At 39.0% G+C, this 144,179-nt stretch overlaps 24 protein-coding genes across 24 annotated transcripts; 8 read left to right on the top strand and 16 right to left on the bottom strand.

The window, feature by feature from the left end:
- Positions 1 to 41,158: 41,158 nt before the first annotated feature.
- EAF02_000241 (uncharacterized protein) lies at positions 41,159 to 43,684 on the bottom strand (the record flags this gene model as incomplete). Its single annotated transcript, XM_038896289.1, has 3 exons — positions 41,159 to 42,727; positions 42,786 to 43,538; positions 43,676 to 43,684. 3 exons carry the CDS (start codon positions 43,682 to 43,684, stop codon positions 41,159 to 41,161), a joined length of 2,331 nt encoding a protein of 776 aa, XP_038763148.1.
- An 846-nt stretch (positions 43,685 to 44,530) lies between these two features.
- EAF02_000240 (uncharacterized protein) lies at positions 44,531 to 45,052 on the bottom strand (the record flags this gene model as incomplete). Its single annotated transcript, XM_038896288.1, has 4 exons — positions 44,531 to 44,718; positions 44,769 to 44,817; positions 44,873 to 44,935; positions 44,960 to 45,052. The coding sequence occupies 4 exons, from the start codon at positions 45,050 to 45,052 to the stop codon at positions 44,531 to 44,533; spliced, it is 393 nt and encodes a 130-aa protein (XP_038763147.1).
- Positions 45,053 to 45,088: 36 nt separating this feature from the next.
- On the bottom strand, positions 45,089 to 45,424 carry EAF02_000239 (uncharacterized protein; the record flags this gene model as incomplete). The annotated part of the gene is made up of 2 exons (XM_038896287.1): positions 45,089 to 45,250; positions 45,371 to 45,424. The coding sequence occupies 2 exons, from the start codon at positions 45,422 to 45,424 to the stop codon at positions 45,089 to 45,091; spliced, it is 216 nt and encodes a 71-aa protein (XP_038763146.1).
- Positions 45,425 to 46,688: 1,264 nt separating this feature from the next.
- EAF02_000238 (uncharacterized protein) lies at positions 46,689 to 49,024 on the top strand (the record flags this gene model as incomplete). Its single annotated transcript, XM_038896286.1, has 6 exons — positions 46,689 to 46,986; positions 47,063 to 47,199; positions 47,323 to 47,350; positions 47,400 to 47,585; positions 47,633 to 47,782; positions 47,830 to 49,024. Exons 1-6 carry the CDS (start codon positions 46,970 to 46,972, stop codon positions 49,022 to 49,024), a joined length of 1,713 nt encoding a protein of 570 aa, XP_038763145.1. The 5' UTR covers positions 46,689 to 46,969.
- A 1,248-nt stretch (positions 49,025 to 50,272) lies between these two features.
- Positions 50,273 to 51,603, bottom strand: EAF02_000237 (uncharacterized protein; the record flags this gene model as incomplete). The annotated part of the gene is made up of 3 exons (XM_038896285.1): positions 50,273 to 50,877; positions 50,992 to 51,218; positions 51,275 to 51,603. 3 exons carry the CDS (start codon positions 51,601 to 51,603, stop codon positions 50,273 to 50,275), a joined length of 1,161 nt encoding a protein of 386 aa, XP_038763144.1.
- A 1,284-nt stretch (positions 51,604 to 52,887) lies between these two features.
- On the top strand, positions 52,888 to 54,601 carry EAF02_000236 (uncharacterized protein; the record flags this gene model as incomplete). Its single annotated transcript, XM_038896284.1, has 3 exons — positions 52,888 to 52,939; positions 53,005 to 53,872; positions 53,929 to 54,601. The coding sequence occupies 3 exons, from the start codon at positions 52,888 to 52,890 to the stop codon at positions 54,599 to 54,601; spliced, it is 1,593 nt and encodes a 530-aa protein (XP_038763143.1).
- A 534-nt stretch (positions 54,602 to 55,135) lies between these two features.
- Positions 55,136 to 56,351, bottom strand: EAF02_000235 (uncharacterized protein; the record flags this gene model as incomplete). Its single annotated transcript, XM_038896283.1, has 3 exons — positions 55,136 to 55,263; positions 55,323 to 56,120; positions 56,189 to 56,351. 3 exons carry the CDS (start codon positions 56,349 to 56,351, stop codon positions 55,136 to 55,138), a joined length of 1,089 nt encoding a protein of 362 aa, XP_038763142.1.
- Positions 56,352 to 57,420: 1,069 nt separating this feature from the next.
- Positions 57,421 to 58,071, bottom strand: EAF02_000234 (uncharacterized protein; the record flags this gene model as incomplete). Its single annotated transcript, XM_038896282.1, has 4 exons — positions 57,421 to 57,566; positions 57,724 to 57,793; positions 57,874 to 57,930; positions 58,012 to 58,071. 4 exons carry the CDS (start codon positions 58,069 to 58,071, stop codon positions 57,421 to 57,423), a joined length of 333 nt encoding a protein of 110 aa, XP_038763141.1.
- Positions 58,072 to 73,611: 15,540 nt separating this feature from the next.
- On the bottom strand, positions 73,612 to 74,943 carry EAF02_000233 (uncharacterized protein; the record flags this gene model as incomplete). The annotated part of the gene is made up of 5 exons (XM_038896281.1): positions 73,612 to 73,988; positions 74,043 to 74,116; positions 74,169 to 74,389; positions 74,445 to 74,705; positions 74,755 to 74,943. 5 exons carry the CDS (start codon positions 74,941 to 74,943, stop codon positions 73,612 to 73,614), a joined length of 1,122 nt encoding a protein of 373 aa, XP_038763140.1.
- Positions 74,944 to 76,108: 1,165 nt separating this feature from the next.
- Positions 76,109 to 77,028, top strand: EAF02_000232 (uncharacterized protein; the record flags this gene model as incomplete). The annotated part of the gene is made up of 4 exons (XM_038896280.1): positions 76,109 to 76,151; positions 76,208 to 76,751; positions 76,805 to 76,904; positions 76,957 to 77,028. The coding sequence occupies 4 exons, from the start codon at positions 76,109 to 76,111 to the stop codon at positions 77,026 to 77,028; spliced, it is 759 nt and encodes a 252-aa protein (XP_038763139.1).
- A 366-nt stretch (positions 77,029 to 77,394) lies between these two features.
- On the bottom strand, positions 77,395 to 78,315 carry EAF02_000231 (uncharacterized protein). The gene is made up of 2 exons (XM_038896279.1): positions 77,858 to 78,315; positions 77,395 to 77,805 (listed from the first exon to the last, which is right to left on the bottom strand). Exons 1-2 carry the CDS (start codon positions 78,242 to 78,244, stop codon positions 77,515 to 77,517), a joined length of 678 nt encoding a protein of 225 aa, XP_038763138.1. The 5' UTR covers positions 78,245 to 78,315; the 3' UTR covers positions 77,395 to 77,514.
- A 1,582-nt stretch (positions 78,316 to 79,897) lies between these two features.
- EAF02_000230 (uncharacterized protein) lies at positions 79,898 to 88,478 on the top strand (the record flags this gene model as incomplete). The annotated part of the gene is made up of 14 exons (XM_038896278.1): positions 79,898 to 79,961; positions 80,009 to 80,340; positions 80,396 to 80,484; positions 80,541 to 80,841; positions 80,894 to 81,124; positions 81,187 to 81,295; positions 81,345 to 81,370; positions 81,736 to 82,053; positions 82,129 to 82,766; positions 82,942 to 83,540; positions 83,633 to 83,789; positions 83,843 to 86,009; positions 86,061 to 86,363; positions 86,423 to 88,478. The coding sequence occupies 14 exons, from the start codon at positions 79,898 to 79,900 to the stop codon at positions 87,308 to 87,310; spliced, it is 6,222 nt and encodes a 2,073-aa protein (XP_038763137.1). The 3' UTR covers positions 87,311 to 88,478.
- A 13-nt stretch (positions 88,479 to 88,491) lies between these two features.
- EAF02_000229 (uncharacterized protein) lies at positions 88,492 to 89,128 on the bottom strand (the record flags this gene model as incomplete). Its single annotated transcript, XM_038896277.1, has 2 exons — positions 88,780 to 89,128; positions 88,492 to 88,675 (listed from the first exon to the last, which is right to left on the bottom strand). Exons 1-2 carry the CDS (start codon positions 88,824 to 88,826, stop codon positions 88,492 to 88,494), a joined length of 231 nt encoding a protein of 76 aa, XP_038763136.1. The 5' UTR covers positions 88,827 to 89,128.
- Positions 89,129 to 91,012: 1,884 nt separating this feature from the next.
- Positions 91,013 to 92,554, top strand: EAF02_000228 (uncharacterized protein; the record flags this gene model as incomplete). The annotated part of the gene is made up of 1 exon (XM_038896276.1): positions 91,013 to 92,554. One exon carries the CDS (start codon positions 91,013 to 91,015, stop codon positions 92,552 to 92,554), a length of 1,542 nt encoding a protein of 513 aa, XP_038763135.1.
- Positions 92,555 to 93,416: 862 nt separating this feature from the next.
- Positions 93,417 to 94,525, top strand: EAF02_000227 (uncharacterized protein; the record flags this gene model as incomplete). The annotated part of the gene is made up of 4 exons (XM_038896275.1): positions 93,417 to 93,448; positions 93,502 to 93,735; positions 93,826 to 93,985; positions 94,067 to 94,525. The coding sequence occupies 4 exons, from the start codon at positions 93,417 to 93,419 to the stop codon at positions 94,523 to 94,525; spliced, it is 885 nt and encodes a 294-aa protein (XP_038763134.1).
- Positions 94,526 to 94,556: 31 nt separating this feature from the next.
- EAF02_000226 (uncharacterized protein) lies at positions 94,557 to 96,967 on the bottom strand. Its single transcript, XM_038896274.1, has 2 exons — positions 96,085 to 96,967; positions 94,557 to 95,986 (listed from the first exon to the last, which is right to left on the bottom strand). Exons 1-2 carry the CDS (start codon positions 96,104 to 96,106, stop codon positions 94,950 to 94,952), a joined length of 1,059 nt encoding a protein of 352 aa, XP_038763133.1. The 5' UTR covers positions 96,107 to 96,967; the 3' UTR covers positions 94,557 to 94,949.
- Positions 96,968 to 98,265: 1,298 nt separating this feature from the next.
- Positions 98,266 to 101,671, bottom strand: EAF02_000225 (uncharacterized protein; the record flags this gene model as incomplete). The annotated part of the gene is made up of 2 exons (XM_038896273.1): positions 98,266 to 100,805; positions 101,611 to 101,671. 2 exons carry the CDS (start codon positions 101,669 to 101,671, stop codon positions 98,266 to 98,268), a joined length of 2,601 nt encoding a protein of 866 aa, XP_038763132.1.
- Positions 101,672 to 103,918: 2,247 nt separating this feature from the next.
- EAF02_000224 (uncharacterized protein) lies at positions 103,919 to 109,228 on the top strand (the record flags this gene model as incomplete). The annotated part of the gene is made up of 4 exons (XM_038896272.1): positions 103,919 to 103,987; positions 104,058 to 104,174; positions 104,343 to 104,543; positions 104,594 to 109,228. 4 exons carry the CDS (start codon positions 103,919 to 103,921, stop codon positions 109,226 to 109,228), a joined length of 5,022 nt encoding a protein of 1,673 aa, XP_038763131.1.
- A 1,045-nt stretch (positions 109,229 to 110,273) lies between these two features.
- Positions 110,274 to 111,722, bottom strand: EAF02_000223 (uncharacterized protein; the record flags this gene model as incomplete). The annotated part of the gene is made up of 1 exon (XM_038896271.1): positions 110,274 to 111,722. The coding sequence occupies one exon, from the start codon at positions 111,720 to 111,722 to the stop codon at positions 110,274 to 110,276; it is 1,449 nt and encodes a 482-aa protein (XP_038763130.1).
- A 936-nt stretch (positions 111,723 to 112,658) lies between these two features.
- On the bottom strand, positions 112,659 to 116,316 carry EAF02_000222 (uncharacterized protein; the record flags this gene model as incomplete). Its single annotated transcript, XM_038896270.1, has 3 exons — positions 112,659 to 112,996; positions 113,056 to 115,989; positions 116,046 to 116,316. The coding sequence occupies 3 exons, from the start codon at positions 116,314 to 116,316 to the stop codon at positions 112,659 to 112,661; spliced, it is 3,543 nt and encodes a 1,180-aa protein (XP_038763129.1).
- Positions 116,317 to 118,346: 2,030 nt separating this feature from the next.
- On the bottom strand, positions 118,347 to 119,714 carry EAF02_000221 (uncharacterized protein; the record flags this gene model as incomplete). Its single annotated transcript, XM_038896269.1, has 6 exons — positions 118,347 to 118,447; positions 118,503 to 118,573; positions 118,830 to 118,903; positions 118,958 to 119,461; positions 119,533 to 119,608; positions 119,668 to 119,714. 6 exons carry the CDS (start codon positions 119,712 to 119,714, stop codon positions 118,347 to 118,349), a joined length of 873 nt encoding a protein of 290 aa, XP_038763128.1.
- A 1,181-nt stretch (positions 119,715 to 120,895) lies between these two features.
- Positions 120,896 to 121,822, bottom strand: EAF02_000220 (uncharacterized protein; the record flags this gene model as incomplete). The annotated part of the gene is made up of 1 exon (XM_038896268.1): positions 120,896 to 121,822. One exon carries the CDS (start codon positions 121,820 to 121,822, stop codon positions 120,896 to 120,898), a length of 927 nt encoding a protein of 308 aa, XP_038763127.1.
- A 3,843-nt stretch (positions 121,823 to 125,665) lies between these two features.
- On the bottom strand, positions 125,666 to 127,565 carry EAF02_000219 (uncharacterized protein; the record flags this gene model as incomplete). The annotated part of the gene is made up of 2 exons (XM_038896267.1): positions 125,666 to 127,111; positions 127,194 to 127,565. The coding sequence occupies 2 exons, from the start codon at positions 127,563 to 127,565 to the stop codon at positions 125,666 to 125,668; spliced, it is 1,818 nt and encodes a 605-aa protein (XP_038763126.1).
- A 749-nt stretch (positions 127,566 to 128,314) lies between these two features.
- On the top strand, positions 128,315 to 128,920 carry EAF02_000218 (uncharacterized protein; the record flags this gene model as incomplete). The annotated part of the gene is made up of 3 exons (XM_038896266.1): positions 128,315 to 128,338; positions 128,473 to 128,485; positions 128,547 to 128,920. 3 exons carry the CDS (start codon positions 128,315 to 128,317, stop codon positions 128,918 to 128,920), a joined length of 411 nt encoding a protein of 136 aa, XP_038763125.1.
- Between the last annotated feature and the right edge of the window lie 15,259 nt (positions 128,921 to 144,179).

The following is a 144,179-nucleotide window of genomic DNA, read 5'->3' as shown; positions in this document are numbered from 1 at the left end:
GAATGTGTTTGATATATGATCTGGGTGCGGAGTTTAGTGAAGGAGGGAATAAAAAAGTAATCGCAATAGAAGATTTTATTATTAATCAATTTACAATCTTAAAAAGCAATTTGGAGATCTTTTTAGATAAATAATAACTGTTAGAAGATCATATATGAGTTGATGGAAAAGCCTTAATATTATTAAGTTCTACATAGAGATATAATATATATGTGTAAACTCGACAGAGTCACATGCGGGCTAATCCCGATACAGCATAGCGTGATATGCGGTATAAGCACCTTTTCTAACACTCCCCCATGCTGATATCGCATATCTGAAGCTATATAGCCTATCGAAAGCTATGGGGCATTATGTCGTAAGTCGGGGCTATAGTTGATCTCAATCAAGCTAAGCGGCATGATCTATATCGTATAGGTATATGTACAGCGTTTGATCACTCTCATTCGGTGAATCTCGAGGGCTGCTAATAAATGCTTAGAAAGCGTTTTCGGATCAGCAAGTGATTTGATAATAAAGGTATTGATCGCTGATAATCCCTCTTCCAGGAACCAATATTTTTAACTAATTTTTAAAGAAAATCGTCTTCTCTAGTACTATCCAATATCTAGTATAGATGCTTCTCTAAGAGTATAGGTATCGTACTGTTGGTACGATCTTTATTGGCTTATAGAGCCTATATCTCTATAGCTCTATCCCTTTTATAGAAATTAGGATACAAGTCTCTACATGATCACTCTGATTATATAGGATCCCTTGATCCTTATTCTCCTCCTCGAGGATATAGAAAATATCTATTTTTATATAATGGAGTACTGGAAGCACTTCCCTACAGAGTGTATTCTACTACTCTACCTCTTATAGAAATTGGGATATAATCTCCTATATAATCACTCTGACTATATAGAATCCCTTGATTCATACTCTTCTTCTTAAGAGTATAGGAAATATTGTACATCTTTTTTATATGGTGGAACACTAGGGCGCTTTCCCATAAAGTATATCCTATAACTCTTTCTCTCCCTTTTAAATATATTTAAGAGGGGATATAAAACTAATAATAATATCTTTAATCATTTTAGTCTTACTGGTTTCTATTATAAGAAATATAGGAGATAATTCTATTATCTTCTATATAATAGAATATTAAAATATTTCCCTAAATATAATAATATACATTCTCCTACTATCATAATCATCTGCTTCTTTTTCATATATAGTTTCGGATCGCCTCCGGTTCCCTTTGGAACCTCCGGTTCCCTACATTCAATACCTTCGGGTTTCTATAAACTCTCCGGCTTTTTATATACTCTCCCTCCCCCTTGATTACCAATATAGTTATTATTGATATAGAAAATCGAAGTCGAAATTGTATAAAGATGGTAATCAAAAAGAAAACGAAGATTCTTTTGAAGGAAATTAGAAAAGGATCAAAATAATTGTATATAAGTAGAATACAAGTAAAATTTGATTGTTGTTGAAAGGAGATGAGATTGAGAATTGAAATATTATAAAATAATGGAACTAATAAACAAAATAAATTAAATATTATAAAAAAACTATTATTAAATAAACTAATAATCCAATGATTATTATATTTATCAGATTGTAGATATGAATAATCAGGAAACTATTAAAGAATGGGGGGGGATAGTATTATTATTATTATTATTATTATTAGTAATTTTCAACCGGGCCGTATAGGCGAGCCTCCCAGGGGGCATTACAATTGGGCTACCTGCGGGATGATCTTCTAGTTTACATGATCCCCCTTTCCTAAGGATGGGGTCTCAATACCCTCAATAGCCTCCCAAGCGATGGCTAGCGCACTTGTGCCTTTGTCTCCGATCCTCTGAACGCCTCCGTGCGCGCTTTCCGATCTCCTATATAGTATTTGTTTGAAAGCTGCTTTATCCTGTAAGGGTAGCTTTTGTATACATTCTATTGCAGCATGATATGCCGTGTGCTTCAATTTTCTTCTACGTAGCTTTTCTAGATCTATCCCCTTCTACTCCCTGTTTATGTTCGCCTAGATCAATCGATCCCTTTCCTTCTCTCTTTCTATTCTTCTAATAGTGTTTTAGGGCATATGCTTTTATAGAAATTTGTTATAGCAATAAATTTAGCGAATTTGAATGGTGTATGTATTAGCTGTTTCAGTAGTCGTTCTTGAACTGCTTGATTACAGGGTGGGTATTTGGGCTTGATATCTAGGGGCCAGGTTTTATAGGTCGTGAGGATTTTGTGGCAATGCATAATATGCTCGGGGGATTTGAGTGCTTTGTATAAGTAGTGGATTATTGCTTTCTTGTGTTTAAATTGTTGGTAATAGTTTTTGAAGTTGCTATGTGCTGAGTGGATTGCTAGTATGTGGTGGAGAATTGCTTGTAAGAGTTCTAGTTCCTTAGAGTATTTGTTTATACTCTTTAAGTCCTATTTCTAGTATTGTTTGGAGAGTATTGATATTTGTTTGATTCATCATATTTATACTGCTGATTCTATAGCAGTTTTTGTTATAAAGCGAATACCACTTGTTATAGATCGATTTGTATACTCTGAGACTGATTTTCTTATCCCTTTGTTAACAAATGTATCTATACACTTATTCTTTTTGATCCCTATAGCCTGACAACTATTTGATCTGAATCGAGTGCATTTGCATTAGTTTGTGATATTTGAGGAAAGCCCACTGCAATGTAATAAAGGCTATACCTCTCATTCTCTATATCACTGATATGCTATCGATACATATACAGATTTCCATTTGTTTTATGCTGGTAATATTTCTAATCGCTACTTGGAGACCTCGGTATGCCCCGATCGCTTCCGCATCGAATACATGAGAGTTGTGATACAATCCACCGTTTCCTTCGCATACTACTGTCTGTCCTTTATATACAATATATCCATATTCTACTCGCCTACCATCCTTATCGATCTGTTCCGATTCATTAGAGAATATGGTGATCTGATCGTGTATACACTTGTTCCATCATTCCTGAAACTGCTTTGTCACTACCTCTTTCGTAAAGCCTCTAATGGGATTCGTTCGATATCCTGGTGTATAATGGGGCCCTGCTAAAGTCGTCTCCTTAATTCAGAGAAGGCACTGGCTGATTACCTGAACCTTTGTTCTGGCTGGCTACAATTGGCCTTTTCTGTTGTCGAAGGAGTAGATGGCTCTTATCCCTTGATGATAAAACGAGTGTTTTGGATTAATAATTTGGGTATAAAGAGCTACTCTTCATTTTATTTATTTTAATACTACTTCTGTTGATAGAAGAGTGCTATCCCTTATTATTATTATATTCAGGGTTGTTCACCAGATTGGGAGGATTCCTCTGATTGCTATTCGTAGAATCTTATTGATAGTTAAAATCGCTCCTTCTAATTGAGCGCTTACTACTATTAATGTCCCATCTCGGTGCTATCCAGTAGTTTTTGTTTGTCCTGTGTATTATACCTCTGCCCCATAGAATAGGGTTGGGTATAAGCAAGTGATCATTGCTTTCCGTAAGGATACTGCTGGGGATCTGTTTATAATCCAGACTAGCTCTTAAATGTGATGAATCAATTTCCAGTCTTTGACTACTCGCATTTCGATATACTGTTTAAATATAAGCTTGCGATCAAATCATACGTCTAGTCATTATAGAGCTGATCCTGGTATAATCAAAAAGATAATACAATCGCAGTTTATTTCGTATGCCAGATTGATGGAATGCTTATACCGTATTATATGGATTATCTTTATCTTTTCAAATGTGAAGATTATTTTATTCCTAGTTCTTTAGCGGAATATACTTTTTATATCTTTTACTAATATTACAATATTTTGTTGAATGCTTACCAATAATCAGTATAAACAGATGTCGTCTGTATACCCGAATTGGAGTTTAGGGTTTTACTAAAATAGCTCTACAAGATAAAGTATGTATAGAACTAGCGAAAAAGATAAGCCTTGTGAGATATCGTATTCCACTATACTATAGCCAGTTATTGCTTTGTTAAGTTTAACCCTGAGTTACCTTTACATTAAAAAGGAGTCGATTAAAATAATTAGGTTTTATAGGAACCCCTATCCCCTTATTTGTTTTAGAAGTCTGTTTTTAAGTAGAGTATCGAATGCTTCTTGTACATCTAGTGTAACCATTGTGATCTCATAGCCTTTATTAAGCGCTACTTCTATATTGTGAATGAATAATGTTATTAAGTCCATAGCCGATTGTTTTGGAAGGGTATTGCAATATTGTGGGCTGAGTATTTCTTGTGTTAGGACTATCCATACTAGACGTCTTACTATGATCCTTTCAAGGCCCTTCCTAATATAGGAGAGGAGGGCGATAGGCCGCTATGATCGTGGGATGTTCGGTTTGTCTTCCCCATTTTTGGTAGTATAACTATCTCTACTTGCTTTTATACTGTAAGGAAGTGATTGAGCTGTAAATATTTGTTGAAAATGGTATATAGAACTGGGCCTATTTTTATTCAGATAGTTTTCAGTAGTCTCATTGTGATCCAATCTATCCCTGGGGATGTATTCGAGATCCCTATAGTGTTACGTTTCACTTTCTTTATAGAGATGGGCTTCCTTTAGAATAGTTTTTCCCCATTTTGTTTGTGTCCGGAGTCCAGGAGATCGTTGGTGGTTTTTGAAATGTTGCAGAATCTTCGAGTGTAGTAGTTCGGTTTTTTTTTTATTCAACGTAGTGGTGTGTTCGCCTATTATAATTGGTGGAAAGCAGTATATGAGGTTCAGATTGTGTTATTCGATCACTCTATATAGATCTCAATCTGATTTCATTTTATTAAGGAATTTCCTCCAGTACCCTCTTTTGGCCTGTCGTATGCACGATAAGAATGCTCTGCATTCTGTAGAGTAATCGCTATTGGTTATACAGCTCCGGAGGTATATATCTCAAGCGATCATACAATCGGATATCCATCAGGGGACCGATTTTCCTGTCTTCCGATCCGGTCTTTCTGTCGTTCTGATTGCCTATTGTAATACCTTCTGTATGTTTTCAACAGCTCGATCTAGGGCTATACTTGTGATTGCTATTTGTGCCTCCCGTTTGATTTCTATTATATTAGCTGATACCATTCTTTGAAACAAAGGTAGATCTTCTTCCTTGATACAATACATGTATTGGGATCTCGGTACTGAGCTCGCTCTTTGTATAATGGTGAGGAGGATATTGTAATCGGATTCGTAATATATATCAGCCCTTACTTCTATATATGTTTCTGGGATATTGGAAAAGATTAGATCGATTATGTATCCTATTCTATATATCGCTTGTCCCAGGATATTCATAAACTTGAGGTTTTTGTTATTAAATCATTCCACAAGCCGATTGTTACTATACACTATATTTATATTTGGCTTGAATAGTATATAGTGAGCATTGAAGTTTCCCCTAATAATCGTGTCCCCAATTGGTATTAAATCAAGGATTATCTCCAGAACTTCTGAGATATTTGGTTCCCTATATAGATTTAATAGTTTAATTCTATTTATAAAAAGCTATATATAGTCTCTATACTTCTTTCCTGTTAATTATAGTATTTATAATCTAATCTCAGTTCTGATATATGTTATTACTTGTAGGCATCCCTGCTTTTTCCTCGTACATCCCGCTCCCCCTCCAAAAGGTTATTAGGGATAGGCATTGGTATTCGTTATATATTTGAATATGTATATTGAATATTCAGAACTCTTGTATATATATTACATCGATTTTTTCCTTAAATACTCGTTATAATATTGCTATATATGGTATAAGGCTTTTCTATATGTTTATTTTAAATAATAGATAATGGCTTCGATCTATTTATAACGTAACTTGACTAGAAGTGGGTCATGTCATGATATGGGTCAAAATCACCCCCTCATTTCTTTATTTTATGCGTTTATTCAACACACAATGGATCGAAAATCATTAAATCATAGTGAATTGGAAGATAATATTCAAAAGGCTATAGAAAGTCTAAAAAATAAAGAATTTACTTCAATTCGAAATGCTGCTATTCATTTTAAGATTCCGAAATTAATCTTGATAAATCGAATAGCTGGACAACAATCACACTCTCAATCTCACAAATCCTTTCAAAAACTTTTCAACGCGGAAGAGAAGACTCTAGTACAATAGATCTCACGATTGATAGCTACTGGATACCCTGCAACTTCTGGATTGTTGAAAGAAATGGCTCAAGAAATTCTAAATCAACATATCATTTTCGTATCACCATCTACTTTTCATCCTTTCAGTCAAATCATATAGATCAACGATGGATTTATAGATTCTTAAATCGATATTCCAAACTTAAAGGAATTTATTCTTGTAAATTGGAATCTGTAAGGCATAAAGAAGTCATATTTGAAACAATTTCAATGTGGTTTTCAACATTTCAAGCACAAATCGAAGAACGACATTATAAACTCAAGAATATATATAACATGAATAAAATAGGATATACAATTGGAGAAACAGAATCAATACATATAATTGTGGATTCTACTCTCAAATCGAATTGAAAGGTTACAGTAGGAAGGCAAAAGTGAATAACTGTATTGGAATGTGTGAATACAGATGGAGGCTCTTTGCCCCTTATGATTATTTTCAAGGCTCAGAATACTAACACTGTATAGATTCCAACTAACACTCCTCCAAACTGGTATTTCTTAACAAGCAATAGTAGGTGGACTTCTAATAGTTATAGCTTTGAATAGATATATAAGATTTTTGAACCAGAATCTCGAAAAATATCAGGAGATCAGCCTCGATTATTGATTATGGATGGTTATTCTAGTTATATTATAGGAAGTTTGATTGCTTTCTGCATTGAGAAGGAAATTGATCTTCTTATTCTATTACCTTATTGCTTGTATCTACTTCAGCTATTGAATATTGGAATGTATGGACCGATAAAGCGATATCATGCTTAAGAGGTTGATCGATACTTTCGAGCAGAAATACAACGAATACAACGATCTGATTGGGTACAGCTTTTTTCAAAAGATAAGAGAAAAAGATCTTAGTTATCAAAATATCAAAAGCGGATGAAAAGGAGCAGGTTTGAATCCATTTAATCCTCATCAAATTCTAAATAATCTTCTAACCCTGCTTTTACCATCACCTTCCACTCCAAATACACCAGCAAACCCAGAAGATCTAGATCTCTCTTTGCTTAATAGCTCTCCCCCGAATGATATTGAACTGCGATAAGCAAATAAGATATTCAATTCAGCTTTATCCGCTAATAATCTGCCTACTTCTCCAATACAAAGATATGCAAAGCGAATAACTCATCAGATTGAAAATTTAAATACTGAAAATACTATTCTTCAAAAGGAACTTCAAGAATATAAAGAGTTACTTGAAACACAAAAAAAACAAAAAAATAGAAAAAGAATAAAGTTAAAAAATGAATTTATATTTAGTACTAAAAAAGTATTGAAAATTATCGAAAAGGCTGAACAGACACCCTTACCAAAATAACAACGTGGTAAACCATCCAAGCATCAAATTGATCAAATAAAAAGGAAGATGGAAGAGGAAGAGGATAGTGATAGTTCAATTGGATCAGTGATAGTTGTAGATCACCCTGTAGCATGTAGGACAAGGTCAAATAGGAAAATATGATTTTTGTGACCCATATCATGACATGACCCACTTCTAGTCAAGTTACGTTATAGATTTTTTTATTATTATATTATATCCCCCAATTATAGCCTGATTACTCCAAAGCTTCAAGATTGAGATTCTTATTGATTTTTGCTATCCTACTACAGATAATACATTAGCCTTGTACATCCCGCTTTTCATCTATTAAGCTCCCTGAGATATTGTTCGCTTGCTCTTTTCCAATATTGCTTTTCGAATTACTACCATCTTCATATCGGGAGATTGCATCCATTCTAGATTTCCTTTTCCTTCCTTATATTATCACCAGTATTTGAACTATTACTGCTAATACTGAGGCGATAGTAATACTGATCTCCCCTGTTCATCGAATAATTTGAATCTGCTTTTGATTTGGATACACTATCTTACCATTCATCCGCTAGAGTTTGGTAAAGTAATTGTTATAGTCCATTAAGAAGGGCCTGCAGTATCCTATACATTATATTAGATGATTATAATCCCCGGTTGGCTTATAAGTAGATAGCAGATATACACACTTTCTGCACACCGCTTTTCTTTTGTATTTTTAGCTTTCATAATATTACTAACACCCTAGATTATATCTTCCCAAAACTCGTTTTCTACTTACTAAAAATATTTGAATCTTGTTGAATAGATTACAATGAGGTAGCTGTTTCTAAAAGGATAATATCCAGATGATCCGATTCTGCTCATCTACTTCAAACTTGGATTTTGCTATCTGTATTGGATGTAATTCTATTTGATATTAGATTTCTTTCCTTATTTGTTTTTCCTTAATCTTTGTGGATATTTTTAGGAGATTGGTAATAATTATTGGGATTCTTAGTGCTATATATGTATACCATAGCTTATTAATTATGAAATCTGTAACTTTAATAGCTACTATAGTCTATTGCTTATTCACAAAAAGGACTATATAGGCTTCTAGGGAAGCTATAACTGCCTACCCAGTTCGAATAGATATTACTACCGCAATAGCTCTAGCCCCTAGAGTAGCAATCTTTAGAACTGTTTTTACTAATGTTTGTTTGATTCCCTATAAGAATAACTCCATTTTTGATTTATTTATTAAATTAAAAAAAAAGTCTTTTATTTATATATTCTAATTTAGTACTCCACTGATTACCCGCTTAGACCCATTTGTAGCCCCTACTTTCACAGTTGAGCTGAAGAGAGTAGCGATTGCGGTTTTGGGGATTTAAAGTATTCCCGTATACATTTGTATAATTGACTTCATACTTTCTATTGCTAGCTTCAAGTTGAAGATCCTTTTTGTATTATTTGTAATAGTTATTAATACTCTATATACCAATTCTTCTACCAGTCAGCTCAAATACTATTCCGCAAATTACACTACAAACTATACAAAAATCGTCTCGAAACTAATAAATACTAAAGCCTCGTCTGCAATGCGCTTCTGTTGTATATCGATCTTCTTCTGAATAACTATCTTCACAACTATTTCAATAATATTCTGGCTGCTTTCGAATAAGCTTGAAAGGGGACCAGCGCTTTTATTACTAATCCACACTCTCTTCAGAGTAATGATTGAAAAACGATCATCGAGATCGATTGGGAGCCTGCTATCCCTATAGGTGACAGCTAGCTCGCCGGTCCTCTCTGATTCTACTGCGACAGTATTCTCGAGCCAAGCAGCTCGGAGCGCTACAGCGATCGCGCTGGTATGTATTGTATAATATGATTTCGGGATATCCGTAGATATGGTTGTTATGAGCTCGCGATTTGCTTATTTGTATTATAAGGAGTTAATGGGGGGGGGGGGATAGTAGAAAAATTTCTGAGACGAAAATTTTTTTTTTATTAAATTAGATAGGTTTTATAGTTCCCCTATAAACTATATTCAAAGTATTTTTAATTTCAAGATTTTCTATAAATAACCCTCAACTATATAAAGTTTAATCGATTTATAAAACACTATCAATTACTTATACCGCATCATTACCATCGATATAAAGCTTACAAGGATCGAAATGAAGAAAAGAATCGAAAAATAAAAATCAAGGGAATCGTATTGTAATTGGGATTCTCGAATTGTTGAAAGAAGATAAGAATGAGTGGTAGTCATCTATCAGAGTTTTGTTGCCCTTTTCAACCCCATAGATTGGATTACTATAGTACCACGCACCTGAGTATTTCGTACAATCTCCACCATCTTCAATCTTATTAAGTTGGATCACTATAATACCACGCACCTAAGTATTTCGTACAATCTTCACCATCTTCAATCTTGTAGATTGAATTGTTGTAATACCACACATCTGAGTATTTATTATAATCTCCATTGTGATAACACTACATATTTTACAACATCACACAGGATACCAGAATCTTATAACAACATCAAAGCCAGATTCATTTGCTGAGCGGAGCTACGCTCCCCCAATCGCTCAATCATATTGGACCAGATACCACCTGGATGTCTTTTGGATTTGACCATGTTTATAAAGGCGATAGCCTCCGGATTTGATGAAATCGCTACTATCTGTTATAGTATTAATCAAATAACTTCGGAAGACTAATCCTAACACTATACAAATCCGAGCTCATAACCTGTTAGAAGATCATATATAAGTTGGTGGAAAAGCCTTAATATTATTAAGTTCTATATAGAGATACAATATATATATATGGACTCGACAGAGTCACATACGGGCTAATCCCGATACAGCATAGCGTGATATGCGGTATAAGCACCTTTTCTAACAATAACTAATAATAAACAACTAAGTTCCAAAGGGTTTTATATATAATAGTAATCAATTCAAATGATTTGTATACTATATTGATAAGATCGTCGATCAGCTTTTCAATATTAGGAATAATTATATCCATAGGGACTGTAATGAGATCGATATTATTGTTAACTTATTGAATAAGGTTTTTGAATATAACATTATTAAACACTTTTTTTAAAAAAACTATTTATAAGCGATTTTTGATCCGATTATTATTAGAATTAATATAAGCAAAACAGTCTTCTACCTTTCAGCTTAATATATCAAAGCGAATTATCTTATAATTAGAATAATATATAATATAAAAGTTAAAGTCAGATAGGAATTTAGTTTATCTAGTTTATCTTTGATTCAGTATCTTTATTAATATAAAATACTCTAGATTCTTATAATTAATAATGATTTTGAATGACTTTTGAATTCTATATAATTCGAATCTCTATTTTTCTAAAAACTTAATAATAATTAATAATTCCTTATTATAAATCTCATAATTATATTCAACTATACTATATTTCAAAAAGAAATATATAACTAAATATAGTCGGCTTTTATTGTTATATTGAAAGAACACTTTATTTGTAGCCTAGTCTAAAGCATCTATTTCAACAACTATATAGCAATGATAATCAAATATTACAAGAACTGGAATGGAGATAAAGGTATACTTCAGGTTTTCAAAGGCATTCTCTTAATCAACAATCCAATTCTATGTATTCTCTTTTTTCAATAAATGATTTAAAGGTTCCATAATTTTAGAAAAGTTGTGAATAAAGTATTAATAAAAGTTAGCAAATTCTAAAAAGTGTTGGAAGTCTTTTAGCTTAATTAACGATTTCTATTTAAAAATAGTTTTAACCTTATTAGAATCTATCTCAATACCACTAGAAATAATAATTAAACCAAAATATTTCATTCTCCTTATTTCGAATTTATATTTATTAATATTAATTTATAATCCAGTATGAATGAGTCTCTAAACGATTTTGTAAACTTGCTTTCGATAATTTGTAACATTCTCAGAGTAGATTAAGATATTATCTAGATATATTATACAATTCTTATCCAAAAGATTAAAAAAAATATAATTAATATAATTCTGAAATGAAACAAGAATATTACAAAGGCCGAAAGGTATTACCAAAAATTCGAATAAGCTGAAACGAATTATAAAAGCAGTTTTCCATTTGTGATCTTTTGTAATCTGTAATTTATTAAATGCAATAATAATATCTAATTTAATATAAACTTTAGTATAACATAAAGTATTAAGAATTTCTTTGATTAGTGATAGTAGATAATAGTTCTTAATAATAATATTATTCAGTTTATGGTAGTCCTAACAGATTCGAATACCTTCTTTGGGCTTTGTAGTTAGGAGAAATAAGGTGGTCGATCAAAAGTGGGATTTGTGGATAAATTTTTTATTTAGATTATCATTAAGCTATTTGTAAACGACTTGGAGTTCGGTTGGGGATATTAAGCAATCTTTGTTGTATAGAGACTTTTTGTTTAGTATAATCTTGATCTTGTAATCCCAAGAGTATTGTGGTGGGAGCTTATTAGCGAGGGAGGGTAAGAATTCAGTAAACAGATTGTAAAGCTAGGGTGGTAGCTTGTTCTAAATCTTTGTTATAGATGGTATAGATTGGTTGGTCTTTTTCATAAACTTCTTGATATTGTTTTTCATAATATTGTAATATAGTTAAATAGGATTGTTTGTTACTATATAGTGTAACTCGCAAGCTTTATCTAATTCATTCTAGATTACTTTTGTAATATAAGCTTTCTGATCTTTATAGAATTAAATAAAGCTATTAGTTATGAGGAACTTTATATTATTCATTTTCTATCGGATATTTTGTAAAATATTAATCAGTTTCTTAGAGGGCTTCTGTAGTAATAGGGGGTTCAATGGGGGTAAAACGTTTTGGTTTTGTGGTGGTCTTTTGTATATTCTAGAGTCTGTGATAATCCGTGTTAGAATCAGTTTCAGGATTGGCTGGTTTGATATTATTTTGGTGTGGGTCTCTGTTTTTCTGTTGATTTAATAAGTGTAATAACGATTTGAATTGAGTAGTATTGAATTAATAAAATCTATATTATAAAGGTGACAAAAAGACCATTGTCCTCCGCAAGGAGCCCGGCTGGTTCAGTGGTAAAGTGATCGGGCCACTCTCCCACTGTTCTACGACCTAAGGCTATAGCGACGAATATGGGCCAATCCCCATCTTTGGGATCCACATGGATCCACTCTATATGCCGCCTCATAGGCCACCTTAGTGTGGACCTCATAACACAGCTCCTCTGAGCTTCGACAATCTACCGCTAACCCTAATAGAGCTTCTCTATTATGGGCCGCAAAAGCGATCGATCGAGTGCTGAGGAGGAACTAGTGATCCCCCCTCCAGCCACCACCACTGCGCCTATGCGCCACTCCGCTATCAAGCAGAACCACCGTTCCGGCCGCTCCTCTTGAGCGGCCTAATAGCCGAACCCTCCGCTCCTCTGGAGCACCATCACACACACACCCGCTTCTTTGAAGCGGCACACCTGTACACACCGCTCCTGTCCATAAAACATGGTTCTATGACAGAAGTAATTGTACAATCAGAGCGCTCCTCTCCATGAGCAGAAGGAAGCGCTAGGAATATGGGGCCAATCAAATAGCCCTATTTGCGAACATTACACTGGCTTGTTTAGGATATATAGAAGGAACTGGGTTTACCCTATGAGGTTTTACTAGCGTGCGCATCAGCGCCTTTCTGTATTTGTAACTCTAGATCTAGTCACGTCTTTCATACCCCTCGGGAGGTCCTCCACAAGACGTTAATCACTATAAATAAATAAATAAAAATATATTATAAAGGTTTCTATTAGTATTCTTTTCTATAGTTAGAGTCAAAGGATTATATTCCAAAAGTATCGATTAGTCTTGAGATAAGAAAAAAGGAGTCTGGAGATTTTTGTTGATAACTTTTTTAATAAAGGTATGATATAAGATTGAGATAGATTTCTTTAAAATAGACTTCAAAATAGACTTTCTAATAGATATATATAATATTGGATTAAGCATTGTATCTACTAAGATCGGCATATTGTTACAATTGGAAACAATAATTACAGCAGAGTTAACTAGGTAGCAATATCTAGAGCAATATGTGGATATGAATTTAAGAGTTATTATTGCCCAATTAATAATAGAGTTATAACACTAAAGCTATGGAAAACCAAGAATTATAGAATTTGTATTGAAAAGATTAGTAATATAGAATAAGTTAATTTCTTTATAATTGTTAATCCATAGATTCAATAATACATATTGAAATAGAATATCAGAAGTCCTTTTATCTACAAATAATAGATTGCAGATAGTAGGGAGGGGATATATAGGGATATTAAGTTTGAATATAAGGGTTCTATCTATAAACCCATATTCCATGGTTTCACTATTTATTAAGCCAATGAGTGGGATGATTATATTAGATATAAGGAAAATTTTCGTTAAGATTTTAAGAAATTTGCTATTCATTATTCTAAAATATAAAGGATTTCTAAATATAATTAATCTCTTAATCTATAAAAGCAAACTTTCCATAAAGAACCTTGATTTGCGATTATAAATTGAAATTAATCTTTTAATATACTTAGCTAGGGAATTGAATTTCCACTATTATCCGAATATATAAAGTCTTTAACGAATTCGCTTAGATCTTTGCTACTAATAGGGACTAAAGAGGTATATCGAAATGATACCATAGTAGTTGGGAAATGATTAGCAGATAGGAATGTATTCTAGTAAATAGAATTATAAGCGTTGTGATAGGGTTTGGGATTATGATAATGATCGGTAATGGGAAAACAATGGACATTCAGAGTGTATTGATTTATAGTAAAGGAACGATTGGGGTATTATATAGTTCCTAAGTTAATATTATATTTTATATTGTTATATCATTTTTCTTTATAGTTGAATTTAATATAATCAGACTTTTTGCAATAAAGATAAAGGTCAAGATCTAGATATTATTCTCTATTATAATATAATAAGGATTGCTGATCTTAGTAAGCAATATTCAGTTACATAGGATCTCTAGAGGAATCAAGTATAGGTATTACAGTAGTAATAACAGGTTTCTTTTTATTAGGTTTTTTCTGATTATTGAAATTGATATTTTGATTTTTACATTAATTATCAAAATGAATCTTCTCCTTTAAATTATTATAAATATCTTATCATCAGATTATTTACATATCGATATTGATAGTAAAAGATTTATTAGAATAATTAACTGAAGTATTAATTAGTTTTTATAAAACTTTGAATTTAAGATTAACAATTTGTTATTTAATAGTCTTTTTGTATTTGATAACAAACTACTTGAATTTAATAATAAAGTTATTAAATGGGATCTTCTTTATTTTATATTTATTATAATCTATAAAAGCTTTGTATAAAAGATCTAGAATTTGATATTATTTGTTTAATTCATACCAGATATTTGTTATAATATACTATCCAAAGGGCTAAAGATTGGAATTATATGTGTTATCTATAATTATATCAAAATATATCTGATTATTTATATAAACAAAATCAGAAAGTAGATTAGCAAGAAATGTGATTTCTGAAATTCTAATTTATTTTTGTAATTTATAGTTAAGTAGTAATTGATTATATTACAAAAAGTTATATTTTATTTATTTATTTATTTATATTAATTAACATCTGTTTTGAACCTCCCTAAGGGTATTTAGATATGCTAAGATAAGGAACTATTTGAGCGGCGTGATTGTCGCAACCGAATTTAGCAATTTAACTTCAATGCCAGGGGCTATTCGCTCCTCTACAGGTGCGATCCGCTTCTGTTTCTAGAAGGGAATGTTTGATCCGGGTTGTTGTTGAGGCAGAGCTTGGTTCTGAGTGGATAGGCTTGTTGTGGGCTTCGATTCTTATGGTAAAGGAAAAGAAGCGAGAATGAATTGTTATTTGTTTAATCGAGCAGCAGGACTTTTGTATTATATATTGGGTTTGTGGTTTTTAGAAATATAGTATATTTGAGTAATTAATTGAATGATAAGTTTATAAGGGATGGGTAGTAAGTTTTATTGAAAAGATTGTTATTTTCTAAGGGTCCTTTAATAGTTAGGATAGATTTGAATATAGAATTCTGAGTTGGTGATCAGTTGAATAAGCTTATTAGGTGTGTATAAGAGTTTCTTGATATATATAATCACCTGTTTGTTTAAATTGTATTTCTATAGGGGTAAGGGGTTAGTCTGAATGCTTTAGATTGTTTATAATGCATTTAAAGAAGTGGTATAATTCCTTAGCACTACCACATAAACAATCCAGCTTGTTGTTTTGATAACCAAATTGCTGATGATAAACAGCGTAGTTGTTGTGGCCTGTTTTTCATAGTTATCAGTTGATATAAGATTACTTTTGGTAGAATTAAATTCCTTTAGCTTCTTTATATTATATCTAGAAGACTACTCCTATAGCTAGTAGAGAAAAAGAGTTTATTTTTTCCCACCAGGTAGATTCTGCATGTAGGTGTTTCTAATAGACAATTATTCGGATCCCACTGATTGTTGATAGTGTGAAGGACTGTCATAAAAGGATTCAATTCTACCTTAGAATCTAAAACTAAAGAAGGAAGAAAAGAATAAGAAGAGAATTGTAAGGGCTCCGGACTATATATACCAATGAGTCATATACTAGGCTAAGGTCCTAGAAGCTAAATGACTGAGAAAGGAACCTGAAAGGGATTGAATCGTCACATTACCCCCCCGTCTGAAAAAAGCTCGTTCTTGAGCACTTATCCATCTCCTTATCTCCAATAACATTATTATATTCATCATCACTATCTTCATAGTGTTTCAGCTATTGAGGTAATACCTTAGGCGGACCGGGAAGGTCTTGATTGGCCAGGTAATACTCTTTGAGTTATAAAGAAAGTATTTGAAGTTATTAGCAGTGTACCAGGTAAGGTCAATATTATAATTACGCTATTATACTTGATAGTAAATATTATTACAAATGCTCTTTGAAGTTATGATTATTCGATTTCCTATTCTTTTTTACCAGTAATGTTAATTGAAGGGTCAGGATTGTTTACTTGATCAGGAAGAAAGTCATTCGTAGTTTTTCGTAGCTTTTCAGCTGGGAATGTATCGAAAATTTTTATTGTATCTGGTAGCGCTAGCTTAAAGGAATACTCTATTTTTTCGATAATAAGGAATTTGCTGTTTATTGGAAAATCTAGCTTTTTTGAAGGGCGCTCGATTCGATAATATTATATATCAAGCTATACAAAATTGCCTACTTTGAAATCGATAGATTGTTGATATATGTTAGTCTTGAGCTGGGCTCTTTTTTGAGTATCTGTAAAATGTTTTGTGGCAAGTTTCTATATATCGTAGTGTTATTGAGCTATAATACGAGCTTTGTTTATACTAAGCTTGTCTTTGGTTTCGGTGTTATGGAACTTCTAATCCCAAGAGGTTTATAGGGGATAGTTATATATGACTTCAAATGAAGAAATATTATTAAGAGAATTGTAAGGTAAGATAAGCTGTATGTAATTTATTATCAATAAGAGCTCTGACCAATTATCTTGATAATAAGAAACAAAGGGTCGGAGTCTCTTTTGAAGGTATTGATTATAGATTTTAGTTTATCCATCAGTTTAAAGGTAATCCATAATTGAATAGCTAGTATTAATATCTAGAATCTTTTGAAATTCTTTCCAAAAACTTGATATGAATTGGGATCCACAATCGGATATTATAAAAAGAGGAGGATCGAAATAGCAATAAATATGATAAATATATAATTTGACTGCTGTAATTGAATCGATTGTCTTTTTGCAAGGGATAGAAATAGCTTGTTTGCTAAATCGATTGATAATAATAAATATATTGTCATATCCATATTTATCTTTATTGAAGCTATAATAGTCTATAGTAATATATTCCCAAAATCGGTTTGATATTAGCAATAAGTATAGCAAGCTAGGGGTTTTGTTTCGGGGGATATTTATTCTGCAATAAGTATTGCAATTTCGACAGTATTGAGCTATTGTTTGAAAGATTCCTTGTTAATAATAATGATTAGTTAATAACTTCAAGGTTTTTCGGATACCTGGATGTGCAATAAAGATATTATCATGGGCTTCTCGGATTAAGAGGGTGTAAAGGTTATTTGTATCAGGAACCATTAGTTTGTCTTTATATAATAACAATCCATCTTCGAGGCTAAAATGATTATTATCTTTTTGCGCTTATTTCCATAAGGCTTTCAAAAAAGAAGTATAGCGATTAATGAATAGAATACAATTGATAATCCATAGAGCTAGGGAAATCGAAGCTAGATCTAAAATTCGGATAAGAGCTTTTTCAGCAGGATCTGGTTAAAGCTTGCAAGTCAGAATAAGAGAATCGATTTGATTATCTTTTAGAAGTTGCTGGTAGTATTACAACTTTTTCTTTTGATTTTGATCATCGAGTTTATCAGTATGGCGAGTAAGAGTGTTAGCTAATGAATTGTCTTTTCCTGGACAATAGTATATTACAAAATTGTAGTCCGCCAGGAATTTGGCTTATTGTATTTGTTGGGAGTTTAAGGCTTTTGTAATTATAAAATAAACTAATGTTTTGTGGTTGATATAAACACAAATCTGGTATGGTGTACTAATGAGTTCAGTATGCTAATATTTAAAGGACTTCATAATAGAGAGCATTTCTTTATCGTGAACTTCGTAATTAAGCTTAGCAGGAGTTATAGTTTTCGAATAGAATCCTACAGATAGCTAGTCTTCACTATGCTTTTACAAGAGAACACTTGCCACTATTCCATCTAAAGCATTTGTTTCCAGTATACATTCAAGATCTTGTTGATAGTACTGTAGAACAGAAGAGGAGGTAAAAGAGTTCTTAAGAGTATCAAAAGCATATATACAGTTATCATCGAATTGGAAGGGGATGCTATTTTGATTAGATTGATTAAAGGTTTGGCTAATATACCAAAGTTGCATATGAATCGGCAATAGAAATTACAAAATCCTAAAAAGAACTGGATTCCTTTAATTATAGTCGGATACGCCCAATTACATATAACAGCAATTTTCTTAGGATCTATTTCAACTCTTTCTATAGAGATTATAAAGTTAAGGTATTTAGTATAAGTAATACTAAATTCACTCTTCTTTAGATTGGCTTGTACCCTGGGGGGAGCCCATCTCTATAGAGGAAGTGGAACATAATACTATAGGGGTCTCGAGTACATCCCCGGGGACAGACCGGATCACAGTGAGACTACTGAAGGCTATCTGAACGGAAATAGGCCTAGTTCTACATACCATTTTCAACAAATGTCTACAGCTCAATCACTTCCTTACAGCATAGAAGTAAGCAGAAATAGTTATACTATCAAAAGTAGGGAAGACAAACTAAACGTCCCCACAATCATAGTGGCCTATCGCCTTTTTCTTTTGTATTAGGAAAAGCCTTGAAAGGATTATAGCAAGATATTTAGCATGGATAGTTCTAATATAAGAAATACTCAGCCTACAATACTATGGTGCCCTATTGAAACGATTGGCTATAGATTTAATAGTGTCGTTTATTTATAATACAGAAGTAATACTTAACAAAGACTACGAGATCACAATGATTATACTAGATATATAAAGAGTGTTCGATACTCTATTTAAAAACAGACTCCTGAAACAAATAAGGAGATAGGGATTCTTATAAAACCTGATTACTCTGATCAACTCCTTTTTAACCCAAAGGCAATTCAGGATTAAACTTAACAAAGCAATAACTAGCTATAGCATAATGGAATGCGATACCCCACAAGGCTCACCCCTTTCGCTAGTCCTATATATACTTTATCTCACAGAACTATTCCAGCAAAACCCTAAACTCCGATTCGGGTATGCAGACGACATCTGTCTATACCGATCATCGGCAAGCGTTCAACAAAACGTTGTAATGTTAGCAAGAGATGTGAAAAGCATATTTCGCTAGGGAGTTAGGAATAAAATAATCTTCACATCCGAAAAGATGGAGATGATTTATATAATACGGCACAAGCATTTCATCAACCCGGTATACGAAATAAACCGTGATTGCATTATCTCTTTGATTACATCAGGATCGGCTCTACAATAACTAGACGTATGGTTTGATCACAAGCTCACATTCAAATAGCATATCGAAACACAAGCAGCCAAAGGCCGGAAATTGGCTCATCACATCCAAGGGCTAGCCCGGATCACAAACGGACCTCCAGCAGCATCCTTATAAAAAGCAGTGATCACTTGCTTATACCCAGCCCTATTTTATGGGGCAGAGGTATAATACGCAGGACAACAAAAACCACTGGATAGCACCGAGACGGGACACCAGTAGTAATAAGCACTCGATTAGAAGGAGCGATTCTAACTATCAACAAGATCCTACGAATAGCGATCAGAGGAGTCCTCCCAGTCTGGCGAACGACCCCGAATATAGTGATAATGAGGGATAGCGCTCTCCCATCAGCAGAAGTAGCACTAGAACAAATAAGATGGAGAGCAGCTCTTCGTGCCCAAACTATTGATCCAAAACACTCTCTTTATCACCAAGAGATAAAAGCCACCTACTCCTCCAACAGCAGGAAAGGCTAATTGCAGCCAGCCAGAACAAAGGTCCAGGTGATCAGTTAGTGCCTTCCCCAAATCAAGGAGACAACTTTAGTAAGGCCCCATTACACACCAGGGTATCGAACGGATCCTATTAGAGGTCTTACGAAAGAGATAGCGACAAAGCAGTTTTAGGAATGATGGAATAAGCACACACACGATCAGATCACTATATTCTTTAATGAATCGGAACAGATCGATAAGGATAGTAGGCGAGTAGGATATAGATATGTTGTATATAGAGAACAGATGGTAGTATGCAAAGAAAACAATGGATTGCATTACAACTCTCATATATTCGACACGGAAGCGATCAGGATATACCGAGGCCTCCAAGCAGCGATCAGAAATATCATTAGTATAAAACAAATGGAAATCTGTATGTACATCGATAGCATATTAGTGATATAGGGAATAAGAGGTACAGCCTCTATCATATTGCAATGGACTTTCCTCAAATGTTACAAACTGATGCAAACGCACTCGATTCAGATCAAATGGTTATTAGGCTATATAGGGATTGAAGGGAATGAGCGTGTGGATGTATTTGCTGATAAAGGGACAAGAAAATCAATCTCAGAATATGCAAATCGATCTATAGCAAGTGGTATCTGTTTTATAGCAAAAATTACTATGGAATCGGTAGCACAGGTGTGGTGGATCAAACAGAAACCAATGCTCTCCAAACAATATCAGAAATGGAATCTAAGGAGTACAAACAAATACCCTAATAAACTAGAATTCTTACAAGCTACTCTTTATTGTATATTAGCGATCCACTTAGTATATAGCGATTTCGAAAGCTATTATCAATAATTTAAATATAAGAAAGCAATGATTTATTATTTATATAATATATACAAATCCCCTGAGCACATTATGTATTGCCACAAAGTCCTTGTAATCTACGAAACCTGGTCCTCAGATATCAGATCCAAATATCCATTCTGCAATTAGGCGGCTCAAGAACGACTACTGAAACAGCTAATGCACATACCAGTTAAGTTCGCTGAATTTATTGCTATAACAGACTTCTATAGGAGCATATGCCCTAGAACGCTACCAGAAGAATAGGAAGAGGAAATGGAAATGGATCGATCGATCTGGGTGAACACAAATACAGAATAGGAGGCAACCGATATAGCAAGGCTATAAAGAACAAAATCGATATATGCAATACACTGCGTTGCACTAGAATGCATACAAAAGCTACCCTTACAGGATAAAGCAGCTTTCAATCAAAACATTATATAAAAGATCGGAAAGCGCGCACGGAGGCGCTCAGAGGATCGGAGACAAAAGCGCAAGCGCGCTAGCTATCGCTTGGGAGGCTACTGAGGGTATTGAGACCTCATTTTTAGGAGAGGGGGATCATGTAAATTAGAGATTATCCCGCAGTTAGCCCAACCGTAATGCCCCCTGGGAGGTTCGCCTATACGGCCCGGTTGAAAATTACTAATAATAATAATAATAATAATTTAGATTGGCTTGAAGATTAATATCTTTTAAATATTGTAAAACCTTTTTCACATAGATCTGATATTCTAAAGGATCTGAAGAGTAAATCAAGATATTGTTTAAATAGGTTGTACAGAAATCATTGAGATAATCGAAAAGAATATTATTCATATAATATTGATAGGTAATAGGATTATTAATTAGGCCAAAAGAAAGAACACAGTACTTGTAGGCTCTATAGCACATATGGAAAGTCGTATATTCTTTGGATTGAGGGTTTATTCTAATTTGATGAAATGTCTAATAAATATCGAGTTTGATGAAAATCTTAGTGTCAGTAAGGCGGCCAAGGATTTTGTCAATCAAAGGGAAAGGGTATTGATCCTTTCAGATAAATGAGTTCAGTACGCGAAAATCGATACAGAGTCGAAGACTTCCATTTGCTTTTCTCACAAAGAGAATAGGGACTGCAAACAGGGCTTGATTAGATTTAATAAAGCCTTTATAAAGGTTATCAATAATATACTTCTTGACTGTTTTGAGTTCTTCAAGAGATATCTTATAAAAAGGGCTATATTTGAGAGCTTTTTCATTATCATCTTTAAGGGTAATCTTATAGTTGTATAATCGATGTGGTGGTAGTATATCCGATTCGGCTTTCGAGAATATATCAGCATAATCTTTATATTCTAATGGAATGAAAGGTTCTGTATCCAGCGCAGATAATGAGGCTAATAACGAGTATGCAGCTGTATAGTATTGCAATAGGCTAAAATAAAGGTCTTGCAATACAGTATTAACTAATTTGGTTGATCTTTCCTCTTCAAAGCGTTGATCGATTAATTCGCTAATTTCGTGAAAAGAGCTAATGAATAATTCATCGTTTTGTCGGCGTATACAGGTCAAATGAAATACAGGGCCTATAATGAGAGCAATTCGATTAGACGCTTTGAAGTTATCTGAGGAATACAAGATAGAAAAGCGCCTTTTACGAGGTATAGGTATAGGTGAATTATCCTTTAAGATTTCGTATGATAGATCCTTCAGAATTTCGTTCATTCGCTTAATACTTCTAGTTATTGATTTTTTGAAAATATTGCTAATAATAATCAGAATCGAGGATATCTCCTTTGAAGTCTTTTCGAAATTTTCTTTTAAAGATTTCAAGACTTTGGAGCTTTCTTAAGAAGGAACTTCTAATGCTTGGATATCAGGGGATATATTGGATTCTGTTGAATTGTCCGAAAGGGTGATTTCATAATCAGAATTAACTTATAAAATTAGATTCGAAGAATAATATATATTATTAAGAATAGGGGATTTTCGTCTTCTCCAATATTGATCTAACTTTCGATCTCTTCGCTCAGCGTCTAATTGCATCGTTGAATCTAGAGGTTTAGGTTTGAGGTCTTCCCAAGAGAGAATACGATTGGAAGTGAAAGAAAGAGTTGGAGGATAAGAACGGAGCCAAAGCAGTTTCTGTTTCTTGCAATCAAGAAGGAGGGAATGCTCAGCTAACTATTGTCGTCCTAGAATAACACTATTATTCTAAAGAGTAATAATCAGAAAAAGAGTGTATAATTGAATACATTTATCAATTATAAATGTAAAACAAATATAATAAGTAATTTGTTTATCTGCAATACCATTATACCTTTTAACAAATATTGGAGTGGATAGTTTAGTAACAAAGATAGTGAATACCAAGGAGATTTGTTGTAGAAGGGCTTCATCAATAAATGTATAGCTATTAGCTCTGGAGTCAATAAGGGCTTGAACTTGAAAAGCAATTCCTTACTTCGAAATCGTATAAGGAATAATCATATAAGAACCTCCTATTAGTTTTTGTAGATCAAGATATCTTATATCTTTTAAATACTCTAAAAAGAAGACTTTTCCTAAAATTTGTTTTTTAGAGGCTTTGTATTTATTACTTCTTCTTCCTAAACGAAATCCATTAACTATTGGGTATCGAAAGGATCACCAATAGATTCACCAAAAAGTTCATCAATATCGATAATCTCTTGAATTCGGAAATCGGATTGAGCTGGAATCGAATTTCTTGCTAAACTATTAGATTTTCAAGATTGGGAATTATAATAAGGATTATTCGAAATGGAAACTGTATTAGATCGGTGATTCGATAATAAACGAGGTGGAATAGTATTCGCGGAATGTTGTAGGATCTCTTGATTAGTCTTAGGTGTAGAGCGTGACTGTTGTGAAGCAGTCGTATGGTTGCTAGTAGGGTTCGATCGGGTAGTCGACGCGGTTGTATATTTCCTAGCTTTAATAGATCGGTAATTCACATTATGAATTTGAAGGAGAGCTGTATAATCATTAACACTTCGAAAACTAGCGAACTCTATAATGCGAGTATATGCTAATCTGGTATTAATTCGGTTTCGAAGGCTATTGAGAAGAGTAGAGCTATCTTGAATTCCGGCAGTATTAGCTAATTGTCGAAATTTTTGATAGAATTCCCAAAATGGCTGATTTGCGCCTTGTCTCAATGTTTTATATTGATCTAATACTATTCGTTGCTCGGCCGGATCAGTAGTAACTTGTACAGCAGCTTCAATTAATCCTTATACATCATATTCGGGAGAGGGATCAAGGAGTAGGGGCTGCAAGTGATCATGAGCTATGCCTTCGGTATTAGCGATAATATAAATCCTACATTGCCTTTCATTAGTAAAAGCATATACATATTATTCCAGATTACATTCAATCAGATATTTCTATAGTTTGGGCTTCAAGGCTTTGTTATTCAAAAGCTTTTCTATAAGATAGAGGATCTTCTCTATTCTATAAAGAGTAAAAAAAGTTGTACCTTACTTATCAAATATAGATTATCAAGGAGAGATCGAATCAGAAACAAGATGAATATCCTTTTTGTGCAAAGAGTGTATAATAGTTTCCGTAGGATCCACAGGTTCGATCATATCAAGGACTAACTGATATGGGGCTTCCTAAAGAGCAAGGGATCGATTCCGAGAGTTATTCTTAGAAAAATGAGAGGTACAAATATTGTTAATTTCCAATCTCAATTCAGCAATAATAGCATTTTGCTGAGTGATAAGATTGAAAAGATTATTGGCCCAGGCAGAGGGCTCTTCTTTATCTGATTCTTTGCCTTTTTATGACATGATCGTTCCAGAAGTAGGGGAATCCGAATCTTCTTCGTTATCGTCGAGGGCAGCAAACTGATTTGAGGTTGAAATGGAAGGGCCAGCTTCCACTTGAGGAGGAGGAGTACACAATAATCCTTTGCTTTGAAAGATTGTGATCGTATTGAATTCTTCGAAATCGTGAGGAAAAGCTTGAGTACGCTTCTTTACAACTCTTTTCGATCTTCTTGAAGAATTGATATAAGGATTAGGGGATTATTATTGGTTAATCATCCTTCAGAGACGTTTCCTTGTCTTCTGGTATAGGTTCTTCTAGTCCACGCAATGTCGATACTTGGGTGGCCTAGGAAAAGGTGAGATATTATTTGGTATGCCGTCACCGGCAGAGGCTTGTATAGGTGAGTTTTAGATAATGTGAAGGACTGTTATAAAAGGATTCAATTCTATCTTAGAATCTAAAACTAAAGAAGGAAGAAAAGAATAAGAAGAGAACTGTAAGGGCTCCGGACTATATATACCAATGAGTCACGTGCTAGGCTAAGGTCCTAGAAGCTAAGTGACTGAGAAAGGAACCTGAAAGGGACTGAATCGTCACAGATAGTTTATTGATTATCTGATCTATAGGCTTAATTACACTTGCATTTGCTAAGCAATCTGTTTTCTCATTGCCTTCGATTTTTATATATCTAGGTGATTACTTTATCCTGATATCAAGTTGTTTTATTGCTTTATAATACTTATAAAAAGCCCATTGTATTATAAACAATGCATTTCCGCATATACCCCAAATAACCAATATACTATCAATACATATCCAGATCTGATTGTTTAAAGAATCTTCAAGCATAATAATTAGATACTCTAATCCACGCCATACTCCTATCGCTTCTATATCGAATACATATAAATCGCTTTGGATTTATTTAAATCCAAAGACTATTTGAATATTATTACAATATATTGTATATCTATAGCCAATACAATATTTACAATTAATGATTTGTTTTGATTTGTTAAAGAAGATTGTATAATCTTTGGGTAGGAGTTATTGTTATTACTTTTTAAAAACTTGAACTGTTTTTTCTTTGGTTAATCCTTTTGTTAAATCTGTTCTACAACTACTCGAAAAATACAAGCGGAATAACTTCGAGTGTTATATCTCTGGGATAAAACAGCTGAGCCACTGAATTCTCGTAAGAGGCCCTCTTGCTATGCCTGCTCCTCGTCCGCGTTTTCGTATTACTGACTTCAAACGATTTACTAGCAAGTATTGATTGTTGATTGTTTTTAACTGGAATGCGAATCGCAGCTTAGCATGTTCTAACGCGATTATCCCCAATGACAGGCCTGCTTCTTTGATAAGAACTGCGATTGGTGTAGTCTTGTATACTAGGATCGTTCCTCTTGCAGCAATATTGATCACTCTATTGATGCAATGGAGATAACCTTTTATGCCTGTACTTATACTTGGATCGCTTTGGCCTAGGCTAGGCTTATGTTTACCAGCGTACCATACTTCCGTGCCGAATAGTGCTACTGGGAGAACGCAGGTACAAAAAGTTATATATTAATCTTAATGCTTTATAATATCTTATTTATTATTATTAAACTTTTTGGGGATAATGAGATATTTATAATAAAATGAAGCTTATGAATTATTATAAATAGTAATCTTTAATATCTTAATTATATCTTTTAATTCAATAATCTTTGATTAAACATCGGTAGTTTAGGCTTAAGCAATGGCAGTTTGGGCTTATAATAAACCTGTGATTGATTCGATTGATTCAAATATAGCTTGAGTGGTGGCGAAATGTGTAGTATTTGGGTTATTGAATAGATCTATAAAGGGAAAGATATTGATTTTGGTGGAATTAAGAATATGATTTAAAAAAAGGAATTGTGGAAATAAACCAGATACAAACACTTTTGGTACAAATGTTTATTCACCCATCTTTAACACTTTTTGAGGTTTAAAATATTAGTAATAGGGTGTACAATAAATTAATAATAAATATAATCAATGCAATCAGGATAAGGTATCGATGGGGCTTTAGAAATAAAATGGGAAATAAAGCTGTAATAACTTATTTGATAATAATATAAATTGTTATAATACAAATAAAGATTTATATTATATTATAAGAATAAAAGAGTTATGGAAGAGTAAAGCTCTATTTATAGGAAATAGGGTGCGCTAGTATTCTGTGCCTGAGGCATAAAGGCAACTACAGATCATGTAGTTGGCGCCGTGATACTTTTATATAGAACAGATGGGATAGAGTATTACAAAATTCATAACAAAACAAGCTATCGAATTGAAATAAGTTTGTTGCAAAGTCGATATGGGGATTGTATTTCTTAAGCCAAGCTATTTTTAGTATAATAGAATAGTGAATTAGTTTAATTATATATAAAACGATCTTCTTTTCAATATAATCGTTGATTCTAAATCCTATTCGGATATAGAAGATAATTCGATTATTGGGCAGGGTATTTTCATCGAATTCTATAACTTTGAATACCATAGACAGTTGGTATATTAGTATTTTTTGGGAAGATATTTAACTTCGATCTACGAAGGCAATTTCTTTGTATCCGTTATTGACTATAATGTATATCAGGAGGGTGTCTTTTTCCAAAAGTAGAGTAATAAGTAGAATCATTAGATCTGTATAATTATTTAATTTATCTTTTAAAGAAAGGCTATGAGTAATAGCAACAGATAAGCGGAAGGTACGCGAAGGATCGTCCTGATTGCAGTTTAGGTTAGGCATATCCTGTTTCCCGAATTAATTGAGCTAATCAGCAAGCGGAGAGGAGAGCGAGGTAGGGAACAGATAGAGACTCGACCCCTCGGAGAATTATTCAATATAAGGCTAGTTCTTGTAGGGCTGATTATAATAATGATAACTTGGAATTGAATAAAACAGGTATCGGGATACGGGTAATCTTGTATTAGGTGACTGGTAGAGCCGTAGTAATAGTATTTGCTGCGTTCTCACCACGAACCCAGGTTTTTAGTAGTATATTCCTTTTTTCCTAAGTTCAGGTTCATTGGGTTTCCAGGAGTAGACTTCGGGCTAGCGAGTTATAGAAGTGGAGTAGTGATTATTCTTTAGGATAAAGTTTTGAAAGTAATAGAACAAATATAGTGGATTTGTTATTAGTATTAACGAAATTGATTATTAAATTGTTATAAGTGATTAGTGTATTAACGAAATTCATGGGTTGGAGTGAGATTATATAATAATATGTTTTGTAATTTGTAAGAGATTCCTTAAAATAGAAGTGGGGTTAGAGTATCATTAGATATCTCTCCTTTTAGGGCAAGTCTCTAGAATTCCATAAAGAAAGTACTAAAATCAAGATATTTTTGCTTTAGTATATATAATTTATTCTGTACATTTTATATTCAATTAGAATCCTTAAAAATATTTTCGAGATATTCAAGGAATGTAATATAATCGGTAAACTGAGAAATCCCATAAAAGATCTTAGGTAGTATAAGTTTGTATATCTTTCCAGTAAGTCTTCTAGTAGTGTAAATCAAACAAATAGAAGTTGTTAGGAATCTATTATTATTTGTATTCAATTTTCCGTATATCTATTGAATGAATCTGTGTAGATCGGAGTGAATGTTATTAAACTCTTTCGGATCGGGGATGCGTTTACTTAATCGAGTAATCGAAGCAGGTATAATGGGTTTGGGGATAGAGTTAGTGGGAGTTTCGAGAAATACAGTTTCCAAACGAATAGATATAATAGATATGGATTCGGTAAGACGATCGAGTAAATAAATGTTTTGAATAATAATCTGTTTGTATAGAGCGGCTTGAATATATTTGTGGATTAGGGATTTGGAAATTTCGTGTTCGAGTGATTTATTAGTCTCTTCTAGTTTGGTATAATATGTAAATGTTGATTAAAGGTATTGATACTAAACCTAGGGGTCCTTTAATATAGAAACGCCAAATTCCGAGAAGTCCCTAGACTGGCTAGGCGGGTACAAAGCAGTTATTGCGAAAGCAATATTTTAATGAGTAAGAGCTATATAGTATCACAAGGCAGGCAGGCAGGATAGGGTTCTAATAACTTTGCCCTAATCTGATAAGGTTATATTGATTTGGATAATAGGTTCAGATTGAGGATTAAGATGTAGTTCAAAGAGCTATAATACAAGATCTTCCAAGTTGAAGATATACAGGATTTTGTTAAGCGAGCTAGCCCGATCGGGCCCTAGCTCACTTGCGCTCCGGCGCGAGCGCCCAATTCGGTCCCCTCCGAGGGGACCAATATGTCACGTGATCTCACACCGTGACATTAGTACTCTTATCTAAGAAAGGTATAGAGCATATTGAATTAGCAAAATTATTCTTTTTATTTAAAAAAACAATTATTTATTGTATTAAAGCTATAAGATAATATATAAATTTACTATTAGCTATACAAGTTTTGAATAGAAATTAAAGAATCAACCAGCTTTTTATATAATAACTTTAATACTAATGATATTTTCGATTATTAGCTTTACTTACTTGTAGAAACATTTTTCATAAATAATTAGATGTATAAAACTATATAATATCATTCTTTTCATTAAATCTAATATTTTAATCAAATAGATTAAAAAGATACCAATACTTTATATAACATTCCTTGATTTAAATTAAATTAATTAAATCAAAAAAAAAAAGGATATTTATATTAAATTGATTTTCTTTTTAATTTGATTATTAGTTAGATTCTTATTATTATTAATACATATTTTATGCTCTAAAGCAATAATTTATATAAATTGATTATAATAAAGTATTCTTTATTTAGTAAATTAATCTAATTGTTAACTAGTTTTCTATAAATAACTTTGTATTAAATTTAAAAAAAGCTTTTCATAAAATTTCCATTTAAACTGATTTATAGATTTCTTTGAAATATCTTTAATCTTAGTTTCCGGATTCATTAATTTATCCTTCCTTTTAATGATATTAGTAAAAAGATTCTTTTCACTTTCTGAATCATTACAGGTATTATGTTTTGAGTTTTGATTAATATTGTAGCTATTATCAATATCCCTCTTGTTGTTATTATTCTTATTGCTGTTTATATCGATATTTGTTGAGAGCTTCTTATTGATTTTGGAATCCTATTATATATTATAAATTAATATAATTAAAATAAGCTTTATTTGAATCAAATACCTATATATAGCTTTTTTTTTTTGTAAAAGGTATCTTTTTCTAATTGAAGATAATATTGTTATTATAGAAAGAGTTGGATAGTGAATCTCTAATAAAAAAAGAGAAAGAAATATTATAATCTCGAAATTAGCTTTGAGATTTGGTTATTTTTGCTATAGGTTTGGGCTTTTGTTTGGAATAACGAATTGGGGGAAAAGGACTTCGAGTTCGAGATTTTCTACCTCTTTTTCGTATAGATATAAACCTTCAATTATTATTGTTATCAATAATTTTCGACTTTCTAAATACTTTTGAGGTGTTTTGGGTAATGATTGTATTATTGGTTATTGAAATAATTTTATATATAGAAAATAGCTTCAAAAATACTTCAAAAAAAGGTTCTTTCTTTGAAAAGAAAAGAAAGAAGAAAGATAAAATCAAAATATATTTCTTTTCCAATTCTAAGCATTTTTTCAAAATCATTACTCTATTAAAGCTTTTTATATGATTCTCAATTTTAAATATAGGGTTTTAATATCGAATTGAAATTTAAATTAAATATTCTAGAAAAACCACAGATTATTTAACGGATTTGATATCCAAACTATAAAACCATAAATTAATAATCCACTCTTTTTGAAGCGGATTGATACCACCACGGAATTCGTGATAGCACAAAGTGCAGATTATTTCAGCGGATTCAGCACGGATTTTACATCCAAACTAGCCCTAAGGCTATCGGTTGCCAGGATCGTACTGACGATTTGTCTTTCTTTCCGATCTTAGGGATCATCATGATAATATTAATAGAATTGATTGAATGTAAAAGAATAAGTTTTATAGCAAAACAAAGTATATTGATATTTGATAATACTATATTCGAAAAGATATAATTAATATTAAAAGATTATATATTATATAAATCCTAAAGACTAAACAAATAACTAATATTTTTATAAAACAATTTATATACTCTAGCTTTATAATTTATAGAAAAGGCTTAGAATTAGATTTGGAATACTGAATATATATATATTAAGGAGAGTCAATAGATGTTGATATTATATTCAATTAAATTGATCAATTCAGTCAAATTCATTAATTTTATTAATTCTATTAATCTTATTAGATTCACTAAATTCATCAAATTCATTAGATTTATCGAATTTATTAAAAATTAATCAAATTGATTCAATTGGTTGATTTATTTCATATATTAACTAAATTCAACCATTAACATTACTCATAATCGATGCTATAATTGATTATCCATTATCAAATTGCTTTACAATTCACTTCATTATAATATATTCTAGAAATAGTCCAAGGGGCTTACCATGATACCGTCAATGTACAATTATGAGCATCCTATCGCACCGCCAAATACATCAGGTCACAACCCAATCGCTCCTACAACAACAATAATGATTATAGCAATAACTAATACAGAAAGAGATAATGATATACGATCTATTTATAAAGCAATAACTAATCAATTCTATAAGAAGGACAAAAAACAACAAATAACCTTAAAAATCGCAAGCACAATCAATATATATATTAAAACCTTAAGCAAAACGGAATTGAGTTATACCAATGAGCTAAGATCTGTATATATCAATAGTATGATCAAGACTATAGGATAAGCTGAATCTTTATAGAAAACCTTTACACCAATTATAAGAGCAATTACAAAGGGATTTACTAAATCCTATATTGATGTGTTTAAGACTGGGAAAGCACCTTAGATACCGAAGAATATCAAGACAAACACATTCAAGACAATAGAAATATCACAAAAATATGAGCAATAGGAGTAAAACAGCTATACAATCCTTATAAAAATGAAAAGTAAATAATAAATGATTACTAACAATCTCTTCAAATTATAATTAAAAATAAAAAAAGCAATTCCTGAACTAAGGCTTAAACTAATCCCCTTGTTTTATTACAATAAAACGGGGTAAACTCTAAAATGCAAGATACTAAAGGATTGCAAAAACCTTTTGCAAAATAATAATCGCATAAGGCTGATTACTACACTTAATACGGATAATACTTAAGCCATAAAAATCTGATATAATTGTATTATACCCCAAATCCCTTATAATATGTTAAGCACACTCACAATACTTCTTAATACGCCTCAGGGCATGCGAATCGACCTACAGCAAGCGGTATCCGCTCTATAGCAAAAACTGCTATGGAATCGGCAGCACAGATATGGTGAATCAAACAGAAACCAACGCTCTCCAAATAATACCAGAAATGGAATCCAAGGAGCACAAATAAATACTCTAATGAACTAAAACTCTCACAAGCTATTCTTTATTGTATATTAGTGATCCGCTTAGTACATAGCGATTTCGAAAGCTATTACTAACAATTTAAATACAAGGAAGCAACAATCTATTGCTCATATAACATATACAAATCCCTCGAGCACATTGTGTACTATCACAAAGTCCTTACAATCTACAAAACCTAGCCCCCAAATATCAGATCCAAATATCCACCCTGCAACTGGGCAGTTCAAGAACAACTACTGAAACAGCTAATACACACACCAACCAAGTTCGCTGAATTTATTGCTATAACAGACTTCTACAGAAGTATATGCTCTAAAACACTACTAGAAGAATAGAAAGAGGAAATGGAAATGAATCGATTGATTCGGGTAAACACAAATATAGAATAGGAGGTGATCGATATAGCAAGACTATAAAGAACAAAATCGATATATGCAATACACTACACTATACTAGAATACATACAAAAGCTACCCTTACAGAATAAAATAGTTTTCAATCAAAACATTATATAAAAGATCGGAAAGCATATACAAAGACGCTCAAAGGATTGAAGACAAAAGTGCAAGCGCGCTAGCTATTGTTTGGGAGGCTACTAAGGGTATTGAGATCCCACTTTTAGGAGAGGGGGATTATATAAATTAGAGATTATCCCGCAGTTAGCCCAGCCGTAATGCCCCCTGGGAGGTTCGCCTATACGGCCCGGTTGAAAATTACTAATAATAATAATAATAATAATAATAATAATACTTCTTAATACAATCATTCGAGAAGAAATCAAAGCACAAGCAGGAGAGAATCCGATTCAATATAGAACCTCTAAATACAGAGTAAATCCTTTCATAAAAAAAAACCAATTGAATTATTAGCTTCAGAAAGCTAGTAAAATCATTCCGACTATTTAATATCAGCAAATACTCAAAGCCTCTTGATAGGTTGCAACGCCCCCAACCACAACAGTACTCTAACAAATACCAGCTATACTGCAATCCATATATATACTATTACTTGGTACACTACTTTAGGTATAGCGAATTGGCTACTAAACATATCAACAGAAAGATCTATAAGCAATGCTAAAACAATACTCAATGTACAGGATGCCTTGGACCCTTCCGATCTATATATAATAACTATCCAGCAACACCGCAATCAATTAATGGAAAACTGATCAAGCTTATATACTGACAAGTAAGAGAAATCAGAATTGTTAATTGAAAGGAAATCTAGGAAGTGTACAAGAAAAAGATACCTATTACAATACCAAACAAATAGTTTTAAATAATTATCCCTAGACCTTCTATACCGGGAGTCTGTATTATTATCTATAAAAACAAATAACAACTGATAAACCAATTACTTAAACAGGCCCGACCAAGAAAGGGTCCCTTCAATAATCCGATTCACACCCTAGGCTGTAATTTTCCGTGCCATGCTAATAAAGGAATAAATTATAATATAACAATTATAACTGAAAAAGTCTTTTCACCTTTTGATTTAATAAGTAAGGGAAATAAATCAAACATTAATAAAGCTGCTATTATCTCTATATAAATTACACACATGCATGGAAACCGGTATATGATACCTCGGAGCCGGAAAGCCTCAAGCTCCCTCGCGGGGTACTATACAGACTCATAGCGATGCGGACCGGACACGGTAACTTTACAGCCTATCATATCAGATTCAATCACGAAAATAGCATGAATATCTGTACATACGGGATTGAGAAAAGCCCACTGCATTTCTTTCAATATTCAATCAATAATCAGACGCGCGGCGACTGGCCACTTGCATCAAATCGACTTCGATCCGAATGGGACGCGATAGCATATATCAACCGCATCCTGCGAATACAATATAGCTTTACTGACCTTCTCGCTAGATCCAGATTCTATACTAGAATATACTCAAACTACGCGAAACTACACGAATTCCAACCTGCTCCAATACCCCGAGGATGAGCTCTCCACCCCAATCAACCTAAGACCCGCACCGAACAACCATAAGCGCTCCGAGCGCTCTCCCGATCGACAGCGATCGACCTGATCATCCGCCGACACCCGGATGGCATACGAAACAAGGCCTTCTAAAACAGGACCACAAACCCTTAAACAGAACAGCCGCAGGATCGCCATGAGCAGTACTGAGCGGGGGAATACCAGAGGCAACAAGCCCCTGATTAGCTAACATTACATTACTATGAGCGGCTGGAACGCTAGCGGCCCGTAGGCCCGCTCCTTAGTACATCTAGAATACCTCTTGGGAGGTCAGATATTAGACGTTAATCACTATAAATAAAATAAATAAATAAATATATAAATTACACAATTAATACAAACTCAATAGAAGAGAGGGGGCTTATGATTGCATAAGCAAATATAGAATATAAATACTCTAATTATATCATTCTTTTACAGGTTACTGGAAAAATTGATATGGATATCATTTATATTCAAAAACCCCAACTATACAATAACTCAACAACCCAAAATCATACCGTATATAATTAATACCAGCTGATCGACATTTAGAGGGTAACTGATAGTTCTGAGCATAGACTACAAGTGATCACCTATATACAAAAAGGAGGCGACTTGAAGATTAGATAAATAAAGCAAATCGGAAATAGGAATCTACTTTGAATCAATATTAATAAATATTCAATCCTCAATATCTATCACACCCCACTTGATTTATTAACAATAGAATATATACTCAAACTAGAGATTGTTTTAGGGATTAATATAATCATTAAAAATAATTTCAATACTAAATATAATCTATAGGAATTTGGAATAGTAATTATTAACCAAGGCGATATACTTATATAATAGACTATTGAACAGGGAATGAAATATATCGAGACTCTCGATACCCTTATATATATAAAGGGATACATTTTAGATCTAACCTTTTTCAACCTAGCTATTACTACAATAATAATCGATAACAACCTATACAACAGCTTTGATTATACTACTCAAGTTATTACTATTTTGAATAAAGGAATCTCTAAATACGAATAAGCACACATCTGAATACACAATTCAGATTTACTTTGTCTAATAAGTATAATAACTAATCGCTTAATAAACCTCCAGAACCCAAACCTTCAATCTACTTATAATATCGATAAACTGATTGTCAGACTTACAAGCATATTAAGTGCTTTTGTAAAAGCTATAGAACAGAAAGGCTATAAACCCTACCAATCATTCTTATAGTAGATCAACGAATATAAGAAGATATACCGAATATATATACAAACTAGGAAAACTAGAACTGCTAATAGAATAACAACTATTCAGTAGGATTTATAGAGAATTATATGAGTATCGAAACAAGCCTATTGGATTAAATATCTGGATAATATATAAAACAATTAGGAATTATATAAAGTTATAAACTGATATAAGCTGATTCCAGAAGCAGACCTTAAAACCCCTCCTCTAATAATCGAAGATTAAGAGATTACTGATATCAGGGAAAAAGCTGAAGCACTCTTTACAACAATACTCGATTACTTCAAAGTATTGGATAATTTACAATATAACTCTTTATAGGAATAGAGTAGTCAGATAACCTTATTATAAAAAAGAATAATCATTATAAAGAAAATGGAAAAATATGTAATAGAAATCAGAAGCATATTACCTGGAGTTGATTAGGTAATTATTTGTTTTCTCAAGGCATGCTAGCTTAGTATAAAAAGTATAATATATAAGATTTTCATAACCTACCTTAGACTCAGCTATTATCTCAACAAGTGGAAACTCATTAAAATAATTATACTATCCAAGGTTGATAAGAAAAATAGAATATCCCCAAGATTATAAAGGCTAATTGCATTAATATTATATATCGAAAAAGGACTAAAAAGATATATCACCAATCAAATTGTATGAACAGCTATAAGATACAACGTTATCAGCCCTTAGCACTATAGAGCACTATCGAAAAGAGCCGATATTAATCTCACAACTACCTTCACTCATAATACCAAGCTTGCTTTAACAACTAGTAAAATAGTTATATTGATAATAATGGATATACAAAGTGCTTATAATATATTCCTTAAAAGATAGCTTCTATAATGTATGAAAAAGCAGGATTGGCTTATAGCACTCTTGCGACTTGTTAATTCATTCCTGACTAAGAGATATGTATATGTAAGGCTTGAAGGGATTACAATACAGGATTTTCCGGTTATATACAATACACCCCAGGGATTGCTACTCTCCCCAATCCTGTATATTCTTTACCTTACTAAGCTTTTCAATTAAGATAGAGCATAGCGTTTCGAATATACTGATAATATAGCTATATATCATATATCTAAGGATCTATCCACGAATATATATATACTCCATTAAACCATTTGATGTATTCTATAATAAAGAAATCAGAATAAAGTCTTTTTCGCTCCAGAAAAGTTTGAGCTTTTTTATATATCGAGAAAGTATAAAACTACAAACCCGGTTATAAGAATAAATTGGGATCTAATCATTATATTCGCTCCTTAGTACGTCTAGAATACCCTTCGGGAGGTCAGACATTAGACGTTAATCACTATAAATAAATAAATAAATCATTATATTAATTCCTTTAGGATTTATTAATGGAGTATAACTAACCTTATACTGACTTGATGTCTTTTTTAATCAACATCTAATGTTCTTATAATATATCAAAATGTATATTACAAAAGCTATATATATTGTATCCTATATTCAATCAATAGCTTATATAGCCCACAGATTATCTATAGTCTGTCTACGAAAAGCAATTATTATCTATATACTTTCTATTGCTTTTTTCGACTTTAAAGTATAATTCGATGGGCTATACAAATAATATTCAAATGCAGATTATATTCTAATTGGTATCGGAATCAAGAAACATATCGATCTAGTTAACAAAATGATTTACAATATAGTACGGGAAGCTTTACCCATTTACAAGATAATCCCGATAACCGCATTTTTTGTAGAAACTAGTCTCCTGATTAGAATTGTTGTACTAGAGTAAGCCAGATTGAGGTTTGCGTTTTGGCTTCAGATAATAGATGTATAATATCTATTTGTAAACTGATTAAAGCTGTGTATCAGAAAAAGAGGATAAGATATAGGTATATTGAAAAATCTTATTACTAGATTATAAAGAATAGAATAAGCAATCTCTATAATCAAATGCCCCAGACTTTTATGACCATATTTCTCCTTTAAATGCTATATTAATTCAATTAATAATATAAGCAAAAAGGATACTACAGAAGTATTTAAAGATTAATAAAACCTAATTTTCTAAGAAGACTATTCTGTATTCTTAGATGGATTTGAACAATACAATGAATACAGTCACTGTATAGGATACAGTTTTGTAATCTACCACGATAAGCAACAAGTTGATAATAACTATAACTACATATGCGAATAGTTACACATCTTTGATACCAAAACGATTGGCGTGTAGCGGGGATTGGAGCGTCTCCTGAATACTATCAAATATTCTTATCAAGGCTGAATATGGCTATGTATTGATAGTATCTTAATGATTTGGGGAATATAAGGGAACATTGCTGATTCCTTCTAATAAGCTTATTATAAATACTATTAAGCAATGCGATACTATAATGTTATAGTTAAGTAATCCTTTAGACATATCGAGATAAAGAGCAACAAGGCAGCCAATTGCTTTATTAATCAGGGTACAACTGGATTATTTGATTCTGGCTTATTGTACCTTCCCATCATCAGCAACTCCCGCTTTGTTCTACATACTAAATATTAGTATTTAGAGAGTAAATAGTGAAATACAAAAAGAAACCTGATTTTCGAAATATACAATATATGAAAACCGGTATATAATACTTCGGAACTGGGGAACCTTAAGCTTCCCTATAAAGTACTATATAAACTTATAACAATGCAAACCGGATACAATAACTTTATAGCCTATTATATCAAATTCAATCATAAAAATAGTATAAATATTTGTATATACAAAATCAAGAAAAGCCTATTATACTTCTTTTAATATCTAATCAATAATCAAATGTATAGCAACTGATCACTTATACCAAACCGATAACAATCCAAATAAAATATAATAACATATATCAACCACATTCTGCAATCACAATATAGCTTTACTAACCTTCTCACCAAATCCAGATTCTACATTAGGATATACTCAAACTATATATAATCACACAAATACTAACCTACTCCAATACCCCGAGAACAAACTCTCCACCCCAATCAATCTAAAATCTACACCAACCAATCATAAACACCCCAAACATTCTTTCAATCAATAACAATCGACTTGATCATTCATTAACACCCAAACAACATACAAAACAAAACCCTCTAGAACAAAACTACAAACCCTTAAACAAAACAGTTATAAGATTGTTATAAACAATACTAAACAAAAAAACACTAAAAACAACAAACTTCTAATTAATTAACATTACACTACTATAAGCAACTGAAACACTAGCAGCCCGTAGGCCCACTCCTTAGTATATCTAGAATACCCCTTGGGAGATCAGATATTAGATATTAATCACTATAAATAAATAAATAAATAAATATTAACTAAATTAATCAAATTGATTAAATTGATTGTTTCACTTAGAATTCTATATAATAATAGATAAGCTTATAATCTATTCATATATAATTGGATTTAGATAATTTATTATATTAAAAAGATAATTCTATAATCAAAGAATAACAAATCCGAAGAAAATCAGTTAGTATATATATAAAGAGGTTTTTTACAAAAACAGATTGAATTTTATTGTTTTATTATAAAATAATATAATAATATATCTTTTTGAATATATATAGAATAAAGTCCTATACTAGTATCGAATCACATGACCAATCACGTGATCGTCGCTTATAAGCTTCCGAAAGCAACCATACGAAAACGACCGTATTTAGCTTCCGAAAACGACCATTATTAGCTTCCGAAAACGAACATATTAGTTTCCGAAAACGACTACTAATAAAGAATATGAAAAGGAGCTCTATTTCGAAGGAATGGCCGGATTAGGAAGAGATCTACGAGAGATAAACGAAAGCGGAAAGCTAGATTAGAATGAAAAAGGTATATAATATGAGCTTTTTCCCTCTTAATATAGGATAAGAAATTCAATAATCATATACTGTTTCATGAAAATCACGTGTTTCATAGCTATTTAGTTGTTAATACGAGCCAGCTTCCCATATTTATTTATTTATTTATTTATTTATAGTAATTAATATCTTGTAAAGGACCTCCCGAGGGGTATGAAAGATGTGGTTAGATCTAGAGTTATAAATACAGAAAGGCGTTGATGTATACACTAATAAAACCTTATAGAGTAAACCCAATTCCTTTTATATATTCTAAACAAGCCAGTGTAATAATTACAAATAGGACTATTTGATTGGCCTTATATTCCTAGCGCTTCCTTCTGCTTATGAAGAGAAGCACTTTGATTATACAATTACTTTTGTTATAAAACTATATTTTATGGATAAAAGCGGTATGTACAGATGTGCTACTTCAAAAAAAGCGGATGTATATATGATAGTGCTCCAGAGAAGCAGAGGGTTCGGCTATTAGACCGCTTAAAAGGAATAGCCGGAACAATGGTTCTGCTTGATAGCGGAGTAGCATATAGGCACAGTAATAATAGCTAAAGGGGAAATCATTAGTTCCTCCTCAGCACTTGATCGATCGCTTTTACAGCTTATAATAGAGAAGCTCTATTAAAGTTAACAATAAATTATCGAAACTCAGAGAAACTATATTATAAGATCCACACTAAGGTAACCTATAAGGCAATATATAGAATGAATCCATATAGATCCCAAAGATAAGGATTAACCCATATATACAAAGATTTCATCACTATAGCCTTAAGTCGTAGAACAATGGGAGAGTGGCCCGATCACTTTACCACTGAACCAGCCGGGCTCCTTGCGGAGGACAATGGTCTTTTTGTCTGCCAGCTTCCCATAATAGACTAATATTAGTCTATTCCCTCTTATATAATATATACTCATATACTAGCTCATGACCTACGATAAATTTGTATTGAGATTAATTAGATTTTATCTAATATAAATAAAGAAAATAGATTTTTAGATAAAGAGTATTCTTGTATTATAATATAATACTAAATTATAGGACTATTGAACTCTATTAGAGATATAAATATTACAAGCAAATTCTAGAATATTGGTATTATTACAAAAATTAATAAAACTCTTTACAAATATATATATATATATAGAGTTTGTATAATTGAATAATAGATTTCTATTATAAAAAGAATATTGGAAATCATATATACAATATATATGGGGTATATGTATATTATTATAAAACTCTTATTTCTGGGCTTTTCGGATAAATATATATAATATACACATTCAATATATCACTCTTAATGCATAACTTGCTGTCTATTTCTGACAATAATATTATTGATGCTTCTCCTTCTATTTCTCCCTCTCCTTCTCCTAATATCATCTGCACACATGCCTAGGAAGATAAATGACAGGGAAAAAAATTACAAAATTCCATATATTCAATATATTCGATATATTTCATTCCATTCCATTCAACAAAGACAGACAAGATAAAAGCGACAAATTAATAAATTCACATCAACACACCTCACAATTGCGCGTAAAAGAAAAAGAAGAAAAGATTGATAACGTTGCAGCGATCTATATATACAATCCCCAAGCCCGAAAACCATATTGTGAATCAATCCTCCAAGCCAAAGCTCTGAATAACAAAGCACCTACACCTGCACCTCTGACACCAATGTATAATCTCCAAGAAACTAGAAAACGCAATGTAGTTGTATTATCCGGGTCTATTGTAGCCCAAATAAGTATGTGAATGATAAACATGTCCATAATGCCCGTGCGTATACATAAATATAGCCCTTTCAAGATGTTGAAGTTTCTTCTTTGACCTCTACATCCTTCTCCTTCTCTTCCGTTTCGGTATCACTCTCTACCTCCTTGGGTAATGGGATATTCTCCTCTATAGGTTCTGTGGGCTCTGTGGGCTTTGCGGGTTCTGTAGGCTCTATGGGCTCTATAGATTCTGATGCGATTGATGCTGATGGTACCGCTGATGTTAGAGAGGTGGCAGGCGGCTGCGAGCTACCATAGAGATTCCTCTCTAGACCACCTAATAAATCCGGAAAATCATCCTCATCTTCTTCTTCGTCTGTGGACTTGACTGGTTCTGCTGGTAGTTTTGAATCCTCTGCCCCTTGTGGCTCATTTGATTCATTTGACTCGTTTGACTCGTTTGTCATTTCTATGTCATTTGATTCATGTGCCACGTCTGGCTTATTTGACTCGTCTATCATGTCTATGTCATTCAACTCATGTACCACGTCTGGCTTAACTGACTCTTTTGGCTCAGTTGATGCATTTGGCTCAATTGGCTCAAGTGGCTCGTTTTGTTCAATTGGTTCAGCTTGTTTAGTTTCCTCATTTGGTGGGAAAACCTCAGTTGGTTCTACGACGACCTCGGCGAGATCAGTAGCTTCTGGCGCTGCAAGAGGCGGTGAACTTGAGGCGACTGGCTGAGCCTCTTCTTCGGCTGGAGAAGCGAAGGAAGTTACTGCTACTGGCTGCTCTATTTCCCTGACTGGAGAGGTGGATGAAAGTGTTGCTATTGGCTGCTCTGCTTCTTCGATTGGAGCTGTGGCTTGGTTAGGTACCGAAGGTGGTTCTTCAACGACAGGTGTTGGAGAAGGCTCTGCAAGATTTTGAGGGGTTTTATCTTCCGCTATAGGTGAAGGTTTGACGGGAGACTGAATTGAAGCCTGAACGGCGGGACTAAGACTTGGAACTTCGGCCTCTATTGGGTTTGCCGCACCGATCTGGGGATTTCCTGTATTTTCGAGAATATCAAGCAGCATCTCTTCCTCCTCCTCCTCTTCAGCGCGGAGTTCCACGGATACCTCCTCATGCTCTTTAGTGGGGTGAGGCGGAACAGGGGGTAGCTCGGTTGGGGCGGAGACTTCCGCTATTGATAGCATTTCCTGGTTGATTATTTCAACGGGAGCTAATGGAATATGAGTATTCTCGGTCGAAAATGACATGGGCTCCCGCGCAGTAGTTTCGGTGGGGGACACCGTAGGGGTGTTGACTGTAGATGTAGTCAATGCTATTTGCTTCAAGGGACTACCGAATTTCCCTTCATCCTTTACTCTTTCTAGTTCCAATTTCGTAGGTCCGGGAATATCAGTGCCACCCATCATGACATCAACGCTACTCGATTTTGGAATTTCTTGCGTAGTCGAAATGTTATGGTCTTGGGAAGAGTCTCTTTGTGGTCTCGATGGAGAATTGTGGATATCAACGGAATCATCGTCATCATCACCTTGGTCGCCTTCATCCCCGTCATCGTCATCCGAAGCCGGATTTGAGTCATCTATCATCTCGGTATCGAGGTTCTTCGCTGGAGTCGTACCACCGTCACCTTCGATTTTGATTCCCTGTGCCAATGTTAAAAAAACCCGCTGCAAATTTATTAAGAAATCATTATTGACTTACATCAGCTCCTAAGTGAGAGTTTGCCGCATCGCCATTTTGACCCAATGGTTCGCTAGTTACGTTGGGGGTAGAAGTGGGCAATATCTTCTTTCGTCCCCTTCCGGGGCCTCGTTTCCCTTTCTTACCAACTGGACCCTTGCGTCGGAACGGCGTACCCTCGATCGCATTCGGATCAGGAATGGTTGTTTGAGAAACAACATCCCCTACAACAGTTTGACCATGGGGCACGATGACTTTCTCTAGGTACTCATTGCCTGCAGCATCTGTCCTGCGAACTGTGGTTTGTACAACTGTGGGAACTGGAGCTGGTTTAGGAATTGTAGAACCTAATCCCTTCCTTCTTTTGGCCAGAAAGTCCATATCCGACGCATTTTGGTGACCAGGAATCTGCTTCCAGGCACGGGCTGTAAAACCGCTATCTCTAGTCTCCTCCTCTTTTTTGTCCGGCTTGTCTCCCAGAATGGCTTCAAGATCTTGTTCTTCTTCATCCATAGGAGTAGGTCGCTTATATATCTTTCCAGATCGTGCGGCGCGTAGCAAATCTTGACTATGTTGCGGTAATAAGTGGGAGTCTTTTGGCATTCCCCAAGGCAACTCTTTTGCCCAAATATCATTCTGAGAGGCACTGCTTTCCTGCGGAGGTGGGGGTGCAACTGTAACGAATTCGCGGCGCCATTGTCTTACGGGAATCCCCTCGAGTATATCATGGTCGACATAGCCCGTGCGATTCTGCCGTCTTCCACCTGTTCGGTACTGCGAACGAATTGTTAGCTTCTAGCTTTTAACCAAGCATCCCCAGGAACGTGTGCGAATTGACAGAGAGTGTCACAAGAGACGAGAGTATGACGACCTGCCAATTAGGTATGAGAATCCAATTTGTAAAAACTTACAGCGGGCATATCGGCGCGTTGTGTAGAAAAATTATTCGGAGGAGAGAACGAGGTGCCAAGCTCGACCGACGATATCGATGAGTTGGAATCCCAGGTATTTAAAGCAGATAATGATGCTTCAGTTGTGGTAAGGCTTGAGTTATTTCATACGCATTGATCTTTAGAGGTTTGTTTTGATTATCCTGTACTCTAGTTCGCTTTAATCGTATACGACTTTGTGCCGTTGTGATCGCATTCAGAGAGGCTGTTGGAACGGGTTTTGCGACGCTGGGGCTGCGCGTTCGATATAGGTACACTGAGCTACACGCGGACTTTCTGGTAAAATGCACATTAGCAATTGAGCGCGCAATCACGATGATGAATTTATTGGAAGTTGAATTGCTTCACCAAGATTAAATACCTACTTGCGATCATTAAATACCTAGTATATTAATGGATAAGTACAAAGCGCGGAGGGATTAAATGAGAGAAGTGACGCCCAAAGCAAATCGAGAGACAATTATGTCATCACGTGATTGTAAATCACAGCACTACTTCATAGGTAATTTTGAACATCTCTTGCCAGGTAAGAAAAAGAATCAAAGAATCATTGGAAGGCACACAACTTGATTTATCTATAGTTGATGATACTGTTTAATATTTCCACTCAAGCTCAAATTGAAAGTTAGGCGCAAGGGGTCTTGCTATGCAACGTACTCTTGACGGCCATTTCAGTAAGCCGGGAAGTTGACGTTCATATACCAAGAGAGGTACCCTTTCTGCTTCAAACTGTCTCCCATAATCCTGAAGCGTCCAGGACACCAGTGTGCATTTATGGAACAATTGTATAAGTTATGTACCGGCTTAAGCACCTTTTCATGCCACCTTGTTGGCTGAGGGGCGAGTTTCCTGAATCACTTGGTGTAAGAATGTCTCGCCGGACAGACACCAAAGTGCAATTGAACTCCATGTATAGTGATACATATAACCAGGCCCAAACGTCTTGACTTCATAGCATTTCCTTAAGTCCACAATCCACAACCACCCGGAAACATCAGTCCAATCTATGTAATGTGAGTTGTACGTTAGACCTCGCACTAGAAGGACATCTTACCCTGTGTCTTTTGTCTCATTATGTCATTTCTCTCCCCGGATTGCTTTCCCTACAATCGGAATTAGCAACATATCTTCTATGCATGGTGTCTGATGAGTACGTACCGATTTCCCACCTTCAACTACTAATCGATCCAGTTGGAAGAACTGACTAACAACAGTTTGTCTCTGTTGCGGAGATTGTCAGTATACCTTCAATTCCCACTCAACTTTGTATCTGCATGCTCCTCGAAAAGTCGCCATGCATTTCGGATCCCAATGCCGAGAGAACCCTTCCAGTATCATATGAAGTTCTCTGCCGCTACACGTTTGGGCGTACCTTCAGCTTTGTAATTCCTTCAATCCTTTCTGCATCAATTCCTGGACCTTCCTCTCATCTTGAACGTCCTTGTGCTCTCTGAATGAGTCCCTTGTCCTACGTTTCGCATATTCTCGGAAATTGTATGCTGCAAACTGACCGCCTTGTCTCAATAATTGACGATACTATAAGTTAGAAGTAAGTATGGATATATCAATCGGACATTCCCTCTCATGGCTTGGCATCACAACTTTTGTGACATCGAAGTGGCAACCATTTGCGGGATAATATTTATGATTACTTACCAGCGATCGAGCTTGTTGCGAAGCTTCGCCTTTCAAACCTGCTACTACAGACATCTTGTTGTAGTAAATTGTTTGGCAGAAAAAGGCTTGAGGTTTCCAAATTCAAAGTTTGTCACTTCTTCAAACTTCCCTAAGCATCAAAATAAAGAACGGCAAATACCGAGCCCGAATTTCCGTGGACGTATGTACGGAGATAACGATAAGATAACATTTCAATGAGGGCATTGGCATTCTATCGTCATTCACGTGAGGTTAATCCTTTCTTATCCATTTCCTTTCCTTTCTTCCTTTCGAATGTTCTTCTGCAGGAACATACTTGATATTCTTCCCGAAGCGAACGTTGAAAAAGTAGCTTGCCTTTTGCTTCATATGGATAGTATGCAGATAGTTTCATAAACTATCTGTATCTGGATCGCAATATCTGAAGTGGCATGCGTATATATACTTTTGGTTACACATAAAAAGATTCCGGAAGATCCTTATAAAACGATCATATACACCTTGGTTATTTCATATCGGACGATTGCATATCATTATCATAGAGAAAAGATCCACATGAAATTGAAACATCTGGTCTTGATAGAATAATTGACGACGAGGCCTACATCATCTAACCCCCCCTATTAAGAAAAGTAGCGATCTATGGTTCAGGTGCCGCGCGGAAAGGGGGAGGGGAACGTTTATTCAATCAAAATGGAAAATGATATGGAGTTCAAACAAGCATTGCTTTGAACTGTAAGGTAGACATTCAATTTATTACATACAAGCAAAGCAATCTTGAATGAGCGTTTACCTATCATATCTATTTCTGTCTAGAAGATGGATAAACAGTGAAATGTCCATCAGATAGCTGGTAGAACATACCAAGACTAAACCCTTCCACCCTTCCAGCCCTTCAATTGACAATTAGATATATCTAAGTATTATGTATTATATTATCGTTAGCATCTCCATCTCCATCGATATCTCCATTTCCATCTCCATCTCCGTAAAAACTTTCTTTGGTCATTGTGACAAATGATTTCCCCCCTTCGTTACATATACAGGTGTACTAATCCACATTTATAATCTCACCCCCATATCCCATTTCGTTCCCACATCATTCAACGGCTATCTCGAGCTATCAAACATCTTCCCCATATAAAAGATCTATTTTGGTTTAATACCTTTGATAGCCTTACGTGTCATATCATTAACATACGCGTTCTTTGTAAGTGAAGAGCTGCCGAGCACGTCATTTCCTCTAGGTCATGCCTTCCCAAACCGGGTTCCATACAAGGCGGATGAGAGGATATTGAAGCTTTTAGTAAAGAAAAAAAATATTAATTCTCTTGGGAGGCACATAATTTGATACGGACATTATAAAAGTAGTATCGTCCTTGTTCTTTCTCTATAACTTATTTATACCCACTCTTTCCCGACTTACTTGCACTCTTGCTTTCCATCTATCCATCTCTCTCTCTCTTCCTCTTCAACTTCTTCATACATACATAGTACATTCCCAGAAGACTCTCTAATATCCTCAATTCTTCCCACATATTGCTTGGATCAACTCATACTTTTTACTATCTTCAAACGCAGATATGGCAAACTCTCCTCATGGTGGTGTCCTCAAAGTAAGAATGCGAAATTAATAAGACTGGAGGAAGTCTTGGGGGGGTTAGGATGCGAATTAACTAACGATCGCAACAGAGATCTTCTCGCAAGAGATTTGTCAAGACACAATGAACTTGCAACAGAGGCCGAAACCCTTCCCGCTGTTGTTCTCACTGAGAGACAACTTTGCGATCTCGAATTGATTTTGAGTGGTGGTTTCTCTCCCCTTGAAGGTATGTCATTTCCGCTTATATGGAGGGGCATCATGACCCCGCCATTCTGAATATAATCTGCCAAGATATGATAACAGAAATCTATCCATAATTCGACAACAATTGCTAATTTCTCATTAACAGGTTTTATGACCGAGAAGGATTACAATGGGTACGAGACTGCGCTTTCGAAATACTTTGACTAGCCTAACATTTTACAGTGTCGTTGAGAACAACCGATTGGCAGATGGCAACGTCTTCAGTATGCCAATTACACTCGATGTATCCCAAGAACAAATCGAGGAGTTGGGAATTAAAGCAGGAGCAAGAGTTACTCTTCGCGATTTCCGTGACGACAGAAACCTTGCAATTATCAACGTCGAGGATGTTTACCAGACCCAACAAGTGTGTAATTCCGACCTAGATGAATGAGAAAGATCTAACAAATTGATAGGGAGAAGGAAGATAAGGAGGTTTTCGGTGGTGATGCAGATCACCCTGCAGTTAAATATTTATACAACACTGCAGCTGAATTCTATGTTGGAGGAAAGATTGACGCCATTAACCGTTTAGAACATTACGATTACGTTGCTTTAAGATGTGAGTGATTCGGTTCCTAGAAACTCTAGAAAGCTATTAATATGAGAAAAGATACCCCGCAGAAATGAGACTCCACTTCGACAAGCTCGGCTGGTCCAAGGTTGTCGCATTCCAAACCAGAAACCCTATGCACAGAGCCCACAGAGAGTTGACTGTTCGCGCCGCTAGAGCCCGTCAAGCCAACGTTCTTATCCACCCAGTCGTTGGTCTGACCAAGCCAGGTGACATTGACCATTTCACCCGTGTCCGTGTTTACCAGGCACTCCTTCCTAGATACCCCAACGGAATGGCCGTTCTTGGTCTTCTTCCTCTCGCTATGCGTATGGGTGGACCTCGTGAGGCTGTTTGGCACGCCATTATCAGAAAGAACTATGGTGCTACACACTTCATCGTCGGACGTGATCACGCCGGACCAGGAAAGAACAGCAAGGGAGAGGAGTTCTATGGTCCATATGATGCTCAATACGCTGTTGAGAAGTTCAAGGATGAGCTCGGAATTGAGGTCGTTCCTTTCCAAATGATGACTTACCTCCCAGATAGCGACGAATATAGACCAAAGGACGAGGTCCCACAGGGTACCCGTACTCTCGACATCTCCGGAACTGAGCTCCGTTCTAGACTTCGCTCTGGTCGTGAGATTCCAGAATGGTTCTCGTACCCAGAAGTTGTCCGTGTTCTTAGAGAATCTCACCCACCTCGTTCTGCTCAAGGTTTCACTGTATTCCTTACTGGTTACCACAGCTCTGGTAAAGACGCAATTGCACGTGCTTTGCAAACTACTCTCAACCAACAGGGTGGACGTTCTGTCTCACTTTTATTGGGCGAGACTGTTCGCGCCGAGCTTTCCTCGGAGCTTGGCTTCAGCCGTGCTGACCGAACCCGCAACATCGGCCGTATTGCATTCGTTGCTTCCGAGTTGACTCGTTCCGGTGCTGCCGTCATTGCTGCACCAATTGCACCATATGAAGATGCTCGTCAGCACGCTCGTGAAATGATTGAGAAGTATGGTGACTTCTATCTCGTTCACGTTGCTACCAGTCTTGAGCACTCTGAAAAGATCGACAAGAAGGGTGTCTACGCCAAAGCTCGCAACGGTGAAATCAAAGGTTTCACTGGTGTTGATGATCCTTATGAGGTCCCTTCAAAGGCTGACTTCACTGTTGATATCGAGAAGACTAGTGTCAGAAATGCTGTTCACTCAATTATCTTGATGTTGGAGAGCGCGGGTTTGTTGGATCGTCTATAGATAGATAGCTTATTAGTATATTGGATTTGATGGGATTGGATAATTCCTTTTGGAATACAATTCAAAATGACAGCATTTCGGGGCGTTTTCAAAGGGTTTAGATAGACAAGAGCAAAAGTCTTAGAGTCGTGTGCACATAAGTCATAGCTAGCGGATGGATATATTGGCAACAGGCGAATTTATATTCATCCTTCGATAGTGTGAACAAACAGTTGTTTCGTTCCCTCTTCCAATTTCCAGGCTCATGTGTTTCTTGGAGATGTGCCCCCGCAGGTGGTTCAGGTACATTGTCAAATAAGCAATAATATAAATCCAGTACTGGGACATCATAAATACCCACTCCACTATATCCCAAGCTCTGATCTCAGCATTATCGGGGTCGCTGTATTTGCTTTCAGCATGGCCAATCTTTTTTCACGCCTGTATCAGCGGCTTCGTCATTGGTACAGAGAAAGATAGTTGCTAATGCAATACGCAAACGGAAATGGTTTTTCGTGCTACTGTAATTTCACATTTACAGACTGCAAGGGTATAAGGACTCGGTGGTGCAATATTATCTCTGTCAAGACGGCCTTCGTTGATCGCGCCGGACCATAAGATAGCGATGCCGAGTCCTGAAACCGATGATTCTAGGCACTGTTATTCCAACCTTGATCCTTCATATCAGCTTGGGTACCATCGATGTTCGACATTGTATATTTATGCTCGTGTTAACGCATGGGAAAACACAACCATTCCAGTTCCAAATTGTCAAAATTCTTGAAATCTAGTGTCACTCTAGGTTTCAAGCTCTGTCATAATATGAAGTTATGTTTCTTGAAAAGGTTTGGACTTATTATGTAGTTCATGAAATAAGTGTTTCTGAAATATTTTCTCAGGAAAAGAAGACATAATTTTGAATCTCAATTGTCATTGGGGAAGAAAAGCCTAAAAAAATGTCCCTGAAAAGTTAACTTACAGTTTGTAAATGTAATGGAACTCACGAGTATGGTTGTTGAAAAGCTGTCAAAAAATCATGGAAATGAACCGTTTCATAGAAACAAGTGGTTGAGAAGTTAAGGGGTCTCGGAATGGTTTTTTACACCTATGCAGAAGATAATCGATCGACTACCTAGTTTCTTGGTTGATGATGTACTTGCTTTCGGATAAGACAGGCTTTGACAGCAAAGACTATTAGCCGTTCAATAGCCACCACTTCTTCGTATTTTCGACAGCACATGCAGTCTTGGTAACGTTATAATTTGGTCCTTAGCGCATTTTCATCGACTTGTCCTTAATGGATGAAATCGAGGCCGCCGAGCGCAAGCTCAGCAATTCTCCCTCCCTCCAAAATAACGCAAGACACACTGTGGTACCCGGCCCAAGAATTGATACACCAAGAAGAAAAAGGGTGAATAGGAGCGGCGAAAATTGGGCCAATTTACTGTCACACAAATTTCCCGAACGACGTGCCAACAAGCGCGACAATAAGATGTATGCCCATGAAATGCTAGACAATGCAATAATCATGACATCAAATTGAAGGAACATCAATGAACCACTGGAAAGAATATTTGGCGATTCCAGGAGAGCGGTGAAGAAAGATGGCAAGTATGCTCTCCGAATACCATTGACTGGATCCGAGGATAAGACCACCGCCGTGAGCGCGTGCAAGTGACCTAAAAAGGACAACACAGCTGCAAGTAAGTAAGATACTTGAATCCACCAAGCTGCTATCCTATTATCAATCACTTTCTTCCTTAAAGACATAGAGGGCATTCTATCTGCACATTGACTCAAAGCCCAAGTAGTGACTGCTTGAGTTAAGGACATCCACAGAGGAGTTAGCTGCCATACAGCCAAGATTTTTTGATCTATGAGAACCAAGGTTTCAGTGATCAGTCATTTTAGCATGCTTAGAAGTGATAGGATATGTGAACTGATTTCAAAACTTGGAGTACGTGTGATGAAAAACCGGTGTTGCTCACGAGCGACTGGATCGAGCGAAGTATGAGACCAAGTAGGCAGCATTGCCATAATTGTGGGTAGTACAACGCCTATGATAAAGCTGACTGGTATAGCTCTTGAAGAAGAAACATCTGATGTAGCCAATACATCGGGCTGCTCACTCGCCCATTGAAGGTGGCGAGAGTAGTAAATGGGAAGTAATACGGCACCGCCAAAGATCTGCCAAAGTATACCCCAAACGATTGGACTAGTCATAACGGTTAACAGCTTTCAATGTTTGCGGAGACTTCATTCTCAACCTACTTCCCTAGAGTGTGTGGCTGTTTTGTCCCCCGTATACTCTCTGCATATAGCCAAACATATGCAGGTTGAAACGTTGAGAATGCATCGAGCGTGAACATTTGTTGTTCTCTGTCTGAATTGTTTGTGCTGGAGAAGAAGAACGCAACCAGAATAGAGAGGGGAAAATCTAGAATGATGATCCCGGTGTACTGGGTGTGCATTATGACTCCATCCTCAAATCGTTGATGCCATACCGTTAGGAGGAGAGCTTTGATGGTGCCATTCCATATGCTGATACCCCAAAGCAGCAGGACAGCTGAAAAGGTTAGTGTGCGGAAATAGGTGGTCATTGTCAGGCGACAATCCAAGATATCGTGGTTAAGACTGGAAACAAAATGAAGGATGTGACGAATTGCGAGTTTGATAGTACTAGAAATTCGCTAGGAATAGTGCGAGCTAATTGATAATGAGAGGAGAGCTCACTGAAGTTTCGTGGGTGGTCCAGGTGAGCACCCTCGAAGCTTTCCTGTAGATTATTACCGAAGCTGCTCACATGATAGGTGGCTCAAACTATACGATTACAAGGCGCCATGAGACGGTTCCACTTTTGGGGGGAGAGGGGGGAATTTCCTAAAGTAGTAATATTTTGTTGCTTTGGATTTCGGCAGAGTAGTGATTATGGTCTGGGGCTGCACAGCGCCTAATCGATGTTGGGATGTCTACAAGAATGGAGCCACAGGGTATAGGTTAATTAGGAACACGTCAGACGACTGCAGGCTGACTCTGCAACCATCATAGTTCAATGAGAATAACTCTATACCACGAGCTACAGTAATCGTGCGCAGCTGTTCGTTGGTTTCAAAAATTATATCAAAAATGATCATTTTGCTCTATTTATATAAACAAAAATAAAATATTCAAAACTATTAAATTATTCGGGACTTTAAAAATAGTTTTATGATATAATAAAATACTTAGAATTTAAAATTCTTTTGATTTTAAAATATAGAGATATTATATTTATAAGATTAAATCTAAATCGAAAGAAAAGTTCTTAATTTTCGCTTATTTTACTAATAAATTTAAAAATTTTCAATTATATTAAGTTTCTATATAGATTTTATAATAAATAAGAATCCTAAAAATAAATTATTTAATTTTTATTAAATCTCAATTGAAAATGAATAGAATTATATTAAATTCATTAAATAAATCTATATTATTATTAAAAAAAATCTATAGATAATTTATATGAATTTTGGTCTGATTTTGGTGTTCGGCAAACAGCTATGCCCTAGCACTATAAGCCAGATATGATGGAATAACAATCAACATCCTAGTTTGATATTCAAGAGCGTTAGTACCGGGGTTTGATGGGAAGTGCATTTCATGCCACCCTCTATATCTCGCTCTTCTGAGTATCCTATTAACCCTATTTCAGCAATCAATGTTAAATCGCGATCTGAACTATAGTTAGGTATGAGCAGCTATATTTAAGCCCAGTGATGAATTTCTAAACTGCTCTAGAATTACAAGATATTACCAAAGATACTATCTCCAAAAGCCGATACTCTGTTGCGATTATCAAACTCTATACCTAAACAAAGTTCAATTCGTCGGAGTAGCACCTGAAGATGGAAGAAGCAGCAGCGGTAACAAAGTACGATGTGGTGATAGTCGGTGCAGGTATGATTCGCTCACAAAGGCCTCAACAAATCAGACTGTCGATAAACAATTGACTTACCATGCAGGATTTTACGGCCTGGTGGCAGCACGAAATTATCTTCGCCTTCGTCCTCAAACGAATCTTCTCATAGTCGATTCTAACAAGACGGTTGGTGGGGTATGGTGCAAAGAAAGACTCTATCCAAATCTTATCGCACAGGTACCAGAGGGGTTTTTCAATTATACGGACACTCCAATGCCTCCTCAAACTGGAATTTCCACAAATGGTCTCATCGCTGGCGAGACTATTCATGAATATCTCCAGACTTATGCAGAGCAACATGATTTATTGCATCGAATATGCTTCTCTTCCCTTGTTGCTAGAGCAGAGCGCTGTTCCACAGGGTGGAAACTTCACTGCCAGACGATGGAGAAAGTCGAATGTCTGGAAACTACCAAGCTCATTGTTGCCACAGGAATCACTTCCATGCCCAAGATGCCCAGATTTCGGGCACAGAGTGTCTCTATCCCTATTATCCATTCCAAAGACTTAGGGTCTTCATCTAAGTCATTGGAAAGTCCTGATGTCAGAACTGTAGTCGTAGTTGGAGGCGCAAAATCAGCGTATGATACAGTTTACTTACTTCTGTCTCTGGGGAAGAAAGTGATCTGGATTATTCGTGCGGACGGTACAGGACCTCATCCATTGATACCTCAAACATTATTTGGGTACTGGAGAAGCTTAGCTGTTTCCTCCACCAGGTTCATGAGCTACGTCAGCCCCTCTATACTAAATGTTGATGACCCGCTGCAAAGGATGTTTCAAAGAACGAATTTAGGGCTCTGGTGCACCAACAAGTTCTGGGAGGTACTCAACTACCTGAGTATTCGCCACGCTGGTTATTCTAAAGGTAATCATGTTTCTATGCTGAAGCCGTATATCGAAGATAAAAGGTAGATTTCTTGGTTCCATTGCGAAAATTCAACTTCAACCTAACTGACTATTCTAGTGTCTTCTGGGGGGATTCTGGAGTTGGGCTTGTCACTTTACCTGATTTTTGGGCGAAAATTCACGATGGAGATGTTTCTGTACTGATAGACAAAGTCAAGGCGATCGAAGAAGACACTATTCTACTCGAGTCTGGCACAAAAGTAGAGGCTGACTACATTGTCATGTGCACTGGCTGGGGCGACCATTTCAAAATGTTTGATCAGACGACGAAGCTCGCACTTGGTCTGCCCTACTCTCTTGATAGGGATGGGTTGACCAATACTCAAGATTCTGCAGGCTTGCAATGGGAAAAGTATGATGCCGAAGCTGACATCTCTATAAATCGCCAGCTTCCTTTTTTGGCAAATCCACCCAAGGTGGTAGATTCGTTTGCCAATCAAACAGTTCCAGGGAGGCTTTACCGGCGTGTGGTACCGCTAAATTGCACTGAAAATGATGATCGGTCCATCATAATCTTAGGTCAAATTCACACTGTGCAAACCCCACTGGTGGCAGACATCCAGTCATTTTGGGGAATCCTTTACCTACTCGGAGAGATCAAGTTGCCAAGTGAAGAGATGATGGTCAAAGAGATTTCAGAGTGGAATGCATGGTCGCGAAAAAGATATTTGAATCAGGGCCAGAAGACTCCGTACTCGCTTTTTGATTTTTCTCCCAGTGAGTTGCAATAAGCTTTTTCGTTTCTTTGCTTTGACAATTTTAACAATTTTTAGTATCTGGATTCCCTTTTCCGTGATATGGGGTTGAATTCACGCCGGAAATCGAATTTCTTCAGCGAAATATTTTCGCCATACCAGCCTGAGGACTTCAACGGATTCATAGGCGAATACCTTGAAATGAAGAGCTCAAAAACCAAACAAGATTAAATGCCGATCCTGGTTTGCACGGTGATCTTGTCTGGCGGGAATTGGAAATGTAGTGTGAGCAGATTACAGCCTGGGGTTTTTCGATTACATCTTGAGTTGTGGTGGCAAGTGAATTGAAATATACAACGGTACTCAAGTCATTGTTGTAAATATTGCAATCGCATTTTTGGTACTGTTTCTTGTCATATTGGGTGATGAATCATAGTTAGTGTTTGTAAGACTGTCACTGGGACCATGTCATAATTGAACCAGTAGGATATTGAAAAGGCTTATGACACTACTACTTTGTATATTTCCCACCATTGTGAACCACTTCTTCATTTTTCGCTCTTTTTCAACTTAGTTACGTTTCCAAAATGCTTGAAAAGGATGCAAAAGAGCAGCCACCATGTCGCAGACCCACATTCTCCACCCATTTAATATCGTTATTTGATACATAAGCTTTACATAGCGCAGAGTAAAAGCATCTATTTTCATTTTTAGTTGTGAGGAAAAAGCTTCATATAGAAGATTAGGGAACACGTACCAACAGCATCGAAATCTTGGCCATATACCTCTCGGATTGCAACAGACTTTCCATCTTTCGACGGGTCCGAAAGTACAGTCCAACTTTTGTCCACTTTCACGTCTGGCCCAACAACTAAAGCTTTTCCACTCACGCCGCTTCCCATGAGTCTTGTACCAGCATCCACAATGCTATCAACCTTGCCTACAGGCGTACCAGCAAGAATTGCTCGTAACGCCGTAGACAGCATTGGTGTATCGGAAAAGTAAGGCATGATTAGGTTGATGCGAATTTCTTTTGTAAAGGCTGTACACATCAATGAGCGATAGAGTCCTGTGACTCCATGTTTCGCAACACAATATTCAACTTGTCCTGGAAAGGCAGCTATGCCTGCCACGGAGCCTATCAATAAAAGATGACGGTCTCGCTTGGGGGCATCTTGACCGGGTGAAGTATGCGGTGGGCATGGGTTTAGAGGAAGATAGTGGAACGCAAGATGCGCAGTGTACATTGCCCCTATTAAGTTGACCTCGACAACTTTGAGATCGATCGAAAGCGGCTCGCTGAGCACCCCCAAATCATGAGCTGGGTTGTCGAAAACAGGATTGTCTGAGGCAATTCCCGCATTGGCAACCACGGCGTCAATTCCTGCGTGAGGACTTAATTTTGCCGCGTCTCGAAAAAAGTCAACTTGCGATTGCCATTTGGTGACGTCACAGTATAGAAAATGTAGATTCTGGTTGTTGGTCTGTGCCCGGACTTCTTCAACCAAAGCTTTCCCTTTGATTGCGTTCACATCTCCAATTATCACGTTCGCGTCTGTAAAACGTTAGAAAAGGCACAGTATTGTTTATTGGGGGGGGGGGGTTTTGGCAAACTTGGCATACTATGCTCTGCCCACTTCCTAAAGAAACCTTCGCCAAATCCAGAAGCTCCTCCAGTGATGAGAATGGTTTTTCCATCCAAGCAAGACAAGTCAAGAGAATCCTCAACATTGAATTCATAGGCTGATCGAACGAGTTCGGCGATGTTATTTCGATCTTTTTGCATTTTCTTTGGAGTTTGAAGCTGTTGCTTTAAAATTGGTAAGGATTTAGAGGTCACAGACAAGTGTAATTGATACGCGGATCTAGCAGAAAGTAACAAGTAGAATTCTATCATATTCCCTCTTCGGTCGGATCGAGGTCACCAGGTATAATATGAAAATCGCGCCATGTAACCTTCATGCCCTTTATCAGAAACTCAATTTTAGATTTCGATATCTGAGACGAGATCCCCTGTCCAAATCACCGCGACTGGCCTAGAGCCTTCTGATACACCTGGCTACTCTCCTAAACGCAGGGTACTTGGTTAGGAGCAAAAGTCCAAGGACTACGATGCCTGGATTACGAAACCACCCTAGGAATTTCCTTCGTTGCTAGTCGCCTCTTACTAGGATTATACGTCGTGTCATCCTCACATCATGCAGTAATACAGAAATTCTGCCGAAGGCTCACAACTCTACCTTCCATTCTGAGTAGAAAACTAAATCCAAATATATCCACATCCTGTCATTGAAATCATTGTCGAATTTACTGACCCATAAACTTAAAGAGGTATGGCGAGATCATCCGGCGTTCTAATACTTGCGCCTATACACTTGCAGATATATGAAAAAGGGAGCAAACCCCAAACATGGGCTCCAACACAGCTTTGAAGGCTGACGCTAAGAGAGAGCGAGAAATAAAGTCACATTGCATGTTCTGTTATTTGAGTATCCCAGTGAAAAAACTTGAAAATGCCCCTTTGCTATGAGTTGGCGAAAATAGCTAATCTCAGTTGCTAGTTTGGAGATGGTATATCATGGGGGCCGTTGTTATGAATGGCTATATTTGACTTGGTCATGTTGATCTGGCTGATTAGACAGATTGATTTCTTTCACAATGAGAGGGGCTTCAAACACAGTAGTAAAGCAGCTGACTATATAATGAAGTCTGAAACCATGGAACGTAATATCATGTTATTGTACTACACCATCTACAATGGATCTGGGAATTACGACGCTGCTCTCCGACTTGCTATTCTATCCCCATGAATCGGCCAAGTCAGGAACAAAAATGCAGCTATATCATGCTCGATTCTAAACGCGCGAAGCAAATCCACCTATTGGGTTCAACACTATGACCTCGAAAGGTTTGGTAACCAATCCTTCCTTGTTGAGGGTTTCACCTGCAGCACCGAAGTATGAAGAGGTTAAGTGGGTATTAACTGCGGCCTGGTCCGCATCTAGGTAACCTTGTTAGAAGAGACAGTAAAAGAATTGATCCAAGGCTACGCGAAATCAAAGAGACGCGGGGGGGGGGGGGGGGGGGTAGAATATGATCAGGGTAAAGAATTTCAGCGGATTCAAGATGGATGTGAGTTAACAGAAAGGTATAATTACAAGTTTCTTGGAAAAGAATGACATTAGTTCCGGTTTGAGAGTCAATTTGTTCGAATGCTTGGTATTTTTTCTAGAAGTATCAGCTCCACTCGAGTTGGGTAGCAAATGAGTAACACATGTACAGTAAAGACAGAAAAACGGGAAACTTACGACACCTTGCTCATTTTCGTGGACTTTACTTGCGAGGTCGAGGAGGACTTCTTTGAGCTATTGGCCGGAATAATGTTAGCATGAAAAAACATTAGAACTAAGGTGTGCGCAAGTAGCAAGAGAAAATGGAGTACTGACTCGGCTTTCCTTGCCCGAAGCTGGGTGGAAGATGGCAACGACTTGAATATCTGCTGACATTTTGCTTAAGTGATTGATGAATTCTATTCGTTGCCTGAATTTTAGAGATCCTGAAGCTCTCTGGGGGTTAAGAATTTATAGGTTAATCTGAATTGAGTAGAGTAGTAATGAAGGTCACGGGAAAGAAGAGGGCTCTTGCACCATTTTGTAGCTAAAATCGCGAATACTGTGCAATTCCTGCATGCTAGCGGCGCACATATTTAGGCCAGCCTATCACAACGTATCATTTCCATTCACCTTTACACGGTCTGTGCCTTACAACAGCATGACAAGGATTATAAATTTACCCGAGGCGAGATGATAGCCAACATGTGGTTTGAGTAGGTATGTGACACGTGCGCTTACAAAATCGGATGTTGATACAGGGGAAGTTGAGTCGTTCATACCGGAAGTAGCACCCGAAGAATCTTTAACAACGTGCATAAGTACATCGAGTCATCAAAAGAGCATAATATCAGAAGATGCCCGGTCAGCGTGTAACTTTAATATCGAGTGATCCCTGATTCGACATGTCTTTCTACCAAGATCCACCTATCATATACGCCAGGCCTTAAGCCAACGTCCGTGGAAACAATGATAAACACTCTACATCTAGACAGCAGGCAACTCCTTGTCAGCATCGAGGTTGTAGCGGAGGGTGAATATATGCACAACCTGCGGCGCAGATAACTGCTTGTCAGCATCGAGGTTGTAGCGGAGGGTGAATATGTGCACAACCTGCGGCGCGGACAACAGAATTAGGTTGTTCGTGAATACACGAGAAGATTACTAAACGCCACTGAGTGCCGTTAAAGCCGAAAATGTGTGAAGCGGCTCGGCATCCAAATGGCCACCCCCACAGGGAATGTCTGAATTGGCGACAACTTTTTTATTCGTAAGAGTTGAGGCCCCGGCTTATTGCACACTTTAGCGAGATTAGCCTAGCCATCTAATTTTTATATCTTATATTAAAAATTCGATTACTATTTCAATTTTTATTATTTTCTATTCAAATTCAAAGTAAATATTGAGTATAATTACGAAAATGATAATTATAAATTTTATCAAAATTGGTATACTCCTTGATGCTTTAAAGTCATTCAAGCTTGAATTAATAGAAAATCCTAGGATTAGATTGTTTCAAATTTGGATATATTATAATTCACTATAAGAAGTATATTTAAGTTCAATTCGATTTAGAGAACTCGAAAAGGGAAGGTTTATTAAAAGCCTAAAATTGTCACGGGATCACCTCTGGGAGTATCAGAAGCTTTACCGCTGAGCTAAACGCCCAAAAGACTAGGAGGTAGAACTGGAAGTTCTATCTTACTCTCACATATATAGCAGGACAGGACAGGACAGAAAGGGCTTAGTGTCACCCCGTGACAAAATGATTACTAAAAAGATTTATCGAATTATAAGAACGATTATAAAAAATTAAAGTAGAAAAAGGATAATCTTTATATAAATGAAAAATGTATTGATATTATTATTTTGGTATATACAATTCGAAAGGAATTATATTGATATAAATATAAAAGATATATAGTATATCCTAAATCCTTTATTTCAAGAATATAAGTAAAAAAGAGGTTAGATTTTATATATAGGTATTGATAATAAGAAATTAGTGATATTATTATTGTTAGATTAAAAGGGAAAGATTGAAAACTAATTATATGATTAAATAAAAGCTCTTTCGAATTAAGAAAGATAAATAGAATATAGATTATTAGATAGATTAATAAAAAGAAATATATTAATTAAAAAGAATACTAATGATAATATAAAATATAATTAATTAGAATTATAAATCTCTATTAATCTTTCTGAAAAGACTTAAGAGTAATAAAGATATTACTTCAAAATATATATACAATAAGTCCTTAAGCCTATTATATTCTTATTATTTGATAAGCTAAAATCTGAATATATATTCATAAAAACAATTTTAAGGTATATTTGAAATATATTTATAAAGCTTGATTAGAATATAATATATAAGATTTTAATTAATTACTTTTTTGGATTTCAATTTAATTAAGAAGGTATAGTAATAAATAAAAAAGTATCACGGAGATAATAGCTATGTCTAATGGTTACTTTGATTAGGAGATAGGTATATAGAGTGATAATAAACTAGATTGACTTGAGGTGTGATCATAAGGATCATACCTGCTTTATATACCCTGATCAGGCGATGGAGTCGCCTAATTAGGTATATAGGGTATACAAATGAACTGAGTGAAATAGTTTTAGTAATCATGGGAATGAGTACTCCGGAGGAGTACTAGGATTAATACCGTAGGGTTACACTATACGGTGAATTCCGTGACAAAAAGAAATTAAAAAAGCTATTATTTATAACGTGATTTATCAGTGTGCGGGTCATATCAGTGTACGGATCACTTTCACCTCCATTCACTCTTTTAAACTATATTATTCAATAATCATTGAATCAATTGATTAAAAACTATGAAAATTATAATAATTTAGGATCTATTATATTATTTTGATAAATTCTTGTATTATGTTTAGTCTTTCTGTATTTATTATAGTATCGATTAGAAGATACTTTTCTATTAGAATTCCTTTCTTTTTGATGCTCGTTGTGTTGAATCTGAATATTAATTTTTTGTTGAGATAATATATCAAAAGCTTTTTGTTTAATAAGTATTCCTCCTTGATATAATTGGGTTTTTTTTTGTGTATCGATATTTACTTAATGTTTTATTCGTTATTCGAAGTGTGTGGATCTTTGTATTTAAAAGTGTATTCTTATAAGCTAATCTTTTTATATCTTTAGTTAGAGCTAGTATAGTTTTAAATATAGGTGTAGGGGAGCTTGATTGATGTCGAGTTATTTGAGATTTCATTAAAGTTGATTGAGAAAGAGCTTCAGTTAAGTTGTGAGGGGTTTGAGAGATTCATTGATCTAGATCGAAAGAGGGGGGGTAAATATACAAATTCGAATATCTAACTTCGAAAGTATGGCTTCAGGGTTAAATAGTATTAAACCTATTCCTTGAAACCCTGATTTTATATTCTGAGAAATAATTGATTCTTTGTATATAGCTTTAAAAGCTATAAAGAATTCAACCTTCGAGATATAATTGATATATACCTTAATAAATCTATCAATTTGATTATTATATAAACGTTTCAGATTACCAAAACAATCTATATCAAATGATTGAGTTAGATGACTTGAATGTAATGGTAAATATAAATATATAATATCGTTCTTTTCACAATATTCTTGAAAAGCTCTTGATTTGTAACTTTTATGTTCATTTAATACCAATATTCGATATTTGCTCTTTTTTCGATTCTTAATATACTTATTGAAATGTTTCAATTATTCTAAACCCATCTCATTATTTGTCCATCCATTAAATATAGATTTAATAATTCAATTTACAGGAAAATCGGTTTTGGTATATTAATTGGAAAGATGAACCTGTTTTTAAACTACTAAAAATAGGGATATAGTTTCATTTTCCCCATTATTATATATAATCACTATAGCTTATTCTTTATTACCTGATTATATTGCCTTATTTCTGCCATTTCGTTCAGCACTAGTGTCACGGCGCCAAGTACTCTACCACTAAGCCACGTAACCCCAAAAGGGTATAAGTAGTTTGATCAACATCAAACCTACTAAGTAGAGTTATAACCAATCCGTGATACTACTTCCTCCTTCAACCCCGGAATGGGCATAGCGGGATCTCGTCCCCTATCCCGGAATAGGATTGCCAAGGATTCTAGTAGTAGAAATTGATTACGTACCTAAAAGTGGGCGGGACCGCTTTTCCCTGACTAATCGGATTCCATCACGAAAAGCCTTCGGGTAGGATCAAACTAACTGTCACGGCGCCAAGTACTCTACCACTAAGCCACGTAACCCCAAAAGGGTATAAGTAGTTTGATCAACATCAAACCTACTAAGTAGAGTTATAACCAATCCGTGATAACTAGTTATTATTATTCCAGAGTATATTATACCCATCATAAAGCCTGTTTTGTTGAAATTGTAGAAATCACAATCGAGAATACTATATTTCGCTTGTATATTCGAAACTAATCGAAACCATTTTTCAATAAATTTAGAATCTTCATAGAAAGTCCTCTAAAAGTTATAAACATAATTAAAACGCATTTTTAATTTGATTCGACGTTTTACAAATCGATACACCCAAAGCTTCCCAATATGCTTTATACCTTTCGATTCAAGAATATGATTTCTTATATCTTTTACATTTCTTAATTTAAATAAAAATCCTCTCATATCTATATTAATTATATATTCAGAAATGATATTCTCTTTTAGTTCTAAAAGATTATAAAATTTAGGTCGATATTCAGAACAGGAAGTAATACCATTAATTCTACACTATAGTATCATATTCGAGATATTATATATCTTTGCAACCTTTCGAATACTTGTTTTTTTGTCTTTTTGAATAGCTTCGATACAAGGAGTATACAGGCTTCTTGATTATTCGAATTCATTGTAAATTATGATAAAAACGCGTATTGAAAAAAAAGAGAGTGAATGGAGGTGAAAGTGACCCACACACTGATATGACCCGCACACTGATAAATCACGTTACTTATTTCTATAAAGGAATTGAAATATAAATTGCAAGCTTTTTTTAAAAAAATACCTTAAATTTTAGGTTATATATTGAGAGATTGATCTATAAGCTTGAAGATATAATTAAAATATAAGGATTAATTACTATTTATTAATATTATATTCCATTTTTATATAATTATATTATATAATTGATTTATTATTAAATTTTAAAAAATGAGTAGTGTGCGATAAGCCGGGGCCTCACTCTTACCAATATTAATTTACTTCCGACTCGTCAATTGAACTACAGAATCCCTATCAATACTAGAGACTTGAAGACTTGAAACTTTTCCTTTTCTTCTTTCTTACGACGTCGTTTGAGACCGAGTATATCACTTCAAAATATATACAAAATTCGTTTTTATATAATCATATACTTTCTCAACTTCTTTATATAATTTTTCGAAAATTTAATATATAAAACATAAATCTTTATATAAATATAAATATTAAGAAGTAAATAAGAAGATTTTCGAAGAAATTCTTTTTCAAAAAGATTATATCTTGAAAAATTAAACTACTAGTAAAGTAATAAAATAATAATCTTTAATCATATATATATTTCCTAATATGAAGAAGAAAAACTTGAATATATAATCATTCATTGAGCTATCAGGTTATAGTTTTTAGTTCTAGATTTTAAGTATATTCTATACTCAGTTCATATAGTTCTTATAAAGTATTATAGTTTCCGTCTGTTTCTTCGCTTATATAGAGTGAAGTATTCGTGTTTACTAGCAGAGATATCTGCGCGAATGTAAGCATGATGATAAGATTAATTAGTAGATAATAAGTTTGAATCCTACTAATAAGACGTTACGAACCAAAACACTAGAAATCAACAATAAGAGTTAGATATTGATCGATGTTGATTGAAATCATGTAGTGAGATACAAGAGGGGAAACATATCCGTGTAACGTCGTCACAGTCTCGAAATTGATGTAGTGAGGTACACGAGGGGAAAACATTAATGTAGCATCGTTACAGTCTCGAAATTAATGTATTGAATCAAATAATATCATATGATTCAGATAGATAATTAGACCTTATAGTTAGTATGATGAGGCTTTTGATTCTATATGTCAAGCATTTCACTCTAATCGTATCGAGGTGAGGTGATTTAATCAATCGCGTATCTCTCCCCGCAAAATAAATAATGCTTGATTTTGACTGTATGTCGACTTCGTGTAAATGGATAACCTGGGGGCGATATGCTTGCAGGAACAGATTGGCTAGACCATTGCATGGGTTGTACGATCTTACAGATCTATTGAAGTTACGCAGCTCGCTTTTCGAGTTCAGCATGTAGTATTGGTAGTATGTAAGTTGATAATGAAACCAAATGTGAACAGGGAAGACATCAGTTATTCTACTGGAATTATAACCCAGGTGGTTGTCGAAATGGCGTCAGCATTCAAATGATAGGACGACGACGTCTGCAGAACACGAGATGCAGCAAAGGCTCGGCAATAAATGAACACCACACGTAATTATCGATAATCAAGGGTTACATGTTAGCCCAACAATTTACGAGGCTACGACAAACTAAAAACGGTTAACCTGCAGATTGTCAGGAGGCTCGTATGGCCTGTAAATGCCAGGAATATAATACGAAGTACAAATCCGAAGCGTTTTAAGACTATGTATTGCAATTCATGATCCTTGATTAATTAAAGAACATTTCGATACTTTGGTTCACGATGGAACTTAACGCCCGCCCATGCATTATGGAAATTGTTGGAAATATCTAACCGCTGTACCTTAAACCTCTTCAGCGAAGGTTCGACCACCTTGCATGTTTCTCCGTGCAGATGTTACATGTGAGCAATTCGAGCAGAACTTTTTCTACATACGTCAGTTCGCTTGTAAATTTTATCTGCTTTGAGATATCGATTGTGGAATGAGAACATGTAAGAATTTTCGGATGAGGAATATAGTAATGTAATATTGATTAAGTCGGTTACCCTACTTTCAGACCATCAGGGTTTTGAGCTATTCTTTCATACTAAAAATTACTTTTTAGGCTTATTAATATCTTTATCAATCTATAATATAATTTGATAAAAATTTATATATATATAATTTAAATCGATTTAAGCTTATTCTAAAAATTTAGGTTTTTAGGATTTTTTTGTATTGAGATTTAGAGCTTCAAAATATTGATTTTTTTAATTTGTATAGGAATTATATACAAATTTGAAAATTTTATAAAATCTTTAATAACTTTTTAACAACAACTATTAAAAGAAAACTGTATATCTTTTTGAACAATTGCCTCAGATTTATATTCACACACGAGCTTATAACAACCATATCTACGGATATCCCGAAATCATATTATACAATACATACCAGCGCGATCGCTGTAGCGCTCCGAGCTGCTTGGCTCGAGAATGCTGTCGCAGCAGAATCAGAGAGGGCCGGCGAGCCAGCCGTCACCTACAGGGACAGCGGGCTCCCCGATCGATCTCGATGACCGCTCCTCAACCACCGCTCCGAAGAGAGCGCGGATTAGCAACAAAAGCGCTGGTCCCCTCTCAAGCTCGTTCGAGAGCGGCCAGAACACCATTGAAACAGCTGTGAAGACAGCTATTCAGAAGAAGATCGATACACAACGGAAGCGCACTGCAGACGAGGCTCTAGTACTCACCAGCTTCGAGACGATCCTCGTACAGTTCGCAGCGCAATTTGCGGAACAGGATCTGAGCCGACTGGCAGGAGAACTGGTACGCAGAGCATTAACAGCCATCACAGACGGTACAAAAGGGACCTTCAACTCGAAGCTAGCAATAGAAAGCGTGAAGCCAACTACGCAAACGTATGCGGGGATGCTTCGAACCCCCAAAACCGCGACCGCTACTCCCTCCGGTGCAACTGTGGAAGCAGGGGCTGCAAACGGGCCCAAGCGGGGGATCAGTGGAGCACCGAGATTAGAACGCACAGACGAAAGACTCTTCCTCCGACTCGACGAACGAACCAAGATGGAGTCGTCCTCATGGGGGATCAGACAGGCGCTAGTAAAGGCGGTCCCAGAGATTGCTACTCTAGGGGCTAGAGCTATTGCGGCAGTAACATCCACCCGAACTGGGTGGGCAGTCACAGCTTCCCCAGAAGCCCGTATAGTCCTTCTTGCGAACAAGCAACAGGCTATAGCAGCTACTAAAGCTACAGATCTTGCGATCAGTGAGCCATGGTATACATATATAGCACCAGGGGTCCCGATGATCATTACCGATCTCCTGGGAATGCCCACAGAGATTGGGGAAAAACAAATGAGGGAAGAAATCTGGTATCAGACGGGACTACGTCCAGTACGGGTAGCGAGATCCAAGCTCGGAGCAGATGAGCAGAATCGGATCACCTGGATACTATCCTTCCAGGAGCAGCCACCTCGTTGTAACCTATTCAACGAGATCCGAATGTTCCCAGCAAGTAGAAGACGAGCCTTGGGAAGACACGACCCAGGGTGTCAGCAATACTGTGAAAGCTGGAAATGCAAAAGAGAAGCGGTATGCAGAAAGTGCGCACACCCGCTATCTACTCATGAGCCAACCGGGGATTGTAATCACCCAACACAATGCGCAGGATGCCGCGGGCCCTTCCCAGCGGACCATGACAACTGCCCTATCAAGCCCCAGCGGGTGAATGGCAAGACAGTGCGCCCGGATCGAAAGCAGATCCAGATCATCCGACGAGCAGGGGAGATCAGCACTACTATCGCCTCAGCACCAGCAGTAACAGTTCAAATACCGGTGATAGTGCAAGGAAGGAAAAGGAAATCTAGAATGGATGCAGTCTCCCGACACGAAGATGGCAGCAACTCGGAAAGCGATACTGGAAGAGAGCAAGCGAACGATATCTCGGGGAGCTCAACGGATGAGGAGCGGGATGCGCAAGGTCAACGTATCACCCGTAGTAGGGCAGCAAAGATCAACAAGAATCTCAACCTTGAAGCTCTGAGTAATCAGGCTATGACTGGGGGACATGATACAACAATGGAAGATCTATATGAATAGATCGAATCCGCTATCTATTGCCTGGATAAACACGCGGAAAAGCCTCGCACCGCATGCAGCAGCATTGCAGCGAGCGTTTGAGGAAAAGATCGATGTAATATGTATACAAGAGCCCTGGGTATCCAATACACACACTCAAACACATAACGGATACCAATGCCTGTCCCCAGTGACCTCCTGGAGGGGGAGCGGGACGTGCGAGGAAGGGCAGGGACGCCCACGAGTAATGACATATATCAGAACTGAGACTAGACTACAAGTGCTACAATTAGCAGGAGAGGAGCATAGAGACTATATGTGGCTTTCTATAAACGGAATTAAACTACTAAACCTATATAGGGAACCGAATACCTCAGGAGTCCTGGAGATGATCCTTGACCTAATACCAACTGGGGACACGATCATTGGGGGAGACTTCAATGCTCACCACACACTATTCGAGCCAGGTGTGAATACAGCGCATGGTGGCAATCGGCTCGCGGAATGGTCCAGCGACAGAGGCCTCAAGTTCACGAACATCCCGGGTCAAGCGACACACAGAGCAGGACACGTGATCGATCTAGTCTTTCCAATATCCCAGGAACATATACAGAAGTAAGGGCTGATATGCATTGCGGATCCGATCACAATACCCTCCTCACCATTATACAAAGAGCGAGCTCAGCACCGAGATCCCAATACGCGTATCGCATCAGGGAGGAAGACCTACCTCTGTTTCAAAGAATGGTATCAGCTAACATAGTAGGAATCAAACGGGAGGCACAGACAGCAGTCACAAGCATAGCCCTGGATCGAGCCGTCGAAAACATGCAGAAGGTACTACAACAGGCAATCAGAACGACAGGAAGACCGGATCGGAAGACAGGAAAATCGGCCCCCTGGTGGACACCCGACTGCACGATCGCTCGAGATGTATACCTCCGGAGCCGCACAACCAATAGCGATTACTCTACAGAATGCAGAGCATTCTTATCGTGCATACGACAGGCCAAAAGAGGGTACTGGAGGAAATTCCTTAATGAGATGAAATCAGATCGAGACCTATATAGAGTGATCGGATGGCACGACCTGAGCCCCACATACCGCTCTCCACCGATCATAGTAGGCGAACGCACCGCTACGTCGGATGAAGAAAAGGCCGAGCTGCTACGCTCGGAGATTCTGCAGCGCTTCAAAGCCACCGACGATCTCCCGGACTCCGGACACGATCAAAGTGGGGAAAAACTACCCTGGGGGGAGCCTATCTCCATAGAGGAAGTGGAACGTAACACTATAGGGGTCTCGAGTACATCCCCGGGGACAGACCGGATCACAGTGAGACTACTGAAGGTTATCTGGACGGAAATAGGCCCAGTTCTTACATACCATTTTCAACAAGTGTCTACAGCTCAATCACTTCCCTACAGCATGGAAGCAAGCAGAGGTAGTTATGCTACCAAAAGTGGGGAAGACAGACCGAACGTCCCCACGATCATGGCGGCCTATCGCCCTCCTCTCCTGTATTGGGAAGGGCCTTGAAAGGATCATAGCAAGACGTCTAGCGTGGATAGCCCTAACACAAGAAATACTCAGCCCACAACACTGCGGTGCCCTTCCGAAACGATCGGCTATAGACTTAGTAGCGTCGTTCGTTCACGATGCAGAAGTAGCGCTCAACAAAGGCCACGAGATCACAATGGTTACGCTAGATGTACAAGGAGCGTTCGATGCTCTACTTAAAAACAGACTCCTGAGACGAATGAGGGGACAGGGGTTCCCACAGAACCTGATCGCTCTGATCGACTCCTTCTTAACCCAAAGGCAACTCAGGGTTAGACTTAACGAAGCAATAACTGGCTACAGCACAGTGGAATGCGGTACCCCACAAGGCTCACCCCTCTCGCCAGTCCTGTACATGCTTTATCTCGCAGAGCTACTCCAGCAAGACCCTAAACTCCGATTCGGGTATGCAGACGACATCTGTCTATACCGATCATCGGCAAGCGTTCAACAAAACGTCGCAATGCTAGCAAGAGATGTGAAAAGCATATTCCGCTGGGGAGCTAGGAACAAAATAATCTTCGCACCCGAAAAGATGGAGATGATCCACATAACACGGCACAAGCATTCCATCAACCCGGCATGCGAAATAAACCGCGATTGCACCATCTCTCCGATCGCACCAGGATCGGCTCTACGATGGCTAGGCGTGTGGTTTGATCGCAAGCTCACATTCAAACAGCATATCGAAACGCGAGCAGCCAAAGGCCGGAAATTGGCTCATCACATCCAAGGGCTAGCCCGGATCACAAACGGACCCCCAGCAGCATCCTTACGGAAAGCAGTGATCACTTGCTTATACCCAGCCCTATTCTATGGGGCAGAGGTATGGTACGCAGGACAAACAAAAACCACTGGACAGCACCGAGACGGGACACCAGTAGTAGTGAGCGCCCGATTAGGAGGAGCGATTCTAGCTATCAACAAGGTCCTACGAATAGCGATCAGAGGAGTCCTCCCAGTCTGGCGAACGACCCCGAATACAGTGATAATGAGGGACAGCGCTCTCCCACCAGCAGAAGTAGCACTAGAACAAATAAAATGGAGAGCAGCCCTCCGTGCCCAAACTATTGATCCAAAACACCCTCTTTATCACCGAGGGATAAGAGCCACCTACTCCTCCGGCAGCAGGGAAGGCCAATTGCAGCCAGCCAGAACAAAGGTCCAGGTGATCAGCCAGTGCCTTCCCCGAATCAAGGAGACGACTTTAGTAGGGCCCCACTACACACCAGGGTGTCGAACGGATCCCACTAGAGGCCTTACGAAAGAGGTAGCGGCAGAGCAGTTTCAGGAATGGTGGAACAAGCGCACACACGATCAGATCACCATATTCTCTGATGGATCGGAACAGACCGACAAGGATGGTAGGCGAGTAGGATATGGATATGTCGTATATAGAGGACAGACGGTAGTATGCGAAGGAAACGGTGGATTGCATCACAACTCTCATGTATTCGACGCGGAAGCGATCGGGGCATACCGAGGCCTCCAAGCAGCGATCAGAAATATCACCGGCATAAAACAAATGGAAATCTGTATGTGCATCGATAGCACATCGGTGATATGGGGAATGAGAGGCACAGCCTCTATCACATCGCAGTGGGCTTTCCTCAAATGTCACAAACTGATGCAAACGCACTCGATCCAGATCAAATGGTCGCCAGGCCACACAGGGATCGAAGGGAATGAGCGTGCGGATGCACTCGCTGATAAAGGGACAAGAAAATCAGCCTCAGGGCATGCGAATCGACCTACAGCAAGCGGTATCCGCTCTATAGCAAAAACTGCTATGGAATCGGCAGCACAGGCGTGGTGGATCAAACAGAAACCAATGCTCTCCAAACAGTACCAGAAATGGAATCCAAGGAGCACAAACAAATGCCCTAATGAACTAGAACTCTCACGAGCTACTCTCCACCGCATGCTAGCGATCCGCTCAGCACACGGCGATTTCGAAAGCTATCACCGACGATTTAAACACGAGGAAGCAACGATCCATTGCTCATGTGGCGCATACAAATCCCCCGAGCACATCGTGCACTGCCGCAAAGTCCTTGCGACCTACGAAACCTGGCCCCCAGATATCAGGCCCAAATACCCACCCCGCAACCGGGCGGCTCAAGAACGACTACTGAAACAGCTAATGCACACACCAGCCAAGTTCGCTGAATTTATTGCTATAACAGACTTCTACAGGAGCATATGCCCTAGAACGCTACCAGAAGAATAGGAAGAGGAAATGGAAATGGATTGACCGATCCAGGTAAACACAAATACAGAATAGGAGGCGATCGATATAGCAAGGCTATAAAGAACAAAATCGATATATGCAATACTCTGCGCTGCACTAGAATACATACAAAAGCTACCCTTACAGGATAAAGCAGCTCTCAATCAAAACATTATATAAAAGATCGGAAAGCGCGCACGGAGGCGCTCAGAGGATCGGAGACAAAAGCGCAAGCGCGCTAGCTATCGCTTGGGAGGCTACTGAGGGTATTGAGACCTCATTTTTAGGAGAGGGGGATCATGTAAATTAGAGATTATCCAGCAGTTAGCCCAACCGTAATGCCCCCTGGGAGGCTCGCCTATACGGCCCGGTTGAAAATTACTAATAATAATAATAATAATATATCTTTTTGAAAGTTTTGAATTCAAATCTATATAGAAATTCAAAAAAAAAATTTCAAAAAAATTAACAGATATAAAGATATAATATATAATGAGTTTAGAGTAGTATAAATAATCCCTGTCATTTTGAGGGTACTCCTTTAAGTATTTATTTTTCGCAATTTTTAATAGAAAGTTATTGAAGATTTTATAAAATTTTCAAATTTGTATATAATTCCTATACAAATTAAAAAATCAATATTTTGAAGCTCTAAATCTCAATACAAAAAAATCCTAAAAACCTAAAATTTTTAGAATAAGCTTAAATCGATTTAAATTATATATATATAAATTTTTATTAAATTATATTATAAATTGATAAAGATATTAATAAACCTAAAAAGTGATTTTTGATATAAAAGAGTGGCTCAAAACCCTAATAGCCTGAAAGTAGGGTAACCGATTTATTTATTATAAAATATATAATACATATATACGAGTTAGTTTGTAAGCTGCAGATTATTTATTTGAAATTATCCGCTGAAGAGCCCCGTTGCTTCACAGGAATCGTATCAACCGATCAGGTTGTTATGTTTCCTTCTTTTTTGATCAATGATTTATTTTCGTTTCCTAATCGATAATACTAATCGTATGACATTAAGCAATCGTATTATCTTATGATCTGAGAATAGCTTTATTATTATTATTATTTCTATTTTTAAAAGATTGATGGTTAAATAGAGCTAAATAATCCCTATCTCCTAAGGTGTTAGAAATGAGCTCTAAAAGTAATTCGTATGATATATCTTGAATAATAAAGTATTAGGGAGCGATTACCTAATAGAGTATATATAGTAGATCTACTGTTTCGAACGTATTCGGAAAACTCTACGCTTTTGTAGCTTAGTAGTAAAGTAAATCAAACCTAATATAAAGTCTTATAAAATAGAACATCTATTTTAATAATTTCTTAATTAATTTATTTATAATATAGAATCTTGATTTTAAATTCTAAATTTTATAATTTAGAAAAAGTATAAAGATTGTATAATTTTGTGAAAAATTAGTATATATTATTATATTCGAAACTTTAATATAGAAATGATCTTAATTGAATTTTATATTAAGGGTCCGTTCGAATCGATTTTTTATCTAATTGATGAAATCTTTAATAATGATAAAATGGTAAGGATAAATGAATTATTGAAGCTAATATATTTGAAGTAATATTGAGATGTGTGAGGTTGAATTGAAAATGAAGAAGTTATATTGAAAATGAAGAAGATAATGCTTTTTCTTAAATACATTTGTTCAACTATATTTCAAAAGTTGTTATTGACTATTATATAAGAAAGTTTGAGAAAATTTGTTGTATTTGTTATTTTAAGATTATTAGACTCAATATTTTATTAGCTCAAATATTGCGTTCACTTCGAAATATTTCAGCTATGTATTAGATCTAATATAATCTAATATATATTAAACTCAATACTGCGTTCGGTAAACACTATATTAGATCAATATTTCTAATATATTAGGTCTAATGTCGAAAAAAAAATCGATCCGAACGGGCCCTAAAGAATAAATATAAATATTAGATTAAATTCAAGGAGTTGTAATAATCTAATTAATTAAGAAGTTTCTATTAAGCGACGGAACTCATTTTCAATATTAGGATTGATCCACTTTACCGCTAACCCACAAAAGCGTGGAGTGTTTCGAATACGTTCGGAACAGTGGATCTACTATATAAACCCAGCATCAGGTAATCGCTCCCTGACATTCAATATCTTAGAGAATAATTGATTTTTTTAAGAATCGTAATAAGTAATTAGATTATAAATTTATCAAGACTAAAATTTAGATTGGAAATAATATATCAAAACTAAGCGATATATTGTAAAGTTATTAATTATATATATTTTAAATATAATATTTAATATTATGCGATTGGTTTTACCGACTAGAATCCGAAGGCTTTATATATCGGGAGCTACGCCTATTACTCGATAATTAATCTATACTAAGAAGTTGAATTTGTTACTAATTATCTCAAAAAGGCGCTATCCCCTAGAGTACGAGCAAATAGCGCTTATTATAGTCCGTATAATATACCTTGTACAAAGAAATCTGATTAATTAGATTAGTTTTTATAATGCTCTTTTAATCACTCTGTTTATAAAAAGAAATCTTAATTTCAAATTATAGCTTTCTAAGAAGAATTAAAAGACTAAAGATTAGAAATTAATATTAATTATTTTCTTCAAAGTTTCGAAATAGAAATAATATTAAAAAGATTTTGTATTAAAGATTGAATGTGGATATGTAATTAAATTCCAAGTATCCTGATGTTCTGATTGGTCACTAAGATCCCTTTTAAGCGAGGGCGCTGAATATCCGCACTCTAGGGGATAGTCACAAGCTAATGACGTTTTCAATTATTTAGTTTTGTGTCTCTAACAGGGACTCGGTCATAGAAATCATAACGACTAGTAAGGTCAGAAAAGACGATGCCTCTGGAGTTGAAGTTTCTTGTGAAAATAGAGTATAATGGTCGCAGTTCATGGCTCATGAGAATCCGAAGAAATGTAGTAGTTGTAAAGACAGTGAAATTGTTCTTGAAAAATGAAACTATTGTACATTTATATCTACTTTGGCGCCAGCGGTTTCTCAGGCCTAGCTTCCAGTGACCCTATTCCACTCTACCCAGCCTTCTGCCAACTCTCCCATCTTAATCACGGCAGCTAGCGGAGTTAATTCTGTACAGAGATATCTACCTCCCGATCGACTCGAATAGTACCGTGCTTTGCATCTCTGATGTTACTCAGCTCGTATGCACTGATAGCAGAAGCTACACCGTTTCCACCCTTTTGGGGATTTACGAGAGTATCAAAATCGTCAGTCGGGTCTTCATGACTTAAAGAAAATGCCGTGCTACTCTTGGACAGTCCAAACCTTGCTTTAACTCCACGTGAGGCACTGTTCACATAAGTTCGAGAAACACCAGAAGTACCAGTTTGCTTCTTCGTGAATAACTTTGTAAAGAGAGGTCGTAATGCTGGAACTGAAGCGACAAGAACCCAGACGTTAAGCTCCACAGACCCCCAAACACCGGCATCTACTTCGTTGACTACATAAGATTAGATCTCAGAGTCACTTGCAGAAAAGTCCACAGAAAACATACATGTGGGATCAAATCCAGGGAGAGCCAAACCACGAATGAGCCTCCATAATCGCACGCAAGACACTACGGTCACACTGAACATCTTTTAGCTTCGTGGAAGAGAGATTTGGTAGGTAAAGAACTTACATTATGCCGACAAGAAATGTGCTACTGATTGAGATTCTTTGGGACAAAGATCTCTTGATAGATTTTATAAAATATACTGGCATTAATAGAACAATGAGGTCTAGTCCAATTGTAAACGCTTCGGTAGAAATAAATATATTGGTAGGACTAAGACATTTGCTTTTGATATCAATGTCCCAGAATCCATGAATTGGATTGCAGCTGAATATTGCGAGACTTGTCTATATGTTAGGTTAGCCTAGACAAGACAAATTGAAATATATATCATAGACTTACCACAATTATCATCCACAGAACATTCAGAGCGCTTGCTATGATTATTGGCCATTTTCCTTTACTATTTGCAAATATCCTCCAGTACAAAGTAAGCAAAGAGAGCCTGCTTAGAGTCATCGATGGGAGGTACAGGATTGTTAAAACGTAAAGCGCTTTCATGAAATCCTTGATATGTCGAATGTCTGATTTTCCGACATGCTGACCGTAAAAGTTCTGTTGAACCTGGACGATGCAAAATATTGAAAAGGCCCACGCAAATACCTGTTGTTTCGTCAGAGTCAAATTGATTGTAGAACAACAGAATACGTACGGCACCAATAACGATGAAACAATCATCTTTTCCAAAGGCGACTTTGGTCCACCATCTGGAAAAGAAACGAAGACACAGTGTAAAAAAGGACAGTCCTATCATGGCCCCGCATACGGTGTTGATACGAGAGCCTAAATCTTCATCGACATCGATGCCCGGGTATAGCGGAGTTGAGATCGTTGCTGACATTGTCAGGAGCCTGAGCAGCCGGATGTGTGGACGAGATTCACTGAAAATAGAAAGACGAGAATGAAAAGTTAAGATCGCCAGATAGAGATGGCCGGAGGGAGGTTACTAGAGAGATATTCTAGGCGAAATAGTGCGGGAATCACGGTGGTAAAATAAACTCGTTGGCTAATTCAATTTAGAAATTCAGGGACGAGGAACTACACTCTCCCAAGGAGCAGTCCCACAACAGCTCTTAACATGGGGTATTACATAGCATTCAAAACATTCTACTCAATTCTTACACTCGATCTACATTGCTGGATGCGCAGCAAGAAGGAGCTAAACACCCATAAATGTAAGTTGAGATGAAATCGGTCTCGGGAGTGTGATTTTAACCGACCACCTGTATATGGTGGGAATGATGGCCGGTTAACAAGCCATCCTAATGTTACATTGAAGTGGCGTGAAATGACAGGGCCACTTCAAATCGCCAAACTATTTAGATTATTGAAGGAAAATCTTAACACTTTCGAAAAGCCCATGGAAGCATCTCCAAAAATTTCAAACTCCGATGGATGCACGAATTTCAGGGTGAAGTTTGAGTTGCATTTTTATATAAGTGGTGGCCTTTGAAGTTTAGGTGCGTGCTACAAGGATTATATGCTGGTTTGCTGCCATGCGCCTCTGAAGCACATAAAATTGGATCGAGCACACTGTTGGAAGTTGGAATAGCTTATATAAGTGGTGGAGGCTGTACCAGAAGGATTTTTGTAAGATTAAATTATGCTATACACGAGGCGATTGACCTCAATCTCGACGACTTAGCATCACTGCTACCAGTCATTGTGACGGTGTACAGGGGTCACAATATTCGGAAACGAGAGCAAGCAGAGATCGGCAAGGATGTAGTTATGCACATACCTAGTTGCCGATATATGCAAGCTCATCATCAGATGATTAAAGAGAATCTTATGCATTGTTACATCGTGCTGAAGCGCGTGAGGGGCGCATAGGCGCATTGCATGCCTCTCTGTAGACGAGTGTCTTCCTCGTCCCCCCAAAGAATGACTCAATCCTTTGACCTCTAATACCGCTTCTCTCTCTCTCTCTTTCTTTCATAGAATTTATTGACTTTCAGTTTTTGAAGAAAAGCCGTTCAAAAGGTAATAGTTTACATTCATCAACCATGTCTTCAAACACCACGTACCTCATCACAGGCGCAAATCGAGGTAAGTAGTAAATCATACCGTATATGCAAGCACCTCACTCTTCTAACTGATTCCAGGAATTGGCTTTGGCATTGTCTCAACATTGCTTCAACGTGCCAATACTACAGTGATAGTGACTGTCCGCAGTGGGTCCACCGACGTTTCCTCTCTCAAAGCGCTTCCTAAAGCCGACGGCAGTAACTTAATCATTGCCAATCTTGAGATCTCTACCACCTCGGTATCTGACATTGGAATTGCGCATGAGGCATTGGTTGAAAACCTGAAGACCCAGGGTATTGAGAGAATTGACGTTCTCATTGCAAACGCTGGAAGTGGAACCTGCTTCAAGTCTACTGTTGAAACGCCACTTGGAGCTTTTGTGACGGACTTCTACTCCAACACACTTGGACCCATTGCTCTCTATCAACATCTGCTTCCATTCCTCAAGGCTTCTGATAATGCAAAGTTTGTGATTATTGGAAGTATCTTGGGGAGCATTGAGGCTATGATGGCCGGAGCACCCACTGCAGCCTATGGAGCTACCAAGGCCGCAGTGCACTACGCTGCAAAAAAGATACATGACGAGGAAGAGAAGATTGTTGTCTTAACGGTTCATCCTGGGTAAGTTATCTGGTTGCATCAATGAAGTGAAAGAAGACAACTGATCGTTCTAGATGGGTACAAACGAAGAATGGGCAAAATTTTGCGGATAGTATTGGTGTTCCTGCACCACCAATGACGGTGGAACAAAGTTCTGGCGCTGTTGTGGCACTGGTAAGAGATCTAAACGCACATTAATGGCTCCCATGTACTGATTTTGAGATAGATTGATTCAGCAACGAAGACTTCAACTTCAGGAACCTTCGTAGGTTATGATGGGGCAAAGGTTCCTTGGTAGGGAGCACTAAAAGACAATCGTTCGGATTAGTGGATCTTATTAGAACAACCATACATACTTACTTGAATTACCATTTTCAAACAATGTGCCGCACATCGGATATCAGTGAATACTCTGCTAGTAGACTGGACATTATCATGGAAATCTTAGTCAGGTGATTTAGATCAACATGATGCTTCTGTGGTAGCATTGCTTCTCTGCACCAAATATGTTCTTAGAGAAAGCGCCTTCTTTATCAAAACCAGTAAAATTATTTACCTACTGGTGAGCCATAGCAAGCAAGTCCGGTGATTCTATCATTTGGTCAGCCTCATACGGAAGTCAGACTGAGGCTACTTTTTCACGGAATATGGGGTTGTAATTGAATCTCAGCACCAAAAAATTGCTAATCACATTTCTACAAATACTAGTACAACTATCCTCGAAATTCTCGAAACTTACTCAAACTTTTCTTCTCATCTCAAATTTTTGCCCCTCCACACAAATTCAATACTGCTGAATAACCTCAAGCAAATTTCCATCTGGATCCGCAATTATCATGAAGTCATAAAAACCCAAAGCCTCAAGCCCCGGTATCCCCTCCTCAAAAGCCTGCACATTTGGAAATCCAAGCGCAGCAGGAATAGGTGAGTTGATATCTACCGCGTCTCCAACTCTCTTCACAATTTTCACTCCTTTTGCTTCCATACGTGCTTGTGCGGCTTGAATATCGGGTACGATGAGACCAAGATGCGAAAAGGAAGAATGAGGCTTTGTTTGTGTTGGTGGTGCAGTGCCCTGTATCATTTGAGTGAGTCCCTGGTAGGTCATATTGTGTAATAGAACATACAGCATAGGATAAAAACTCTAAAAGTCCTTCCCTATTTCCTCTCTCCATTTCCAGTGTAATTGCATCCTGGAATCCAGTTCCATTTTTTCCACCCTGCGCATGGCCCATGAACATCAAAGACCAGTTCGCATTCAATTGGAAAGTGAAAATGTGTCTCATGCCGAGGACATCACCGTAGAACTCAAGGGTAGAGGTAAGGTTGCTGACAATGAGAGCATGGTGATTTATGGTGTAGCCAAGAGTTGCGGCATCTGCAGGACCGTCGGTACCTAGGATAAAATCGGGATAGCTCCCACTGCTGTTGGTGTTCCGTTTGTAACGAGAGTGGTCAACGTTACATGCCAGTAGGATAGGCAAGAAGCAGAGGACGATAAATTGGCGGAACATGATTACCAAAGACTTCCTAAATGCTACTGACAATTTTCAGTAAAATACAGCTGATGAAATCTACAGAAAACAAGAGCCAATGGCTTTTATATTAATTGTAACCATTCAAGCGGCGTAAGCTTTAGCAAGAGTTGCAGAATCAACGAATCCAAGTTAGTAGAAGACAAAATTAGAATTCTGTTGGACGTGGACCGCACTAGTACCATCATAAATGACTGCAACTAATATTGCTACGAATTTCTACGCAGGATAGAAAGCGTTCTACGCCGTAACTTGCTTTCTCTACGGAACCTATAGACAAATTAATGCCTTCTATGAGGTAACATTCACCACGCTCAAGAAAGAATCTCACTCCGTTTACTAGCCCATTGACATTCAATAAATTGCAAGGTTCTGCTAAGCATATGGCCTATCCTCACTTGCGGTCAGAGAAGTTGAGTCAATAATTTAGATTTATCAGAAGAACAAAGTAAAGAAATACGAAAAATTTGAATTACTTACGGAGACAGGATTTAAATTCTATACAGAATCTATGAGAAAGAAAATCCCTCCCTCAAAAAGAAAATAATAGCGGAAAAATAATAATAAATTGATTAAATTTCTCCTCCTTTTTATATATATATATATATATTAAAACTTACTCTTTTCTTACAAAAAAAGAATTCCTTTTCATAAAACTAATACTTAATAGAATTCAATCTTTTCGAAAACAATAATATTTCATCTAAAATAACTCGAATGTTTTAACTTAAAAAATGATTTCACTGTGAACATTTTTATAGAAAATATTATAAAGTATAAAAAATAAGCATCTTTCAATTTAAAGTAGGAGAGGAATTTACGACAGAACTGATCAAAATAGTTAGCTTCTTAATTATTTTAGACGGATTACAAACTAGTAAACTAATACATTATATTTTATTATATTGGCCTAATATTAAATAATTATCTAGGGGTGAGGGGAGTAATGCACCAGTATTTTTCTCCCTGTCGCCCCACTCAAAAATCTCCCACCCTGCCGAGCCTGCGAATGGCGACCCTTCTAAGCGTTCATCTGTTCTATTGACTCGCACACTACTCAACTGCGACCTTCTAGATTAGAAGTTTTCTATATCCATGTCTTAATCTCAAGTATCGTCCTCGAGTAATAAATGATAACTTTAAATCAAAGGGGATAGGTGGGAGCGAGCGCAATCCTCTCGGACGCACCCTATTCATACTAACCCATCGCTCTTCACCACGCAATGAATTCTGCTGTCTGCTTATTTTCTGGAGGATCTACCACTTCAGGATATTATTAATGGGCGGGGCAATTTCTACTTGCAATTCCCCTCCCCCCCTTTACAAAATATTACAACCCTTGTCACTGACACCGTATCGTTTTGGACAAGTTCTTACCTCAGTTGCTTAGTAGAAATGCAACACTCAAAAGCGCCGGTCAGATGCAGCGCATCAGTTCAATAAGATAATAGATAACATGAGAAAAGAATATAAGCATAATTCAAGTCTACTTGAATTTCAAGCAGACTCGGATAAACTAGATCCGAGCTGAATTGATCTCCTTTCCAACTTAAAGCTTTACCCCTCCTTACTTGTGAAGATCATGTTGTGAGACTCTAGTCACACTTATCGTTTCATATCAATATTTTCAGTATGCCTCTTGAGTGTAAAGACGCGGAAATTGCCGCCATGGAACCAATTGCGATCGTGGGAATGGGTAAGTTTCAAAAATTTCTCAAAAGATTACCTACTTACAGTCAATAGCATGCCGACTTCCTGGCGAAGTCGATTCAGCCTCATCACTATGGGACATGCTGGTCCATAGAAGGTCTGCACAAGCAGCTAGGGTTCCAAAGAGTCGATTTGACATTGATGCTTACTACCACGAAAACCTTGAGCGGCCAGGCAGTTTCAATGTCCTCGGTGGTTATTTTCTAGACGGTGCTGCAGAGAATTTTGATCCCAGTTTCTTTGGAATTTCGCCCATAGAAAGCATGTGGATGGATCCTCAACAGCGTAAAATACTGGAAGTTGCTTATGAGTGTTTTGAATCGGCTGGTCTAACTCTTGAGGAACTCTCTGGCTCTAACACTGCCGTGTTTATTGGTAGCTTTACTGCCGACTATCAACAGATATCGTTCAGAGAGACAGGACTTTCGACATAGTTATTCGGCGACTGGGGTAGATCCGGGTCTTATCAGTAACCGCGTTGGTAATACTTTCAATCTTCAAGGTCCTAGGTGAGTTTTGCTACCTATCGCAAGCTTATGCACTTAAGAACATTCTAATGTTTTAGCTTCACTATAAACACTGCCTGTTCTTCGTCTATATACGCAATTCACAATGCTTGCCATGCGTTAAGAAGTCGAGACTGCGTTGCCGCTCTCGCTGGAGGAGTAAATATTATTCTCACAGTAGATCAGCATATGAACACTGCCAAGCTGGGCGTGTTATCGCCAACTTCAACTTGTCGCACATTTGATGCTTCTGCAGACGGATATGGGCGTGCCGAGGGAGCGGGAGTGCTGTATCTTAAGCTTCTTTCCGACGCGATCCGAGACAATGATCCTATCCGAGGGGTTATTCGTTCCTCTTCCGTAAATACGCAAGTAAATTTGATTCATTTTATGAGAATCAAAGCTGACATAGTTCTATAGAAATGGAAAAGTTCCGGGAATGGGAATAACCTATCCAAGTGTCAAAGGCCAAGAGAGAGTCATGCGAGCAGCATACGAAAAAGCCAACCTAGACCCGTCGCAAACTTTATATCTTGAGATGCACGGGACAGGAACCCCTACAGGAGATCCAATTGAAGCAAAAGCTGTTTCAAATGCCATGAATGACAAAAGAAGCAAGAATGCACCTTTGTTCGTAGGAGCAGTGAGTTTTTTGTCCCCTCGCCTTAAATGACTACTAAAAGGCGCAGATCAAGCCGAATATAGGTCACAGTGAGGCAGCAAGTGGAGTATTTTTCAATTATGAAAGCCGCAATGATGACGGAAGCTGGCATCATACCAGGAGTTTGCGGGTTCCAAAAAATCAACCCTGAAAGTAAGTGAATTTCAGAAATTTGCAATACTCGATCTAACGACCAGTCTAGTCAAAGAGAAGGAGTGGAATATCAAGGTTCATGCCGAGACAAAACCATGGCCGATAACCATTCAGTCAGACGAGCAAGTGTAAACTCATTTGGTTACGGCGGTACTAATGGCCACGTAATTATTGAGGGCATCCAATCCTTATATCCTTCCTACCAGCACGAGTAGCGAAAACGAAAAGTCCTGTTGATAAGTCAACATCAAGACCCATATTAGTACCGTTCTCAGCCCACGATAAAACAACCCTCTTGAGAAACATAGAGGCACATTCAAAAGTTGTTGATGATTTCTACATTATAGATCTTGCACATACTCTGAATTCAAGATCTAAGTTTAATCATAGAGCTTTCACAATAACTTCGGATTTGGAACATGATGACAAATTTTCATCAGGCTCCTTCAAATTGGGAGCAGCTCCTTCAATTGAACCCCAATTCATGTTTATCTTTACCGGGCAAGGTGCAACAATGGCCTCGTATGGCTTCTCAGGCAATGAAAACTTTCCCGTCATTTCTCAACACAATTCGATCACTAGACGACATTTTGCAGAGACTAGATCCTCCAGCATGTTGGAAAATAGAAGATGTCTTGTTGGATACAGCAGAAACTAGTCGTCTAAACGATGCAGAAATATCGCAACCTGTATGTACCGGTATCCAAATTGCTCTGGTGAATCTTATGGCCAAATGGGGAATCCTGCCAACCGTCACTGTAGGACACTCCTCTGGTGAATCGCGGCAGCATATGCAGCGGGTTTAATTTCAGCTGGTGATGCGATAATTTCAGCGTTCTATCGAGGATATACTGTCAAGCGCAGTGCAGTATGTGGTACTATGCTGGCGGTCGGGACTTGGAGCCGAGCATGTCAATAAATATATCCAAGATACTAGTGATGTTGTCATCGCTTGTATTAATTCATCGAGAAGCACTACCCTCAGTGGTTCCGTTTCAGGTATTCAAGAAGTGAAGAACCAACTCGATGCCGAAAAAATCTTTGCTAGAGAGCTTGACACTGGAAAGGCATACCACTCACCATATATGGATGCTGTTGCCCCAGAATATGAGAAGCTATATAATTTGGCTACTACAAGGCTGGAAAATCATACGTCTAATAAGAGATTACCTCGAGCAAGGATGATCTCATCGGTGACAGGTCGAGAAATTCTCGAAGACACACTCTCAATTAAGTATTGGTGTGAAAATTTGAGGGGCAAAGTCAAGTTTGAACAGGCAGTAAGTGCGGTACTCGAGACTACCGGTCCAGAAAAGTCACGTGTGCCATTGAGGTTGGGCCCGCATGCAGCTCTCTCTGGACCCTTTAAGCAAATACTACAATATCTGGGTATCGAGCGCTTCAACTACATTCCAACACTCGTTCGAAAGACCGATGATTCCATTCAACTTTTGAAATTGGCAGGAGAGCTGTTTTTACTTGGTGCACCAATCAATATAAACTTTGTTAATTGTGTTGAAATGCAAATGCGGCCAGCTCACTCCTCAATTCCTCGTTGATTTACCTCCATACCAATGGAACTACAAGAAAACATATTGGGCTGAGTCAAGCATGAGTAGAGCGCAACGTTGCAAGAGTTTTCTTAGGCATGATTTGCTTGGAAGTCGGATAGTAGGGTTATCAGGACTGGTCTGGCAAAACAAGCTTCGTCTCAAAGATATTCCATGGCTTTTTGATCACAATCTTGGCGGATCTGTTGTATTTCCAGCTGCAGGCCACTTGTCAATGGCAGTTGAAGCGCTCAGGCAAGTCCTAGACTCCACAATGCTAAACATACGGTATCAAGGGGTACGTTTTAGGGATACATCCTTCAAACTTGCGATGGTGATCCCAGACACAGACGATGGACTGGAGGTACAACTACGTCTACAGCCAGTAACTAAAAGTAGCAAAGAAATAGAAGCTATCTGGTACGGTTTCGTGGTTGAATCTTTCGCAGACGGTAGATGGCAAACTCATTCGGAAGGCATGATTGCTGCCAATCCTACACCCAGGGCAGACACCTCTTTCAATGAGCCACCAACATCTCACAACAAGATGACACAGTCAACATCAAGTAAAAGATGGTATTCCTCTTTCTCTAGAGTAGGATTCAACTATGGCCCAAGTTTCCAGGGACTGCATAATATTATTGCTGCGAAAGGTATCAAGGAAGCTACCGCCGACGTCGATTTGACCACTAAGAGTGGGTTAATGACAGGAGAGTCGAGATATATTTTACACACCCTCCTCTATTGATGCAATGTCTACAGCTCATGATTATTTCTCTCAACGAAGGGCTTTATAAAAACATGCAGTTTGGTTGCGTCCCTATCAAGATAGAAGAAATCTCCCTGTGGTTCCCCGAAACCGACATTGAATCGAGAGGAAAGGCTGTTGCGTGGTCTGAAACTTTCGGTCGTTATGCCAACAATAGTGCTCAGCTCAAAGGCAAGTCTGGCAAAATCATCCTCGACATAAGAGATCTCAGAACAGTTACTTACGAAGCTGCGGCACCACCACAAGCCGAGATAGAAAAAGTCGGACCAAAACCATACATGGGAGTCGTCTGGAACCTGATATTGCCCATCTTGTGCCTGAAGATCTTCGTCCCACTTCCAAAGATACGCCCATAACCACTACTGCCGCCACAGGCTTAGAATTAATCACTAAAATCGTCGATTTAGCAAACCACAAAAGTCCACTAGAACGTGTCCTATTACTTGGCCAATACACTGTGTTGTTTGTCAAGACTTTGCTCGAAATTTTATCTTCAACTGCATCCTGTACAATCTGCAGTATTGATCCGGATCAAGACGGGGAGTTAAAAAGACTATCCTCAATCGATAACAGAGTAGCCTCTATATTTGTACCAAATGTTACTCTTCTGGGATCTACTCCATCTATTCCAACATCACAAGATCTAGTTGTGGTTAGCAAAGAACTATCAGACGAAGCAGCGAACGATGTAATTTTGCTGGCAAAATCGATCAGAAATGACAAAGGGTATGCCATTTTTCACACAAGTATCCCCTTCGGCATTTCCTTGGAAAAGGCGCTTTGCGTTCACGATCACGAATCCCGCAACCTTCGATTCGGTCCATTTGACAGTGCCGTGATTCTTTCATGTCCTGGAGACCAGAAATTTCGCATGAATGGAGGAGTCATGCACAAAAACAAAGCTACTGTACTTTCACTCAAAGGACAATCAACTTTAATGATGAAAACAACAGAGAAATTTCTTGAGCACCAATGGCACGTCGAATGCAAAGAACTTGGCAACTTTGATGTTATCGGAGATAGCAATCTAATTGTTGATGACATCGACGGCAATTTCCTCTCGTCATTGGACAAAAGTTCATTTGAATCCTTGAAGAAATTGTTGTGCTCAGGCATCCCAATTTTATGGTTGACAGCCGGAGTCAATGAAGGGAAACTTATCGGGGGCTCGTTGGCTGTAGGTTTAATTCGGGCAATTCTGGCAGAGCGAGCCAGCACGAAAATCACGATTCTAGATGTTGACCTCGGAGAACACCCTACTAGCATCATGAGCGCTATCGTCTCGACAATACCTAAGAGAGAAAGCGGATCTGCAGATGAAGAGACGGAATTCTGGCTCCAAAATGGAAGCATCCATATCAGCCGCTTAGTTCCACATCATCGTCTGAACAATATTTTGGCTAAATCCTTCGAAACTACAAGAACGTTGTTGACTACCGGGAGAACACTCCAAGGCTCAGTAGTGGATGGAAAACTGTTCTTCAATGAAGAGAACCTATCGGAACGGGATGAGCTAGCAGATAACGAAGTCGAAATGCAAGTATTTGCTTCAGAAGTAAATTCAGCTGATGTTCAATTCCAGAGTCAAAGGGCACGACTAATTGCAGGGAAAATCGTCGCTACCGGAAAGGGCCTCAACAACTCGCTTTTAGGCCAAAATATCGTGACCTATACCCACAAAGCGTTCTCAACTTTAGTGCGCGTAACTTACCTTGATACTCAACCTGTCAACATGTGCGCGGATGACATCGTAGCTATCTTGCCTAGTTTGTGCCATGTTTGGAATGCCGTCGTCAACTCAGCCCAAGCACAGAAAGACCATCATATATTGTTACTCCCGGCACCAGCTAGCTTTGTCAAGGCTTTTACCAGTATCAGTAAAGCTATCGGCTACACTTATACTCTAATTGTTGGAAGCGTAGAAGATGAAAAAAAATGTCTCGAATTAGGAATTTCGGAAGCTGAATTGATCAGAAGTTCAACAACGGATGTACCTTTGGCCCTCAAGAGGCTGATTAGCAAGAAGCGGTTAGCCTCTATCATATCGCATGAATTCTCTTCACTAAGTCAGGAAATATGGCGCCACGTTCCACCGGGAACGATATTTGTCCTTTCTAGCGGCACCATTTTGGAACCGCCTGACGCTTTACCATTTACCAGAGGTGCGACATTCCTGTCTACGAGTATTGACATGCTGTACAAGCAGGATAAAACTTCGATTGGATCTATCCTGACTGGAGCCATTGACCATTTGAAGAACCACAGTGATATTCTCCATCAGCGAACCAAGAAATATAGCATTCAGGAACTCTCAAATGCAGGAATGGCTTCCACGAACTTAACAAGCATTGAAGAGGCTACCATCACGTACGGATACGGGGAAGATTTCATCGAGGTATGCTAAAATCTCGTGTGATCTCAATAGTAGATCTAACTGCGGCTATAGGTACAAAACTCAACTAAACTCAGATTCAACTCGAGTGCAAGCTACATCTTGGTTGGGTGCCTTGGCGGGCTTGGCCGTAGTCTAACGATTTGGATGATGAGAAGAGGCGTCAGGCACTTCGCTTTTGTTTCTCGTTCTGGGCTTGACAAGTTGGAGGCAGCGCAACTAGTCAAATCTTTGAGGAAAGAAGGCGCTTCGGTTAACGTCTATCGAGCAGACGCTGCAAATGAAAAGGACCTTTCGAGTGTAATTGCCCAGGAGAGCTCTGAACGTCCTATCCGTGGGGTTGTGCATGCAGCTATGGTTTTGAATGTAGGGACCCTCACATTCTGTGATGAATCAATAGTTGACTAAAATTACAGGACTCGCTTTTTGAGAAAATGAGCTACGATCAATTCAAAGGTACCATAGATCCCAAGGTAAAGGTGGCAGAAAATCTCCATAGAGGTCTCATTGGCCACTGTCTCGACTTTTTTCTCATGCTGAGTTCGATATCCGCTACACTTGGAAATCCTGGGCAGAGCAACTATAGCGCTGGGAATTGCTACTTGGACTCTCTTGCGTGGGGCCGAAATGTGCAAGGCCTTCCCGCTGTATCAGTCGTGCTTCCAGCGATTCTTGATGTGGGTTATGTTAGTGAACACCAAGAGATTGAAGTATTACTAAGTCGAAGAGGAATTTTCGGAATCAATGAAGACGAGATGATCTGTGGATTTGAAACAGCGATAAAGGACCAGCCATCGGCAGGCAACGCAATTCTCCAAGATTCACAAATTGTATTGGGCCTTGACCCTTCGACTGTTGCAAGTGCATTATCTTCGATCCATACAACTGATGTTTTTTGGTTTGAAAACCCAAGGTTTCGACATCTTCGTGCCGAAATTCGTGAAGTTGTGGGGTCAGGAGGCAATAGCGGGACAAAGTCCTCATCCGGCAATACGATTGAGCAAATGCAAGCCGCCATTACTGCAGGACCTGAGCATGTTATCAACATCATATCAGCCCAGGTCGCGAAGAAGTTATCAAATATCCTCGCCATCTCTATCGAAGATATGCCTTTGGAAGGGACGTCTGTGGCGTCGTTTGGCTTGGATAGTATGATTGGAGCCGAGTTTAGAAATTGGCTTTTCAAAGAATTTGGTTATGAAGTCCCGTTTCCTATTTTGCTTGCTCCAGATCTTAGCATTAAAGATCTATCGGTTAACGTTGGGATAAAGCTGGGAATGCTCAGGAGTGAGATTGACATGTGAATACACGTAGTGTGGCGAGGATTGATTCAAGGCGTTTTGCAATTTGCTAGATAATGATAAATAATTTACCTTGGATAAAATAGCATTTCTAGCTTTCGAATTCTGATCATATGATCCTATGTTTTGCCACCACCGTGAATTTTGCAAGACTTGCCAGTCAAATGTCGGGTTGCAAGAGCAAAGCTTATCTACAAAAAATATGTAGAAATCGCAACTGACTTTCGCGTTTGAGCGCCCCCTTCGTTAGATTTCAGCGCAAAGGCAGTCGCGTGCAAGTATGAGACTTGCCTGCTCATCGTAGTCGTATTTACAGAGGCAATTTCATAGCCAAGCATGTTCTGCGTAGAATCACACCGAGCTTGGCTCTAGCAATTAGGCCATTGCTCGAGCCTTTGGTAGCCTACGTATCGCACTCTCCCCGACTGAAATGTTTAGTGGGAGGAGAATAATAAAGTCAATCGCAGGCAGTTGTTTCCGCACAGTGAAACAGAAAATAGACGCGAGTCTCGATACAGTCAAAGGAGCAGGAGTATCGATTCCCGAAGGTTTGGAAAGTGGAGGGCGCCTGCTTTACTGATCCAGGTTTTACATAATTATCAGGGTAAGCATCAACAGAGTGCCAGGAATCTTGCTTAGAAAACAAGAAAGAAGCAGACAAAAACTAGGAGATCAGAGGCCGATATCTGGCGATTAGTTGTTGCCAACAAGCTGCAACGTGCCTGGAGTTGGTTCATGGTGGACGTCGCCCCAACAAGCCGGCTGAACCGTAGAAGGCGCGAGAAAGAGCTAAAGAGCGCAAATCGGAGAACGGGAATCGTGGTCTTTCCCGCCCCCAGTTTTTACATCCTTCACATGAGTCTGAAGATGATTCATACTTGCAATACGGTAGTCTCTCAATTCGTTCGAAGTTGGATGTCCAATTTTCTTCTTGCACGACCAAGATTGACAAGATAGACACTTCAACGACCTGGGCATGAGTTTAGACGGCTTAATCACTGAGTGAGAAACCCGTCAGGGAAAAGGCTGGATATTATAGATGATTCCAGCGAGAGTGCATGTGCATCAACTGTGAGGTGTACTAGAATATATCATCGTGCAATCATAAATTGTGCTTCGTCCACGCCTTCTTATCATGATATTATATGTAGATGCTGATCCGCGGAAGAGCCCGATTATGTGCGTCATTGGCTCCTTGCTGATTTTATCCTAAGATGGAGGTAGATGATGGAAGAAATGCCTTTTCGATATGTATCTGCGCCATATCTCATTTTCCCCGTCCCATTCAGCGGTGTAACTTTGTCCACCATACCACCATTTTCGTCTTTTATGTTGTTTGTATGAGTGTTCTTAACCGTTGAGCGAACGCTGGAGATAATTATATTTACGAATCAGCCGGTAAATCGATACAGTCTCTGTTCGCTCATCTCATTAGCCCAGACACAACTAGTATGAAGAATAGGGAAACATACCCAATATCACTCTTCGCACCGACCCTCGTTTGATACGTTGTATACATCACGTGCAAGCTTCCTCAGCTTTGATCGTTCATTAAAGCAACCCAGACTCTAGTTGGCACGATGATGGCACATTTGGCATCAAAGTTCCCAGTGAAAATCTCATTATGAGACTGAGACCGGTCGTTGCCAAACTACCTCAGCTGGCTCAGCAATAGCTTGACATTTGACCAGAAGAGCTATGAAATTCTCGTAGCGCAAACATGGGACACTCAAGCCGAATCAATTGTACGCCACATGTTCGACGTGGTCTGCAGAGTCGACGGCACGGATTGTAGGGTGCGACTGTGATGTTTCGGGTCAGGTAGACTGAAGACTTGCAAGCAGAAGCACGTTGAGCCAGCCGGATTGTGTACATCTCCAATCCACTCCGCAGGATGAAATTTCGAGGTGATGATGATATTCATTATCAAATATAATTGCATTGTCGAAGTATGACCACACCTTGCCAGGGATTTGTGGATTGTGGATGGAAATATATTAGGGGGTTCGTCATCTGTTTACGAGGCTGATAATGATAAACAGCATGTATACTTTGTTGTAAACATGAGTTGATTTGGGTAAATAATGATCGGATGGATGTAATCATTTGGATACCGGTGGTACACAAGAAGTTGAGTAAATTGAGCAATGTGAGCAATGTGAATACGAGCATACTATAATAAGTATGAAAATTGAAGGTCCTGCGAGATCTTTACCTTGTCTTGTACAGAACAGAGTTGAGTTCTCGATAACGATATCGTGATACAACTGGATAAAAGATGCCAAGCCGGTAATGAAGCTTTGGTAGATGATCAGTAACAAAAAAAAAGGATTGATATAATACTTGACAAATCACAACTCATGCCGCCATGTCTATGTTAAACAAATAAAACCTAGATCACTTTCTTCGATGTTCAACCACATCATAGATCTCAGAAGTGACACTGCAAGTCTGCGACACTGACGATGGGAAACTTGATGTCTCCCCTTCCTTCCAGTTCCTCTTGGATCCTATCCTCTACCTCTACAGTTTGATATTAGAAGAATCCAACCTTGGAATTTATTTATATTGTATATCCAATCTTTTATCAACTCGACTGGTTCTAGAACCCAAGAATCCCAGATTGTGGTCTGAAACCTCCAACTTTAGTCAGGGTCTTTCCCGTGCTCCACCAATTCATTCCATCATGGAATTCCCATGGGCTATGATCCATCCATCAAACAAGGTTCTCCTGACTTAGACACTTTTTGGTCGGAGAGCATTCCCGCTTCCACCACCCGCTCAGCTGAACAGTCTAATCACCAGTAGCAGCTCAATTTACAGATGTCCTTGATGGTTCTATTGGCGGAGATATCCCACCGTATCTTGCCACTTTTTACTCCAAGTTGCAACTACTGGCAAGTTGCAGCAGCTACTCGAGCCGCGCTCTTCAACGTAACAGGAGGAGGATTTCAAAGTTGCATGATGCGTCTCAAGCAGAAACTGTAGCATTGGCTCTGCAGACTTGTTAGAGATGAAAAATGCAACACAAGGATTGAACCGATCAAGCATTTACTTGAGGATATTTCCTGGGAAATAAAGTCGAAACAAAATGATCGTTTCATCGACAAACCACAAGCGTGACTGATCGACGTGCTATGTCGGGTACGGAAATATCATCCCATTCAGGATCAACAAGCAAATCACTTCAAGCATCACTCTTGTTGCAAACAGTGAATGGCAACGAGTAGGAAATGTCATACCATGGAACTAAGGCCAAAGGGGTAAAAGTCGGGGCCTCAATTCAAGACAAATCGGAGCTTGAGAGTAAAAATATAACTTTAAATTCACCAGCGACGCCCCCGCAAATTAGTCGATCCATCCGAAAGAGGCTTGTTCTCTGTTTATGACTGTGGACCGAGTCAAATGCTTGAGGGCTGTATGGTTTGAGGAATGAGTAGATGCTCTTGCCGAGTGAATATTTCCTTCATGTCTTTCCCTTACCCAAAGCTTTCTTACTTTCATTGCGAGATCTTTGGTTTTGATTAGATATCCCAGCTGAGTTTCTTTAACATATTTACATGGCATTGCAGAAATACTAGACTGCACACAGAACCGTTCGATCTTTGTGAGAGAGTCAAACATCTTTCTATTCATAGAAACTATCACGACTCTTAACAGTACGGCACAATCAGGTATTGTCGGTACTGAACTCTGTTCCTCATGATGGTAGCCAAGGGGTACAAACCCCAAATGCTATGGGCAATAATGGAACCAGATTCGCAGAAGAATTCTGACTACACGGTCGTCTTGAGTTCAGGGAAACGCCTACTTCAAAAGCTCGCATATGGATGTATACCTAGTTTCTTACAGAGAAGAACGATACGACCTAGTTCGCCAAAGACGCAAAAGTTGCATCCCACTTCATATCTCGATGGCCTCCGCGGAGTGGCTTCTTTTATCGTATTCATGGGGCATTACACTGAGGAGAATATTGGATGGTGGACTGAGCCATATGGACTTTATGAAGATGGTGCCCCGTCATCGCCGATACAACTCCCATTTGTTCGAGTACTATATTCTGCCAGACCAATGGTACATATATTCTTCATCATTTCTGGATTCGTCCTCACCTACAAACCTCTTAAGCAAATACACTCTCAACAATACTCGGCACTTGCATCTACATTATCGTCGTCCGTCTTCCGCCGCGCAGTCCGTCTCTTCTTGCCATCCTTCATAACACTTCTTATAATGTCTATAGCTGTATATTATGAGCTTTCCGAAGCTCGATACGGATTTCCCTTATGGTCACTCAGCGCCCAGATTGGGAATTGGTACGAAACTTGTTGGCAGCTTTTACAATCATCCTGGAGGTGGGACGACCCTTCATTGCCTCTGCCACGTTACAATCCAGCACTTTGGACAATCCCTGTGGAATTCGCGCAATCGATGCTTCTATTTATTGTTATACTTGGGCTTTCTCATGCTCGTATAAATATGCGGCTTCTCATTCTAGCATGCATCATGTCTTTCTGTTTCTGGAGCGCACAATTACACGCCGTTGAATTTCTAGGCGGAATGTTCATTGCCGAAGTTACACTCCTCCAATCATATAATTCGACGCCATCCAACTCTGCCGAATCCTCCCCTATCCTTCCTACCACCGAATTTGGCGATGAAACTAGAAAATTATCCATTGATACAGCATCCGAGACTTCGAGTATCAGTACGGCAACCAATAAAAGCATTTGCATGAAGGTATTCTGGATTTTTAACGTTATATGTGGTCTTTATATTTCCTCTTGGACAAACGAGCATGTTGACGAAATTCCGTTCCTCTCAACCCTCAACGCGCATACTCCGGAACCATATAGTGGGCAGAGAGTTTGGTTCTGTCTGGCAGCCTTTCAAATCGTACTTGCATGCACACAACTTACTAGCTTACAATCTCTTTTCAACCTACCGATTCCTCAATATCTAGGCAATATATCATATGCCCTATATTTGACACACAATCTTTGCCTCACCATCCTCGAACCTCGTTTTGGACCTTTGTTCGAAAATACGGTTGGAAAGAATTCTTTTATAGGTAGACATGCTTTTTGGGGGGCCGGATTGCTAGTTTATGGACCAATTATATTATGGACAGCAGATGTGTTTTGGAGGGCAGTTGATGTCCCGTCTACGAAATTTGCGAGGTGGCTCGAAAGCAAATGTTTGCTTAAGGAGGATGAAAGTCCTAGGAAGAAAAATACCTTTTTTTAGTTTGGTTATGGTGGATGCATTCAGGTCTGGGGTTTGAATTGCATGGTTATTGGCGTTGTATAGATATCATGGCAACTGCATATCGAGAGCGTTTTGGGCCTCGGTTTATGAGCGACATATTGGCATTACAATTTATGTATTTAGAGACCATATAATGGACATTTATAATGATCAAACATTCCATTAACACGTTGAGTTATCAGAATCACAACACTCAGGTGTTATAGGAAGGACAAAAAATATTTTGCTGCAAGTTGGAGACACTGGGACACCCAAAATACTCTGTCTTTTCAATATTTGATATCAAATGGAATGATCACTATTTTGAATTAAAAGCCGAATAACTATAAATTTATATGTACGGTAGAGATCTTTGATATGTCATTTCTCTATATCATCGACATTTGGGTGGATATTGATATCATTAAGAAGTATTTGAAAAATGCGTGTTTTCAATAAACTTCTATTTGGTGTCTCGGTTTTCCATGTAACCTACAGTTGGTGGTACCTGCACAACTATCAAGCTATAAGCCAAGCGTGAATCCCCCATCTTTCTTATCAACAACAAACCACAACTTTCAAGCTTCAAGATAAATAAACTCCAACGGAATTTATAAGTCCAAGCTTCACAGTATAATTTCATCTTGGCTCGAGGTGGTATAATGTTTTCGTTTCTCTTCTGTTGTGAAAGACATCTTTCCTTGCGTCCTGAGACCCTTCTCGCTTTTCCCTTCCTAGAGCAGTCTCTAGCTTCACATTCCTTCCTTCCCATTTTCGTATTTAGCATTTAGCCGTCAGTGTGCACTCGTAACTGCGACTGCTTCTTCAATATACCTGCTACACTAACACAACTTACCTCATCATGGCCACCCAGAAAACAGTCCTAATCACAGGGTACATCTTCCGTTTCCCCCTCACACCATATATCTAGACTAACAAACCCGCAGTTGCACTGCAGGCGGAATCGGACATTCCCTCGCTCTCGATTTTCATGCTCGCGGCTATCTCGTTATTGCCAGCGCTCGCTCGGCGACTAAAATAACAGATTTGGCGGAATTGGGTATGAGAACGTTGAGTCTAGATGTTACGGATGGGAAGAGTATTGAGGAAGCCAAGAGGGGAATCGAGGGATGGGTTGAGAATGGGGAGATTGGGGGATTGGATGTGCTGGTTAATAATGCGTGAGTGAGGAACATGTTTCTGGGAGAGATTGTGGAGGGGTGTATGATGGGGATGCGATTGGGGATGCGCTGCTAATGTATAGAGTTTAGGGGAAGAAATTGTACGCTACCTGCTTTGGATGTAGATTTGGACGATGCGCGCCATTGTTTTGAGACGAATGTTTTTGGAGTCATGGCTATGTGCCAGGCTTTTGTACCTCTATTGATTAAACGAAAGGGACTCATTGTCAATATTGGAAGTTTAGCAGCTGTAAGTTCATCCCATACTCTCATCCCATCCCGTCTGAACCATCACTTCGCTTCAAACAACATCCTAACACCCCACCACCAGATCCTCCCCTACGTCTTCGGCAGCGTCTACAACGCCTCCAAAGCCGCCCTGCACGCTTATTCCCGCACTCTCCGTCTCGAACTCGCGCCCTATTCCGTGCGCGTAATGGTCGTTGTAACAGGTGGCGTACAATCCAACATCGCGCGTACACCCCGCACACTCCCCCCTTCGTCGCTCTACCTCGAAATCGAAGATGAATTCCAGACTCGAGTAAAGCATAGTCAGAGTGGAAACGCGATGCCCAATATGGAGTATGCAAAGGGTGTGGTAGATGCGGTTGTGAATGGGGGACAGAGAACGCTTTGGAGGGGAAACAAAACGTGGATTGTTTGGTTTGCGAGAAATTGGATTGGCAGTTGGTTTTTCGATTTGGTGCTTCCGGGAATGTTTGGGTTGAGGAGATTGGAGGGGTTGATTAGGAGGAGGGAGAGGGGTGGTGAGGGGAAGAAATCGTTGTAAAGTGTTAGGTAGGTGGTTTGTTGATTGTGAGATATATATATCGTATTAATTAACACTTTTAAGGTTGCTTCCATTGCGTTTGTGTCATATACATATAAAGATCCTTGGATTTAGTTTTCCATATACTATTTATATTTTTAGATGACATATCATGGCTTGGAAACTCTTTAATGTTGTCAAGGCACGCAATTTAGCAGACCTATTTCAAGTAGATAGATTCTATATCATGATATACATCTCATTTACAAACATACCTCTTGCTGTCCTGATCAGTCAGCCAGACCCCTATCCATACCCATATATACCAAAAGTCCCAATCCAGTCGTCTCTTCCAAATCCCAAACCGGGGCCAGATACCCACACAAGAGAAAAAAAAGAAAATCTAGATCTCTAGGAAATTCTTACACACCCTAGATCCAAGCTTTTACTCCCCCAACAAAATACTCCTCTCATCTTTCACATTAACCCACACATACTCCACACACCTGGGATCCGTCTTCCCCTCACCCAGCGTCACCGCCAACAAATTCGTCTCGAACCACGTAGGTCTCATACCGAATTTCTCCAATCGCTCCCACCACTTCGTAAAGCGTTCAAAATGTACATGTTCATCATCCACCAAATGCAACTCGATCATGACCTGTCCGATGGGTAACGTCCCATCCCCACTCCCCCCCTCATCATGAAAATCCATAAACGCATCCAGCGCGGTGTACTCGGACCCTTCGATATCAATCTTCAGTATGTCGATGTACGAATGATTATTCTGTTTCATGAGCGTGTGTAGCGTGTAGAAGGGAGGCGTGCGCGAGGGGATATCTTTCGCTCCCAACCCGTATTTGTGGAAGTGTGCGCGCGAGGCGAAGGAGGAGGAGAGCTGGGGCCCGAATTTCGAAACGGAGAAATCGTAGGCGTGGATTTGGGCGCTGGGGATGCGAGAGAGCATCTCGGCTTCGAAGGTGGATTCGTCGTTGACGCCGAAGCTGTAGATGGTTATGCCGTGTTCTTCTGGATTTGTGGTTTGGGAGGAGGAGATGGTGGATGCGGAAGAAGATGAAGAAGGGCGATGTTTTTCATAGAGACTCATGCCGCAGACCCATTTTCCACCGTCCCCGAGACGGCCTACGCGCTGGATATCGTGCGGACAGGTCCAGGTTGCGGGGAAGAAGTCCCAGAGGGTGTAGGGGGTTTTGGAAAAGTCGGAGAGTTTTTGAGCGGGGAAGAGAGGGATGTGTGGGTATTTGGGGTGGTGGGAGGCCATTTCGTGGCGGAGCGAGACGGAGGTGCGCCAGGCGGATTCGGAGCGCGAGATGCGTTGTTGGATGGTGAGGGGTTTGGAGGAGATGGATGAGGGGAATTGGGAGGGAGAGTCTAGGTTGGGGGTGGGGAGCACAAGGTTGGATTGGTGGAAGATGACGAAGAGGAAGAAGGCGAAGGCGAGCCAGAACCAGATGCCGCAGACTGGGGAGGGCGGGGGTTAGATGGATTATCTTTTGAAGAGGATGTTGGGGACTGGAATTCGTGTTTGGGATTGTGGAGATTGGAGATTGAGTACATACCTTGTGCAACTCGTAAAGCCATATTGAAAAATGTCTTGAAAACGAGACTGAGAATCTGAGATAAAGACGTAGGCTAAGTATCAAAAAGAAACTTGAGTAGCGAGTATATATCTCCAAAATCTTCCAACCACACTATTCATCTATCTATATCCGACAAATCTGAAATCGAGATAGAGATACGAATGTAAAGAGAAGAGATCTGAATGAACAAAGTATAAGATATGATATCAAGCAACTCCACGATTCCCATTCACCACTATATCCGCATTCCAGTTGATAAGAAAGCGTTCTGCTTGAAGTCTTTGAAAACGCTCCGAAAAGAGACTGATACCCGAGGAATGGAACGAAAAGCTTATGAGCAGGAATGACAATCCGCACGCATGAGAGGAGATATTTCGAATGCAATGATGTATCCGCGTTCGTAATGAGAATTAGAAGCTCAACTCAAACCTCTACATGCATGCCACACAACGAAATTCCAACTTCAAACTTCCAAGTCTGAAACAGTAAGAACAAAAAGAGAAGAAGACCAAGAGATGCGAAAACCAAAACGTAAAGTCAAATAAAAATATCCCATCAGAAAAAAAGACCAGAAAAGAAACCCAGAACCTCGCAAGATATAAGGAAAACTTCCCACACAAATCTAATCTTCGGCCGCGCCGTAACCAACATCCAACTACTTCCCTTCCTGTAGATTTTCTCGATCGATTGATGATCTTCTGTATTCCTGCACTCCCTCTCTTCATCTATCCATCTATTCCCATCCAGCCTCAAACAACCAAACAACCAAACAACCAAATAAACCCCAGGACTAGCAAATCCCCACGAGTCATCATAGCCATAACCATAACCATATCCACAACCATAACCACACCCAAATCCAAATCCATATCAACAGCAAGATACCTACCCACCCACCCACCCACCTACCCCTCTCCTCAAAATCACGTACAAGAGACCTCACATCCCAAATCCCCAAACGATGGATAAACACCCAATCTTTACGTACACCAACTCTCCTACCTCCTCCCTCCTCCCTGCACCCCCATCCACCCATCCATCCACCCATCCATCCACCCATCCATCCACCCATCCATCCAAACAACCAAACAGCCTCAGCGCCTCGCCCACCCATCACCCGTCACCCGTCACTCATCGACCATGCTCACCCGACGCCCACGCCCCTCCATCACGTCTCCATCACGTGTCAATTCCAGTTCCAATTCCAGTCCACCCACTCACTCACCCACTCACTCACCATACCTAGAAAGAAAGAAAGAAAGAAATCTACAAAGCGCCAAGCCACCCTTCAAAATACGTCAAAATACGTCAAATAACCACCCAACCACCCTCATAACTTAAACTTAAACTCAATCCAGGAGCAGGAGTACAAAAAAAATAGGCGTGCTCGCGGGACGATCAAGAATCCTCCCCAAACAAACAAATAAACAAACAAACAAACGAATAATGCAATGACTCCACCTCCGAGACTTTGTCGAAATACCTACCCTCGAGCTACCTAGGTAAGAAGTAAATTAAATTAAATTAACCTTTTTCATTACATCAGGTCTATGCGTTTCTTCAACAACTCAACAACTCATAAACCCGTGGACAGACCCGTGGGAATAGGTATTCTCCTAGTCGCATGATTACGCGCGGGAGGATTCTACCAACACGATATGATATGGGGGGAGATAAGCTCAGCGAATGGGAATTACTCTTTGTTTTTTTTTTTACTCAAATGAAAAACGAAGCATTCATTTTGTGCCAATATTGCGAGGGAATGTTATGATATCATTGCTATGCTATTCTATACCTCCTCACATCACCGTATCTCAATCTCAAGTCCCACATGGTATGCAAATGGAACCTGCACATTGCAAACTACCTCCCTGCTTATATAAAACACAAAATACCCCATCAAAAAAGTTCATATCCTTTCCAGGTGTAGAACTGCTTTTGCTTTCATAGCTTGCCAAAAATCTCCCTCGTATTCCTATTTCGTACTTTTTTCATGCTGGCACTATACTTTCGCAGTAGGTAGGATATCATTTCGTAAACAAATCGTAATCTCATTTCATCCATCTCTGTAGGAGGCGTTTCCTCATAATCTCATACTGTCCTATCATTTTCATATCTTCCATAATATTGCATTCATGATTGAAAAGATGTCATGGGTTTTCAACCCTCATCTTCATCTTCTTCAACCAATGCCGGTGTTCTTCTTTCATTTCTTCGTTTTGGTCGTCTGTGTCTTGAACTGCTGATGTTACTTGCTGAATCATCTGGTGCCAATTCACTTTGCATTTCATCTTCATCCCAATCAGCTTCACTCATAAACTCGCTGCCACCTTCGGCCCAACTTGGTCTCTCGTATCCTGGTCCCAAACCTGCCGAGTAAGGACCAGGAGTACCAACAATGATTTCTGGACGACTTGTTCGTCTTGACTCTGCTGCCATAGTCAATCCGACACCACGTTCGCGAAGAGCTTTACGAACAGCCTCAGCCTTTCGGTGTAAACCTTCGAATGCATCCTCAAGTGCCTCCATTCCTACATATATTTCACGCTCTATTTCAGCCAAGACAGCAATTTCAGCCTCCTCATCGTTAGAGACTGGATGCCTGTATTGTTGAGATGGAGTCGGACCACGAGAACCATAACTAGCTGACCGAGGTGAAAATGGTGTGTTGTTACGAGAAGGGCCTCTCATGACTGGTGATGGTCCTCGGTAACCATTTGGCGTGGGTCCGCGAGAAGGGAATTCATCAATGACTTCGTTATCAGCTCCAGACCATAAGAATCCATCAAATCGGCCGGATATCAAAATCTCCCATTCTGATGGTGCAATGCCAGAAATTGTTGCGAGAAGATTGTGAATATGAGGATTCTTCAGTAGATATATGGCGACTTCTGGATCTCGTGGAGGAAGTGGCAATCGATACAGTCGTTGCATAGATTGTACTGTTTTAATCATGAAATCCGAGCGTGGTTTTCGTAATGGAGTAGGTGCTCGTGAAACGGGTTGTAATGTAGTGGAGCCACTAAGCAAAGCGTTGAAGAGAGGTCGGTCATGGTGGTTGAGATGAGTTAGTATAGCAAATGAAAGAGTTTCATCATCAACCTCTTGAGGAGGTGCAGATGTTGTTTCGGGGCAACTTGATAGCCATTTGTCCACCGATGCTTTTGTTTTTATGGATTGTCGTAGATAATGTTCCCGAAACTCGTCCGCTACATCAGGATCGATCTTAATAGGTGATCCAGGTCTGTGATGACCTGATATACCAAGACCAGCTAAATCATCGACTGATTTCGCACCGAGTGCTGAGAAATCAAAGGCAGGCCATTCGGGAAGATCACGTCGACCACTAACCCATTCCAAAAACCTCTCCCACGAGAGACCCTTACTTCCCTCGTGAGAATCAAGATCTAAATCCTGGCACATAACGCACAAGCAACCATCAGATGATAAATCTCTAGCAAAAACATTTTCCAAGCGGTCGAGCAATCTCCTTGCAACGGAGCGATATCCAGTAGCAACTGCGAGTGATCCACTCTTATTGATGACTGTTTCGTATTGGTCCAGGATGTTGAAGTATGGCCCGAATATCTTTTGGATTTCCGCCGGAGGAGAGGACCTTGATGAATTGAGCGATTGGGAGGAGGTAGAAAGTAAGGTCTTGGGAACCGGGCGGACTAGTCCGCCATTTTGGAGGAGGTAATCAACGCTAGGGATGTTTAATGGTAAATTTGGGGGAGGGGGTGGTGGTGGAGGACGTGGAGAGCCATACACACTAGATTTAACAGAGGATGCATCAAAATGCATATAAGGAGATGGAGTAGATTTTATATCAGCCGCTCCTGGAGGAGGAAATTGAGGAGTCTGAGTGGGAGTTTTTGGCGAAGAATCCTGTGCCGAAGCCGGGGAGGAATCCGTATCAATATTGGTAGGCCTTCGGCGAGATGTAGGTTGCGACTGTCTTTTGCCTGCCACGGATGTGACATTGGAGTCATCGTCCTCGTCATACCTTTCAGACTTTGAGGTCCGGGAACTTGAAGTCCGTATGGGTGGTGTACCAGTCTTTGATGGCCTAGATTTTGAAGATGTGGAGGACCGGTCTTCTTTCTCCTTTCTCGACGACTTCCGATGTTCTGAACTTCGGGAACTGGGCCTTGAGGACATTTCAGAACCCTCCTCCCTGACCTTGCTCATTCTTGAAGATGTAGATTTCTGTCGGTGTGTAAATTCAGTATCTGGTGGGCTGGGTGGTCTGCCTTTTGCAGAAGCTGCTCGTCTTAAGTTCTCTGCAGATCTGGATTTATTCTTCTCAGAATCGATATCTGTTGCTTCTGGCGTGTAAGGTCCAGTCTTCGATTTTGCAGGTCTCTCTGACACATAGCTATTTACAGCCTCTTTACTGTAATTTTTATTGAAAGTTGGGTAGGATGATGTGCCTGGCGTAGAGGAAGTCCTCGAGAGCTCAGGAACAACATCCGCCATGGTAGTCGTTGTCACCTCCGACATGCCTTCACTTTTCTCGTCTTTCGTTTTATCCCTCTTTCGACGATGAGATGACTTGACAGGCTCTCCCGTGTCAGGATCTATGGCCTTTGGTCTTGATTTGTGCTTTCGATTTGGATCCTTATCACTTTTGGATGATCGGTGACGCAGCTTCTCCGATGAGGTTTGCTCGTTTTCGACCTCAGGATCGTTATCGCGGTCTTAGTGAGGCATTGCTAACACGATCTTTATTATTGAGATCTAGCAGACGGCGCTTAAAACTTGATTTGTTGGCGGCGCATGTGGAGCCAAAGGCGAAATGGAACAAATTGGGCGAATGAACGGCGGTGAGGACTAAGGCTGCAACGGAATTTATGAATGAAAGTAGTAGTTGGTAAACGGTTGCTATGACATCAAACCAGGCAAGAGTAAGGTTTAAGCAAGTGAGTGGAGGAGATCAAGTACGGACAGAATCAAAAGAGCGTGTAAGGCATGAGACTTTCAGAAGCTATGTCGAAATGGGTTGGAGGGGGAGGAAGGTAGTGGATCGATGACTGGGATCGATCACACGTTCATACGTTGGCAGATAGTCAGACTGTCAGAGTTATGATGGTGATGGTTGATAGGTGAGATTGAAGTTTTGAATTTGGTCGACGTCCGTGGGGAATGTTGGATTGGAAAGGAAAAGATGATTTGAATTGAGTGATTGAATGTATGAATGATTGAATTAATAATTAATTATCATGCCATATATGGTTGAATGAATGAATGAATGAATGATTGATTGATTAATTGATTGATTAATAAATTGATGAATTAATTGATGAATTGAATTGATAATTGTATTCTATTCAATGTCGAATATATGTCGAATGTAATAATACCTAGGTATGTATGTATATGGTGATGAGTTTTTGTAGGGTCATCGTCTCGTCATGTCATGCGACTTTAATCGAATGTAAGGAACTCCCAGTTTACCGAGGATGGCCTATGTATGTGTGTATGCGTTTCTGTGGTGTATTGAACTGTCCCAATAATTGGCGGCAAGAAGGCCAGAAGGATAATAGCAGCCAATGTCATCTATCATTATTATTAGACGGCATGCAGCACGCCTAGCTTTCTACCGGCAAAGATGTAAGGTTTGAGGGGGAAAGCATCAATCAGATGAAGCATTCAAAAATAGATTGAAATGATCGCCCAAAGGTTGAAGTAAGGCTCTGGTTCCGTAGATATGAGTTTTCCGATCTTCTTGTATCTATGAAGCTAGTTTTTGTATTAATGTTGCTTGGCCTACCTGCTCTATGTGATATCCAGGAATTAAGAGAACATATCTGAGTGAGTACAGTAGGTCCGGTAGTATATGTGACGGTGATTATGATAAGGTATCTTTGTCTACGGAAGATAGATGATACTCTTTCTCGGTATATCCTCTGTTTGAGCTTGCAGACAGATGTCTAGTACTTGCACAGGAGAATTCCAATACTTTGCACAGCAGTTTCCTTGACTGACAGTTTCCGCAAATAGCTACCTAAGTAGTTGTTTTGAGCCTTACAATCAACATCAATACCTAAGGTTTCAAACTTGTCAAAAACACAATTCAGACATAGCCCTACCATTTGACGGGCATCAAGTATCATGTCTCGCACCGTTTCCATCCTCAACCTATTGAACCCAACTTCTAGCCCGAGCTGACAGACAGCGGAGGAGTCTAGACAGCAGAGCCCCGACAGCAAGACCGCAGAGCAAAAGCAAAGATGATTGGAACGAGAAAGAAAAGAAAATAAATGGCTGGGGCATCCTTTCCTCCATAATTTCCGATTATCATCTCGGATCATAGAAACCATTTATCTTTTGGCTCTGTACTCGTACTCCTCCATATACCATACAACCTTGCTCACTCCATACAATACAGAGGGATAAGTATGCAGTACCATTGCTCTGTATGGCAATGTACAGTATGCACAACACTGATTATTATTCACCATTATATCATGTATCTACCATGGATATCAAGGTCGACAGATGTATTCCGTATAGACATACAGTGAGTGTATTAAGATTATCTCTTATGCCGACGGGAAGCTTAATTAGATGGAGTCCTATTATTGGTACTGGGTACGCAGCAGCAGCAATAATCCATGATGATAGATGTCCGTCTGTGGGGAGTTGGCCCTTTTTATGAAAATCGGATTGAAATCCTATTGAAATCTTTTCCACTCTTATCAGCATCAGTGGGGAAAGCGAAGACTCAGACCTTCAGAAGACTCCAAAGAGGTTTCCACTGGCTTCTAATCGGGAATGTATCGTCTATCATCTGTCGTCTGTCGTCCATCATCTGTGAAATAAGAGATATCAACTTATTATTATAATCCATACCTAGCTAAGCATACACGTACATATACGTCCATATATACACACGCACACACGCACACAACGCACACCACACAAGCCACACATCCATACTAAGTGCCACACCACCCTTCACCGCCTTGATAACACTTTTTCATAATTGGTTCATCCGGATTCTCGAAAGGGAACGGTGAAGAACCCTTTCGCCCAACTTTGAATCAAAAGAATACCTACAAAGTAACAACCTTGGAAAGCAGCACTCCATACCATTTATCACTATACCCGATCTTATCAAAATGAAAGGACTGGTGGCCGCATTCTGGCCCTCTCATACCACCCCCCCGAGCACTTCCCTTCCCCCTCCCCCCCTCCCCCCCCCCCTCGACCTTCACACGAAAAAAATGACTTCTACCCACTTATGAAGATTCATCCATATCCACTCCATTCAACCCCTACGTTCATTTGTATAACAATCTGATCAAAAGAGGCGATGGGCGTTCAAGCACGAACCGTATTATTCCCCAGTCATGCCAGTCATGGACTTGCTCACCTTGCTCACCTTGCTCACCTTACTCACCTTGCTCGACTTGTTCCAATTCAATTTGCTTTGTTGGTTGATGCTCATGATGAACCCTGTTGACATGTCAACTTCTGACAGGGGAATGTTTTTTCTGCATGTGTTGTATGCGATTTGTCCCCAAATCTTCTGGTCTCTGCCTTTAGCTTGCCCTTTTCTTGATCCAACCTATCATTCATATTCTTTCTTTTCTTTCGCCTTTCACGGCATGCATTTCCGTAATCCATCATACTTTGTACGTGTAACTGCCTACCTAATGAATGCAGCTCTAGAGTTTGCAATTTAGATTTCATCCAGTCTTTAAATCCACTCACTGTCTTTTGTTACAGAATCCATACAAAGTGATAATACAATATCTTCACAGGGGTACATGTGCTTGATGCACCTCAGTCACGCCCTCGCAACATTATGGACCAGATGTCAGATTCAGCCCAGGATACGCAAACACCCAACACTCCAGAGTTATTGAGTGACGAGGTGAGGCTTCACTCTTATATCATCAATTTGTTTTTATACATTTTGACTTGATCTAATTGTTCCTGTACAGCTTAAATATCATTACATTAGTTCACCGCCATCATCAATCTCCACAAACACGCATGATATCTCGCGCGCAAGGTATCACATGAAAGAGCTCGAGACTTTTGCAGTGAGGGTCGAAGAGGTAAAAAAAAATCCCATCTATAAGAATTCGTATCACGGACCATCATGTTTCCTTTTTGTTTGTTACGCAGGTCCTTTCCGTTCATGTCCTGGTCACTTCTGTACTCGTACACCAATAACTTTTCATATCTCATCTACTCTATACGCAAAATGCTAAAATCCAATGAAGGCTGCTGCGAGGGCTTTCCCCAATCGTGGCCGGTCACGTTATGCCGAAGTTTTAGTTGTCTTGATAAAGTGGGAGGAGAGTGATATCGATGCTCAACCAGAGTTCAATGCTTTGCGTTCTATGTTCGAGATATGTTATGGCTTCACTACCGATACTTGGACGATCCCGTCGACACATTCACATAACAAACTTATGTTGCAGGCAAGCTACCTTCTTTCACTACCGCTTAACATCACCCTGACATGCAACAGGCAGTAAATTATATAGAAAAGCATGGGACGGATGACAATCTTATCATCATTTACTATGGAGGTCATGCGGTCATTAACAATTCTCGACAAACTACCTGGTCTTGTACTCAAGACATTTCCCATGCTTCTGTGCGCTGGTCCGCCATTCAAAGTGTTTTCGAAGAGTCAAAGTCGGATGTGCTTTACCTGTTGGATTGTTGTTCTGCTCCAGGTGCAGCGCCGTCAGATGGACCCGGTGTCATCGAAACGATTGCTGCCAGTGATTTTGAAACATGGGCGCCAGGTCCAGGTCGCCATTCATTCACTAATGCCCTTCTTCACGTCTTGGATGACTGGATGCACCGGCCTTCGTTTTCGGCGGCTATGCTTCATAGTGAGATTCTTTCTGTCCTTAAACACGAAAAGCTCAAGGAAAGTCAACATGGCGATCCACACAAACAAGAAAATAAGAAGACCCCCATTTACATACTCGCTTCCGAGGATCCCAAATCCCTAAGCATTGAGATATGCAGACGCACAACGCCAGGCAATAGCTGGGCTGGTACCTTGTCTCCAGGAATTGCGGAAGACATTTACTCTCCAGAGAATTTGCATGGACTGACACCGGAGGGAAAGTTAGCCGTACCACACGTGCTCATATCCATTGCATTAGAAGAAAACCAACTAGTAGATGTGGAGGCTTGGCACAAATGGATTAAGCAATTTCCAGCGTTGGCACAATTTGCCCTTGTGGAAGGAGTATTTGCGAGCCATTCCACCATCATCCTTCTTTCTCTGCCAGTGTTAATCTGGGATATGCTCCCAGAAAATTTAGCAGTATCTTTCGTGGCATTTGTAGAATCTAGAAACCTTCTATCCCAAATATCTGAAAAGTTGGGCGTGGAAGTTTCGAAACAGCAACAACCGAAGGAATTCCGAGGTAGACCTGATTCCGATACGCTTCAGATCCCACCCCCACTCCCTCTCATTCAACAAATTGAACAAGCTCTCCACAAACAAAAACAACAAACAATGAAAGATTGGGAAACCCATTTTCAAAAGGAGAAGGTTCGTCTTGAAGCAAAAGTTCAAGATGCGCGTGATGACGCTCAGAAGAAAGAACTTGAGTTTTTGCAAGAGAGAAATACATATAGAGAGCTTATGGAAAGGGATATGAAGGAAGTCAAGAAGGAAAGTCAGGTTATAAAGGAGGAAGCGAGAAGAGCCTGGGAGGAGCTGGGTCGGTATGAGCATGAAGAAAGAGAAAGGACGAGATTGCTTAGAGATGGTCAACCAATCACTATAGGTGGAATTCAAGTTATTCCCATGGGCGAGACAGATGAGAAAGATGATAGAGGACGTATTGTTGGGGATGTAGCTGCTTGGGTGGGAGGCGTCAAATCCGAGACGTCCCAGACGCCTAGAGGACGAGAGGGTTCGAGAGCAAGAGGGCCTCCAGATCTACTACATGAGCGACAATATCAAGAGCTCGAGGCTAATCACATCACGAGACCGGAAAACTCAACGAAACGCCCCCACGAAACTCATGCTAACCATTCTGTTGACCCAAAATCACCCATCCACCACGAAAATGGTGACAACCCTTTTGATGTTTCCATACCTCGTCCACCGCCAGGACTAGTCAAGCCAAAATCCAATGCGTCTCATTCAAGATTCAAAGATGAGAAGAGCATTGCTTCATTCAAATCCATCGCTAGCGGAGTACTATCGCCGCCAGAGAGCGTTGTTGCGAGTGATGAAATAGACGAGTCGACCCACGAGGAATACGAAAGTGCTTTGAGTGGCGGTGATGAAGATGGATTCGGTAGGGGAGATCGTGGGTCGGTAGATTTTCTTCAAGAATTTCTTGACGCAGGAGACGATGCTCCTTGGAATCTTCCACGGCAAAGTATGATTGATGGAGATGTCACATTACCTCATGGCAACAGAGAGAAGGAAAACAAGCTGCCCGAGAAAGTTCTTGATCCGGATCAAATCACGCTTGAACCCAAATCGTACAGATCTCGGAGTAAACACGAGCCCGTAAAGTCGAAAGAGCCGGAGCCTACGGCTCTGCTTGATTGGGAGAGACGCGGAATGCAGCAAAAGTTGGCAGAGCATGCTCTGCCAAGACCTAACGCCGAAACAACATTAGAGCCTGCTAGCCCTGAACCTACAAAGGTCAAAGATGTGGACCCCTTCACTTTACAGGTTTTGGAGAAGGGTATACCGCAAGAAGTCGTTGAGCGTGTTTTACCAGAACAAGTTACTCCACCTCGTAAAAGTCTTGATCTCGCTTCCCGGACAGATGATGTCGGTCCATTGACATTACAAGCACTTAAAACATATGAAAAATTACAAGAGGAGATGGAAACGCATCAAGCTACAAGACGTCCAGAACGGCCAGAGCGACCAGTGGAACATATTCCTAACAGACTTTCTCACATAACTGAAAGAGATGGCGATTGGGAACCAAAGACTCCTGGGAAAGTAAGCTCGATAGGAAGTCCACAATCAAAGCGTAGAGACGAAAAGGTTGGGGACAAAAAGGCACTGGCTGCAGTAGAAGAGGCTATCAAGAAATTAATCATACCCGAAATGGAAGAGTTGAAGAAGGAGCCAGAGATGACAAGAAAGAATTCGGACGGCTCTGGCCGAGTTCCTTGGGACAGTGATGAGAAGAGTGTAGGAAGGACTGAATCAGTTAAACATGGCAAAGGTAAAAGCAGTACAAAGAAAGCATTCGAAGCGGTTGAGGATGCTATCAAGAAGGAAGCCGAGGCATTGAAGAAGAAGGAGGAGGAAGAAGAGGAGATGGAAGCTTTGAGGAAATTGAGGAAAGGCCAAAAAGAAAAGAAACGCAAGGACGAAGAAAAGGACAAGCCTAAACGAGATGGAGACGATAAAGATGCCGCAAAAGTATCTTCCGGTCGTGATATGGAACCCAATGCTCCCATTCTCTTGGAGCAAAAGCATGATGGCAAAGAAGTATTGGTGGATGGCGAAAGAGCACTTTCGGCAGTCGATGATGCAATCAGAAAACTGATAGCTCCAGAGCTCGAGGGACTTAAGCGAACGGAGTCTCATAAAAGTCACAAGAGCCATAAAAGCGCAAAAGTTCAAAGGCACGAGAAATCGAAGATGAATGAGAGCACAAATCAAGAGCCACTTCCAAGTCGTGATGAATCTCCAGTGAAGGAAAAATTGGAAAAAGGACATCACAGACAACACTCAGTTCCAAAAATTGATGATGCTCCGTCGAAAGAGGTAAAGGAAACGAATGGCAAGGCACAGAAGTCATCACACGCTGATCAGCAGAAGGAAGGAGAGATGAACTCAAATGCACCTCTTGCAAAGCAAAAGAGTGATAGAGGCCTTTGGTGGATGGAAAGAAAGCCTCCCAGCCATCAACGAGAAGAACTACCCCGGGAACAGTTACCATCGTCATCGTACTCGCAGAAGAACAAAGGCAAAGCTCAGGATGTTCCTTTAGACCCTGTTCCCACTCCACCTCTCGATTTATCATCAGAAGCAGAGGACAAACATGAGATGAGAATCTTACCTCATGAAATTGACAATCAAACTTGGAAAGGTTTTAAGTTTGCCAACCGAGATGTAACACCCTCAATGTCTTCTCTACCAACTGCTATACCTCGATCGAGCCTCAATAATAGTACGCTCCCATCCAGCCCTAACAACCCATGGTCCCACTCTGAAGGTTCATTTGGCACTATCTTCCCACCTCGTACCTCACTAGACTACTCGCGCGATCCACGCATGTCATTAGACTTTTCACGCGGCGAATCACCTCACAGTCAGCCCTCAGGCTCCTCATCCAGTAATCACAACGTCTACGGCCAATTCCCACCACTTCCAGAAGATCGCGAACGTCCTTTATCTACGCCCACAATTCCAACTCCCCTTGCTAGAGCCCCTTCACCACCTTACCAGCATTCTCGCTTCAACGGAAACCACAACCCTAACAATCCTTACTCTCAATTCGCGCAATTTGAACAATCCCTTTCAACACCCACTCTCCAAAGAATCAATACTGGCTCGTCCTACCACTCTCTAGACGACACAGCGCGCAGCATCCACAACGTCCCGATGACCACATCCGCCGCTCGCAGCATCCACAATGTCCCCATCACGAGCCATCCTCTCAACAGCCATCCACTCACCAGCCATCCCATCCCCTCTCTCGCACCCGTCTTCGGTCCCTCAACCTACAACCAACATCAGCACCAACACGCGCCCATCTCCGCCGTCGACCCCACCTCCAACCCCAAACACTCCTTCACCTTCACCACCGCCCCCCACTCCTCTACCCACCAATCCCCTCCTTTCTACCCCGCCGAACTCCCCGCCTTCCCCCACTCCCTCCCCCTCTCCCGCTCAAATTCAAATTCCAACCCGCAACCCCCGCGACATCTACAAGAGTGGGAGCGAGGTGAGAGAGGTAGACTCTCCACCCAAATCCCTCAAGCAGCGTATCTCACTCAACCGTTACCCTCGCCCTCGCCCTCGGAAACGGAAACGCTGTTGAAGAAATTGATACTACCCGAGTTGGAGACGATGGAGAAGGGCGAGAGGGCGAGGAGGGAGGAGGAGGAGAGGAGTAGGAGGGAGTGGGAGAGGGAATTTGGGATTCTGTGAGGAGAGAGAAAGGGAAGAGAGAAGAGGAGAGAAGAGGAGAGAAGAGGAGAGAAGAGGAGAGAAGAGGAGAGAAGAGGAGAGAAGAGGAGAGAAGAGGAGAGAAGAGGAGAGAAGAGGAGAGAAGAGGAGAGAAGAGGAGAGAAGAGGAGAGAAGAGGAGAGAAGAGGAGAGAAGAGAAGGAAGAATGAAATTGAATGATAGAATTATTAATTAGGTAGAGGGAAAATTGCCATAGCTTGGATAATACATAAAGAAACGAAACAAAACGAAACAGCGCAACTCGTGGACAGGAGAGAAAGAGAGGAACAGGAAAGAGAGGGAAAGACAGCGAGAGAGAGAAAGAAGGAAAGATAATAATTGTAAATATCTATTCATCACTATCTAATAGTTTTTAATCGCGATTCCTTTCCTTTGGGGGTTATGTATCTATCTACCTAGTAGCTCTCTAGGCCCCGAGGTCACGAAGGATAGTTAGTCGAGTGACTGAGCGAGTGAGTGAGTGAGTGTATTTGGAATTTGACTTTGAATTGGTTTTCGATTTTCGATTTGCGGGTTAGATTTGGATTTGGATTTGGATTTGGATTTACATAATTTGGAGTTGGTTATACGAGTCTAATTAGTTTAATAAATATCATTCATCATCATTCATCAGTATCAGTATCATCATCACCACCATAGCAACAATTCGTATTGTCGCAATTGCAATTGCATTTTCAATTACAATTACAATTACAATTACAGTTGGATCCTTGAAAAAAAAAAGACAAAGTTATTTGAAAATGTAATCTAGTATTCGTCACTCATATGATATCTGTATTTCGTGCTCCCTTATGCTAAACGATACCCAGCTCGTAGATTGATTGAGAAAAAAAAAGAAAGAAAAAAGGGATATGCAAATCCACTACTTCTCCTTTCTCATGCTGCTCATCCCGCAAGCTTCATCAAATCATCATCTACTCCAATCCGCCTATTCCGTGTTCAACGAGTAAGCATCTTCTTCTTTCCTTCCTTCCTATCTATCTATCTATACCTCCTCTCCTCTCCTCTACGAAATCAAAATCTTAATCTCCTCGGCCGTCAAGCCAAAGATATGCAAAAGATCCAACATGCTTTCACCATTCAACCTAGCCTGCGCCTCCATCTGCACCACGGGCTTAGCATTCCACGCCACGCCCAAACCCGCAACTCCCATCATCAACAAATCATTTGCGCCATCGCCCATGGCGACCACCTGATCCAGAGGCACATTTTCCTTCTTCGCAATCTCCAGGAGCAAGTCGCGTTTCTTTTCCGCATTGACAATGGAACCGAGAACTTCGCCCGTCAATTGATTGGTGCGAGGATCCGATTCGAGCGTATTTGCAAAGGCGTAATCGATTCCCAAGTGGTCCGCGAGCCATTGTGTCAATGGGATGAATCCTCCCGACAACACTGCAGTTTTCACACCCATTCTCTTCAATGCGCGAATGAGTTCCGCAGCACCTTTGGTGGGCGTGATAACACTTCTCAATTTCGTAAAGATATCTGCATCGACTCCCTTCAACAACTTTGCGCGTTCACGAAGCGAGGCCGAGAAATCCAATTCGCCATTCATCGCGCGTGCGGTAATGGCAGATACGGCATCTTCGACGCCGATCGAAGCAGCGATTAAATCGATAACTTCTTGCTCGATAAGTGTAGAATCCATATCGAAAACCACAAGGCGTGGATAACGTCGGAGGACGGTATCATGTTGAAGAATGACATCGACATTCCATTCGCGCTCAAAGCGATAGAGAAGTTCGTGTTTGCGCAAATCTTGGAGGTCAAGATATGTGGGATCGGGAATGGGAGAGAATGTGAGTTCGACGATGCATGGATGTTCGGGGTTGTCGAGACAGCGATGGGAGGAAGAGAGAAAATCGGAACCGGATCGGCTCGGCAGGGATTGAATGAGGTGGAGGAAGGATGTAAGACAAAGCTGCGAGATGTAGCTTCCGTAGAGATGATCGAGCGGTTCTGGATCGGGTGGTGGAGGCTCGAGGGGGAAGTTGGAGAGCGTGCGGACAGGAGCAAGATTTGGTGGGATGGCGCGGGAAGTAGATGTCACCGAGGATCTGGAAGGAGAGGAAGCTGGTGAAGGAGAGCGATCGGGTGGATAGTCGGTGATTGAAACACGAGGAGATTTTGTTTTGTAAATAAGGGTTGCGATCATTCGGTCGGAAATTGTATTTGGCGCAGGTTGACAATTTGCGTGTGACAAGGTGTGATTGAGCCCGCTGTCAACAATCTTTGGAGGATGTTGTGGAGAAGGGACTCCATTGAATTGAGTGAAAGATTTGGTAGGAGATGAAAGCGCGCTACCTTGAATACCTTCAACTATGCTATCTATACCGTGATGGCCATCTTGTTGTGGAGGACGATATTGTTGATGTTCTTGAAGATAGGAACGACTGCGCATGTTATTGCCTAAGCTGGGACGTCCAGTTCTTGCTGATGCTTCATTTTCAGCCATCTTGCTTAAATTTGAGAGGCGTTGAATATATTTCCTCTACCTAGGTAAATATTTGACCCTTAGTTTAGAAGCTGTAGTTAAGAATCAATTTGGTTCGTTCTGCGAGGGATTGATTAGAGAAGTGGGGGTGAAAGCAGCCTTTCATTTGTGCGGAGGGGTATTTATTAGTGTTTTTGTATTTCGAGCACTACTCGAGTAACTTTTATCTGATCCGAGGTCATTCCGATGAAATGCAACCCAATGAGCCCAATGTACCTGACTATCCTTCTGACTATCTCGAGACTACCAAACATATATGTGATCATCACAAATTTCCAAGTCTTTACTCTGCTCAGTGCTTTATCAGAATACAGCGGTCACGGCGCTTCTATGGAAAATGGATTGAAACAATGTTATGATGGTTCACTTATACTTATACACAGGTATTTATTCAATTTACAAAAAGTTAAATCGAAGGAAACGGGTTCCCTAAGATTTTGAAGAGCAATCAAGCACTGCCGGTGTCACTCAAAAGCAAAACATATTTCATCATCTATTGAAGCGATACTTAACTGCATCAGCACCTATATCTCACATACCAAACATCAATAAAATGAGAACATTGATCTGATATGTTATTTTCTTTATCTTTATGTAGCTATTTCATACAACCTTGCCAAATAACTAACTGCTCTCATAGCTCATTCTTGTTTGGGTCATAAAAGCACCATACAGTAAATGAAGCTGACATGCATTAATTGACACGATAGTCATTTTGAATCTTGCTTTCCTTCATCCATACATAGAAGAAAAAGTTCGTAAAAAAGAAAGAAAATTAAGATAGTGAAAGAAAACATGTGTTTCGATTGAAAATACAATCAAAATGTCAAAAAGAAAGCAAGTCTAGAAGCGAAAATTTGTGTTTGAGCTTAATGCTCCATGTATTGTACTCGATTCTTACCAGAACCAACGGCGAACACTACCAGCATCTCTATTCTGATGCTTTCTGCCCCATGATCCCCAGCCATAATAATTTGGTGGAGGTGGTGCGTAGTATGGTGGAGGTGGCGGAGCATAAGTTGGTGGTGGAGAATAGGTAGTGGTTGAAGTGGGAGCATTTGTAGAAGGTGCAGCACTTGAAGAATCTGTGGATGAGATTGAAGAACCAGAGTCAGAAGTTAAAGCCGATGAGATGATGGCAGAAGAATTGGTGCCAGCATATGTGCCAGTCGAAACCGATGTTGCAAATGTGGATGGTGTCGACGTTACCAACGTAATCGACGTGCCAGAGTCACCTTCAAAATAATATTAGCAAAATTTCAAAACACTCGAATCATCATTTATTTCAGCTAACCTGAGGACGAAGACGTGGTATGGGAAGCTCCAGTGCTAGTATTAAAGGGGCCTGTTGCTGAATACGAAGATAACGAGGTGCCTACGGATACTTGACTGGAAGTGGATCCAATAGGATCATAAGTACTGGCAGATGAGGTCGGATTTACTGAAGTTGCATTACCAATACTGGTAGGGCTACCAGAGACAGATGATTGGTATGAGCTTGAGACCGGTGAAGTTCCTGATGGTCCAGTTGGTCCAGCAGTTAAGGTTCCGTTTGAAGAGGTTGGATATGGAACTGACGATGATAAGCCAGAATCAGTACTCGAACTTCCTGTTCCTAAAGGTGCTGTGCCAGTGCTCAAGATAGATGTAGTTCCAGTTGGTCCACTAGTCAGAGTACTGTTTTCTGAAGCTGGATATGGAGCCGATGACGATTGGCCAGAATCACTGCTGGATATTGGCGAGGTTCCTGTCGGTGCGGTTGGTCCACTAGTCAAAGTTCCATTGGAAGGAGTTGGGTATGGAATTGATGAAGATAATCCCGAATCAGCGCTTGAGCTTCCTGTCCCTAGAGGTGCTGTACCGGTGCTTGATGGTGAACTCCCGGTCCCAAAAGACGTGGATGTAGCTGCACCTCCTGTGCCTGTGCCTAGTGGCGGAAGGGTATAATTTCCATAGGGATAAGGTTGGTAAGGTTGGGAAGATGCCGGCGAAGTGCTAATGCTACCTGAGACGCTTGATGATGGTGGGCTTCCAGTGCCAAGTGGTGCAGAAGTAACAGAAGTGAGACCACCAGATACTGAGGTACCTGGATTGGTGGGTCCTGCTGTTGCTGTACTGTTGGAGATTGGATATGGAGCAGAGGATGGAAGCGACGAAGTGATTCCACCTGATACATCAGAAGAAGATGGGTAGCTCCCTGAGCTTGAAACACCGGTACTTGATTGGACACCTCCTGATACAGAGCTTGGACTTCCTGCTCCTGTTCCAGATCCAGTTGGACCATTTGAATACGAAGTACTATTTCCATAAGGATAGTATGGAACAGATCCAGCAGAAGAGCTAATGATACCAGAGACAGAAGACCCAGAGGTACCGGTTCCTAATAAAGAGGAAGTCGGTGCAGACCCTGTACCAGTTGGACCAGTAGTTGTTGAAGCATTATTACCCGTTGGATAAGGAGCACTGGCAGATGAGCTGAAGCTGATACCACCCGACACACCTGATCCTGTAGGTCCAACAACTCCACTTGATGTAGATGTCGAGTTGAGTGGGTATAGAGGAGTGGATGATAGAGTTCCTGTTGACAGAATACTGCTTCCAGATGAGCCGGAAGATAATGGCGCAGTACCGAGGTAAGTTGAGCTGGCTAAACTGGTCGAATTTGTGTACAAAGGTGCCGATGCACTCGAACTTGAAATGCCACCAGAGATACTTCCACTAGAAAGACCAGTTCCAGTTTGATAAGGATTCATAAATGGTGCAGTCCCTGAAGAAGCGATTGTAGTTGTTGGAGATGATCCTGATGTCGAATTTGCATAAGGGGCACTACCATCATTTGAACTTCCAGGTGTCGATACTGAGATACCGCCAGATGGAGTGAATGATGAAATCCCAGAAGTTAGAGGACCGGTTGCTGAAGCTGAAGTATTTGTGTATGGTCCTGCAGATGATGAACTAGCAGAAACATATGTTGATGAGCTAATTGGACCGACAGGAGTGGATGAATTTCCAGGCGTGGAAGGTGGGCTGGTAGAGGTCGCAGGCGCAGATGTTCCAGACTCTGTATTAGATACTCCTGAAGTGTAGCTGGGATTACTTGAGCTTTCACTTGGGGTTATATCTCCAGAGGTAGTAGTAGTGCCGGCAGAAGGAGCAGTTGTTGTCTCACTCCCTGATGGGTTAGGAGTCGTCTCGCCTCCCTGTGGAGTCGATGTCGTCTCACCACCAGATGGGGGAGCTGTTGTCTCACTTCCTATCGTACTCGGAGTGGTTGTCGCCTCACTTCCTGGTGAAGTGGTTGTTGACTCGCCACCTGGCGCACTTCCTGATGGCTGGGTCGTCTGACTTCCAGAAGGTACAGTGATGGTAGGTGTGATGGTGTAGGTCTGTGTATTAGTAAACGTAGAGCCTAAACTTCCAGAACTAGCGATAGAAGAACTTTGGCTAGCAGAAGATTCTGGACCGGTAGGTGATGAATATGAAGAATTTTGAGCTCCAGAGGAAGTTGGTGCACCACTTGTTGGGGATGTGCTTTCTGTTCCTGCTTGTGTCGAAGATGTGCTGCTACCGACATTTCCTGGAGTAGTGGCGGCACCAGTATTCAAACATGAACACGCAGATGAGATCCTTGATGGTAAATCATGGCATTGTGAAACATATGTTGGAAGATCTGCAGTGGCAGTGTTTTCTGACAAAGTATATGTAGCACAAAATGGTCCAACAGTGGAAGAAGATCGAATGAATTCGCGGAGACAATTGTCATGATTGCAGTGATCAGTAGTGGTTGTACTTGGCGTGGTAGAAGAATATTTCGATGAAGTGATACCAGAGGGTTCATACGTTCCTGCCGATGTTATTGGCGAACTACCATTAGACTCCGAAGGAGTAGTATCCGGTGCTCCAGATGTTGTTGGCGAGCTTTCACTATAATTTGAAGAAGTAGTGTCTGTTTCTCCAGGTGTTGTGTGTGAAATTCCATCAGATTCCGATAATATGGCCCCAGTTGCTGAAGCAGAAGTTCCTGGATCAGAATTTGAAGCCGAAGCCGAGTCCGTTGAAGAACCCTCTGTAGCAGAAACCGAAACCGTGATTGTAGAGTATGCAACAGTAGAAGAAGTAACAACAGAAGGTTCAACCGATCCTGGACCAGTATACAAACTAACAGGAGAAGTACCAGTGGAAAGTATGCCGCTGACAGAAGAACCAGAGACGGAAGCCGTAGCAGAACCTGGTTCGATTAGTATATGATTAATCAAGATTGAAAAGGAAGATCAAAGAACTGACCAATTTTAGTGCTGGATGATGAAGTCTTCTCAGGATCAGCGGTTGTGACTGGGTTTATGGTGAAGGTAGGCTGAGGTCCATATCCATATGGTGTATAGCGATCTTGAATATCCTCTGCTCTCTCATAGATTGTATAATCTCGAGGAGCAAACACGTCTGCATTGGCATTACGAAGGTGAGGTTGAAGCCATTGTGGCAGAGCTCGAGCAGCAGGAACTAACGCGAGAAGAAAAGCGCTGGACGCAAGTCTAGCTGAAGTATTGATTTTCATCTTGATCTATATGAATAAGATATAATTAGTGACGACCTAAGAAAAATCAATTGATTCCAGAGGAGTAGGAAGACTTCTGTGAAGTAGGAAAAGATATGGGAAGATAATTCATACTTGAGGTCGATCTATCACTTGATTTTATTGATGAGGAGGACAAACGAGTGTGATTTCGCAAAAGCGGGTATTAAAAGGAGGTTGTAATGAGATGAGTAGGACAACTCAATCCGTATTATAGGATATCTCAAACAAATTGAAGTATTGAAGACCGGAAAGCCAATTCAAAACAGCTGAATCTCGAGGGAGATGTGATAAGAGGAGAAATTATGAGAGGAAGGAAGAGAGGATGAGATGAAACGAAAAGGAATTGTGGCATGGGAAGTGAAAGGTTGAAGTACATGGAAAGATATAAGAGAAGAAGGGAAAAAGGATAAGCGCACTAAGGTGAAAGGCGAAAAGATCAGAATGCCTTATCGATCACGGTACCCAATAGTAGAAAGGTTTCAATTTGAATGCAATGATGCAATAAATACGATACCTCACTCCCTCGTACCTACCTAGATAGACAGTAGATGCCCAGTGAACTATTCTCGGCAACTCCTTGATTCCGATTCGACTCGATCCACTTCCCGTCTCCAGGAAAAGAAAGAGCCAAGGTCAACGGTACGAGGCGACCAGGTAAGGTAAGCACACAGTACAGTACCTGGGCAAGCAGGCAAGCGACAAGAGGCAGCAAGTATCCATCATTTCTTTTTGTTTATTCCATATTTTCCTCCAATTAAGACGGCATGTCTTTCCCTCAAAGTGGTTCATCCATACTAGCACTTGAATCATTAACATTAAGCCCATTCAATTTCCTATCAAAACATCCCATGAAGCAGGAAGTCTGCATGGAGACTCCATCATTGCCATGTATTTTCCCATCATAGAAGACATTCGGAGATACTCAGCTCACCTACTATACACCCCAAAACCAGACTTGTTATCCAGTCATCTCCCTTACGTTTCATCAAATGTTGTGACCATACCATATGGCAAGTTCCCGGGTTATCAGTTACCTTGAGAGAGTTGGGGTGGAAACTCTTCCACTTCTCAAAGATTGCAATATAAAATTGTCTCTCAAATTCAAACGACTAGGAACGTACCATTAGATTGAAGTTACACAGCGGTAAGCTGCATTGCATTCCCGTCCAGTAAGTTGGACAACGCAACGAGCGAGGATGCACCGTTCCGTGACTTGATGAGTTTGTTCCTGCATGTGAAAATGTCCCTTTCATCCAATTCCAATATTATCAACGTGAATCTCCAGCTGTAAATACCCAAAGAAGTCAAGTCGACTTAAGCTTCTGAAGCCCGTTTCCAAGAGACAACTTGTATTACTAACAACCAGCCTTGTTGCATATCTTGGTCAAGACACCCATCATCAGAGTTAACAAACGCACCGTTGATCGCAGATGCAATGCAATCTACCAGAAACTCTATAGTAATGATCAATTGACTGTTCTCCAGATTCAAAGTGACTCGAATTTTGCAAGTACAAGAGAATTTTACGCGATAGACGAGGATCTAGGGATTTCAGGATGAAATCTCTAGCTGTGCACCATGTCCGGGGATTCCGCAGACGGAATAATTGCCTCACAAGTACTGATCAGTGTAATAGCATTGACGTACTTGATAATGTGGCTTCATATTGCAAAATTTGCATTAGATAATGCAAGTTGTGAAATCATCTGTTTATTCAAAGCTCTTGAAAAGAACAGCGCAAATCATTAATAACTACCATCCTTTGTTTTTCGCCAAGCCATACCTGATTTCCACTCCATCGCTACCAATTTACCAACGCCATATTCACCGTCAAAGATCGGCAGGAAGACAAACTAATGGTTACCAACAACCAGAAACCGCGAGGATATTCATGCACAGATGAAAAGTTGTGCTACAGGGGATCTTTCAAGCGAATTAACGAAGGAGTACGAAGACTGGCCGAAAGTTGCACCGTTTGTAGCCAATTTCGGGAGGCTGCAGAAAGGGCTTTACTCGGCTCTTAGAGCTTCTTTTTGCGCCTGGGGCGAAGAAATTTCAGTCATAGTCGTGCCATTACCTTCGATATCGGCGGCCCACAATGCTGCACCAACTGAGAAATCATTAGCATGGGTCTAGTAGTAGAGCTAAAAAGTAGGGGTAATTACCTGTGTTGGTGAATGAGAAGAGAATAGATGCAATAGGGACAAGTTCAAGAAGAGTTGCGACGGTTCCGAATCTACATGAAAGTGAGTTAAATAAAACCTGTACCGGTAGATCTTGAAAAAAAAAAGCAGTGTCATCTCGCTTTGTGATACCTGTCAAAGACGCATTTATAGAGCTGATGTGTGCAGGAGACAGGGCGGAAACTGATAGGTGCACTGCACTTGCTGAGTACAAATGCAATGCAGATATCAAAAGCCGTGCCGTTTGACCTCTGCAAAAACGAGGGGTATGTGAAAAATAAGAGAGGCGACATTGGAAGAAAAACTCACGATGTGTATGCCCCAGAGTGCTCTTTAAGCCATGCTTCTTTTTGTGCATTAGACCATCCCTTCAATTGAAAATACTAATGATTTTGTCAGCTTGAATGTATTTGTCAAAGAATGGTATTGAGACATACTCTCGAATGAACCCCTTCACCTCTCTGTCGTCCCTGCAGACCAACAAAGACTACCGTACCAACAACTGGAATAAGATTCAATGGAAGATACATCAAATATCTCACCAAGCCTCCAAAGCTATACTTTTGACCATATCCCTTGACAACTTTACCCAACTTTCTCATTGGATCACCAAACTTTCCTGATTTGATCTCTCGTCCCCCTTGTACAACGTCTGCTTGACCTTTTGCCACCATCACTCCATCAAATGTATCAACAAGAGCATCTGCAATGAGGAAATTTTTGGAAAGCATAGTGACAATTGTGCTAGATTCAGAGAGGGTCAAGAGGACTGCAGAGACTGCAGCGAGAGGTCCATCGGTGAAAATGAGAACGGCAAGTTGTGGCAGATAGGTAAACATGAACATCACAACCACGACGATGACGGATAGAGACAGAGTGGGTACGAGTTTCGACAAGAGGGGTTTCCATAATGTGCGATGCGAGAGGAAGTAGAAAATTCCCTGTTTGAGGAAATGATCAGCTTGTGATACGATAGAACAGTGAGAAAGATATGATTTAGAACTCAACGGACTTTAATGGGGTAGAGGTAAGCGCCACTGATTGCTGCTGAACGTGCCAGCTCCTTTGCTTTATCAAAGTCTTCCTTTCTGTTGTTTGAAATTCATTAGTACTGCGAACAGAGGGGTAGTGCTCCGAATGAACGTACGCAACCTCCTTGGCTTTGGCGCCTGCTTTCTCCATTGAGCTTGACATTTTGGTTATATTCTCGATTTTGATTGTTTGTAGTTCTTGGGTACACTCGCAGGAATGTGAGGGTTTAAAAGAAGAAGAACAAACGAAAGAATTGTTGACAAGAAGAATTACTGCCTACTAGGTAGTTTCGAGGTAGGTACCTACGTACGAGGAAACTAAATGCCATGTTTTCTTTTCCATGCGTTCTAGAATTCCTGTAGCAAAAGCGTCAAAAGCAGTGTCGTCATTATCCTTGGCATTGAGATTCCCGCGTAAGTGGCGACAGCGGCCGCTTTCCCCGCAGTGGCCCGAGCCGAATGCCGCAAACTCAATTTTTATCATTCTTACCAAAATGCCGAACGCTACCCCAGTCTACTACTTCGGGCGATAACAAGCCTCACCTCGTCCCCATTTGATGCCCCAGCGTCTTTAACTAGACGATATCAATATTTGGAGCACCATAGTCGCCCGCTAGGATTCAACAATCAGCTCCTCCACATTCCCCTCACCGCTCACCGCTAATATCAGCACAGATAGTGGCTTCGTTTCATAAGCTTCTGGATCTATTGTGATGGTGAGATACGGATTCGATTGCACAAACAAGATCAGACTTGTCTCACCTGGTGATTTGAATTCTTGTCAGCTCATACGTTGGACCTTTTGGGAAATGCGCCTTGGAGAGGATTATCCTCAAACTTGCCTCTGGCTGTTTTCTAGACCTCGCCGGGACACAACATGATGATCTTTTAATATATTTCAAGATCATGACTACCTGGTGTTATCTAACGAGGATGACTGTGACAAGACCGTGTGTCACCAACACCAGATTTCGTTGGCGTCATATCATCGGCGACTTCATTTTTTCACATCAAAAACACATCGAAACGAAATCACAGCAAGAATCTGAATTGCATTAATGTAACTTTCATTAAGTCGTTTCCGCTATATACAATAGCGAGACTGAAACTTTTGATGACGAGCATCAAAAGAACGAGCCTCCAAGATTTAAACAAGACAAGAACCAGGGTAAGGTAACGTATGATTTCCCTTTATTTAAACGCCTGCAACTCCAATGCTCATAACTCATGTGTTTATCCCACTGATGTTCCCCAAAACTCCGACCATGGAAGGTGTGCTATATTGGAACGAGAAGATTGCAAAGAAAAAAACTGCGACAGGCAAGACAGCGAGTGCTGATAACTTTACACTCCGACAATAATATCTTCAATCTTCTCTTCCCTGGTCTGAACCTTTTCCAACGCTGCGTACAGTTCCTCTTGTTGTTTCTTTTGTTCCATTTCGTACAAGTATTGTGCATACTTTGATCGTTTGTTGTGAATTCCGCACTCGGTCTTCTCAGTCCCCTTCCATCTTCCAGCACGTTCGTCCTCTCCTTCCTTTACTGGCTCAGTTGAATGCCAATCTCCGACACTCTTGTATCCGCGGTCCAACAAGTCGTTGTATGGAACATCATTCTCCTTGATATAGTTTTGTACCTCCTTGAAGCTCCATCCTGCCAAAGGGTTGATCTTGATCAAGCCAGCTTCGTCGACCTCGACGATGTCCAAGCTCTCTCTCTTGGCACCTTGACTTCTTCTTCTACCAGTCAAGACTGCAGCAACATCCAGCTCATTGTATGCTCGTTGAGCGGGTTCGACCTTGGCAACCCAATCATACAAATCGGCATTGGTCTTCCATAATTCCTTGCCATGCTTTCCCTCGAAATCTCCAACAGTTTGGCAATCTTCTGGCTTGTAAACATGCAAGTTTACATTTGGATATCTGCTCTTGGTCTTCTCAACCAATTCGAGTGTTTCGTTGAAGTGATACAAGGTATCAAGGAAGATGGCATCGATACTTGGTAGCTCGGGTGTCTCCTTTTGTAGCTTACTTAACATATCAAGTGTGACGAGACCTGTTACTCCGAAAGCAGTGGTTTGGTAGAGGTTGGGGAAGGTTATTTTAGCCCATCGGAGAATGTCCATGGGTTGAAGATTGTTGAGTGATGCATTGATAAACTTGAGGTGAGGTCTTGTGAGGACAATTTGAGGAAGAGAGCTTTGAGATGATGCTCCAGAAGCATATCCTGACTCGAGATTCGAGGCAGATGATTCGCGGTGGAGTCCCATGTTGATATATTTTTTCGGTTGAGCGAAAGAAAACTTTTTATTGATTTGAAATAGCAAGTCGAATACAAGTAAACAAACTTTTTCTCGGGATATTGCTTTTGTTTTAGAGAAAAGAGTAAAAGTTATATAAGGTTGATGACAAGTTGAAAGTTGAAAGAGGAAGTGATGTCAAACGCCCAGCAATAATAAATGGCACAATTATCTTCTCGATGGTGTGATCCAATTTAGTTTCACGAGTTGCAAGAGAATATGATAAAGAGACGTGATTTGAGATGATAGTATGTTGTGTAGAGGTATTATAAAGAGGTAGAGAGTATGATCACACAATGCAAAAGAAGTTGAAGTGGGAGTGAAGTAGGAAAGATGATTCGAGTGCTGGTATATACTCTCTTGGTATATCTCTCCCATCGACAATTACAAAAGAAAAGTGGGTCATCACACCAAAGCACGACATTTCATTATTCTTACAAAGACGAACTTACACTTCATCAGGCAAAGACAAGTAATCTTTCTTTCATTACCGCATTACCGTGCCATAACTCCGTGGGCAGTAAGTGCTGTCATCGAGGCTTGAGGGAGACCTGGCTGCCTTATTGCCTTAATTTGAGAATTTGATATGGCGTGATAGACGCTAGTAAGGATTGAGGTCTTATCATTTCTTTATGCTTGTTTTATTTGGTGAACCACTTTCCTGACTTTACTGTATGAGGTAGAGTTTTGAGAGGCTGTGATGCAAGAGAAGGTTCTTTATTCCTCTTTGGTTCCTGAATCTCGAGTCCTTTGCATATCGAATTGTTAATTGAAGATTTTTGGAGTTAGATTTTGCGGTGGCAATTTTTCACTTATTTTTACAAATTTAAACTCATTCGGGCTTTGGATTTCTATTTAAGATAAACCTGTTTCCTTCATTGTACCTATCGACCTTTCGATGTTCACTTACTTGTTGATTCTTCACTAACAGAAAGCGTCTCGTGCTAAAATTGACCAAGATCAGTTTTCCTCATATCGAAAAGTCGATCCTCAAATCATCTTCTCGGTAATCGGATAGCTTTGATAACCCCTGCCGATTGCTTTCACTTGTGTCATTGTTAACAAAAAGCACGACATTTCACGTGATATGACAACTTCACTGCTTACAAATATTTTTTTAGGGTGGAGTTTGGATCTTTGATGCAGATTGAGGAGGCGAAGTTTCGCAAGGCGGGTAGATGAATGTGTTTGATTGGTAATTGGAAGTTCTCAGATGCTTACGAGTTTGAAGTTCTTATCTTTTCTATGGAGTCGAGTCTGCTGTTTTCATTGATGGGTGTCAATTCTTCTACAAATTTGAGTTCCATAATTGGACATTTGATGCGTGAATTGTTTGGACGGGTGCGGAATTTCTGCGGTGTCCGGCGAACGGTGAGGCTCGTAGACTCGTAGCCTGTTTTTGTTCTAGTGGATGATTCTTTAGCCAGGAGAGAAATGAGGCTAGCGAAGTCTCATTAAGTCGCTCAGTACGGACCACCAAGAGAGCATATTCAGGGCTTAGTATCAAACTTTGGATACGGGGGACGTGAATGATCGTGAAGAATACCTACGGACTCCGGAGAATACATTTCACATTAGTACTCAGCTGATAGTAGATGTGAATCTTGATATCCAAATCCGCACCCAGTTATAAACCCTCCGTGGTAAAGCTACACTATTCTATTTCCACACCCTACAATATCTTTCCGTGAAATCGACTTCACTCCCTGGAACGCAACAACATCAACCTTGAACCTCCACGCTACAAACATGATTATCCATACATGCACATTCGACCGTCATCCGAAGACCGAGAAGGATTTAGGTATGTAATCCGCTCTGTCATTCAAATATCAGATTGTGCGGTTGGGTACTGGTACAGATTGATAGATGTCAGCGGGCGGAGCAGTCGGATGATAGATGATGACCACGGAACATTATCCACTATTGAATATTTGCTCTTGAATATTTTGAGAGAGGAGTGGGAGAGGAATGGGAGAGGAGTGGGAAAGGGAAGAGAAATAAATGGATTTTTCTTCTCGGTACTTCTTATCAAAGTGTCGTCGTTTTGCTAAAGATAGAGGAGTGAATCGGTAGAGTATGAGTAGTCATGTGATATCCCCCCCATTTTGTTCGTGAATGCGTGCATGATATGATGCTGCTGAGTATACATCTTATCAAGTTTCTCCCCCCCCTCCTTTAATGTGAAATAGAGAATCATTCTCGAGTTTTTAATAGTAAGGCACTACTCGTTTTTTTGTAGGATCCCCTTTCAAAACCTCCTCATCTTTTTTCCGAACCAAACCTCTTGCCAGTCGTTCTCTGAATTTAAGGTCTTGGGTTTCTAGGCATCTGAGTCCATTCTGGTTACTATATAGATGCACACGCTGTTATATTTTGAGGGCATTCGATTGGGTCCCTCGTCTCAATATTCGGGATTTCAGAATTTCTATTGAGATTTTGATGATGGCGATGTAATGATGATATCAGTCACAATAAATAACGTCTGAAAATCACAACGAAGATGTTTTCATCACCAAAACGAGTTCACCATATTTAACGCGAACTCGTCGGGAACGTCAGGATCCATCCATGTGAATAAAATGAATGATACGCCTGATTAGATTATTGAGAGAAGATATCAGACGGTGAGTATTGAGCTTACAGTTCTTTGTCCAATCGTCATGTCCGAAATAGATGGGTTAAAACTATTACTGCAATGTGGATTTGTTTCTTAATAAGTAAGTTGTTTGATTAATTGCGATGAGCAATATGGCTGGAGGAATCGTTTGATTCTCCAGTATCAAAGTCGGGATCAGTGTTTACTTATTGTACAGTTTTGGGATGGTGGTATATATGTATTGCATCATATTATGAGTATGGAGGATTAGCCAACCGTTTTCGATCGTGTGCTTCATTTATTCACTCATTTTGGATATGTAACTACATAGCTATCATACATACGATGGCGATCTGACAAGTAAATCCGTGCTATGCGTCAATTTAGGACTAGAGGTTAAGGAAGGGAGACATATAAATCGATGCCAATCTACGAAACAATGATTAGAATCCCATATCCTCAAACATACTTTTGAGAAATGAAATTATTACGTGCTGGATTTCAAATTTCTTGAATTGACCTTTAGATACTCAAAAATCCTTCTAGTTCATTGCTGCTGGGGGCGACAATAGCATGAAATGATATCTTGAAAATGTAATTACGTGCAGTAGGTTTATTGTTCCCCATTCTTTGCGTCTTGTCTACCCTTTAACCTTCCATCTTTATGTATGTAATACATAGATATTTTTGTGCTTGTTGCTGAATTAAGGAGAACACGCACTTCTGTTATCTTGAATATATAGATCAGAGGGATTTTAGGGATGATTTCGCTTTCTGTTTGGAGGAAGGGGGGAATAGGTATTATTACTCGCCAAGGAAATTAAGGGATGCAGCTGGATGGCTCTTTGATGTTGAAGAATGCTAGCATAGGATCAAGAGCTAGTGCTTTCAAACAAACACAAATATGAAGATCAGAACAACAACAGTCATCACTCATATCGAGTGCTGAATCACTCACAACAAACTAGATTTATCTCGCATTTTCTCATGCAGGTTGGTGATTCTTTTCTGATACCTTACTTTTGATAATTCGTACAGTTTTTAGGTATAAAGACAAGCATTTGCTATTGGCTATACAACACACAGTCGTAAGACGATGAGCAGATAGTGGCTACTTATGAGGGCTTCTGTGATAACCCCGAGAAACAAAATACAAACCAATTGCATTCGTACGCCTCCCATCTTTCTCCCTCCAAACCCCTCCCAATACCCCCTCAGAATCCTGTGACAACCCTCTCAAACCTGGGTACATCCCTTCTAAACTTCTCCGGCTCATCCCTCGCTCCATCTTTCCAATACTCATACTCCATCCATACATTCTCCGGCATCTGTTCTTCCGTCGCCTTCAGCCAGTTACCTAGCTCAGGTGCAAGCGATACGACTCCCGTCTCCAACACATATTCGTCCCAGAGTTTGATCAACTCTTTCAATTTCTCCGGCTGTGCATCAGCCAAATCATGTATTTCTCCAGGATCAACAGAAAGATCATATAGTTGCCATTTTTCGGTTCCCTTGGGCTTGGGTATGAATACAATCTTCCAAGATCCTTTGCGCAAAGCAGCTCGGCCGCAGGTTTCCCAGCCGGAGATAAATTCTTCGGCGTGGATACGGGGGGATGTTCCGGATATGAATGGAAGCATAGATTTGCCACGCATATGTACTATTTCCCGTCCTTGATATGTGGGTGCCGGGTGCTGGGTTCCGGCCATTTCGAGGATAGTGGGCGCGAGGTCCATTACGGTGGCGAAGTTGTGTGTTATACTATTGGGAATGTAGGTATTGAACTTTGAGGGGAATTGAGCAACGAATGGAATTCGAACACCTCCTTCGGTGGTATATGCTTTGTAAAGGCGACTGGGTGCTGTGGCAGCTTGTGCCCAGCGTGGTCCGTACCAGATGAAACTATCTCCGTTCCTGAGATTCTCTAAACTATTGTTGTAGTATTTTTGTAAGTGTTGAATCATGCTTCCTTGGACAATGGGATAAGCTTCATAAGCAGCACCTTCAGCACCATTGTCTGACATGAAACATATGAAAGTGTTATCGAGCTCTCCAGTTTCCTCTAGATATTTGACCACGCGTCCAACGTTGTAGTCGATACATTCAACCATCGCAGCGAATACTTCCATCGCTTTACACGATTTTGATTTTTCTTCGGCAGTGAGATCGTTCCATTCTTTCACTTCATCAGCAACAACGGGATGCGGCTCCACATCTGGAGATATCAACCCGAGATCTTTCAGTCGTTGAAGACGCTGCAAACGAAGCGCATCGGGTCCAGCATCATATACTCCTTTATACTTTGCCACAAATTCTGGGGGAGCTTGTAATGGCCAATGAGGAGCTGTGAAAGCGAAGTAACCAAAAAAGGGTCTCTCATCTTTCTTTTCATTTTTCTCTTTTAAATATTCGAGCATCTTATCTCCATACCCATTACTTGAGTACCAATCCTCGGGTAACTTCTTAACATATTCTCCATCCTCACTGTGGAGAGCTATAAAACTCATAGTCATAAACTCGGGGATTTGGTCGGGAGCATGGAGTTGAGGTTCGTAGCCATAGTGATTACTGCAGGCGGGGAGATGAGCAAAACTTCGCTCGAATCCACGAGCTTTTGGGGAACGCTCGGGGGTTAGACCGAGGTGCCATTTTCCAGCCATCTGAGTGGATTAGCTTAATGTTAGGTAGCATATTATCATGATGGTGATTATCACGAGGAGAGAAAAGGGAAACCAAACATACCAAAGTCAAATATCCATCATCTCTTAAAATTTCCGGCAACGTAGCAACCTTCTCATTCAAGTACCCTTCATACCCTGGCATACCTCTCTGCGGCGCTGTCGACATCTTCCCACTCGGATCATTTTGCCCGGAAATATTGGTCCACTCGATTAAATTTCCAAGGCCGGCAATATGATGATCGGTACCTGTCATGATCATTGCTCGTGATGGAGAACATGCGGCTGCAGCATGGAAATCCGTAAAGCGGATTCCGGCCTGTGCTATTTTGTCAATGTTTGGAGTGTTAATTTCCCCTCCGAAACACGAGAGATCCGAGAATCCCAAGTCATCGGCGACAATTACGAGAAAGTTGGGACGTTTTGGAGAGGACATTATTGTTCGAGGATGGAGTGAGGCTCAAGTCCGGTATGACGTTTGTAGCCTGATGCCGAGAAGGGCAAAGACAAGAGAGTGATAAAGAGGATATGACACGACTTTGATATCGAGTCCGTCTGCTTTTCAACCATGGAGATTTTACCTACCTCGAATAAACTCACATAATTGTACTCACAAAAGATCAGATGATGTTTCTTCTGTTGACCAAGTGTCAAAGCATTAGCGGCATGCTCGTCGCGTTGCACTCCACAAGTATTCGTAAGAGAGTGGACTGAGTACCTCGATGAATGCTCCATGATTGGAGCAGAAGACCAAATATATTCATAGCTAGATTGATCGCCAATACATATGCAGTAGTCTCAATCTCAGATGATGTTGCAGTCTTCGGAAGTATAATTCCATAATCATTGACCACAAAAGTGGAGCATAATCTATTTTCATCCAATCATATAGATATCAGACAACACCAATGTACCCCGCACGAAATGGATTGCGCGGTCCAGTGAAATAGATCACTCCCCCTTGTCGCTCTTCCCCATACTATGCAGCCTTCGTCGAATTGGATATGCCTGTCAAGACGTGATTAATGCTTGTGATGACCACATGAGATACGGAAACGATAAGCAGAATGCTGGAAATGACTGAAATTTACGTCGATTATATACAACTAGATGAAAGTCCCGAAGATCTAGCATTGCAATGTGGAATATCTAGGTCTTGTCTAATTTCTGACCAAGGTAGTCATTATGAAGAATTCAACACTTGGCAAAGTAAGAGCGTACTGGCTGGCAAGTGTAGTTTGTATGGGGGGTTTTCTATTTGGTTATGATAGTGGCATGTGTGTATCCCTTCATTTCTTACTCACCTGCTTGTGTGTTTGCTATATTTTTTGATTTACTAACAGTCATATAGTGTTGGTAAGTACATCGTGATAAAGCCAGCACAGTAGTATAAGTATGGAATTTTAACGATGAATAGGTGGAGTCTTGACTCTCAAATCTTTCGTAAATGATTTCAAATATTCGACCGCTCATGCAACTCGCGTGACTTCTCTTGCGGTTGGCCTGCAGCAAGCGGGTGCTTTTGTAGCATGTTTCTTCATATGGCCCATTGCGGATCGCATCGGGCGCAAATTATCATTGCAGATCGCCTCATTTATTTTCATTATTGGTGCCATAATGGAGACTGTCAATTCTCATAGTATGGCAGTATTTTATGCTGGGAGAGTTATCGCTGGCGTAGGTCTTGGAGCCGCAAGTGTGTTTGTTCCAATGTTTAATGCGGATATGGCACCGAAGGAATTGCGAGGACAGGTTGGGAGCTTTTTTCAATGGTTTTACACTTTTGGTTAGTCTAGGCATAGTGAAGAAGAAGTATTCGGATAGCATTGACATAGGAATTTGTCGGGATATCGATCATGTGATCTAAGAGGGCACTGTATTGCACTAGCGTATGTACTAGCGTATGCACTAGCGCTAGCACTTCTACTATATTAAATATTAGCTTCCTATAATTAATAATGAAGAAGAACAAATATAATCAATTATATTGATAAGACTAAAATACTTTACACTTTAATCAATACCAAATTGATATCAATACTAATTAGTAATATTACAAATTAGGGTTTTGGATTCTATTAGAAAGTATTAGGTGTTTAGAAGTAGTATTCAGGATTAATAGAAATTCTGAAGAGATTATAAAGAAAGATATTATTGTATTGGGTATGGTGTGCTTTCTTTTCTTGTTGTGCTAAAGAATATACTTTGGATAATTATATTAGGAAAATATATTCAAAAGAATCGATTGGTCAAGTATGACAAATCGATTTTGTGTTTATTATGTATTCACTTTTGTATTGTATGTTATATAAGGTAAATCTTTTATTTATTTATTTATTTATTTATAGTGATTAATATCTAATATCTAACCTCCCAAGAGGTATTCTAGACGTACTAAGGAGCGGGCCTATGGGCTGCTAGCATTCCAGCCGCTTATAGTAGTGTAATGTTAGTTAATCAGGGGCTTGTTGCCTCTGATATTCCCCCGTTCAGTACTGCTTATAACAATCCTGTGGCTATTTTATCTAAAGATTTGTGGTTTTGTTTCAGAGAGCCTTGTTTCGTATACTATCCGGGTGTTGGCGGATAATCAGGTTGATCGCTGTCGATCGGGAGAGCACTTAGAACGCTTATAGCTGTTCGGTGCAGGTCTTAGATTAATTAGGGTAGAGAGCTTATTCTTGGGGTATTGGAGTAGGTTGGAATTCGTGTAGTTTTGTATAGTTTGAATATATTTTAGTATAAAATCTGGATCTAGCGAGAAGGTTAGTAAAGCTATATTATGTTTGCAGGATGTGGTTGATATATGCTATTGTGTCCTATTCGAATCGAAGTTGATTTGGTGTAAGTAATTAGTTATTGTGTGTTTGATTATTAATTGAATATTGAAAGAAATGCAGTGGGCTTTTCTTAATTCTGTATATACAAATATTTGTGCTATTTTCGTGATTGAATTTAATGTGATAGGCTGTAAAGTTATTGTATTTGGTCTGTATCGTTATAAATCTATATAATACCCCACAAGGGAGCTTGAGGCTTTCTGGCTTTAAGGTATTATATATCGGTTTCCATGTATTGTACGTTTCGGAGATCAGGCCTCTTTTTTCTTTTCACTATCTGCTTTTGGAATACCGATATTTGGTATATAGAACAGAGTGGGAGCTGTTGACTGTGGGGAGGCAGGATGGGCTAGGGTCAAATGGCCTAGCTGTACTTTAATCAGCGAAGCGATCGGCTGTCTTGTTGTCTTTAATCTTAGTATGTTTAGAGGACTACTTAATTACAATATTATAATGTTGTATTGTTTGATAGTACTTGTAATATGCCTATTAAGAGGAGGCAGTAGTGTTTTTTTACATTTTCTAGATTATTAAGGTGTTATTAATATATAACTATATTCGTTTCTGATAGGGGTAATCAATAATGCTCAGGAGATGTTCTAGTCCCTATTATATGCTGATTGCTTTAGTATTAAAAATATGCGATTGTTTGTATATATAGCTATAACCACTATCAATCTGTTACTTGTTGCAATAGATTACAAAGCCATACCCCATGTAATGATTGTATTTGTTATATTGTTAGATTTATCTGAAAATACAAAATAATCTTCTTAAAGAATTAAATCTTACTATTCCTTGAATACTTTTGCAATATCCTTTTTATTTATATCATTTGTTGGATCGGTGTAGTATTTGGAAGAGAAGTGAGATTATAAGAGTTTGGGGCGCTTGATGGTAGAGATCGCTTATTCTATTCTTTACAGTTTTGTATTAGGATCTTTCAGAATATCTATATCTTATTTTCTTTTCTTGATATACAACTTCAATCAATTTACAAGTAGATGTTGTATATTTATTATTTGAAATCGAAATACAAACCTCAATCTGGCTTGCTCTAATACAACAATTTCAACTGGGAGACCAGCTTCTACAAGAAGTGCGATCGTTGGGGTTATCTTGTAGACAGATAAAGCTCTCTATACTGTACTATAAATCGTCTTGTTGACTAAGTTGACATGTTTCTTGATCCCGATGCCAACCAAAACATGGCTTGCATTTAGGCGTTGTTTGTATAGTTTATCGAACTATACTTCGGAGTCAAAGAGGGTGACAGAGAGTATACAGGTAATGATTGCTTTTTGCAAACAGACTGTAGATGGTTTGTAGGCTGTATAAGCTATTGATCGGATATGGGATATAACATGTATAGCTTTCGCAATGTGCATTTTGATATACTATAGAAATGTTAAATGTTGATCAAAAAAGACGCTAAGCCAATGTAAAGTCGGTTGTACTTTGTTGGTAAACCTTAGAGGGGTTGGCGTAATGACTAGGTCCTGACTTATCCTTATAACTGGATTTGTAATTTTATGTTTCCTCGATATGTAAAGTAGCTCAAACTTTTCCGGAGCGAAAAAGACCTTATTCTGATTTCCCTATTGTAGGATACGTCGAACGGTTTGGTAAAGTATATATATATTTATGGATAGGTCCTTAAATGTGTAATATATAGCTATATCGTCAGTATATCCGAAACGTTATGCTCTATCTTGATTGAAAAGCTCAGCAAGGTAAAGGGTATACAGGATAGGGGAGAGTAGTGATCCCTAGGGAGTACCGCATGCGATCGGGAAATCCTGTATTGTGATCCCCTCAAGCCTTATACACATACATCTTCCAGTTAGGAATGAATCAACGAATTGCAAGAACACTATAGGCCAACCCTGCTTCTTTATACATTATAGGAGCTGTCTTTTAAGGAATACATTATAAGCGCTTTGTATATCCATTATTACTAATATGACCACTTTGCCAGCTGCTAAAGCAAGCTCAGCATTATAAGTGAAGGCAGCTGTGAGATCAATACCGGCTCTTTTCGGCAGCGCTCTGTAATACTAAAGGCTGATAATGTTGTATCTTATGGCTGTCCATGCAATTTGATTGGCAATGTACCTTTTTAGTCCTTTTCCAATACACGATATCAATGCAATCGGTCTCCACGATCTCGGGGACGTCCTGTCCTTCTTACCAACCTTGGGCAGCATGACTACTTCAGCGAGTTTCCACTCGTTAGGGTAGTAGCTGAGCCTGAGGCAGGCCGCGACAGAAATGAATTATATTATAACTACTTTCTAGAATATATTATAATACAAAGTAGGTTCGCTACACCTACAGACGCTTTCCCAGCTCACTTGTGATAAAGCCACTAGTACTAGGCTTCTGTAGAATCTTCTGACTACGTTAAACCACCTATTGCATGATTACCTTCGGAAGTTTCGGTCAGAACCAAAACTATTCCTTCACATCTCTATTCCTGTTTGCTTCTTAAGCCTATCTAATACCTCCATCATGCCCTCTGCCCTATAATATCCAATTATAGACCGACACACACATCCGTCCTCTCAAGCTATATAGATAGTGTTGCTATCGCTATCATTATATATTACACTTTGCAACTAGTAATTGTTTTGCATTATCTTGCTAGATCTCTTTTACACAACAAGGCCGACTATGTCTTGCAGGCTTGCTATTTCAGACCCCTAGCCAGGCAGTCCTTCTATAGTATTTCCAACCCACTAACTAAAGCTCTGCTTATAAAATCCATTCCCCTAATGTATAGTTTGTAGTCAAAAGTAGAGCACTAGGAGTACATTGTATATATATATTGTAGGATTGGCCTTTGCCTGAGATCCTTTGCCGCTGTAATACCGATCGAGCATTGTTGAGTATGGCTTGCTAAAAGCATCCTTTCTATACCAAAGCTCCTCCGCCGCCATACCGCTTTCGCATACTTAGAGATAAGGTGCTAAAAACGTCCCTCCTCCTACTCTATATATACTCCCGCCGGCCTCAGTAAACACTATTCTAGCCTTTATATACTTCCTATTACTCCCCTCACCATTTGTAAATATCCGATTCAGTATATCCACAAATTGTATATATTATTGGATTATGAAAACTCTACACGCTAATGTCCCAAAGGTATTCTATCGATTTTCGTTTATCAAATTAAGGATATCGGCCCTGCTCCCAATACAGGCTTCAGTTAGATTCAGCTATATTATAGAAACTTTATTATCCGCTATTTCAAGAACTAGTTCTGCTTCACAAACGCTCTGTCGCAATATACTCTGGTTCTGCTCCCCACACAGATTCGTAAAGGTATGGTTCCACATCAATCCCGCTCTTATCTCCCTTCCACCGTCGAATGATTTTCATCTCCGTTTTGCTGGTAGTCCTCTGTTCCGAGCATCTTCGCGATCACCCTCTGGTGATCAGCTGCACGTACCTTCGCTCCCAGTACGGCCTCCGATTAGTGTACAACCACCACCCGGCTCCAGCTGACTCTACTTAGCTCTCCGATCGCACGATCGAAGGTTCGTAGGATACACCACGTACAGGTGAGAGTCATCGTATCCCAATCTTTTATTTAAATACCTTTTATATACTCTTTTATATCTCTCATATCTACAATCTATCTACAACCTTCAAAATATCTACAACCTTCGAAATACTCCTATACATATTCTATCATGTCGGATAGTGATAACATCTCGATTATTTCTAAGATTATTGATAAGGAATTATATACGAAAGAAGAAAAGGAATACTACGAAAAATGGTTAAGCCTATTGAAGGAACAATAAGCTGATAATAGAATTGTTGATTTTGACTTTAAAGAGTTTACTAAATATATCAAATTCAAGTGTAAACAATACAATTATGAGGATATTAACAATAATAAGCTAGTTGAGGTCTTTTATAATGACTTCAATATATTTACAAGTGGGCAATTCGTAAAGATCCATTAGTTGGATGCACGAAAATTACGAATAGTATTATATGTCCAAGGGATATAAATACCGAAATTAGATGTTGAAGTATTTATAGCTTTATACAATCAATTATGTAGGTCTACTATAGATGTGTAAACGAAAAACCAAGTTCAGAAAGTTCTGAAAGATTATAATCTTAAAAAACCTAAATTTAAATCCGGAACAATCAATAGATTCATTAACAACAACTTCGAATATAACAAAGATAATCGAAAAGATAATAAGAAGGGTGATGAAAGAGGAAATCCTGATAATGATGATGATAGTGATAATGATAGGAAGGATAATAGAGGTTGATATGATAGGGATAAGAAATTATTGATATATTCTAATATGTAATCTCTTATCAATTTGTTGAAATTCTATACTAATAAAGAGAAATATAGCGGGGACAACAATAATTTCGACTTCAAATTCTTGATATTCTATGAAATCTTATGATGTGCAAAGGTGTCTATGGATATGCAATATAAAGCATTTTTAATTATACTAAAGAATAACATGCTCGAATTCTTTTATGCCAATTATGAAGTATTACTATCTACATTTAGAGAGCTTTATATTTATATATAAAGTAACTTTAAAGGAAAAGAGTACCAATGCAATATGCTATCTAAATAGAATAATATTATTCTCAAATCGATTAAAAAAGAGTATAAAAACAAGCCACTTAATAAGTATTTTATTATTATGATCAAGCAGTTATGTATACTATAGTATTGACTTGATCCCGTTATATAGTAGATGTTATATCTATACAATAAGCTTATACTGGTATATAAAGATATTGAAATATGTAACCTAACTTGTTTTGATCTTAAAAAGGAGGTGTTTAGTTTAATCAACCAACTACAATAATCCATTAATATATAGGAAAGATTGTATAAGAAAAAAGATACAGTACTATTCATTGATAGAAGATTTTGTAGTAATAATGATTGGAATAGTTCAGATAATTCTAAAGGTTTTAGAAGCAGTAATTTCAGAAGCAACAGCTTCAAGGGTAATACCAATAGGTTTCAATAACGATCTAATTCTTCAAATCAATAAAATTATTACTGGATATACAAGAAAAAGGGATATCAATCAATAAAGCATTCCCAAAAGAAACAGAATAAAAACCAACATGAATATTGGGAAAAGATTAAGGATAGTAATAACAACACGTTTAATAAGCACTACAACCAATAATTGATCGAATACAAGGGAAAAGCTATTGATGTAGAATCTGATTCAGAAACCGAAATGGAATAGTTTTTTGTAGATCTTGATATTAATAATACTAAAGAAAAAGCATTTTTCATTAGTTCAGAATCTATGAATGGCTAAGAGATATTCAATCAGTTATCAGTCAATACAATATTGTATATATTGATTAGAGATTCTATTGAAACTACTCTACCGACAGAAAATGCGATAGATATCTTTTACACAAGTTATACAAGCAAGGAGTTTTTTGGTATATGTATCAATACAGCTTATACAAATAAATCTATAGTTGGGATTGGATAATATTATGTATGGCAACAGGTATGCTTAGTGATATATAATCTATAAACAGTGGGAGCGGCGAATGTACGTTTTGGGAAGAGAACTGCAACATCAATAAATTCATTTCGTATCGATACACCATTTGGATGCATTGTTTTTTATATTGTAGATATCGATATTCCATTTTTATTAGGATTTGAGGATGTCACGGTGTGAGATCACGTGACATATTGGTCCCCTCGGAGGGGACCGAATTGGGCGCTCGCGCTGGAGCGCAAGTGAGCTAGGGCCCGATCGGGCTAGTTCGCTTAGCAAAATCCTGTATATCTTCAACTTGGAAGATCCTGTATCATAGCTTTTTGAGCTATGTCTTAATCCTCAATCTGAACCTATCACCCGAATCAGTATAACCTTACCAGATTAGGGCAAAATTATTAGAACCTTATCTCGCCCGTCTGCCCCGTGATACTACATAACTCCTATCCATTAAAATATCGCTTTCGCAATGATTGCTCCGCATTCGCCTGGTTGGTTTGGGGATTTCTCAGAATTTGGTGCTTCCGTATTGGAGGATCCCTAGATTTGGTATCAATACCTCCAATCGACATCTGCATATTATACCGAGCTAGAGGAAACTAATAAATCACTCAAACACGAAATTTCCGAATCCCTAATCCGCGAACGTATTCAAGCCGCTTTGCACAAGCAGGTTGCTATTCAAAACATTTATCTACTCGATCGCCTTACCGAATCCACATCTACTATACCTACTCGTTTGGAAACTGTATTCCCCAAAACTCCTGCTAACTCTATCCCCGAACCCATTATATCTACTCCGACCATTCGATTGAATAAGCGCATCCCAATCCGAAAGAGTTTGATGGCATCTGCTCCGATCTATACAGATTCGTTTAACAGATACACGGAAAATTGAATGCAAATAATAATAGATTCCCGACAACTTCTGCCTGTTTGACTTACACTGTTGAAAGACTTACTGGAAAGGTATACAAGCTTATATTACCTAAAATCTCCTGTGGGATTCCTCAGTTCATTGATTATACCGCACTCCTTGAATATCTCGAAACCGTCTTTGGGGATTCTAATCGAATACAAAACACACAGAACAAATTATATATATTAAAGCAAAGACATCTCGATTTTAGCATCTTCTTTATGGAATTCCAAAGATTCACCCTAAAAGGAGAGATATCTGATAATGCTTTAACCCTGTTTCTATTTCAAGGAATCTCTTGTGAACTATAAGACATACTATTGTATAATCCCACTCCAACCTATAAATTTTGTCAATATACTAACTATTTATAACAACTCGATAACCGATTCCATCAATACTAACAACAAGTTCATTGTATTTGTCCTATCACTTCCGAAACTTCATTCTGGAGAATAATCGCTGCTCTACCTTTACGACTCGCTAGCCCGAAGTCTATTCCTGGAGACCTAATGGATCTGAGTTTAGGAAAAAAGGAATACATTGCTAGGAATCTAGATTCGCGGCGGGAACGCAGCGAATACTATCACTACAGCTCTGCCAGCTACCTGATACGAGACTGCCCGTATTTTAATACTTGTCCTATTCAATTTCGAGTTACTACTATTATAACCAGCCCTACAAGAACCAGCCCTATACTGAACAATCCTCCGAGGGGCCAAGTTTTTATCTATTCCCTACCTTACTCTCCTCCCCGTTTGTTGACCAGCTCAATCAATTCGGGAAACGGGATATGCCTAATCTAAACCGCAATCAGGACGATCCTCCGCGTACCCTCTGCTTATCTGCTGTTGCTACTCATAGTCTTTCTTTGGAAGATAAAACTAAATAATCGTGTAAATCTGATAATTCTACCCGTCACCCTATTCTTGGAAAAAGATATCCTTTTGATATACTATATAGTCGATAGCGGATATAAAGGAATTGTCTTTGCAAATCGAAATTGGGTGTCTTCCCAGAAAATACCAGTATATCAATTATCTATAGTATTCGAAGTCATAGGATTCAACGGAAACACTCTACCCGATAATTGAATTACCTTCTACATCCGAGTAGGACTCAGAATCAACAATTATATCGAGAAGAAGATTGTTTTGTATGTAACCGAGCTAGCCTACTATCCTATTGTGCTGGGGATAGTTTGGCTTAAGAAACATAATCTCTATATCGACTTCACAACAAACTTGTTCCAATTCGATAGCTTGTTTTGCTATGAATTTTGTAACACTCCGTTCTATCTGTTCTATATAAAAGCTTTACCAGATATTTCTTCAAAAACCTGACCTATACACCTGTCTGCCCGCTCCGAAGGGTTAAAGAATAAGGATATAGCTGCAATCTCCCTAAAAGCCTATTCGGCTTACACTCGCCGGAAATATAAAATGTTCTAGATATCAATCAAACAAATCAATAATATTCTAAATAAAAAAAAGAAGATATTCAATTCCAAAGATCTATTATTCAAATTCCGAAATTGGAAAGATATCTTCTCCTCAAAGAATACAGAGAAGCTACCCCCTTATTGATTGTATGATTATGAAATCTATCTCAAAAAAGAAGCTATTCTTCCTTTCGATGCCTTATACTTTATATTCCACCCCGAATTAAAAGTTCTAAAAGAATAGTTGGAAAAGAATCTTAGAAAAGGATTTATCCGGCCAAGCTCTTCCTCGCCGCTTCCCCTATCTTGTTTATCAAGAAGGCTGATGGAGGTCTCCGGTTTTGTGTAGATTATTGTACTTTGAACAACTTGTCGGTTAAGGATTGATATCTCTTGTTATTAATGAAAGAATCTTTAAACAATCTGAAAGGAATAAAGTATTTTAGTAAGATCGATATCATCTCTGCCTTCAATAATATAAGAGTAAAAGAAGAACAGGAATACCTGATTGCGTTTCGTATCCGATTCGGATTATTCGAATCCTTAATCATGCTGTTCGGGCTGACAGGGGCTCCCGCAACCTTTCAGAGGTTTATCAATAATTCTCTACAGGGATATCTGGATGTATTTTGCATTGCTTACCTGGACGATATTTTGATATACAGCCGAACTCGAGAGGAACATGTCCGTTATGTCTAGAAGGTTCTGCAAGCATTAAGGGAAGCCGGCTTGTTTGTTAAATTCGAAAAGTGCGAATTCCTGAAATCCGAAACCAAGTTTCTAGGCTTTATTGTAGGAAGCGATGATATCCGAATGGACCCAGAGAAAATCCGAACAATCGTGGATTGGAAACCGCCTGCTAGCGTAACCGATGTCCAAGCATTCATTAGGTTTTCGAACTTTTACTGATGATTTATTAGAGATTTTTCGAAGATCATTAATCCGATAATAGATCTGATCAGAAAGAATGTTCCATTCCTATGGAGTTCTGCCTATCAAGAAGTGTTCAACTAATTGAAGCGAGTGTTTATTGAAGTACCTGTCCTGGCTTCCTTCGATTGGGAAAAGGAAGTGATCATAGAAACCGATGCCTTCGATTACATATCCGCCGGAATACTCTCCCAATACAACAATGATGAAATACTTAGATCTATTGTATTCTTCTCTAAAAAACATTTGGCAGTTAAATATAATTACAAGATTTATAACAAAGAACTGCTAGTTATTATCTGTTGCTTCGAAAAATAGCGTTTTGAGTTGGAAAGTGTTGCATTACCAATTCAAATAATCACTGATTATAGGAATCTGGAATACTTTACTATAACAAAGCTATTGAATTGCTGTCAAGCTTGTTAATCTGAATTTCTATTTCGATTTAATTTCTGAATTACTTATCGCTCCGGAAAGCTAAATGCCAAACCCGATGTGCTGACTAGGAGGTCAGAAGATCTCCTTAAGGAAAGGGATAAACGCTTTCTATATCAAAACTATACTATTCTGAAACGAGAGAACCTGGATCCCAACCTGTTTTTTGTTACTATTACTCTAATCGAATCCAAGATTACCAAAAAAGTACACTTCGCTATAACCATTTATAATCAAAGAAACCCCAACCCTACCGACACCATTAACCACTTGGATTCCAACGATACTATAACTTTACCAGAAAATAACAAAGTTATAGAGTCTGTAATTCTATATACTATATCTATACCCAACCCTGCGATATAACTAGAGGATTCAGAAAACCCTTTAAACCTTCTTGTCGATCTGCTTACCCTATTCCACGAAGGCTACCAAGCTGACCCTATACCCGAATCTGTCCTGAAATCCCTATGAAAGGGATCCCCGAAATACTCGAAAATCACTTTTGTTGAGTGTATTGAAAACAACAACCTATTGTATTACCAAGGGAAACTATATATTCCCGATCATAATCCTCTGAAAACCTACCTGCTCCATCTATACCACGAATCGCCCGCTGCTGGTTATCCGCATCGTATCCGAACTTTTGAATTACTATCCCGAAACTATTACTGGCCTAAATACTATGATTATATTACGCAGTAGGTCCGTAACTGCTATAGTTGTTATTGCGCTGCCTCGAATTGTAAAGGCCAGGAGGGAGTTTTTCGTCTGCTCCCGATCCTGCAAAGAGCTTGGTAAGATATCTCAATAGATTTCATTATGCACCTGCCTGAAAATACCGGTTTCGATGCTATTATGGTAGTAGTCGATCGATTGATAAAAATGAAACATTTCTTGTCCTATTATAGTACCTGCAACTTCGAAAAGGTCGTTTGCCTATTCCGGAAGAATATCTAAAAGCTCTATGGTTTACCCCTAACCATTATATCTAATTGTGGAGCTCAATTCGTCTCTAAATTCTGAAAACATATCTGCAAGTGTTTAGGTATAGCCGCCAAGCTTTCAATTACTTACCATCCTAAAACTGATGGACAAACCGAAAGGGCTAATGCGATACTAGAACAATACCTCCGGTCGTATATAGCCTATCTGCAAGATGACTAGGCAGAGTGGCTTCTACTCGCCGAATTCTCTATCAACAATGCCTGGTCCGAAAGCACCCGAATGACCCCGTTCTTCTCGAACTACAGGTTTCATTCCCGCCTGGGCTTCGAGCCTGTATTGTTCCAGAATAACCGTTTTGCTGTACGAGATGCCGAAGAATTCGTTGCTAAAATGGAAGTTATCTCCTTACACCTATAAACCGAATTAATTGTTAGTCAAGCCCGATACTCGAAGAATGCCGATGCCTGCTGTTCCTCTGCTCATAGATACCTGCCCGATAACCTGATCTGGCTGAATGCCAGAAACATCAAGACCCTGCACCCACAGAAAAAAGCTTGATTGGAAGAACCTCGGGCCCTTCAAAATCCTGAACCCGATAGGTCCTTATGCCTATAAACTGAAACTCCCAGCCTCAATAAAGATTCACCCTGTTTTCTATATCAACCTGCTATATCCTGTACACGATAATTTTATTCCTGGGTAGTGTAATCCACCATCATTTTCTATAAAAGTAAACGGCCTTGAGTGTTTTGAGGTTGCCGAAATCCTGAACTCCCGTTGGGAAAGAAGAGGTTGTGGAGGACTTTGCTTGAAATACACTATCCATTGAATCAGCTACAATATATCAATCGAGGAACCTGCAAGCTACCTGGAAGATGTATAAAAACTGATTTGCAATTTCTATTAAAGATACCCTGATAAACCAGAACCCGCTTGATCGAATACTACCCGCCTCCGGAAAATCGAATTATAATATCTTTGCCTTAATGGAGCTCGGCTTTTAGGAAGGGGATAATGTTACGGTATGAGATTACATAACATATTGGTCCTTTTGGAGGGAACCGAATTGGGCGCTCACGCCGGAGTGCAAGTGAGCTAGGGCTCGATTAGGCTAGCTCGCTTAGCAAAATCCTGTATATCTTCAACTTGGAAGATCCTGTATCATAGCTCTTTGAGCTACATCTTAATCCTCAATCTGAATCTATCACCTGAATCAGTATAACCTTGCCAGATTAGGGCAAAGTTATTAGAACCCTATCCCGCCCGCCTGCCCCGTGATAGAGGATATGGATTAGCTTAAAGTATTCTATAACAATATTACCAACAAATTTATTAATCCAATTGGTCAATATTCTATCATTAGGAGATGTGGGCATGCATTTTTGATATAAAAGGTAAATATAGATTAGTTTATTCAAAAATCTATTTGTTAGAATGATTGTTATTTAATGATTATTGAGCTACAGTGTTTATATCAACAATTCGGTTATCCATCTATACAACGCTTTTATAGTATACTATAATGTACAGGCTACAATAAGAGTAATAATGTTATAAAATATCTTATTAAATATTACAAGCATTATTAAATGTATAACAAATCACCCAAACATTTCAAATTCATTTTACCAAAAAATATTGAATTTAATTATACTATATACGTCAATGTTATATACATTACAAGCGAACTAGTTCTATATATTGTCGACAAAGCAACACGTTATCAAGTAGTTCGATTTCTTAAAAATGTTTCAGTTAAGTATACATTCGATACTTTTCGAGAGTACTGAATTGATGTATATGTAGGACCACCAGATTACATTATTTATAATACAAGAAGAATTTTATAAATAAAGAGTTCGTTCAAAATACAAAATCTATATCAATTACTATTAAGAGTGTATCAGTTGAAGTATACAACTCTATAGGTATAATGGAGAGATATTATTACCCCCTATACCGTGTATACGAGATCTTGATTAAAAAGCTTGAAGATAACAATTTGATGAAAGTAATGATTCTGCAAATAGCAGTGAAAGCTGTAAATGATACAGCCGAACCGAATAAGCTTATTCCCACACTACTAGTTTATAGGACATACCCTAGATTGAATGATATTAACCCACCAATTCCGATAATTATTTAATGTGCGAAAGCTACAAAGAAAGCTATAGCAGAAGTATGTTATATACAAGCTAAGAAACAGATTACAGAAACGCTCAGATTGAGAAATGGATTATCTATGATATCAATCCTTACTCTACCACTTAATTCACAAGTTTTAATATAGAGAGAAGGAAAAGGTAACAATACGTCAAGTAAATAAACTAGATCACACACTCTAATTAGAACGGATGGGGAAACATATGAAGTAAAAACTCACCAGTGGACCGACTAAATTTCGATTTATGTTTGTATGATCTTTTTATAAAGAGTCTAAAGAAATCGAATTGAATAACAATAATGATACGAATAGTGATGATGATGGTGATATTATAATAATTGATACATCACAAATAAAGACACCACGACCGTAAACACCACCACCAGCGATACAACCAAATATACAACTATATCGTCACATGAAAAGTAACTTGACTAATATAATCAATTTGATGGATATCGATATTAAACTACCACCACCACAACTAACTATATTCTTGTAAGATAATACACCTACACAATATAAGGAATTATAACACAAGGAAGTTGACAGACTAATAAAAAATAAAGTCTTTAAAATCGTTTCAAAAGTTAGCATACTACCCAGAACACAACTATTTAAATCACGATTTGTTAACAAAATAAAAGAAAAAGGCACTAATAAAGCATACACAAAATCACGACTAGTGATTCAGGCATACCAAGATGCAGGCAAAACCATTATTTTGACGCAATTACTGATTATTTAATGTGTTAGCCAACATAATTATATTTGCACTTGCCACTATTTGGCAAGCATCAAACAAGCATATTCAAGTTTATTTACAGAATATTACACAAACATATACCCAGTCAACCACGACTTTAAGCAAACCCATTTATATAAAAGCACCAATAGAGATCGAACTTGATAATGGATATATACTTTATATCATCAAGTTCTTATATAATATCCCAGAGACAGAAAACCACTAATTTGGAATTTATTATAACCACCATAAGGATAGGCTAAATATAACACAATTCATATATAACCCTTATTTACTCTATTCAACTGATTGTATCAGTATTGTAAAAACTTCAAACCGATGATACTCTCATAATTACAAACAAAAGATTCGCACACTTAAAACAAGAGAAGTTGAAGGAGGCTAGTTTTATAACTAAAAACAGAGAGTAGCTCACCGAGAACCACCCACTCAAGTTTAATAATAGTTTGATCACTCTCAAGGATAATAGGATTTATTTAAATCAAGAAAGATAATGCAATAATCTCAGAATAATCACACCGGGAAACGTCGATATACACAAAACAAAAAAAAAAGTTCGAAAGAATGTTATTTTGAAAAATCAATATATCGCTCAACACACAAGAGATACATATATTGCAACCATATATCAATCAAAAGCATCATACCATTTTTCTATTGCTACCCAGATAATAGATTTGAAGAAGGAAGATGTTGTTAAGCTTAATAAAGTTATTAAATAACAAATAAACAACCCAAAAAGAGGATTTACATTTATACCTCTCGACATAGATTCTATCAACTTAATCGTCTTTACCAACACATCCTTTGTTAATAATATTAATCTATCATCACAAATCAACTATATTATATACCTCATAAACAAACATAGCAATACTAATATTATTTACTAGATATCACGGGGGCAGGCGGGCGGGATAGGGTTCTAGTAACTTTACCCTAATCTGGCAAAGTTATACTGATTCGGGTAATAGGTTCAGATTGAGGATTAAGACGTAGCTCAAAGAGCTACAATACAGGATCTTCTGAGTTGAAGATATACGGAATTTTCACAGCGAGCTAGCCCGATCGGGCCCTAG

The sequence above is a fragment of the Botrytis sinoallii genome (genome assembly GCF_014898435.1).
Source record: "Botrytis sinoallii strain Bc 23 chromosome Unknown BSIN_001, whole genome shotgun sequence".
NCBI classification, from domain to species: Eukaryota; Fungi; Ascomycota; class Leotiomycetes; order Helotiales; family Sclerotiniaceae; genus Botrytis; species Botrytis sinoallii.
Note: the sequence above shows the minus strand (reverse complement) of the source record. Positions and strands in the feature narration are given on the sequence as shown.

What these genes read in the sequence shown, in the direction of transcription:
- EAF02_000231 (XM_038896279.1), bottom strand. Translation starts at nt 78,244, where the DNA reads ATGTTCCGCCAATTTATCGTCCTCTGCTTCTTGCCTATCCTACTGGCA. An exon ending in TAGAGTTTTTATCCTATGCT is followed by an intron (nt 77,806 to 77,857) that starts GTATGTTCTATT and finishes CAAATGATACAG; the next exon opens with GGCACTGCACCACCAACACA.
- EAF02_000226 (XM_038896274.1), bottom strand. Translation starts at nt 96,106, where the DNA reads ATGGCTTTACGAGTTGCACAAG. An exon ending in GGCTTTACGAGTTGCACAAG is followed by an intron (nt 95,987 to 96,084) that starts GTATGTACTCAA and finishes CGCCCTCCCCAG; the next exon opens with TCTGCGGCATCTGGTTCTGG.